This window comes from Oreochromis niloticus, linkage group LG7 (genome assembly GCF_001858045.2).
Source record: "Oreochromis niloticus isolate F11D_XX linkage group LG7, O_niloticus_UMD_NMBU, whole genome shotgun sequence".
NCBI lineage: Eukaryota > Metazoa > Chordata > Actinopteri > Cichliformes > Cichlidae > Oreochromis > Oreochromis niloticus.
Genome location: NC_031972.2, coordinates 25,227,743 through 25,337,433, shown reverse-complemented (window position 1 = coordinate 25,337,433; position 109,691 = coordinate 25,227,743). Strand labels below are relative to the sequence as shown.

The 109,691-nt window shown below is 39.2% G+C and overlaps 7 protein-coding genes across 11 annotated transcripts; all 7 read left to right on the top strand.

The window, feature by feature from the left end:
• Positions 1 to 1,890: 1,890 nt before the first annotated feature.
• Positions 1,891 to 24,387, top strand: fam163ba (family with sequence similarity 163 member B, genome duplicate a). Its single transcript, XM_003444414.5, has 3 exons — positions 1,891 to 2,905; positions 19,895 to 20,010; positions 21,576 to 24,387. The coding sequence occupies exons 2-3, from the start codon at positions 19,918 to 19,920 to the stop codon at positions 22,011 to 22,013; spliced, it is 531 nt and encodes a 176-aa protein (XP_003444462.1). The 5' UTR covers positions 1,891 to 2,905; positions 19,895 to 19,917; the 3' UTR covers positions 22,014 to 24,387.
• Positions 24,388 to 29,424: 5,037 nt separating this feature from the next.
• On the top strand, positions 29,425 to 38,085 carry swi5 (SWI5 homologous recombination repair protein). Its single transcript, XM_003444354.5, has 5 exons — positions 29,425 to 29,636; positions 30,197 to 30,245; positions 30,332 to 30,435; positions 30,670 to 30,764; positions 37,563 to 38,085. Exons 1-5 carry the CDS (start codon positions 29,539 to 29,541, stop codon positions 37,625 to 37,627), a joined length of 411 nt encoding a protein of 136 aa, XP_003444402.1. The 5' UTR covers positions 29,425 to 29,538; the 3' UTR covers positions 37,628 to 38,085.
• On the top strand, positions 30,389 to 58,416 carry slc27a4 (solute carrier family 27 member 4). Of its 4 annotated transcripts, XM_025909347.1 has the most exons (15): positions 30,389 to 30,435; positions 37,563 to 37,654; positions 41,232 to 41,393; positions 43,130 to 43,340; positions 43,441 to 43,624; positions 45,073 to 45,231; positions 46,143 to 46,212; positions 46,394 to 46,485; positions 47,755 to 47,864; positions 49,540 to 49,749; positions 51,623 to 51,749; positions 52,167 to 52,304; positions 52,399 to 52,563; positions 53,594 to 53,740; positions 54,224 to 58,408. In XM_025909347.1, exons 2-15 carry the CDS (start codon positions 37,620 to 37,622, stop codon positions 54,379 to 54,381), a joined length of 1,968 nt encoding a protein of 655 aa, XP_025765132.1. In that variant the 5' UTR covers positions 30,389 to 30,435; positions 37,563 to 37,619; the 3' UTR covers positions 54,382 to 58,408. The 4 variants fall into 4 exon arrangements, with proteins under 4 accessions (XP_025765132.1, XP_005451432.1, XP_005451431.1 ...); XM_005451375.3 differs by lacking the exons at positions 30,389 to 30,435; positions 37,563 to 37,654 and adding an exon at positions 39,451 to 39,819 and having other exon boundaries at positions 54,224 to 58,416; XM_005451374.4 differs by lacking the exons at positions 30,389 to 30,435; positions 37,563 to 37,654 and adding an exon at positions 39,861 to 40,254 and having other exon boundaries at positions 54,224 to 58,416.
• Positions 58,417 to 59,192: 776 nt separating this feature from the next.
• On the top strand, positions 59,193 to 63,450 carry ptgdsa (prostaglandin D2 synthase a). The gene is made up of 7 exons (XM_003444352.4): positions 59,193 to 59,802; positions 60,851 to 60,990; positions 61,397 to 61,473; positions 62,416 to 62,526; positions 62,618 to 62,719; positions 62,830 to 62,861; positions 63,000 to 63,450. The coding sequence occupies exons 1-6, from the start codon at positions 59,716 to 59,718 to the stop codon at positions 62,859 to 62,861; spliced, it is 549 nt and encodes a 182-aa protein (XP_003444400.1). The 5' UTR covers positions 59,193 to 59,715; the 3' UTR covers positions 63,000 to 63,450.
• Positions 63,451 to 63,958: 508 nt separating this feature from the next.
• On the top strand, positions 63,959 to 71,093 carry LOC100707613 (protein AMBP). The gene is made up of 7 exons (XM_005451372.3): positions 63,959 to 64,345; positions 64,960 to 65,105; positions 65,194 to 65,270; positions 65,394 to 65,513; positions 65,996 to 66,097; positions 66,667 to 66,710; positions 66,824 to 71,093. Exons 1-7 carry the CDS (start codon positions 64,223 to 64,225, stop codon positions 66,848 to 66,850), a joined length of 639 nt encoding a protein of 212 aa, XP_005451429.1. The 5' UTR covers positions 63,959 to 64,222; the 3' UTR covers positions 66,851 to 71,093.
• On the top strand, positions 70,874 to 97,583 carry ambp (alpha-1-microglobulin/bikunin precursor). Its single transcript, XM_005451371.4, has 10 exons — positions 70,874 to 71,093; positions 71,744 to 71,886; positions 93,978 to 94,054; positions 94,150 to 94,266; positions 94,441 to 94,542; positions 94,945 to 95,000; positions 95,241 to 95,322; positions 95,414 to 95,581; positions 95,912 to 96,085; positions 97,376 to 97,583. The coding sequence occupies exons 1-10, from the start codon at positions 70,974 to 70,976 to the stop codon at positions 97,399 to 97,401; spliced, it is 1,065 nt and encodes a 354-aa protein (XP_005451428.1). The 5' UTR covers positions 70,874 to 70,973; the 3' UTR covers positions 97,402 to 97,583.
• On the top strand, positions 80,062 to 93,934 carry LOC102075503 (uncharacterized). Of its 2 annotated transcripts, none has more exons than XM_019361168.2 (8): positions 80,062 to 80,138; positions 83,259 to 83,291; positions 85,117 to 85,222; positions 87,832 to 87,915; positions 88,909 to 88,959; positions 89,475 to 89,567; positions 90,110 to 90,178; positions 92,370 to 93,934. In XM_019361168.2, exons 2-8 carry the CDS (start codon positions 83,271 to 83,273, stop codon positions 92,600 to 92,602), a joined length of 657 nt encoding a protein of 218 aa, XP_019216713.1. In that variant the 5' UTR covers positions 80,062 to 80,138; positions 83,259 to 83,270; the 3' UTR covers positions 92,603 to 93,934. The 2 variants fall into 2 exon arrangements, with proteins under 2 accessions (XP_019216713.1, XP_005451427.2); XM_005451370.4 differs by having other exon boundaries at positions 85,117 to 87,082.
• Positions 97,584 to 109,691: the final 12,108 nt, after the last annotated feature.

Here is a 109,691-nt window from a genome sequence, read left to right as displayed (position 1 = left end):
AATATCAATACATCAAATGAATGAATTCGTTCTACTATTGACATGGGATCTGTTTTTGAGTTATACTTGAAGTATTTAAAGTAATGTAACATTTGCTGAACAATGACCATTACAACAACAAGTGACAATGAGGGAAAGGTTGTGTAACTGGCACAGTATTGACTGTGTTAATGTTAGCGAATGTTAGTCACAATGAGCTACCAGAGTAAGCAAAACTGGAGCATCAAGCCCCAGAGTGTAGTGAAGTGAGAAAGAGTGTTTTATTGATTTTGAATTTCAATTTTCTGTTACTCAACGAGGATTGTTTTACTTCTTCTTTCTAAAGTTACATATAGTCTCACTTAGACTTCAAATGCTCACGCAGTGATCCTGTGATTCGGGGCCCCTAAGGGTGTGGGGCTCCAAGGCAGTAGCCCACTTTTGCCTGTCTGTTTGCTAATCCAGCTTTGAGGGGGAAAAGGACTGTACTAAGATGTGGAATTAAACTCCAACAAAACTGATGTTACTTAGTGCACTTTTATTAAATTCTGCTACTGAATCAGAAGCAGAAGCTGTCACAGACTGGCCACTCTGTCACACATCACGTTGTTTGCAAGTGTGTATACACACACACACACACACACAGAAAGAGAGAGGGAGCAATGGATAAAAGCCAAATTCACCTCGACATGACCACTCCAAGCAGCCATCTCATTCTCTGCTTGTATAAATATTTCAGCACGGCAGACTCTCAAAGTGTACTAATCTCCACTGCTTTCAGTTTAGAAGAATGAATGCAATAAAAAGTCACACTGCTATCCTTAATATGATAGCAAACTACCTCTTGTCTGATCAAAATGTAAGAAGCCAGCAGCTTTAGGGTGAATTGGATAATTGGAAGAGAGGCTGGACTACGAGAGAAAGAAGTGGAGGGAATAAGAGGTGAAACCATTTAGACTCAGAGGCTGATCAACATAGAGAATATTGTGGCACATATGGATCTCATACAGTTTCTCATCCACAGAAATGTCCTAATATGTCCTCTAGTCTTGAGGATTTGTTAGGGACTGAGTAAGGAGAATTTCACAGAGGGACACATAAAGAAGGACTTGTGTCAGGACTCAGGTGGAATTCTAAGATAAGATAAGATAAGGTAAGATAAGATAAGATAACCTTTATTACTTCCACACATGGGAAATTTGTTTTGTTACAGCAGAAAGTGGACAGTGCAAAGTTACATAGAAAAATTAGAAAAACACCGGAATATGATAAGAAAAAGATACTGTACACAACTGTACACAATAGAATAAAATGGAATAAAATAAAATAAAATAAAAATGGTATATACAATTGAGTATAATATAACGATGCCAGAAAAGAGTGGAGTTGAATGCTTTGTTCCCGACAGAGGAACGGTTTATTTTTCCAACTTGGCTGAACCTTGGGCATAGGACACGTGTAATTTTTTAAATTATCTTTATAGATTTGGCTGCAGCATAAGCGTATAGCATGAGTGATTAACTGCGGTCACTGTAAGTGGGAATCTTAATTAATCTCCTGAATGTGGCAGCAGCTTCAGGGTCCCAGTGTACATAGTGAAGGTTACTTCTCGCCACCTCCTCACCATGCTCTTGTCAGCTGTTAGTATTTTTGGACAAGTGATGATGCAACTAATTTTATATCCAGTGCAGTTGTGTATCAGTGCATGTTTGTAAGTGGGCTTCAGAAATTCGGAAATTTTGGTGGCATCTTTTAACAAAGGAGCTTTGCATGCCTGGAAGTCCCCCCACACCTCACGCACTTCAACTTGGAAGTCGAAAATCAACAGCATGTTGTCCCTCTCTTTTAAATCCCCCCTTCTCTCTAAGCACCCACAGCCAATCTGAGCCTGTGACTAAAGCGCCATCTCCCAGACTGTACACTCCAGGCTGCATTTAGTACTCTCTGGGTGTGCAGGCACTGAGCCACCTCTGGATTTAAAGCGCAGTTTACTCGTTTCCGCGCAGTTCCGGACATCGCTCTGAAAGAATCAGCAAACGTACGGAAATCCAACAGCCGTGCACTAAATAAACAGCTACCAATATTCTTTGTGACCACTTATCTGCAGAGACTTTGTGGCTTTCTGCTGCTTAGTCGCATTTTTTTTAAGCGAGAACGTTCACATGCGGATCATACTGTGAATAGGAAGGAAGGGGGAGAAATCCGGCGGAACCTGGAGTAGCACAACAACAAATATCTGACCTCGACCTCCCTGGACGGTACTGAACTGGCTGTTGAAATAGAGATGGCGAGATTTCGCATCACCCCGTCTCCTCCTCCAACACACATGCTGCCGAGGCTGATGATGATGATGTTTGCGTAGGAGTGTTTTATTTTGCGGACAGCTTCGGTTAACCAGTAGGAACCGTTCAAGCAACTCCAGACAATCGGTGGATGGAATTGTGTGCTGCTGCCTGCCTGCTTCAAAAGCATCTTCCACAGATCACATCATACCATTGTTACCGGAGTGCTTTTCAGTGGTCTCTCTGCAAGTCCGGAACTGGAAAGAAAATGTTTTGCATGGCAACGCTGTGCGTGGAGAAGTAGTCTTCAGTACAAAGAATACGAATGTTAAAGGTGGACATTTTTTGTTTGTTTGTTTGCAAAGGGCGTATCTGCTAGTTTTTAATTAGCAACTAAAGAGGAACCAGGCCCGGTGGGTTTTATTTTGACCTGAGTCGAACTCCATCTCCACTTTGATCGCAGGCACTTCAGCGTTTAGTTCATATCTTTACCGACATTGGAGGCTTTTTTTGTCGGCGTGTTCACTGGTGTCATTATTCGCCACTGAGGTTGACAAACTACAGCCTACCGAGGTCGGGACCCGAGCCCCAAGGAGCCACCCCTACCCTCAATGTGACCCGGCGAATTCCTCTTATCTCTGAAGGTAATGCTTTACCCTTGAAGGAAGAAAGATTGTGTTGTACCATGATGTTTCCTTTGTGTTTCTTTATCGACTGTGATTATCAAGTCATGCATGCTGTTTTTGTTTTAGACATGGAGAAACGATAGATAGATAGATAGATAGATAGATAGATAGATAGATAGATAGATAGATAGATTCTAATTTCAGCACCACGGAGAGAGGCAGATACTTTCCATATGTTAGGTTGGCAGAAGTCTACTCTTTTCCACATTTCAAAACTTGAAAGTTGTTTATATGCCATACGTTCAACATGCACTGTGTACATGTGGAGTGTTTTTCAAAATCTTTAAGTAATTTAACACAGAGAGATAGCCTATATGTACAGACACAGTATAAAGGGTAAAGGCAGAGGGCAGGTTCAGTGTTTTGTATAAAACACATGCTGGCTGGCTGGTTTGCCACAAGCTGACAAAACAGCATGGTTTGTGAGCCACAGCTACTGTCACCAACTGTTAGCTCTGGTCATATCCAAACTGTTGTATGCAGATATTTTTAGGCTTGGTGCAAATGGATCTCCAGCAGCATAAAAGCCCCGCAATGCTAAAATATCTCACTACATGGAGTTAAAATGACAAAATTCCTTAGGGAATGGCACACATGATGCAACCCACCCTCTAGTGATTGTTTTGGAAACACTATGGTGCCTGTAGTAGCAATTAGCCAGCTAAAATGTCAACTAACCAGTGAATTTGGGCAAGCTTTAACAGTATTTTGGTCTAATAAGAGAAATCATTTTACTATTTTTAAAACTTTTTAAAATCAATTTCATTCCATATTTTTTTTTCATGTTTTTGCTGTTAAGTAGATGGTTGGAGGGATCAGAGGAGTGTAAGGAAAAGTTATGCATTCTTAGGTTAAGCTCTATTGGATGCTTTAACTACCCACGAATGAATAATCACTGTTCTCTACTGTCTTGGTATATCTGCAGAATTAACTTGAAGTCACTGCTTATGTATTCCCCTGTGTTTGTTTGCTTGAGCTCATATTTCTAAATGTCTTACTTTCACCTACACTTCCTGCACTTCAACTTTGCTATAACAGGGATGGTTGGACACTTATTTGATAACTTGCAGACCTTGGCTACATGGCAGTTCACTGGTACTTCTGTGAATCTGAGACTGTTACTGTCACATGTTACAATATTACTTTAAGCTAGTCAGTTTCTTACAAGAAAAAAGAATATACATTGTCATTTTAGAGGGCCTGAAACAATCAACAATAAGGTGGGGCTTGTGTTCCCATAGCGACCTCCTCAATGACCCTCAGACCAACCTTGGCCCCCAGGGAGATATGTTATACTCCAACATGTGTGTGCACACACGAACACACATTCAAACACACTGAAGTCCCCCTCTGAGCATAAGAGACTTGTCTGTCTGCTGCTGCTCTACGAGCCTCACAGTTTTCACAGCAGCAGCAAGAAGAGGAGGACAGAGGGAGCTGAAGGACAAGCAGGATGAGTAGGATGGAAAAGCAAATTTCAAAGACAGACAGGTGATGAAAAAAGATGAGGAAAGGTGTAGAGAGAAGACCATATAGAATACAGAGCAACAGGAATGGAGAAGCAGAGAAGAAGAAGGAGGGAAGGCTTGAATAGACAAGAGTGAATGCAGTTACAGAGGCACGTCTACTTTTTCGTGGGCTTATTCAAGTGTACTCACATATCAGCTTAATTACTGTTAAAATGCATTATATTGGGAAAGGGAATCATTATGGCTATGTTTTGGCTGACATGGAGAGGGGAATTGGAGTGGATGGGTTGAGGCTGGGGGAAGGGAATATTGCTGTTCACTGATCATGTTAAACAGTCACCACCCGTTCCGCCCTTCCTCCATGCATCACTTGTCCCCTCCCCCTCAGCATCACATTCTGCTCTCCCCTTTCAGCTACACCCTGACATGCTCACACATCACACTCAGGCACAGATGTGTTCCAACACAGAGCCACGGTGTGGCCAACACACATTCAGCCACAAGCACGTGCATGCACGCGGGCTGTTGGTCAGCTGGACTCATCCCTGTGAGTGATTTGTAAAACACTGAAGCTCATTCCAAAGAGAAGTGTGAATGTGTGTGTGAATGGGTGGATGTCTGGATAGGTAAAGCGCTTTGGGGTCCTTAGGGACTAGTAAAGCGCTATATAAATACAGGCCATTTACCATTTACCAAAGAGAAGAAGAAATGTGAGGGAGGTGTGGAAAGAGAACATGAAAAGGGTGTGGAGAAATTAAAAAAAAATCCTGTCCTTCTTCTATGACAATCCCTGTCTATTATATTTGTGCATGCCTTTGGAGAGTCATAACTTACTGTTCTTCCATACAAGGCTGCTGCAGTGGTTAGCACTTTTATTTCACAGCAAGAGGGATCTGGGTTTGAATCTGCTGGTCATCTGGAGAGGTTACATTGAAGAGGACGTGATGTCCTCTCACTTTTAGCCATATTTAAACACACGTGATTATCTTTTTATTCGTGTTTTTTATAAAGACCGAAGAGGCACCTTTCACCTTTGACTTTTGAATCAAGTCTCAGTGTTGCTTAGATATCTGGCAAAATTGTCTTCAGCGAGGTTTAGAAGGCAGCAATCATGGTCTGAATGCACTGCTGTGCCAAACACATTTGCTTTGCCAAGAGGCAAAGCAAATGTGTTTGCCAATTTCTCCTTTACCATATGCCTCATTTATATAGGCACAGGGTAGCAAAGCCAGAAATGACAGGTGGAAGAAAAAAGAGAAAGAAACGAAAAAAAAAAGGAAAGCGAAAGAGAATGAGTAAAATAAAAAGGGGGGACATGTGAGAAAAGATATGAATAAAGGACAAGCACAAATAATTTCACCAAGTTTTTACTGTGTGTAAATATAAGTATATATGTGTAAATTATTAATGTGGCATTCTTACACAAAAACCCAGTAGCATCTAGGGAGCATCACTACATTTACTTCACAAATGTGTCAATCAAAATGAGTTTTTTAGATAGTCAGACAAGTTGTAAACAAACAGTTGTTTACCTAAAACAAATTCCAGTATATTATATCTACAAACTTGTAAGCCCCAGTTAAGTAGGTTTTATAGGCAAGATCATAGTTGATACTGGCAGCAGTTGTTCAGAGATACTTCTATAACTGTCTTCAGTTTGAAAACCTAAAAGGGAACAATAACAAAGGAAAAATGGGGAATCTCCCTGATAATTTACCAGCTAAAAATCAGTGTTGATGACTCAGCTGGAAGACCTGAGCTACAAAAACAAGATCCATTCTGTAAAGAGACTAAATTTTGCAACTGTTGCGCAAGTGGCCTGTCTATGCCCTTCAGCACTGTATGTATATTACATAAGAAACCTAATGGTAAGCGGCACATTGCTCAGACTAAGTTTACAATTTGCATTGCATCTGTAATCTACAGTATTCATTGCAAGGACGCCTCGGGGCGTTCTCATTACAGGCTTCATGGTCCAAAGCTCTTTTCCAAGCCTCTACGCTCATCACTGGAGCATGCAAGCATTGCTGTTAATGTTAAATCTGAAACTAAAAAGTTCCAAATGTCTGCACACTCCTTCGGAAATTGATGACGCGAAAAGGAAAGACAAGCAAGCTCAGCAAGGTCGTGAATTGCGTTACCATGAAAGTTATTAAACAAGACAAAAGTAGACATTAGAAGAGAGTATCTTATTCATAAATCTTGTTCTCTCTTTCGAATGTGTTGTATTGTATTACTCATTTTTTTAATTATTCTGTGTTTCATTTTGATCTGCTTGGAGATTTACATACAGTGAGTGAACTGGGTGAAGTCGATTCAGGTACAGTCAGGTTGAAACTTTTAGCACTAAACCACCCACTCAAAAAATGAAATAGGCGATGCTAAAATGTCAGTCTGTAATAGCCCCGTCGCCATAGTAACTGGAGACCCATTCATACTTTTAGACACACTGCCTCTGGAGCGCTGACCATTAGCACTAACAATCAAGCCATCACCAGTCTTAAGCTTAGCACATTTCCTTCAACCGTCCATCTTTACGTTCCACTAGACGTGGGCATTCGTCTCAGCCTCTGACAGCGCCCTCTGCAACCTTTGTATGTCTCTTCTTTGTTCTCCGCTTATTTTTGTATTTCAACACCCTCCTTTTCCTTGTGCCTTTTCCCCGAAACTACTGCTTCTGCTAATTTCTCCATTCCTTCACACTGTTTCTCCATCAAATTCTCAAACTTCTTTTTGTTTTAAATAGTTTACTTGTACATGTCTGCTGCTGTGTCAACATGGACCAGTAGATATTTTAAGGAACCTAGATGCAGACAAAGACAAAGTATTAAGTATAATACAGGATATAATTGAGCAGTTGATGCTTTAGGGTTTGAACCTGCTGGATATTACCTAATTGAGTTGCATGTCAGAAACACAAAAGTGGTTAGCGGTCAGACATTAAACAGTTCTTATTGTTGCAGCTTTTGTCAGTTACACTCAGTACACAATGCACAGCTTTCCCTTTAACAGCTGAACATAAACTCCATGTCTCAACATTGTTCAGAGTTCTCCTTTCTGTCATGCAGCACATGACTTGAGATGGTTACTATTAGGTATGTTCTTACTACCAGACTGCTAGCTGAAGCAAGGGATGCAGGCATGGCACAAAATGTCTATTGCCTAGCTGTGAATTTACTTTGGTGCATGGATTTTTGAAGTAGGGAGCTGGAAGGTTGATCCAGCTGCTTAAGACATTTGCATTCTCACATGCACCTCTGTGGCGTAATTTCTAGAAAAGATCAATGCTGCAGTAGATGCATAAAAAGAGCTCAAGTTTTATTTTTTAATGAAAGAAGCTTGATGCTACAATCACACAGATGTGAGCAGTAAATTGTTTCTAAAGCGGCTTTCTAAAGCGGTTCAGGAGGAAGAAAAAGCAGAGGAACTTTGTGTCAATGCAAAATATTCATGTGAGTCACAGTTTAATTTTTTTGTGAGTGTGTATATTTTTGTGTGTATCTGGTGGATATGAGCACCCATAGGACATTTTTTTCCCCCCATTTGCCACAGCTGTGTGATGAATTCACCCGTGCTTCAGATGTGTAGTAACTAGCGATCCTCCCGAGAATTTTCCGAGTTACGTAACTTCTTGTAAATGTGGTTGTTTGACAGACTCAGAATGTGCAAAGTGTTGCACAGCAGGATCTATCCATCTCCGTGTCAGCTGCAGTGTATTTGCTTGTAAATGGCACTATTGTTCAAAGTGATGCTTAAAACAGGCCACACCACTGCAAGGCAGCGTATACCAGCTGAGCATAGAGTAGAGAGGGAGACAAAGGGAGCATGGTAAATGGAAGGAAAGGCTAAAGAGTCAAAGAATGGGCATAAGCAAAGAGACACAGAAGAAGCAGGTGGAGGAAGACGGAAATAGTAGAAAGCAAAACAAAGGAAAGAGGAGTAATGGGGATGGGAATGTAAACTAATGAAGGAGAAGAGCTGACCTTAGAGAAAGCTTCCTGGTAAGCACAGAAAATAACAATGTATACACAGCCCAGTTTAGCCTATTTAAAGTTGAGCTACAACCCAGTCACTGTGAATACATGCACTAATGACAAAAACATTGGAACACTAGTAAGGGATTACTGGGCCTTCTTTCAACACCGATTCTCTTCTCTTCTACTCACAAACCATATGTTGGCATCAACAGCAACAGCTGGGGTTTTGGAGAACTTAGCGCTATGATGATCAGAGTACGCTGTTATAATATGAATTGACCTTCATTACATCACCTCTTGTTTCACTACATTTACCGTGGTATCTGGCTAGATGTGTGTGAATGTGTGTGTCCCTCAGACGCTATATGGTACATTTAATGCATACATTTAGATGAAATATCAGATGAAATATCCATTATCCAGTGTGAGGACATTGCGATCGGGTTGCCTGTCCTTGACTGAAGAAGAGCTGAGGACTCAGACTGTAAAAACAACCTCCCTCCCTCCCTCTTCTCACACAAGGACCACACAGATGACTGTTTTTGAGTTTAAGAGAGTAACTTTTAGAGAAAAGAGGGAAAAAATACATGGAAAGTGTTGCGTGGGCTGTTGAAAAGATTTCAAAGAGAGGAGATTTATGCTGGTAAAAGTGAAGCATTTCAGGTTGCTTCAACTTCAGTTAAAGTTAAAAGTACTGCAATGCCACAAAAACTATACACTCATATAATCCTACTTGTGTCACCCACGCTTTCAGGACACAGACCTTGGACTGATCAATGTGGGCATGTGCTTTTGTTCACCACACGCTTCTTTTTGACAAACTGACAACCTGTCACATACTGGGCGTAAACATGCAAGAAAACCTTACACAGCATGGGGTTTGCATGCACTGCACCAAACAAAACTGAAGCCCAAACTTACGATTACCTCTGAGCTGTGAAGGGACTTCAAGCAGAAAGTTTGAACCATTTCCAACAGATTGGAAATGGTTGTTTGAATCACGGCTTATGTGTTAGAGCATACGTATCAGTAGACGACTTCTCTGAGACGCAAGGATGCATTTCTCACCAGCCAACCAGAACTAACTAACCGGCTCCCAGGTCAAGAGCTAAAATTCAGTGAATCTTACTGTTTGCTCAGGAAGACACAGCAAAGTAGGATAAAATTCTCAGTGCCGAGTGTCAAGGAGCAAAGGTAATTTAATAGCTTCCTAGCTAATTAAGGGAAATGAAAATGGAATTATATGTATTTAAAGGCATAATAACCTGAACAGACTATGTAGCCTTGAGGAAGGTTTGTGTGTGTGTGTGTGTGTGTGTGTGTGTGTGTGTGTGTGTGCGCACGCTTGCGTGTTTGTGTGTGTTTACTATGTTTACATATCTTTGTGGGGACCCAAAATTGTAATGTTACTATACTTGTGGGGACCAACAACCCTTATGGGGACAAAATGCCTGTCACATGAGTTTGAAGGCATTTTTGAGACTCAAAATGTGGTTTTAGTGTCAGAGTTACAATTAGGTTATGGTTATGTTTAGGCTAAGGGTTAGGGTTAGACATTCATTTTTGATGGTTAGGGTTAGGGTAAGTGGCTAGGGAAAACATTATGTCAATTAGATGTCCTCACTAAGACATGAAAACGTGTGTGTGTGTGTGTGTGTGTGTGCATGTTAATTATGCTAGAATGAATTATGACTATTGAATGTTTTCATCGATCATCACCTGTTAATGTTTTATACAGCTGTTTTATACTCAGCGCTTTGTTAGGACCTCCTGTCCTAACAGAGCTCCGAGTGTTACAGCAAACTGTCTCTGTTGTCATTGCAATTTCCCAGTGGTTAGATTTTGACTGACACTGAACTTACAAGCCAGGGGTCTTATTTACAATAAATATCTTAGATTTTACATAAACTAACTTTTAAGATTGTTCCTGTCAGTCAGGAATCATAATAGATAATGTGCATAAAAAAATCTATTTCGATTAGTCATGGACCAAGACAGAATGGTCAAAAAGAAAAGAAAACTCAATCTATAAAACTAGCACCCTGTTTTTAATTCAAAGCAGGTTGCACCTTGCAATAAACTTCTCATACTGCATCTTTAATTGTCAATTCCTCTCACATTGTTAATAAAGCATGTGCAAAATTCACTGCAGACTTTAAAGCATTTCAGCTTGTAATATCACTGCATGATGAGCTGGAGAATTTAATTTAAGATCAAAGCAAGGTTTTATGCATAACTACTAACTATGCATAACTACAAAGAGTCAAAATTGATTGTAAGCCATTTTTATGAATTAGGAGTAAACCAGAAGCAGTGTAACCAACAAGTGACCCAAATTGAATAGACATCTATATGTGCACCCTGCCTCGATTAAGGGGCTTTGCTTGGCGCTAAGACTTTAACCCTTCTCTCCACACATAGGTAGTCCATACATTCTCTTGACAGGAACTTAAAACTTTCTAACTTGCAGGACTAACAACTGCTTTTCAATTCATCAGCTATGATTTCAACCGACTGTAAGATCTGTGAGTCGACTTCAGCTCTCTGTGGCATCAAGATTACAGCCTGTCATTCACAGACAAGTGGTATTATTTTCACAGCGGAGCGTAGAACAGGGTAGGGCTGTGGGGAGGAGTAGGAAGTGCAGTGGCAGGCTGACAAAGTGTGATTGTATGCAATTATTTTAAAATGATTTGAAAATGAAAGCTAATTTCCTTTAATATGAGAGGACAGAACAATAAACTGACAGATAGATAGATGTCGTACTTTTTTGTCCCATTTTTATCCACATAGAAAAGGGAAACTATAGCTTTTACACTGTTCAAGACCCTTGAACACCCTTCTGAGAAGTGTGTGGAATAAGTGTGTCTGCTTCTATCTTTCAGTATTGCGTGCAATTTGACTTCTGTGCTTCTTTCACACTGAAGTGATTAGACACTTTACCTGAGCAACTCACAAGAGAACACCTATAATGAAATCGCTAGAACTAATGGCTTCTTCCTGTGGATTGTAAATGTAAAAGGACATCATCAGTGAGATTTGTATCTAACAGGTAAATAGCCTTTTTAATAGCTTCAGCAGAACAAAAAGTGATATTATTTATTCCATTTAAGTGTCTTCAAATGAGAAGTTTGTTGTTTTCGGCATAGGGATGTGCAAAAATTTTGTCATCCTTTTTTTTTATTATTATTCGTCATTATCTATAGTGGATTTTTCCAAACACTGAGACAAATCCTAACATTGCCTTGTTGATAATGCTAAACTGGATGGTGCTGCTTTGAAAACACTTGGAGTAATATACACTCACAATACATTGCTTAGTAGGGCTGGGTGAACATTTGCCTGCACAACTGACTTAATTCTTCATGATAAAGATTCAACAAGGTGTTGAAAATATTCCTCTGAGAATTTGGTCCATATTTGCATGATAGCATTACACAGTCGTTGCACATTTGTCAGCTGTCAAATTCCAAAGGGGCCCTATTGGATTGAGATCTTGTGACTGTGGAGGCCATTTGAGTACACTGAACTCATTGTCATGTTCAAGAAACCACCTCAAGATGTGATTTATTGCTTTGTGGTATGATAAAAGTGGTTTAGCATGGTTCTACGTGTTGTGCATTCAGAGATGCTCTTCTGCATAGCTTTGTTATTTGAGTTATTGTTGCCTTTCTATTAGCTCAAAGCAGTCTGGCCATTCTCCTCTGACCTCTGGCATCAACAAGGCATTTTCTCCCAGAGAACTGCTTCTGAAATATTCAGACCAGCCTGCCTGGTACCAACAACCGTACCATGTTGAAAGTAATTTAAAATCACTTTTTCCCCCCTTCTGATGTTCAGTTTGAAGTTTTGGAGTCTTGACCATGACTACATGCCTGAATGTACTGAGTTGCTGCCATATGACTGACTGTTTAGATATCTGCCTTAGCAAGCAGTTGAACAGATGTGCATAATAACCTAGCCAATGAGTGTACATTACTATCATACTAATATTATAATATCATGACATTGTACCATGACATTGCCAAATATATACTCCTAAAATAAATTGGGACTGCTGTTAAAAAACAAATAGTCAACATCTAAAAATGCTATTAGCAAGGAAGGGTAGTCATGCTCCATTACTTTAGTCCATGCACAACACATTTAAAGTTATAGGAGTGCCTTCTACCTCAGTTTGCAATTTGAACTGGAAGAACAACTAAGCAAGGTCATTTAGATAGATGAGACACATTTAGCAAGCTGTATAATTAAATGGAGAGACCCCCAGGTCACTGTTAAGTCCTTAAAATGTCCTCATGGTGCTATATTCACACAAGCCGAGAGCCATTTTTATGATATATCATTCATAGAGGGGCACTAATTACAGACATGTTGCCTAGGTAATGCTAGGACACACAGGATGGATGAAAACGATTGCTGTCTACCAAAGAAAAAACCTCCGTTATCCTGAGCTTTAGGTGTGTGTTGTCATTATTCTTGAAGGTGGGTCCAGGGACACAAATGCTGGCAAAAGATATTTTGTGTACCAGGTGATATTTTATGCGGGTATAGACTGAGTCAGGGACACAGAGTTGAGTAATGCCAGTCAGGGTCAGTGCCACCCGAGAGGATAATGTAGAGCAGGTTCATTTAACAAGGCTAAAGGAAAAAAGTAGAAGCTTTTTTTAAAAAACAGAAAAAAAAGTGCACTTCAAACTCATAGTAGGAAAAGTGGATGTGAATTTATGTCACTGCCTGCATGTGCTTTAACATGTTAAACAAACTACAAACTTAAATTGTAGTTTTTCATGTAGTTTTTAGTGAATTTTTTTAATTTAATCTAATATTTCAAATTTGATTGCCACATTGAATTTTATGATTATTGCTCAAACAAACTGGCGTTGATTGCAACCATCTACACAGTCATACTCTTGCAGAACTTGAGTTAACCTTGGAAGTGTAAGAATGAGGCTCATCGATCGCCATAGATAAAAGATTAATGCAACACTCATAGCCAAGACTCGAGAGAATCACTCCATTCCTATAACACTGATGGACTGATACTGAGCATTACTAATCCAGATTGACATTGCCCACAATGCAACTTTGCAAGAGTTCAGAGTATACATTTTACTAATACAAGCAGTCTTCAGTTTCAGCTGACACCACCTCAGGTGATATTATGTTAACTTGTTGCAGTTGTTTTTTTGGTTTTTTTGGGGGGGGTTTTTGGGGGGGGTTTCTGGGGGGGTTTCTGGGGGGGGGGGGGGGGGGGGGGGGGCGTAATGCATGTAACTGATAGAGAAAGCAGTGGGGGAAACAGCCAATCTGGCTGTGTCAGATATTCAAAAATGAACCAGGCGGCATCTGCAACACTTTCTCATTCATTTACATCCAGGACATCAGAATTTTTGAGAAGAGGGTATGGACTGGTGACCCCATCTTTACCCCTTTGTCAAATGGGAAAGGCCCTTACCCCAATGTGACTCTAAATTTTAAACATGATAAAGAAAATGTATAAAAAGTAATCATTTATTTTGATTATGCAAACTATTTTTGGAGATGATGTATCGGAATTTCAGGAGCAGGACCACGCCTCCAAACACGCTCCTTCCGGTTCTCATCTATATAGGTTCACCCAGTTATGCAAGCTGTCATTCTCGTTTATGTGCCCCATCCTCCCTCCCCTTTTCAATTCTTTAACTTCTTCACTTCTATTTAGTACATGGGGATCTGCCAGGCCCGTCCCCTTCGAGGCCTTCCCCAAACCGCAGCTCAATTCATGTCAAAACATTCGCCTTTACCTACTAAAACGCTGTCATACCTAAAATGAGGACGTGGGCCCCGCTAGTGAAACATGATTTATATGCAAAATCTACAGTCTACATCTATAGTAGGAAGAAATAAGGTATGCTGAGGGCAATGATACTAGTCATTCTGACACCCCTCAAATCTGATCCAGTGGAAGCACGGAGTTCTCACATCTCTCTCACACATCTTCACCGGGAGGAGTCGTGATCTGAGGGACAGACACGAGTGATGCAAGCGAGGGGACATGTTAGCGTAAAAACACAAAAAGATTAAGATGAAAGATGAAAGACAAAAACTCAGGGAGTACAGATGTCATGGAAAAACAAATGCCAAAAAAACACAGGTTCCTCATTTTTCCTTCCATCCTTACCCTGCCACATGAGCGAAGCAGTCGAGGACAAGACTCATTTTACCAAAATGAGAAATTCGTGATTCAAAGCTTTCAGTTTAAAGTAACACAATGTGCTGTCCACTTTTACATTTCTCTCTATTTCACTTTTTGATACCATGACATCATTACAAGCATTACTTTTGATTAAGTTCACAGTGTGGTCGGCAGAAATTTTGACTGTGGAATCATCTGAAATAACTAATTAAAGTTATGAATGCAAAAGGAACACATTTTCTCTGTGTGTGTCATGCCTGTTAGATCACAGGTTTCAAAAAAAACTTTTGCAAATGATGCACCTATGCATCCCCACTCTCCTGTAAAGCTTCTCTCTCTTGGAGATGCACTTTAGGAATTGAGGTTCTGACCTCATTTTCCAGGTCACAGGCAGGAGGACAGAAGAGAGGCACAAAAATGGAGAAGTAAGGCCACAAGATGTGCTTTTTACAAAATTAATACAGAAACCAAAGCCTCAAAACGAAATGACGAACAAAATGACATGTCTTCCAATAAAAGTATACATCCTGCAGGTTGAAATTATGTCATTTATACTAGTTGAATGCTCCCTGATTGCACAGCTTATTAAAGAGCAAGGACTCATTACGGGCCAAAAAACTGTAATCAGACAGAGTTGATGAGGCATTGTTGTTTTCTGCGTGTCCCTATATTCATATTTTGGAACTTTGTTACCAGTTGAGATTGTGAGATTGAAAACTGGAGCTACTGGAGCAGAAACTTGAGCACTTCTTTCGCTAAATAATGCATACTTCTCAGGAGGCTTTGGATCTTGTCATTTCTGTAAAGAACCATGTGTAGGTACACTCTGTCGTTGTAAATGTGTGTAAAATCACCCTTTGACAGCTACCATTATAACAGAGCTCTTCCCATTGTTCTCAGGGCATGTTATTGTCTCTTGTGTGTTACTCGAATCCACCACCTACTGCGTACTTCTTCCCCACTGAACTGAAAGCCTGTCAGCAGCCATTATTCCAAGCAAGACCTTTTGCTGTGATCCCTGCCATGTTTCATCGAAGCGTGGCATTTTATTCCAAAGCCCTCTGTCTGAGCATGTTAGCTACTACTAAAATTATTGCATGTGAGTATTTGTGTGTGTTTGTGTGCGAGTGTGCACACGGCTATTCTTCTTTTGCCCCTAACTCTTGTCATTCCTGTGGACGAATACCAGCAAAAGCAGCTGAGTGGACAAGATTGCCTCTCTCCAGTATTTCACTATTTCACAATGGGGTCTGGATTGCGTATGTGCACGCGTCTGTGCGCGCACGAGCGTGAGTGTGTGTGGTTAAATAATTAACACTGTTTGTCGCCTTGCTGCAACACATCGCTCACACACTGATCTGATTAATGTAGCCCCAGGAGATACACAGCACCAGCCTAGCCTGCAGAATGAGAAATGCTACATGTACGTGTGTGTTTTTTTGTGCACACCATAATAACTTTCATGAAGGAATATCAGTGAGAAAAGTCAGAAATCAGCTCAGTCCACACGTCATCATTTGAGACAAGACAGAAAAGAATTTGTATGACACCGAGTCAGAATTATGTGCACGCAGTCCTGATCATGCATGTGCTCTTTTCTTTTGGCCTGCTGCCTGACAAACCACTTTAATTAAGCAAGCTGCAACTGGCAGAACAGTAATGTCTTTTACAAAGCAACTTTTTTGTATATTGCACCTACACATATAAGGAACATTTGATTTTACATATGGGCTATTAAGGGCAACATGATGGACATTCTTCCTTCCTTACTGGTGTGTAGCTGTCTGCTGTACAGTAAAGTCTAATGTTGGCTGTCCAGCTGATTTTGCTCTTATGTTGTTCATGCTTATATATGATGTGTGCTGATGTGTGAGGTGTTGCTGAGAATCTCACACAATGTTGAGATGCTGAGGATTGACAATGGGGTTCCCGGACCTGGCAGGTCCCCTGGTACCTCTGACAGATGGTGATAAGACATATGACCGGAAGGTGGCTGTTTGGAGTGCGGTTCTATGGTTTGATTTTTTTAAAATATAAACAAATCCTACAAATAAAAAAATAGGACCTATACAGACACTAGCATATAGAATAGTTAGTAATATATAAAAGTGGTTGTGACTGTACTTTTGTGATCAGGGCTCCTTGACTTTGGAGCATGCTCTCTGAGCAGATCCCACTTGCAGAGTCAGTGGTTTCTTCTTTTTTGACTTACTTGTGTTGTCTCCTTTTAATCTTTATTACAACTTTTATTCATTTTTTCATTCACTGGTATTTATTTATTTATACTTTTGGCATTTTTTTTTTACTGTTCTTTTCATTTTAAATTTATCTTACTATAACTGGAATTTTATCTCAGTCTTGTTTGAGTTTGATGTTTGGCTTTAAGATTCATTTACATTTAGAGGATCCATTTTTATTTGTCTGTAGACAAGTGTTATTTTCTAAAAACTAACGTTCTAGTATTTTAATTTGAAATTTAAATGCAATTTTGATTATTTCCTTTTGAAACCTATTTTTGAGATAATGTAGGCCGTGTACTGCTCTATGTCACCATCTGCTGGTGAAACAAAAAAGACACTAGTCAAGGTTTTAGATTGAAAAATTAAGGTCTAAAAGCCCAACACTGATGATCTGGTCTCATGCTGAGTTTGCACTGAAGGGATTCAGACTGCTAAGTATAAGCAGCACTAATTATTAGGTGCTTGAGAATCCGTGTTAGTTACTTAAATGAGGCCACACAGGTCTACACACATACTGTTACGTGATGTTGTCTTCAGTCGTGCTTAAATCTAATTCCACCTTATAAAGTTGTGCCCTGTGCTCTCAAAAGGATGCAGGTAAATGCTGCTAAATAATACTCATTTATACTGCCCCAGCACCCTAAAGATATCACTTTTTAATTCATGTGCCCATCTGTTTATTATCATCATCGTCATTATTATATGTTTATTATTTAAGAAGTCTTTAACTTTAATAATAACTGATTATTAAAGACCAGCATATCATATTTTAGGCAGAAACTATTGTAAACCCTTTCGTCAGAGCAACATTGGCTTTCATCTTCATATTGTCCATGAACATCCATGATATTGCCCTAAGATTCTGGAGAAAGATGATAAATATTTAACTTTGTTGACTTGCTATTCATTCAGCTTATCTATTGCTTGAAGCTGGAAGGTGGCAGACAATTGGTCTTTAAAACAGCTGCTTGCAATCATCCAAAAGAGCCCCTGCAGTAAGAGTGGCCCGGAAAAAAGTAAGGTTGCAGGTTATAAAATCAAATAAAACAGGCTATATTTTTACAGGATTTTACAATAATAACAAAATGTTAGTGTAGCTTTAAGCTTATCCTTAGAAAAGTAAATAAATAAAACTCAAACATTTCAAGGTCTGATAGTCTGCACGCAAATCATTAAACTACTAATGCTCAGTTCCTATTGCTCATGTAACAAAGGCTTAGCCTAGCCACAGTCATTGTTCTGTCACTTTTCTTATGCACTCTACTAAATAAAGGTGCAAAAAAAATGGATACACAAATGTTGCTTAGCGCTACCTGAACATCCTGTTCTCTTATTCTCCTGGCAACCATATTGCCATCGAATCACCACGTTTCCCTATCAATTAAACTAGAAGCCTTTAAGGCCAAAATGCTCTGTTCTTTCTTGTCCTCCATATTGATTTGGTTGGTGCACTGTGCGGCCTGCAGATTGAATTAGAGTCCAGCTGAATTGAAGCTTGAGTGAGGAGAAGCTGTGCTGTGTTTGTCAATAGGGATGGTAGCTACCATGGAGACATCTATTCTGACTTTATAAAGGATCTCTGGAGAGACACATCATGCTGAGAGATTATTTTATACAGTCTACAGTTTAAACAGTTTCACTTAAATCTAATGACCGTGTGAGAAGGTCACTGTGTCAGGTGTCATACTAAATACCAAATGCCCAGTGACACACAGCTGACAGTAAATTTAACGTGAGTAAGCTAATGGATGCTCAGCATTGCTCACATCATGTTATTAAAGCAGCAGTCAGGGTAAACTGGATACTGCAAGATTTGGTGGCGGTCGTGTTTATTTTTAGTATTTCTTTTTTAGTGTTTGCCCATGTCACAGTTAAGTTAGATCTTGACAACATGGACCTATACTGCAGTGTGCTTGTTGCTGTTAATGGCTTGCACCAATGAGTCATAGCTTAGCAACAAGCCTGCTGGCCTATTTTTGGTTTCAAGCAATTATCCACAATGCAGTGTGTTGGTGCGGTTCTATGACACTTCCAGATTGTGGCTATAATGAAGGGAAAAGGTCTCTGCCCACATCTGATAAGTGCCTTCAAGGTTTTTCAAAAATATTACATATCACTGAGATTGAATAATAACATATGAATTATACACCACTGTGCGATTACTTTCACTATTTTAGCTTCTTAAATGGAACCACGGAACTAATGGACCTGTCTTCTTCTGATATTCTGTAGAATTCAAGCTGCATAATTTCCACCTTGATGTGAAATGTAAACCAAGACATTTCAACCAACAAGTATCGGTCAAAAATACTTCAATCTGACTTGTGGCTTGGAAGCTGTGAATCACATAGAAGAAAACTTAGAAACAAGACAGGCAGTTGAGCACTGTGATATGTTATAACTTAATGAATCCACTTTCAAATTTCCTGGGTTCGGATTTGCATTTCTCTTTGCTGTGACCTTTGACTTAATATCAGAATTCACAGGTCACGGCTGTTTACAACAGTCCTGCTGATTGATCTTTTGACGATCTCCTTTGCACACCACCTCACATTATATTGTTTTTGGACGGGTTCCTATCAGTTCTTTGTTGAACCACAGAAGCATGAAGAATATCTCGGTGAGCTTGACTGCAAATTTTACTTGCCACATCATTTCTCCAAACTGACTGCACCCTGTTGTTGTTGCATCTCTCCTCATCTATCTGTGCAACCATTTACCTCTTTCCTCTCGACATTTCTGCAATTCATCCTTTTTTTCCGCCCTGCCGCTGAACAGATTCCCCTCACTCACACACTTCTTTTTTTTCTATGTGTTTCAGTCTGAGATGCTGTCTATATTATAAGCAGCACTTGTGGGATGATTCTATTACATGTCTCCTAGCTGCTGGATAATTCAATAAGCACCACTGAGATGACACACAGTTATAATCTACTTAATGAAGCTACTGAACTGATGAATTGTGTGCCTTTTTGCTCCTTCATTTCACCCCCTACCCTCATCTATGCTCCAACTCTTTCCACCCACCACCACTCCCTGTCTCTTCCTTTCTTCCCCTTCTTCCCCCCTCTTCCTCTTTGCAGGGTGTTGATGGAGAGCAATTCGAATGACAGCCGGGACTGTGGTCATCACTGGTGGAATTCTAGCTTCGGTTATATTACTCCTTATCATTGCAGTACTGTGCTACTGTAGGCTGCAGGTGAGACATCATCTGTTTTGTTCGTTGTATTTACTTTTTGCAGAACTGCAGGTAAGAGATTGTACTTTGAGTTGAGTAATCATGCCGCTTTAATCTGTAAAACTATGCTAATGCATTGTCAATTGTATCTGATTCTGGTGGAAACGGAAAACCAATTGAGAGCAAGGTTTTCCAAAAAATTTTAAATTACACAACTGATCATTCAAAACATAAAACGGACAGAGGACAAAGACCCCCGGCTCTGTCAGCCCAGGATTAGAAACTCATTACAATTATTGTGAGTTCATCACAATTTGAACAATTTCATTTCATTTTTTGTTACCACACAAATCGTATGAAAAACAGGAAAGGAATCTTAGCAGTCACCTAAAGTAGTTTTCAGCGGTCTGTAGGCGAGCTAAAAATCTACCTGACATTATGGGCTGCTGACACACATCAATACTGGCACTCATTTCCACACCTGTGCAACTGAGCAAGATGTGGACAGCAGGCAGAATGGCAAAGATTTCAGTAGTGAACCTCAGCCTTGGAGTACACTATGTGTTGGGACACGTCTTTCTTTTCTCCCTTCAGAAAATAGAGACTGTCATTTTTGGCACAGTAATAACCATGCGTCATTTTAGCAAGGTAATAAACAAGGCCAAGTGTTTGCCATATGTACTGACTTGGACATCTTTAAGCACTGGTTGATGAGCTGCTGCTGAGGTAGTTGTCTTTCCTGTCTCTGCTGAGGAGCTGTTAAAGTGAAGGTTGAGCTCTTGGATGCCTCCCTAACAACCAACTCAAGGAGGATACCTGGTGTTTCCACACTTCTTTCATATCACAGTTATTAAGGCCTAAGCTTTATAAATGGTTTTACACATTTGCTCCTTGTCTCACAGAGAATTCCTCAGTTTTCTCGATTTTCATGCTAACATTCAGCATTACCTGTGGGAGTTTGCCACAGGTAGACTTCCCTCAGGTTCTAATTTATCTGAACCAGTTTTGTCGTGCAGTAGCAAAATAATTTTAATTAAAAATGTTTTCATTTCTCTCTTTAAAAGAAAATTGCCCCCAAAATCATTGTTATTAAGTGTAAATTAGTTAAATTCATATTACGTGTACAAAAAGTGAAGGGGTCCATGAATAGTAACTTAGTATGCATGCTGTGGGAGTGAAAAGATGAATAAGAAGCAAGGTTTAAAGCTTCTCGGATAAAAGCACTACATAAATGCAGTCCATTTACCGTGATCCTCTGGGAACCAGGTAACATAGCTAGAGGGAAACTGTAAGATCCTTTCCTGACAACATTTCCCTGGATCAAAAGTAATCCCCAAATTACAGCAGATATTAGATGGCAAGATGCCAGGAATTAATTTGAGAGCTAGGTCATACCACAACCATAATACCTCAGCTGAAAACTGGAGTCTGTTTACAACACAAGAGAACCTCTCAAGAGATAATTGAGTGATCATTGAGACAGCTCTTTCTCATGCACATTTGACATCATTTGGTACATTTTCTTCTTTCTTCTCTCGTCACCACTTTTTTCATCTTTGTCCATCTCGTCCCTCTGTTTCTATCAGTATTATTGCTGCAAGAAGGAAGAATCTGAGTCGGAGGAGGAGGAGCCAGACTTTGCCGTTACATCTCGCCTCCCGCCGGTTCACTCCAATCACAACATTGTGGCGGCTACAGCCGCCGCCTCCTCCATCCCAAATGGCCCTGCCCTTTTTTCCACCCCTCCAATGGCCAGGAAACTGACACGATCGCAGACCTTCTGCCCATCCTGTACACACTATGAGATGCCTTTCTACCTCCAGCCACCTCAGCCGCAGCTCCACCACCAACCAGATGGGTTGAGGAACGGAGGGGACCGGATCAGCTATCGCAGTGTCCAGCAGCAGGATCTGGACCTGCCAGTGCCTGTAAACATTTCAAACTATCGTAAACCAAACCTTGCCCGTTCAGTTACCATGAGGGACATGTTCACACGCAGCTGTAGCATCAGCACTGATGTTTAGCTGGGTAAGGTTTAACTCAGTTTAAGCTGATGCTTACATTCATCTGAATGGCCTGGGCTGGACTGGGCTTGAGTGAGACTGTGTTTTTGTCATCTTGACCTGTGTTGTCTGATCTAGTCTGCTCTCATTCTACCAGTCACCTTTTGCAGAATGGAGGACTCAGCTGGCTCTCAGGACAGTTTTTTCAAAGGTACTATGCTCAGGTCCTCACACTTGGGCCAATACAAAGTGTTTAAAAATGTTAAATTACCAACAACATAAACTTGTTTTGAATCATTTTTTTAAAAAGATTAATTAATTTCTTTTATGATCTGATAAAGTCTGTGTTGCCCTACTCCCTCTGGGCTCCTCTACCGTGGCCTGTAGGATAGGCAGATTCATGACGTGTGAAAATGATGTAATCAGTAGGGATTTCTCTCTTCCAGAGCTGCTACAAACAGAATATGATTAGGAAAAGTCCAGTGTTTCCCTCTCTTATGATGGGATTATCTGTCTGGTCCTCCATCCACAGATTATAGAGGTTATGAGATATCACTCACAGTCAGTGGAGGAGGGAGCGGGTTGTTGTGTTTAGCTGCCACCCCGCAGACATTTTCGACAGACGTAACTTATGCCATAACATTTTAAGACGTAAAGGGCTCACAGAAGATTTCCCTCATCCTTCCATAGAGTCGCATAGTTTGACGAAAGGCTGGTTTCTTGAAGCATCTGTTGAAAACACAGTGTATATACAGTATTTTACACTTCAGAAGAGAAAAATCTCTGCATTCTTGCAGGCAGTGTGGACTAGGTGCCAAAAAGGTTTTTGATCTTCATTTGTGTGCATATATGTGAGCATACTGAGCGTGTGTGTGTGTGTGTGTGTGTGTGTGTGTGTGTGTGTGTGTGTGTGTATGTGTGTGCATCTCAATTAATTGTTAATAATTTTTATTCCATTCAGTTATACACAACAGGTCATCCATGTGTATAATGAACCCAGAGGTGGGCTGCAATAAAATTGTATTGTGAGGGGTGAAGCGATTATATTATTTCTTTAACCTAAATTCATCTTAATGCAAAGAATGACCCAAACAGATTAAATAACAAAGAAAATGAATTTGCAACTATTTTGTACCTGTTTATTTTACTAATTAATGCTATAATATTGACTCAGTCAGAAATGCAAAACATTTTTGCAGCAACACCGTAAGCTTCCAATGTGAACCCGATTATAGTTCTTCACTGAAGTTAGTGAACGTTCACTACATTCCTTGTGTTCTGTCTGATTTATTGATGTATGGATTTCTGGGCTAAAGATTCACCTTTAAAGGCACATCTATAAATATTTAAGAGGCCATAACATACACTGCAGTCTCTCCCCTTTCTCCATTCATTGGACTGAAGAATATATGCTCTTGCTCCGAGGTACTCAGTGTTCCTTCTTGGGATTGTTTTTATTTTCTGCGCTTGGCTGACCGGCCTGGCTGGAGGGCTAATTTTCTGACTGGAGGAGCAGTTGGTGACTTTTATGGACAGAGAACACACTAATAATAAGTTAAATTATTTACTGCTTGAATTCAAAAGAGGAAATGCCCATGGTTGTGGGAGGGACTTGAAGTTGATTGGATTGTTCTTTCTGGACCCACCTACCACTCTCTCGCAAATGGATGGTAAATGCTGTTGTACTTCTCCCTTTTTCTGTCTCTCGTTTTTTTTAATTACTCATTTATTTTTTCCAAACTGTGAAACAGTGAGTAATTTGGGTTTTTTGGGGGGTTTTTCCTTTGTAAAATGTGCTTTCCTGCAAATACACTAAGCCACAGTACACACGTTTGTAAATCTAACTTTGCGAGGACATTCATTTACGTTCCCTGGTCCCTCATCCTAACCGTCACAACTAGCTGCCAAATCCTTACCTGTGTAATCTGAACCTCATTCGACTCATAACCCTAAAGCCAAGTTAAAACAACAAAAAGCAAAAAGCCAAGAGGGGCACAAATGTCGTCCATCCCAGTACTCTCTCAATTTTAAACTTGTCCTCACAAAGATAGCCATATAAGTACACTCACACATGCAGACATGCAGACACACACAATAGTTCTCAATGTTCTTATTTTTGAATCTAAAACTATGTGACAGTTGCACAGGAAATTTAGTGCCATAAGGAAGTATAGAAGAAATTTATTATTATTATTATAATTATTACTACAAGTGTACAAGTGTATATTAAAATGCAGTGTTGCTTTTACCTTGAAGTATTTGAATTACTTGCTTTATTTTATGATTCAGCTGGTTTTTCAGACTCAGTACAGTACTGCAGAAAATGTTTCTGTTCTTGTTTCTAATATATAACTGACAGACACATTGTTGCTAATAAAACAGTATGAAAATCTTCCTTTTTCTCATTCTCATTCATCTTCTAGATGAGTCACAAACCTCAGGGGTCATTTACCGCATTCATATTTGTGCACGACGATGCTTGCATCAGTGAATTTTTTATACAAAGTTGAGGCTTTTCAGAAAAAGATTTCATTAGCGTGCATTAATGTAATCAGAATGTGTATAGCACACTGGACACTACTAATCGCATGTGATCTTCTAAATGCAGGTTAAATATCAGCAAACCGAAGCGCTTCGTGTGGAGGAGAATTTTCCAAGCAATAAATGTAACAAATTTTGTCTTGCAGGAATAGTTTTGTTGAGATTGCTCTCTAATGGAAAATTATTTTTCCTTCGTATTTCAGTTTTTTTTTTAAAACAAACAAACAGCTATCTAATTCTGTTTCATTGGGTGTGTATGTTGCCAATTTGTTGTTGAAGGACTTAATGAGCTGACATCTGTGGCTCATATTGGCTCAAAGAGGGATATTATTGTTATTGCCATGGACCATCTGAAAATTATGCTCTCTAAAGCTTACATGTGTAAATATATCTAAAGGTAAACCACTGAACTTACTAATATTGTTTTTCAATATCAATTTCAGCTATGCAGCAACAGATCAAACAATAACATAAGAAAGCAGTGATTCCTGCTGAGGCTTGGACTACAGCAGGAGCAATAAAGTCTGTTTATATACAGGCCCTGTCTGCCCTTAGGCAAAAAGGTGATAGCCATGACAGCAAACACAGCTTAACGGGAAGGGTAACAAGCAAGAATCAGGAGCAGTCAGATGAAAAAGAAACAGTTAGAGGCTAGGAGATGATGATTAATGAAAAACCATTCAGACATGTAGGCTAAATGATACAAAAAAGAAAATGCAAATCTTTATTTGGGCAATAAACTGAATGAGTCAGAGAGGCATGGCAAGTAATCATACAATGGGAAAACAACTGAAAACTATTTCAGAGAGGAAATAGGGGTAGTTATTAGAAGGATGAGTCAGAGGACATGAATGAAAAATAGCACATACCACAGAACACACAGACAGATGGAGGCGTAGAAGAGCTGATTTCCAATCCAGAGCTCCCTGGCTCAGACATGAATAGCTATTTTGTGATGGCATTAACACAACAGAACTGCTTCAGACATGAAAAACCTTTCAGATTGTGATGGATTCCCTTTGATGCGGATATATATTCAAACTCCTACTTATTTCTACATGAATTGCCAGCACTGTAACAGGGAATTACTGTCACACTAGCATTCCACCCACAAGACAAACTAGCAGGAGATGTTTTTTTTTCTCTTTACAGTCAGCATAATTTACATGTAGTGATACTAGCGCCAACGGAGACAAAAGTGGAGCATAAGTTGCACGGCAGCTGGATAGCAAATAGCTTGATTTGCAAAGGTTCAGTGATTGTGTCTTTATGTTGGTTTGTTTTACACACTTTCTAGAGGGAAAAAAGTCTAGAGTCTTATCAAATTTGATCTAATTTTCATGTCAGCATTACTGCTTATGGAATGGAAGAATAATTACAGATCAGCTATGAGCCCAGCTCTGTCAAAAGTGAAGTCATCAAAGGCATGGATGATGGTCTGAAAAGCTAAATATAAACAGATATCACTCCTTCTGCAAGCTGCCTCTAAGATTTATTCTAATCAAATACCAAAAATCTGTTTTTAAATGGATCCCTTCAGGCTATTTATTTACATCTGTACTTGTGCTATATTTGTGTAAATGAGAGGTTGTGCAAGCTATATGAATTATTTAGAGGAATAATCACCTGCAGCGTAAGTAGCACGGCCTTTCAAAGTTTATTGATGTTTTATAGTGTGCTTTGCATCATCCATTTCAACCAGGAGCAGCATGCTCACTCTAACGTACTCTGTCTGTCCAGTGAATCTCTGCAGATTTCTCTTACTCTGTGCCTATTTTACAGTCCCTGACCCTAATTCCCCAGCAGGAGGAACTGGGAATCCATGAATTATGAACACGATAGATAGGAAGTTTTCCAGCTAATATTCCAACCCAAAGCTTCTTGCCTTTTCTCTTTTTCCTCCTCATTGCCCAAACTGTCATGTTCCTTGCACTTCACCTTCCCATTATCTTTTTCTTCCTTGGGCAGACTTTTTTTATACTTCCTTTTCTCAGGACCTGTTCCACTATGCTTTCTTCTATTTATCTTATAGGATTGAAGAAAATATTGGATTGAAGAAAATGAGATTTAGACAGAAAAAAGTTGGAAAGAAAGCAGTTCGTTAGAGTCTGTTGGAGCTGCCGGCATCAAATGAAGCACCCATGTACTTCCCCGATAACATTCACACACACACACATCAGGATTCTTGAAGTGTGTTCAGTCCAACAACTCACATTTGAAATGGTTGATTTGTTACAGCAGTAGGTTACACTTAGAGTTTGGTGTCCAGGCACTGAGCTCATCACTCCCCACAAATAAGATGCACATAGAAACTGATGAATAAATATCCCTCCACCCCAGAGCTCACAGGTGGATGCTGGGTTGGTTGAGGGGGTGAAACAGCAGCCCTTGCATTGCTGCATGGTGTCAGAGGGAGAGATGAGAAGTTCTGCAGCTTCATTACATTGCCAATTTGGGAGGGTGCATTTGGCACATGATGAGAGGAGAGTCGGGCATATTCGTTTTGCACACATCTCTCTTTCAAATCTTCATATTTTGTCTCCTTTTCTGTCTTCATTTATTTATTTGTACTATTTGTATTTATATGTTCTATTTCTATTGTATATATTAATCGACATCTGTGGGTGGACAGCAAAGAAAGAATTTCATTGCACAGAGAAATGCCTTTTCTCTTGTGACACATGACAATAAACACTTTGAATCTTGAATCTTGAATCTTTTATGATACAGTGCAGTACAAGTTGGCTGTCTGAGCTTAGATGTTTTCTTTGGTTTTAAAGGTCGACACTCTGACCAAATGTGGCAACTGTAACCAAATATTGCACTGCTGGTTGCTCATAAGGGATTATTTCATCCCTAAGACCCTGTGCCACCAATGTGGACATCACACTGGCTGCTACAAATACAACCTACATTTAAAACCAACCATGAGTTGATGAAACAATTTGCTCAGAGTATAATTATAACATACAGCCACTGACATTACCACTGTTATCTTGCTATGAAATCCAAGCAATTTATCATTAATGCAGTAATTTGTATATATTCTCTTAATTTAATAAAACTTAGACTTGGAGATAAATGATCTTGTTGGGAACAGAAACACACATCACTCTCTGATTTTTACTGCTGTGTCAGAGATAGGCAGAAATAGACATCCTCCATAAATCTCTCTTCCCCAAATGCAGACATGACTGCATGCGGGAGCCATTACTGCCCAGTGTGTGTAATATTGCAATTTCTGAAAGGAGGAAAGGGCATTCCTCCTGTCTGAATTTTTCATTCCCCATGCTCTCTGTTTCTGTATAACAACCAATAAATAAGCAATGAATCCTGAGGACATAACACAAAATGGACTGGATTTTATGTCCACCACACCCCAACATCAGCTCCCCCTACATACACAATTTGTCTGTCTTTCTCTTCCTGCTTTACCCTCTTTTTTGTCTCTGTGAAGACTTTTTCTATTTGATGTTTTTTGTTTTGTTTTTTTAAGAGTTAAATCCTTTGATGTATTCCTCGTTCTTTTGTACTTACCCAGTGAACTGAACTGGAAAAAGTCTGGCCCAAATATGTGGTGGAAAGCGTGTGTGTCTGTGTGTGCGTGTGTTTTTGGATTGAACGTGACCTTTTGCTTTGATAATCTACCACAGATTTAGATTTAGAGTGCTGGTGGCTTTGAATCTATCTGAGAGGCAGCTTGTTTGGTGAACCGTCTAGAGTACACTCTATTTAGATTAGTCCATGAATATATGCCACAGCATATCTCTCTGATTATGCAATATTCTTTTCAGTCAAGACGTGTGTGGGTTGTTTCAGACAGGGGATGGGGGGGCGATGAAAGAGAGCCTGTAAGTGCTGTGAAAGGAAATCAAGTGAGAGATGAGATAAAGAGGGAAATAATGGAGTCAACTTAAGCAGTACTTTACCGCCATCTGATGGTGAGCGCAGACATTGAATCGTTGCATTGTTAATATTTTTTGGTCATAAAGCAGGAGTGGACAATTAATTTTATCAAGGGGCCACTTGAGAGATTGGGACTGTTGAGAAGGGCCCAACAATCAGCTGAAGTTTGTGATTTTAGCACTTTAGTGCAGTCAGCCACAACAGTCCCAGTTTCTCATGTGACCACTTGAGAAAATTAACTGCCCAGTGCCTTTCAAGGAAACTATTCTTCAAACCCTTTAGACATAGTGGTGGCATTCGTGCTGGACATGTGACTGGAAACATTACTTAACTATTGTTTTACTCAAATGACTACCTTTGTTTAGGGTAAAATACAGCAATATTTATCTTAACAGTCATTTTAGAATATCTATAAAGCTCAAAGAGAAGTTATATTTAAAACAGAGCCAACAAAAAAAAAATTCTAAAAATATACACAGTGTGGTCAATATGGATTGGCCCTGGTCAGTCACTATGCACCCTTCAGGTGAACTCTATTGACATACTTGTACAACTACAAGTAAAATAAAGTCATACAATTTGTTAAAGAAAATGTCGTTACAGCAAGTTATTGTGGTAACAACCAAGCCCATGTTAATTATCCAGTTTAGTAGGTACAATAATTGGAGCAGGGTGACTGAGGAGCGGACTGGTTTTGGAGCACCTGGACCTGTCATAATTAGCTAATGAGGCTGTCTTTGATCGTGATGATTTCATGATATCCTTCCTGCATGTATTAAGCCGAGTTTACATCAAATGAAACACTAAGGTATAGAATGCAACAATGTAATTCTAAATACTTAAACACGTCACTGTCTGTGGACAGTCATTAGCAATAAAATATTAGGCACCCCCACAAATCACCTAAAAATGTGAGGACTTTGCGTTAACTCTGCGTTGACCAATCGTCTTTAAATCCCGCCTTTCGTTTTCAACAACCAATCAAACTACGCTATGAATCTGTTTACCATTAGCCGCGAACTGCAAACTTCCTTTTCCGTGTTCAGCTGTCGGATGCTGTATTAAACCAACACTAACACACATATTTCCTTAAGGCAATATGAACACGGAGCAGTCCGTTGAAACTAATTGCTGTGAAAGTAACTGCCCAGTTTCGACGCCGGAGGGAAATGACTTAAGGAAAGGACAGCTAAAAAGGTAACTGTGAGGACAGCTTACCATTAATGTTAGCGTTAACGCTAGCCACCACTTCACAAAGCAACTTTATTATTAGGTGTGCAGTATCATTAAACCACATGTATTTGCAGCCCAGCGGTTCATCTGGGTGGTTTATTTATTCTGTTCACGCTTTAAGGCTTGATTTATATGTAAACTGTACGTTCCTTTCCTTTTTTGTGTGTGTTTATTTGTTTGGGTTTTTTTTTTTTTTTTAACACATCCAATAAAATAATATGTGTAATAATAGCAACCTTTTGTAAAAGAAAAACAGGCAATTTACTGACAGGTATTATATTTTTAGCCATATCGTAAAATATAATTCCTGTCACCTAACCAAAGCTCCAAGTTTAATGTTGTAAGATGGAGTTTACTTAACTTAAAACACAAGTGGCATAATATGTTTATGGTGTACTTAAATGATTGTCCGATCTTGAGGACCTTTACTGCAGCTAAGCTATTGTTGCTGTTGTTGGCTTAACAAAATTGCATGTACTTTTATCGAAATTTTCTCATAATTAATTCGTTTCTTCTTTTTGTAGAACTCCATTCTCAAAGTTTAAGAAAATACATTCCCACTTCAAGTCACCTGTAAGTAGCTTTCCTGTCTTCGTTTTCACACACACACACACACCATACAATGCCACACATGTCTTATTCTGTTATGATTGTCACAGCTTCAAGTACTTGAGAGTGCTAAAGTCAGCCCTACAGAGGAGGTGGAGGAGCTAGAGAGGAGAAGAGAGCAGCTGGATACAGAGATAGCACAGCTGGAGGCTGAGTAAGTACAGCTGTGTTGTTCTTGCTGTATTTCTGTCTTGAGGTGCAACTTGAATGGTATGGGTAGTGATGGTTCATTGTGTCATTAGAACTCAGATTTAATGGTACGCCTGCACATAGCAGTTTAGCTTTTTTAGATGTTTGTCATTTTGTGCCTTTGTCTGCATCATATGATCTTTTGCATAAATCTGCTGAGACCGTGTGTGTGTGTGTGTGTGTGCGCGCGCGCGTTTAGGGGCTATAGAGTAGAGGAGCTGGAACATCATATTGATAAGTTGCATGAATACAACGACATCAAAGACATTGGGCAGTCACTCCTGGGTCGAATAGGTAAGAGAGAAAAAGACATTTCAATTCAAGTTTGAATTAGCATTCAATTTATGTAGTAATAAGTGAAGCTTGGTAAAATGAAAATAAAATCATATTATTAATGATTTTCTAACTGCTGATGTGAATATTACTGTGATTCAAAATTGAAATAACACTGATTTGTGCTAGAGTGCATGCCTTTCATCACACATTGCCAGTAAGTTAGTTAATTAGTTTGCACTAGTATGTTTCCTCGGCTTATCCACACAGCTTTTTGTTTCTGTCTGGTGTGTTCCTGCATGAATGAATCCATGCAAACAAATCAGCTTTACTGTGGGGTGGGGGGGAGGGGGAATGTAATTAACATTCACCCTGAGCATCAACTCTTCTAAACACTGGGCATAAAATTTTCTTCAAGCGATGTGAAAGTGTGAAAAATATTTGTTTATCAGTCACCAACACAATTTTATTATAATACACCAAACTTCACTCTGTTTGTCCCATGACACTTCTTATCTATATGAGGTACTACGACATCATCATGTTGCCTAACAGCTGCTTACCTATCAACAGGCTTAAGTGACCCATTTTTAACATTAGTGCACCTCTACAACGTTATAAAACCACCATATCATTTTAATTTCACAACACAAATGTTACGTGGCAGTCATCTACTGGACTAAACTGAAATTTATAAAGGGATCAGAATCAGAAAGGGTTTTATTGCCAAATGTTGAGCAGGTTTACAACATTAGGAAATTGCTACGGTACTTAGTGCAAACATACTGTCATATAACGCTTAAATAGACATAAAAATAAGAATTAAAGAATTAAAAGTGCTAAATAGATAGATATATACATGGGTGCAGGTGATCATCAGGTCCAAACATGGAATGATGCAGTGAACACAGTGTAGGGTCATGTGTTAGTGGTGGGAACAGTCATATGGTTATTGTTCATGAGTCCAACAGCAGAGGGGAAGAAACTGTTCTTATGGCGAGAGGTTCTGGTGCGAATGGACCGGAGCCTCCTGCCTGAGGGGAGCAGGTCGAACAGACTGTGTTCAGGGTGAGAAGGGTCAGCTTTGATCCGAGCTGCACGCTCGGATGAGTGCAGTAGTACCTTTATTTATTTATTTATTTTTAAGATGATGGCTCGTGGACATGTTCCCTTAATCACACTCTTAATTTTTAATAGAGCATTCAGTCGTGTAAGCTGGCACATCTAAACGTACCAATATTTTCACTATTTTCCTTCTCTTCTTTGGAAAATCTGTCATATTATGAGGCCATCTTATGCACAGCCCTTATCAGGTCACTCCACAGACTCCATTGCATTTGGGTCTGGGGTCTGGCTGAGTCTTTCAAAAAAATGTAATCTTCTTCTGTTAAAGTAATTCTTTTTGTTGATTTGGGTCATTGTTGTGATTGGTAAATTTTGTGCACTGTTTTTGTTTTTTGGGTGTTTTTCTTTTTAAACATCACTAAAATTGAGCATTTTAACAGGGCTGTGTGGATTTGTCTATCCAGTGCACCTTTCTTACAACCATGACATGTGAAGTCCACTTGCTTGAATTAAATTTTAACTATGAGTGTTGGTTAATTTGCTGCATAACCATAAACACACATTGTGATGACAAGTGTGAGAGTATTAAAAAATGTAAACTAAGAATTATAATGGAAGATTTAACCTCCTCAGCCAGCCATTGGAGGGCAGGAAAGAGGGATGTGCCTGCTTCTCTCTGTTGAAACAAAAGTATTTTTAGTCAACTTTATACAGTAATTAATAATATGCTGCACATGGGATTACTTATAAAAATTCTTTAGCAAAAAAAGGACTTGAAGAGTCCTGTGTATACGTCTTTTTTTAAAAGGTCAGCCACTAAAAATCATGTAGTTTTTGTTCTGAGTGATTATATGGGCTAATATTGAATGGGTTTCAAATTTGGTACTACTTAATTAACTCGCATATCAGATAATGCTTGTACATCACTGGCATGCTGCTCACACATTTTTTTCCCTTCTTGTGGAGTTCAAAAGGTTTTCTGACCAAGAAAAAGGAGTTTCACCTTTTTACTAAAAGGGTAATTATAATTTATTATAATCATAAGGTTTTTTTTGTATCCCTGTTCTGCAGCTGCACAAGTTTGGGTAAGTAGGGTGAAGTTCAGTAAGTAAGGAGTTCTGGTGAATCACAGTCATGTCATACTGCCTAAGGGTGTGTGTGTTTTATTGAGGATAAAATCTTGGTGTTCCCTTCCCAGTTTAATCTCTGATTTTAAATGTACAGTGCACCGATACACTTATTTCCCACTTGTGAACGGTCTCTCTAGAAGGATTAGGTGATCTCTCATAGTAAAACTGTTCTGAGTTAAATGTTAGCTATCTCTTCAAGCTCTCTGTTAGTACAGTGAAGAGTCAGGATGATAATGACTTCATAGTGAACGGAGATGGCATTTCCCCTCTGACACAATAGCTGTCTTTCACATCACCCGCAGGCTGACACACAATTACAATCTCTGTCTATAGTTGCATGCATTCAGTAACACGTGCATATATATTCAAATACAAAGACGTGCCGTCATTCTTTCTTCTCCCCTTCTTTCTCTCTGTCTCAAGCACACACTTTCACAAAGGCTCTACACTTAACGCACTGAGTTGCTGTTGTACTGTATGCTGCTATTCTGAGAGGGAGGAGTGGGGTGGGCAGGCTCTGGAGTGAGGAGACAAGAGGAGATGCCCTGCATTACCCTCTAAAGACAAATGTCCTTTGTCTCATGTTCATCTGTCGGTCTGTCTAACTGTTTGGTTGAGTTCATGTTGTTACTTAAATTTTTTCCCCTTTTTGCATATATTTACCACTTTAAGGTTTGCATTTCTCTGACATTGCTGAAAAAAGTGGTCATAGAAAATAACAGTGAATTGGATAACAGAAAAATGGTGTAGATTGTGATATAACCACCAAATCTGGCACAATTACTTGATTAGCTGTTTAAAAAATTAAAATTGCTGACTGGACAACAAGATAATTGAAAATCAAACATACAATTTTAAACATCTCAGATTCATTATTATGACTTTTATCATTTATCAAGAGCCTAACTGTAAGATATATGCATATGTATCATATTATTTTGAAAGTAATGTTCAGTTTTGTCGTGTCTTTAGTAGATCAGCAGATTTTTGTAAATATTAACGACTACTTCAGCAATAAAAACGGCATAGCATGCAAAAAAAAAATTCATGTTGATAGTATCTGCCTCTGTACTCATGTTTACGTCCATACTTGGTCAGTTCCTAGCAGCATGCAACTATTATAGGGAGTGTGGACCATGAAACTGTACAGGCTTCTTCCTCAGCCCAGCCCCAGATGATTCCTGCCTGGTAGGCAGCATGCTTTACATGGTCCCTAAGGGCTGCACTGGATGGTGGAATAGCTCTTCTCTTTCCATGCAAGGCTCACTTCTTGCCTCATGAACTTGTTTAGTCACACATCACTATGATAAAGTGGTTCACATGATGCAGATCATCATCAGACGCTTCAGAAGGATTCTAAGTTTAACAAAGGTTTTAATAATTTTATCACACATGTCCTTATGTTTGTAGGGTATTTGAAAGTAGAATGGGAGACAGAGCCTTCAGCTTTCAGGCCCCTCTTCTGTGAAATCAGCTCCCAATTTGGATTTGGGAAATAGACACCCTCTTTACTTACAAAATTAGACTCACAACTTTTCTTTTTGATTAAGCTAATAGTTATCGCTGGATCTGGTGATCCCTGAGCTTCCAGTTTGTCTCTTGTCCTGTCTTCTTCCCATCACCCCCAACTGGTCACGGCAGATGGCTTCCCTAATGTAAGCCCGGTTCTGCCTGAGGTTTCTTCCTGTTAAAATTGAGTTTTTCCTTCCCACTGTCTACAATGCTATAATAAACACATTGGTGCCCTTTGCTTTAATGAATGAGCGACTGACGTCTAGTCAGAGTTGCATCTCTCGCATAGCCCGGTGTCAGCCTCCTCTTGGCTGAGACAGCATCTAGGCACTTGGTACTTGTGATTGCAAGAGGCCCTCTTGTAGCAATCACTGGACTACTGATTGTGTCAGATTCACAAACCTTGTTGGCTAGCAACTTGAACAACTCTGTTTTATTGCTGTCATCTCTGAGAAAACAGGAGTCTATCTATGAATTTATACACCATCAACCATCAACCATACACTGGATCTTCTATGTGCTTCCCTCACCTTGTTTAGCCCACGAACCAATGTGCAGAGGCAACTTCTTGGGAGCCACAGATGACAGATAACCTAGTGGTAAGGACGAGTGTCAGTAGTTCATCCATGAGATGTGGCTGAATGCTGAAACAAAGGCACTGCTCCTACCTCCATGCCCCATTTACCTCATGCAGTAGCGCTACTAGCCTAATAATATACCAGAAAAGTAAGCAAAGACTGCATGCTTCAAAACATAGAAATTGACACAAGATAATAAAAATCAGTAAATTACGTAGTGATTAAAAGCAAAAACTACTTTTTCTTGGGTCATTTTGGCTGCCTTCTTGAAAAATTTGATTTTCATGTGGTTAATCAGACAATATTATTATACAAAGGACTAAATTGTACCAAATTTGGTGTTTGCATCACCATTGCATGATTTTGGATGAAATTTGATATTATCGGCTTCACAATTAGGGAAATATAGCATTTACATTCTCAGCTGATCATTTTGAACATATTCAACATGCAGACTTTCTAAATCAAAGCTTTAGTCTATAGTTATCAACACTGTCCATTTTTCCTGGTACACAAACTCCTTATAACAAATGATGCCAAAGTTTATTTATCACTTTAGCCCAAAATTAGTTTAGTATTCAGAGTGTTTTTTAAATTTTATTTCAAATTAAATGTCATGAGACTTCAGAGACAACAAGCAGGATGTGTAATTACTAAAACCTCCTTCCACCTTCTTAGTAAATGCTTAAACTAGAATAAAAAGTTGTATCGGTTTACAGATGTCGGCATTATCATCATCATTATTATTATTATTATTATTATTATTATACTCACCAGGCGCTATGCCAAGAATTTAAGTTTAATCCGTCATACAGTATCATTAAAGGCGGATCTGTAAGTGCCAAAGTTATCATTCATTGTGACATCCAGTATCTGCCCCATCCACCGCATTCACCCCACAGCAGTTGCTGAAATAAGAACGAGTCCTGCAACAAAACATTGTCTCCACTGAGCCCTGAGGGGTGTACTGTGAAGCACAAATGAGTTAGCGAGTTGTAACAAGCCTAAAGCCATAAAGGTGGCTCTCTTTTTACCTCGTTAGGTCACCATAGTAACTAGTAAACACATAACCTGATTCAGAGCAAGTTATATTCCATTTAAAATCAGCTGTAGGCACCACATCTCAACTGATTCTTTTCAAGACAACATGCTCCAATTTTGATTATAGATTCTCTGCTTAAGGAATATGTTTATACTGTACTAGTACCTCCAAAGGAAGCCCTGCAGTAAAGTCACACAGCAAAGTTACAGCAGTGCAACATGCGCTGCATGGTCACAGGAATTTGCATGCATTCATTTGGTGATGTAGAAAATGTTTACATGTTTTTATGGTTGACCCTAATCTGCTACCAAGTCTTTTTTACACTGCTGGAATTACAGGAAATAATCACAACACAAGTCAGATAATGTATCACTCTACTTGTAGGCTAGTTATCAAGGAGGATATCAACTAAGGAAAATTAAATTCACTGTGACCAGCTACAATCTAAAGTGGCTTCCACATCTTCTTCATCATGTAATGGGATAGTGTCTGACCTAAATGCTTTGTTGTTGTTGTTTTAAATTGATCCATTTTGATGTTGTAATGTGGAGCGTTCATGTAAAAAGTAAACAGTAAAAGGTGAAGTAACATTTTGTCTCTTAGAATTGTTGCCTATCACTGTTCTACTTCTACAGCTTTTTCTTTATAGGCCTGTCTGCTGTTGTCCTGTCCCGATGTCTCTGTTGAAATGGGCGGCACTGAACTGATCCTTAAAAAGAAAAGTCAACTGACATATCAGAGCTTGGCTATGTTGAGCTTGCTTTGTAGCACACGCCTGCGGTGTCAACATCACACAGGTGGTCTTGGATTATATAAAGAGGCAGAAACACCTCAGACTTAAAAAACTATGCATAGTGGTCCAAGATCACTGGAGTAACCTAAATGTCATGTGTATTGACTGATTCTGTTTTAAAGACAAAAAAGAATAGTGAGAGCAAATGTTGATTATACTTATTTATTCCACTTTGCATATTTTAATTTATCTGCCTGAAAGCATTCTCACTTCATTTTTACTAACAAAACACTGTGAAACAATATTAATAGGTAATTTATTAAAAAGGAGAGCAAACTATTTGCAGGTTTTTTGCCGTGTGTGTGTTTGTTTTCATTATTTGACTGCTGGATAAACGTAGAATCGTTTCTGACCTTGGCAGTTAGGCTACTAACAAGTATTACTTTTTGTATGCCCTTTCTTTGGCAAGCAGTTATCTTTCAGGCTCAACCCAACATAATTCAGCATAGTTTGATTCTGCAGAATACTAACGACCTGAAGATTTAGCTAGCGGGGCTAAGTAACTGGAAATCTTTAAAACACCATGTAGATTATCAATATCCTTTAAATACTTCTGTTCATACCCCTTTTACCAAGTGCAAGCCTCGTCTTTAGCCTGATTAATTTTTCGGTGCTGTACTCTTGGCCTGTTCAGTGTTTTGTGGTTTGTTTGAAAAGTAGGCTAGAGGGAGTTGACCCTTTAATCTGTCTGTCTTGCAGCTGCTCTGAGAGGGACCACCACACGAGATCTCTACGCTCACTTTGGTCTGGAACTGGATGACTGATCAAAAAGAGAAAATGAAAATAAAATGGTGAGGATGGTTCTTCTGACAAAGAGAACTGCAGGGAAAAAGTTAAAGACCACAAACGTATTAATAGATTTGATGTCCCCTTTTTTCCTGGTTAACAATTTTGATAATGAAAGGACACTGGGATTTTTCCATTATGCAGGCAAGGTATTTAAAATAGGCTAGCTATTCAAACTTTTTAGTGGGTTCATTCCAGTCTTTCAAGCTCTCTCTGTGTGTACAAGGATGTAAATGCTGCTGAGGGTTAATTTAAATGTTTGAGTTTACCTAAATGGAACTAAAGTAAAGGCCTGTCCGTACTGGCTACTCAAACGGCAGTCGTTTTCTAACTTTGCTTGTTTGGTTTGTTATTTACAGAAAAGATGAGAATGTTGGAGTGTTAAAGTGTACTACCAGTAACTGACATTAATTTATTAAATGAGGTGCTTAAATATAATTTATAAAGATACACTGTTTGTTTTTTGGGGGTTTTTTTTGTTTCAATTCACATCCTTCACCTAATTTAAGAAAGGATACTGGGCAACTTTCACAGATATTTATGGTTTCCTGTCTGTCAGCACTTTGACAACTGAAAAACAAAAGCTCAGGTGGACTCGATATACTGAAAAAAGCATAGCGTGCATAATACAATCTAAGAATCAGTGATAAGTGTCATCTGTTATCAAGAGTTTCACAACCCCAGTGATACTCTGATTAAGCTTGTGAAACTGAATGAACAATAGAAATATGTCATTAGCTGGTCGAATTTTCTTGCCCTGATAATTGCATCTCCTATCTTTCAGCTAAGATCTCACACACTAGTGTATATGGGACAGAATTATGATAACTACGTTGTAAAACTTGTCATCGTTTTGTGACTCCTTGGCATTACTACAGATAGTCCACTATTTGACCCAAGGTTACACTTAACATGTTTTTTGCAAAAATTTCCAAACAAGTCTGACCTTGTCAGATCTCTCCGGGACCACTGGGAGCGTGTCCTTTGTTGACCTGCACCAGTGGCTCTCAACGGCTTGCTATCATAGACCTTTTGTAATCCACCCCGGTTATGCAATGCAATTCAAGAGATGTCACGTTGCTAGTATAAGCACTGTGTAAAATGTCAACGTCCTTGTGTTCTGTAAATGTAGACAACAGGACAATTCTTGGCTTGAAGTTGCAGCTGTCATTAAAGGAAAAACAATTATTCACTTGCAAGAATGAGCCAACATGTAGTATAGAAATTGGTTGCCAAAGTTTTATTGCCACACCTGAGAGCAGTTCTGTCTGGCTCAGCAGTTGTACATTTAACTATGTAAGTGACATCTACAAGGAGTTCAAATAACTGCATGTTATTTCCAATAAACCTAGCCTAGCCTTGTTTGTACTGAAAAACGGTAAGTCACAGTTGTCAGAGTAGATCTGAGTCTTCTCTGGCACACAGGACAGGTTAATCCTGTCGCTATTGTTCAAAAACCTGCCCTTCCTCATTCCATACTCCTCCAGGAGCCCCTGTGTTGACATACATGGGCTTAAAGAAAATTTCTTGCAGGTCGCAGCAGAGTAATGAATGAATGGCATAAAGAGGCGTACTAATTTTGCATCTGGGCCTTGTTGAAACTGCTGCGCGTGCTGGCCTCGTTGACTGTGCTTGCTGGGCCACACCGCATTTCCTGTACCGCAAACACCCGCCCGTGCCGGATGTGACGCATAAAAAGACAATCCATTCCCGTTCTTGATTGGCTGTGGCACCCGTCCGTCAACTCTTATTTCTGATTCACTGATTTGACGCTGACGGCAGTGGGCGGGCGCAAGTAAGAAAATTATAAGGTCATTTGAATTACGCCTGCTAGTGAGCTTATCGGCTACAATGAAGCCAGTGATGATATAGATGATTATGACAATGAACGGATGATGATCGCGGGATCAAAGTCGACGGACACTGCCAGGCGATTTCGGAGAAGGAGCAGCGGGTCGTTGTGATATTAACAAAAGGGGGGGATCCCAGTGCGTGTGTCAGCCCGTGTGCGTTTCTCTGTCAAGCCGAGCGAGCGGCGGTGAAGAGCGGAGGGAGGGAGAGAGTGGGGGGGCGACCAGGCTAGCCTGTAAGCCGATCAAGGTGGAATTGCACACAACGACTTTCACGTTTGGGATTTCTGCGCACCTGCATGCTGTGAAGGAGGTGTAAGGTATGTAAACGGAAACGGGTCCCTGCCTCAGCCCAGATCGATCGGCGTGATGTTCCGTTTGACGGACCGGCCCGTTTATTATTCGCCAGAAGAAAGGAGAGAGGAGCCCCAGCAGCGGCGGCTCGTCATCTCCTTGTCAGGGATAAACCCGCTGACGGAACACGGGGTGTCCGATGTTTACATTTGAGATGGCCATTTGCCCCCGACAAGCAAACCGTGCGATTACACCATATGCCTCATCTTCATCTCCTGAAAGAAGCTGCTCATGGTGTCACGCTGTCTGTCCGCTTCCTTTAAGCCGATGCGCGCAATACGCTGCGCATCCTGTTTCCCTGGCGCGCCTGTTACCATGATAACCTACATCAGTTTGGCGATATAGATTTTGGCCAACGTCGTTGCAATAAGAAAGGCCTCGTCTGAAATGCACATGGCATGGTTAGTGAGGTGTAACCTTGCCAACAGTGGGTTGAGACTTCCCCCTGTCGATGCCACAGCCTCTACCGCAATGCTACGCGCCTTGTTAAATTTCCGGGTTCGGCAGTAACGAATGATGAAGCTCTTTTCTTACCGGGAAGTAGCCACCTCTCCCCTTAATGCATCTCTTTCCCTCGATCACATCAGGTCGATCTGTTTGAGGTTCAGGGTAATGTAATCGTCCACACAGAGCTCTCCTCTATGCTTGTTTATATTTTAGCAGTGGAGTTATTGAATTTGCATGATGGAACCAACATCATCACCATTACAGCCACATGTATGGAGTCATATGGGGGAGAGGTCATAAAATGGCCTTTTGATGATCATGAACGGAAATCAATCATCTTTTTATGTAGTGTGCTTAAAGGCTATTTAAAAAAAAATAACAAGCATGGGTGTCAAGATATCGTTTACTGTTTAGACTCATCTTCCTGGCTGTATCAGGTAGCAACTGGGAAACGGTGTCAGCATGTGCTGTCTGCTGTCACTATAGACTGTATGCCGTGAATTCAGAACAGAGCCATTAGGCTTCTTTTTGTTTTCTCCTTAAAGCAAAAAGAGAAAATTTAAGGGTTCCACCCAGCTTAACACTTTTTTTTCATAAATGTTTTACAATCTTATCTGTAATCATGAATACCCAGAGGTCACCTAAGACTTTAAATTTTCCACTATTTCAAAAGGTAGCCCTTCACCACAACTTGAGCCTACCAGAGGTGACTCAGTGGATTGAAATGGACTGCAGATATGTAAACAAAACCATAGACCATAACATTCTTAAGGTGTTGAGTCATTTACGTATCTAAAGAAGTGGATTCAAAAATGCTATGTGCTCATATGTGCACGTAACATTTCAGTCATTTGGCCTGAAATGTTTGTGATCAGTGGGCGTGGCTGGCAGCCCCTTCTGTATCTATTTATATGTGTGTGCATTCTTTCAGGATGATGCGTCTAGCATGCTGCACTGCCCTGCTTTTTGTGTTGAGACTGCTGGTGGGCTTGCCCTGGTACCAGGTTCTTCCGGCCATCCTGATCTTCTATCTGGGAAGCGGAGGATGGAACTTCTTGGATATCTTTGCCAAAACAGTTGGCAGAGACTTACAGTAAGCATCAGAATTATGTTTGTTAGCTAAATGCAAAATCATAGGATTGGACCATAGATGCATTATGTATTCCAAATCATTTGGCATTAGCTATGTCACTTTTTAACTGCGCCCCAGTGGCCAATTTCCAGTAGTGTTGGCTCTGAAATTCAAACATAGAGTTAAATGTGACCTCAATAATCACAAAGTACTAAATCTGCAAAAACAAGTGAAATCCATGCAAGTTGTTTCACAGTTGCAGATAAATTCTCATCTTTGCCACATAACTGTCACAAACAAGGGTTAGTTCCTAAGCCCTTATTAAGAGCTGGCTAGATATTCCTCCTGTACCCGTTTCTAAACACGTAATGTCAAATATTTAAGACAAAAGGTCCAGAGGAGAGAGAGAACGTTAGGAGCAAATGTTTTTAGTGGTATACCTAAAGCCAGTATTTTCAAGTGGAAACTGGCATTGTTTGAGGTTAACTTCCTTTTTTCCTCAATAGCTGTAGTAATCTTAAAACAGGAAACTGTAAATTATCTCTTTAGGGGAACAGCGACACAATAATCTACCCATTAGGAATTACTGCCATTCAGGAACCCATTATATACAAAGGTCACCCAGTTTTCTTATGATTTGAGAATGAAATATTACTGTTTGTCCTCGTTTTCTGTTAAATTGTCATAGAAAATGTGCTAGCCACATCTAATGTTTAGTCTTGTTTAGACATTTTATTATCTCTGCTTCAGACACGCTGCATCTGCTTGATTAGAATTATGACGTTAAATTGTGTTATCAATAAATTGTATTATTCTCTAAAGTGTCAAGGTTAGAAAGACTCTGTACAGCATTAGATCTTAACAAATCATACATTTCACACAGTGACTCACAAGCTGTTGTTGAGTCATTTTTGTGTGACAAGGCTCAGGTATATGCATTGTAAGAGTCACTAAGGTATTAGAAATAAATTGGCTCTAGTTTTATAATGGGTACTGTTCTTAAGTAATAGATCTGTATGAATAAGAAAAGAAAGTAATTAGCCTCAACTAGCTGTGCAACAATAAATCCTTATCGAGACCATCATAAAAAACCTCCCTTATGTAACGATAAGCATATTGTCGCTACCTCACTGTAGCCAAGAAGTACTTTGGCTTATTGTTTTTTATGACATTTCTGTAACTATTCACTGCTCAGGAGATTGCACACTACCTTTGTACCACAAATGTAAAGTGCTCAGAATTGCCATTCATGCATAATTTGCCACTCTGGGCCTCCAAGACATATCTGTTAAAATGTTTTATGCTTTGTAATGTGGTTTGGATACAGTAAGCAATACGCTATCTTATGCATGTGTCCTCTGTGTAACTGACGCCACTGGTTTTCATACATTCAAGTATAGCTTCAAACAGTATTCAAAGACCGAAAGCTTCTTTAAAAGGGGGGTTATAACAGTCATACAGTTGAGTGGTTTATGTTTTGTTATTTTTGCAAAAAGGAATTTGGATTCTTAGTTTGTTGGCAAAAGAAAGGATACATCAAGTTGTCTCTGTCCATTCCTCAGATGTATTGATACATGGTGTGGATTTAAGCAGATGAGCTGCAAATGTTATATGTTATAATGTTAAATTGCAGTGTAATGATCTCAGAGCTAGAAAAATAACAGCAAATTATGAACAGTGAAATGGCTAATGTGTCTGGGAATCATTATATTAAGTTATTTGTTCTCTTACAGTAATGTTTTCTTTTGCTCCTTCAGTGCAGCCAGTGTTTTACTGCGGGTGAAACTGAATGTCAGGCGCCACCTCAGAGAGAAGAACACTATTCCCAAGATCTTCGCTGAAACAGTGCACCGTCATGGGGACAAAACAGCGCTCATCTTCGAGGGCACTGGGGAGAGATGGACTTTCCGACAGTTGGATGAATACTCCAACAGAGTCGCTAACCTGCTACTGGAAAGAGGTTTTAAGGTAGATGTACAACACAGTAAAGCTTCATTAAAAGCAATGAAGAAAAAACAAATGAAAGTTATATTTCTGTCTTTTTGTTTTTAATTGTTTCTGTCATTAGGAAGGTGATGTGGTGGCCCTTTTCATGGAGAACAGATCGCAGTACGTGGGTATCTGGTTGGGCATGGCTAAAATTGGAGTAGAAGCAGCTCTCATCAACTTCAATTTAAGACTAGACGCTTTGGTCCACTGTGTCACCATCTCCAATGCCAAGGCTGTGATCTTTGGTTCAGAGCTAACTGATGGTAAGAGCAAAGAGGGCAGATGAAAGTTGGATAGATTCAAAAGTTTGACGAGAAAGCTGAGGCGTAACAGTCTGTACAGCATCGCCATTTGCTGATCAATGCTGATCTGGTTCCTGTGCAGTAAGAGAGGTGAGCGGTGAGGAGAGAGAGCCACAAAGGTCATAAAGAGAAATGGGTTTTGGAGGAGGTGTTTCTTCAGTATCAGCCAGTAAAGCTTTAAATGACTGATAAACACAAAGAAGGGATAAGGTAATGAGATGGGGAAGTAAAGAAACATGTCTGTCACTAGTCTGTAGCGTCCAAGGTCTGAACTCTGCAGAGAAATGTGTTGCATATAAAAGGTAGAAACACTGTGACATAGACACGTCTGATAGTACAGTGTTCAGGTCAAATCGACTGATGGTCAACTGAGGGGGTTTTTTGTATGTTTTTTGTGTGTGTGTGAGGGGGGGAATATAAGCTACATCAAACATTACACACTGTTGTTTTTTTATACATCATCAAGTTTCAAATAAATATATTGTTTCAATTAAATTAATTACAGCACATAAAAAAGTACATTCTGCATATTCCTCCTAGGTTACACCAGCCTTGGCATTATATCTGTCAAATAGATAAAACAAAGGAAAAAGTCATTTTCACTTGCCAGTAAGATTAGGATTGTACTGAGAATTAAATTAAATGCCATATCATCATATTTCTGTGTTTTGTATGTTTGACATTGCGTGAATTAACTCTCATTTTTTTCTACAAACCTGCTAACATGCCTTAGTATTACCTGAGGTTGAACTCTAATTATCTAAAACTGCCACAGCTCAGTAGGATGGTCAAGTATTATTTGTAGATGTAATTCACTCTCCTCTTGGTGCCTTCTTGGGTCCCTGCCCAATACGGAAAGCCCTGATCTCAACAGCTATAAAGAGTGAATGATTTTTGAGCTGCTCATTCTGAGATCGAGGGAATAGGCTCTGTACTGGTAATGGATTTTTAGTGTGTTTTATGCCTTTAAGTAATTGGAAACACAGCTCTTTTACAGAATAGGCCAAAATTCAAGCTACTAGCCTTAGTGCCTAGGCATGACATAAGGCTTTTGAATGTTTGTTTTTTTCCCCTCAGGTGAAATACGAGAGCTGTTTCAATTTGTTGTTTCCCTTTTTCTGCCTGATTCACTTCCTTTTACATAATCTTTTTTTTGACACACTGTACCTCAATATGCTTTCTCTATAAACATTTCAAGTTATTTTAACCTTTAACCATTTGTATATATTGTATTTTACACCACTCTCTATACTCTTTTTTTTTTTTTTTTTTTTTTTTTTGTCATTGATTAAAGTTTGCAAATGATGCAAGTTCTCTTGTATTTAAATGTTGAACAATGTGCAGCTGTCTTGTGATAAGGATATGTGAAATATATTTGATGTGTTTGAATTTGTTTCTTTTACTCACAGCTGTGTCTGAGGTCCATAGTTCAATGGGGAAGGCAGTGCAGATGTTTTGCTCTGGAGACTGGGATCCCAAACGAGTCCCACAGGGAACAGAGTGCCTCGAGCCCCTGGTGGCCGGTGCCCCTTCTCATCTACCCCCTCGGCCAGATCGCAGCTTCATAGGTAAAAGCACCATGTCCATGAGATCTCATAACCATTCAGGATGGTTGTTCTTTTTTTGGTTTAAAGTGATATCTTCTTGCAGGTCAAGAAAAATGTCAGTGAACAATGCTGAATAATGATTTTTCTGGTTATCAGTCATAAAATTATCAAAAATCCCAGCACCAACTCTAACTAAAACAACAAACCAGTTTCAGAAAGCCATTTGTTTGCATTTTTGGCTCTCTAGCTGCACTGACCACTTGGCAGGTGTTGAGTGATATTTTTGGGTCCAAGGAATGACTCACAGTCATGTGAAATCAAATTTCTAAACTTATATTGACAAAAAAACAACTTTCACTAAAGCGAATTGTCAAGAATGTCACTTTTTTCTGTGTGATATATTTCTTACTACAAAAAAGAAAGACCCTTTTAACTATTTCTTCACATAATGCACTTTCATGAAATGAAAAATTTGTGTAATTAATGATACGATGGGCACAGGCAAGTAAGAGTTATACCTATCATTAATCTTCTTCCTTTGTTTTATTTTGATAGATTTAGGGATTTACTGATGACTTGTCACGAGGCAACTAATAAGTATTGCCTTTTTAAGACAGTACAAAAAGGAAAACAAATGGAATCCACAATATTCACAATCAAGTCTTGTCATACTGCTTTTTTCCATCTCCATGCTTCAGTTCTGTAACTTAAAAAAAGGACTTTATAATTAAAACTGTGAATATTCCTGTAAATAGAGATGAAAGGCGAGTATTTACCCTCCTGCAAAACTAATCAAAAGTGAGGACTCAGCAGTAAATTAAAAGTAAACATTTAAACTAAGCATAAATGTATAAGTATAGGCACTCAAGCACATGATAAACCCACTCATACCAGATTCTGCTATTGTCTTACTCTCACTGTACTGTTTTCAGATCGCCTGTTCTACATCTACACATCAGGAACCACTGGGATGCCTAAAGCAGCTATTGTTGTGCACAGCAGGTAGGAAGGAGGCAAACAGACACACAGGAATGCAGCTGTTCTCTTTGTTGATCCATGTAGCTTTCATGTAAAGAACAATCAGTGTATTAAAAAGTGAGAGGAATAAATAAAACTAAATGCTTTTGTATTTGCTCATTTGACTTTTTTCTCTTTTTGTTCGTCACCCCGCCCTGGTGTTCAGGTACTATCGCATGGCAGCTTTGGTGTATTATGGCTTTAGGATGACATCAGACGATGTATTGTATGATTGCCTTCCACTTTACCACTCTGCAGGTATGTTTGTTAAAAGGACATAAAAGGGTAGGAGGTGTTTTAATCTACGAATGAGTTGGAGTGTTTCCTCCAAAGTTTGATTAATACATTATTTAGAAAATCATTGCTTTTTTCTTGGTTTAAACAAAACTGTGTCAGTAAAGACCTGCAAAAAGGAAGAAAGTTACTTTTTTACTATACTCACATAAAACAACTCATTCACCACCTGTAATCGTTTAAAACAGCTAGATAAGAGGAATGCTTTAAGACCATAAACATATGAAGGAGAACAAACCCCAACAAATACTTTCATTTAATCACCCCAAAATAATGAAATATAAATAAATGTAAGAAATTGATGTTCTACAAAAGGCAGCCACATGGGGAGATCCTAAATGAACAAATGTAAGGAAAACTAAATTTAACAGTTAGCCAGTAATATTACTGCTAGTTTGAGGATTGAGGTGTTTGATCAAAATAGTTTTGCTGTAATCCAACAGAAAATGTGAGAGGAGTACATTAAAAGTGGAAAATATTTTGTATGTAATGTTTCCATCAGTTGTTAGTGGGATACTTCTTAATAGCAAGTGTCCACTTTACAGTATTATTTGGGCTGTTTGTGCTCTTGACCATGAAATCAAAATGTTACAATGCTTTTATAAGGTGTTAAAGTTTAAAAAAGGTAATTTCAACAAATTGCTAGGTGAATGCAAAACAACATGACTATGATGATTGTAATATCACGTATAATTGATCTTTTAGAGATAGAAATCAAGTGTTACTGTCATGTAATCAAAACAACTAACTGCTTTCATGGCGTGCTGCTGGTGCATAAATACTAAAAGGAGGTCATTATAACCTGTTGCTAGGTGGTTGCTAGGCAACATGACAACAACTTAATGAAATAAAATCTGATAAGAACCTTCAGGCGGGAAGATGTGTCAAGTTTGGTTAACCACCCTGTGATTGTGTGGGAGGAGTTGGTGGATAATAAAAACAAACATTAATGTAAATTTTGTCTATTACAGTAAGATACTAATTACAACTCTTCAAACTTGGAGAGACTTCACTAGTTCATGTATTCTTACTACGATGTTGTGTTGTAATTTTTGCAAATAGAAAGATTAGTCACAAAAGGCCAGTTTGCAAATGCTAATATATCAACCGTCACTAACTGTTAGCTATCATTGTTCAGTTTTCTGGAACATAGATAGCGATATCTATGTTCATCTGATAATGGTTTAAACAGTTTTTGCTTATGCTTTTTTTTTTTTTTTTTTTTGTCTAAAGGAAACATTGTGGGAGTTGGCCAGTGCCTAATACACGGCATGACTGTAGTCATCAGAAAGAAGTTCTCTGCCTCACGGTTCTGGGATGACTGTGTCAAATATAACTGCACGGTAAGCATGTTGTACAGTCGGGTGAAAAACAAACTGCACCTTCTTTCACTTCTAAAGTTTTATATACCATGAAATAATTTTTAAAAATCAGTTCCTTTGCAAGTCTTATCACTATGTAGATGCAACCTGAGATGAATAACAACACAGGACACATTGACACATCACCACGTCATTATTAATTTAACAGAAACTAAGCCAAAATGCAAAAGCAGTGTGTTTTAAAAACTAATTAAACACCATGATTCAGTAGCTTGTAGAACCACCTTTAAAAGCAATAACTTTAAAGTAATCGTTTTCTGTATGACTTTATCAGTTTCTCACATTGTTCTGAAAGAATTTTGGCTCACTCTTGTTCACAGCGTTACTTTAGTTCATTGAGTTTTGCAGGCATTCGTGTACGGCTCTGTTATGGTCGTACCACAGAATTTCAGTCAGGTTGAACCAGTTTTGGCCAAGCATTAGCTTTCAGACATTTAGTCTCATATTTGACTCTAAAACACTTTGCTTTACAGAAGAGTTCATGACTGAGTCAGTGACTGCAAGGTGCTCTGGTCCCGTGGCTGCAAAACAAGCCAACATCGTCACCCCTTAAAAATTGATGTGAGGTGTTTGTCGCTGTGGCATTATGGCCAAACACTGGAGACATAATGGTCTCATCTGTTCAAAGCACACTGGTCAAGACGTCTTGATGATTTTTCAGACGCAACATTGCAAAACTAAATCGTGTTGCTATATTCTTTATAGGGAGAAAAGACTTTTTCCTGGCAATGTTTCCAAACAAGCCATACTGCGCAGTCTTTTTCAAAATCCACTCTCATGACCTTTAATATTTCACATGCTAACCAAGGCCTGTAGAGTCTGAGATGTAGCTCTTTGGTTTTTTGCAGTTACTTTGAGCATTCACAGTCTGACCTTTGAGTGAATTTGCTGGAACATCCACTCCTGGAAAGATTGGCAACTGTCATGAATGTCTTCCACTATAATCTTTCTTACTTTATAATGATGGACTGAAAACTATTTAGAAATAGCCTTATAACCATTCCAAGGTTGATATGTGGGTAACAATTGCTTCTCTTGTTGATGTCTTTCCTCCTTGACATTGTGTTAAGACATGCCTGAATGCTCCAGACCAGGAAACTATTAAAACTGCTACTTTTATAGAGGTGCTCAAACTTGGTGATGACCAGTTCATCAAGTGCATTTGATTAGCTGCACTCTGCTGCTTCTTAAATAAGGGCGTGCTTAGTATTTCACAGCACTGCTTAGCTTTTTGTTAAATAAAGTTAAACAGTAATGAGTCATGAGTTGATGACCATCTGATGTTTTATTTAATAAATGAAGCTAATATGAAGATTTGCTGAGGACAAGAAGATTTTCTATTGTTATCTCCTGATACATGAAGCCTTAAAACTGAAACAGGGTGTCCCTGTCACAGATTTGATTTATTAGGTATAACACAGTAGCACATTACAATCTCCTTTTTGAAAATACCTCGTTATATCATGTCATTTTGTGTAAAAATCCTTTAAAGATTTAATATTATCCCCACAGCTCTTTCAATCCTTTTTCCAACCATTGTATGCTTGCTGTAAAGCCATTAAGCAGTCTTCTTTTTTTTTTTTTTTTTTAAACTTTTGTCTCATTACTGATTATTTTTATTGCCACTGTCCTCCAGATTGTACAGTACATTGGAGAAATCTGCCGGTATCTACTGAACCAGCCAGTTCGTGACACAGAGCGACAGCACCGTGTGCGCATGGCACTGGGCAACGGCCTGCGTCAGTCCATATGGGAGGAATTCATGAACCGCTTCAACATTCCACAGATTGCAGAGTTTTATGGTGCCACGGAGTGCAATTGCAGTCTGGGCAACTTTGATAACAAGGTAGGAACATGTCCCCCCAAAAAACTGGTGATGTTGAACTGGCAAAATTTCATTTCATTATGAATCCAAATGTTTAAAATGGCATCACTGTGGTAAAGTATTGTCTTTTAGAATCCCAAAGACTGCTTAATTAATCAAGTTGCATAAATTAAAAAAAGAATTCAGAGGTTTTTGTTTTCATTATTGCTCTAAGGTCACAATATCAAACATAACGGCACCTTGTAAGCTGCTGTAATACAGTTAGGTCTATATATATTTGGACACTGACACAAGCTTTGTTATTTTTATCTGTTTACTAATAGATATTCCAATTATAGTTATATAATGGACATTGACATAATTTGTAGACTCCCAGCTTTCATTTGAGGGTATCCACATTTAAGTTGGATGAAGGGTTTCAGCTCCTTAAAATGTGCCACTGTCTTTTTAAAGGGACCAAAAGTAATTGGACAATTGACTGAAAGGCTTTTTCATTGACAGGTGTGGGCCAATGAAATAGCCTTTGTTATGTCATTATCAATTAAGCAGATAAAACGCCTGGAGTTGATTTGAGGTATGGCGATTCCATTAGGAAGATTTTGCTGTGAACAGACAACATGTGGTCAAAGGAGCTCTCCATGCAGGTGAAATAAGCCATCTGTAAGTGGCAAAAACAGAAAAAACCATCGGAGAAATTGCTGCAATATTAGGAGTGGCAAAATCTACAGTTTGATACATCCTGAGAAAGAAAACACTGGTGAACTCAACAATGCAAAAAGGACATACACACAAGACAGAATCAATTCCATGGTGAAGAGAAATCCCTTCACAACAGCAAACCAAGTGAACAACACTCTCCAGGAGGCATATCAATATCCAAGTCATAAATGGAAGACTGCATGAAAGTAAATACAGAGAATTAACTACAAGGTGCAAGCCACTCTTAAACCTCAAGAATAGAAAGGCTAGATTGGACTTTGCTAAAAAATAAATAAAAAATCGTTTTAAAAAAACTGGCGGAGATCTGGAAAAACATTCTTTGGAAGGATGAAACCAAAATCAACCTCTACCAGAACGATGGCAAGAAGAAAGTACGGAGAAGGCGTGGAACAGCTCGTGATCCAAAGCAATCACATCATCTGTAAAACACAGCGGAGGCAGTGTGATGGCTTGGGCGTGCATGGCTGCCAGTGGCACTGGGACACTAGTGTTTAGTGATGATGTGACACAGGACAGAAGCAGCCGAATAATTTTGGGGCGTTAAATGCATACTGTCTGTTCAAATCCCGCTAAATGCATTAAAATTGATTGGGTGGTGTTTCATAATAGAGATGGACAGTGACCCAAAACATACAGCTAAAGCAGCCCAAAGAAGTGGAATATTCTTGGATGGCCAATTCTGATCTTAATCCAGTTGAGTATGCAGTTGAAGACTGAACTTTGGACAGAAAGGTCCACAAACAAACGACAGTAAAGGCCTGGCAGAGCGCTAAAAAGGAGGAAACCCAGCATCTGGTGATGTCCGTGACTTCAAGACTTCACGCTGTCATTGCCAGCAAAGGGTTCTTAACCAAGTACTGGAAATGAACATTTTATTTTCAGTTATTTATTTGTTTAATTACTTTTGAGCCCCTTAAATGAAGTGGTTTTTTGGAGGGGGGGTTAAAATGCTTTAGTTCCTCACATTTTTTTATGCAATATTTATATTCAGCCCACAGAATTAAAGCTGAATGTCTGAAGTTCAACTGCATCTGAGTTGTTTCATTTAAATTCATTGTGGTAACGTACAGAACCAAAATGAGAAAAATATTTATGGACCTAACTGTATGTGTGCCTTTCATTGTCCTCACCATACTGATAGATTTGTGGTTGCTGCTCTTTGTCTTTGCATCAGATGGGAGCGTGCGGCTTCAACAGTCAGATTCTACCCTTCATCTACCCCATCAGACTGGTGAGGGTTGATGAAGAGACCATGGAGCTAATTAGGGGACCTGATGGTGTCTGTATTCCTTGTAAACCTGGTGGGTTTACAGTCTACTTGTACCAAACATCTCTTTTAACCCTAACAAGCTCAAAATAAGTTTACAATGTTATTTTTAAGTAGCAATAAACACCTCGTGTTGGTACACAGCTCATACATTCCCATAAAAATGGTGCATGTTTCTTTATTAACTAATGATGAACATGTGGTTTGTATTTTTAGCAGTAATACTTCGTAAGTTTCTAAACACTAAGGGTCACCTGACTGATAGTGTTAAAACAAAGCTAGAGTAGTTTACTCATCAGAAAGGCTGTGACCACTCAGAATTATAGTATGGCACTGTGTTTATAATCTGTGTGTTAAACTTTCCAGAATACATAATCTACATAAGCTGTTTTATTTAAGCTCCTTGGGGGCTCCAAAAAGACTAATGCTCCTTATCTCTTTCTCATTCAAGGTGAGCCTGGACAGCTTGTTGGCAGAATCATTCAGAATGACCCTCTACGTAGGTTTGATGGCTACGTCAGCCAAACAGCAACCAACAAGAAGATTGCTCATAGTGTATTTAAGAAGGGAGATAGTGCCTATCTGTCAGGTTGGAGCACTTAGCCACACACACACATTGAGTAGTTTACCGTATGCCATTATGACTGAATGAGCTGAATACTGAATCATTTCCTTCTCGCTAGGTGATGTGCTGATCATGGATAAGTATGGCCACATGTACTTCAAAGACCGGACAGGAGACACTTTCCGCTGGAAAGGAGAGAATGTCTCAACAACCGAGGTGGAAGGAACTCTAAGCAGACTCCTAGATATGAAGGATGTCGTTGTGTATGGAGTGGAAGTACCAGGTAATATCTTGGGATTTCTTTTTTTTTCTTTTTTTTTTAAAATACTGGTCATTAACATCCTGGGCAAAACTTAAATATTGGCTAATCAGACACACTGGCTGTTTATATGATATATTATATGATATACTTTAAGCTTCCTTTTCGGTTAAAAATAGAGTAATTTAGAAATCTTTGCTTGGAGCTACGCTTGCTGGATAAACTGACTCTGTTGTTTCCAGAATTCACAGGACCGTCTGGACTACATATTGCAGATGAATTACGGCAGAGCAGATGGTTTTGATATTGTTATTTGATATTCAAGGATGATTTTCTTTTTAATTATATGCCCAGCAAACCCAGGATAATAAACATTTTGAGTTTATTTCTTAGAATAAAACATGTTTTTTGTGCACAAGTCTCAATTCGTTAGTAAATGTGTAAATGAAATAGGCAAGTGCAGCGTATATAAATTAAGTTTACCGAGCAACACCGTGAGGTTTTTTGTTGTTGTTTTTTCAAGCAAGAACCACACTGTGCTTAGCTCTATAGTTGTCACAAATGTAATGTCTTGGCTTCCTCTTGGCCTAAAATGATTTAGAGCAATTTATGACTCAAATTTCCAGTCACTCTAATACAGTTATATTTCCCCAAAGTCAAAATGTGTTTGGTTCCTTTTGCACAGTGACAAATAACAGTGCAGTGGACAAGATATGAAGGCTATACTGGCACAGCAGTAAAAACACAAACGTATAAGCATTCTATTTTTCAAAGAGATGTTACTTTTGTGCAGGAAGACAATGCATAAAGTCAGTCAGTGGTGTCAATATAATAAAAGCTGAATGTTGACTGCCAGACGGGCCTCATCTACTGTACAAAGCTGAAGCTTCTGTGATGCTCTGGTACTATATGAAAGGGAGAAATACAAGTGGGATACTGTGTAAACAAAGGTTCTCCACAAGGCTTTTGGTCTCATTGCACAAACATGACCTGAACTTCAGCCTCAGCTGGCGCTAGAATTCCTCCTCTGACCTGCCTGCATCTGTGTGCACAGGAGCGGAGGGAAAGGCTGGAATGGCAGCCATTGCCGATCCGTCTCACTCCACTAACCTGGAGAAGTTTGTGAAAGACATGGAGAAGGCTCTCCCTCCATATGCCAGACCTGTCTTCCTCCGCTTCCTCCCAGAGGTCAACAAGACAGGTAAAAATGACTTCAACCAAATATTGATATTTTGCATAAGAAAGGAAGCACATTTCTTTGTTTACTCTACAGAAGGCTTCAGTTGCTTTTAAAGTGCTGTCTGAGTCTTAAACTTTCTCAGCCACTTTCATAGTATTTTCAGTTAACTAGAACTTTTTTTCTGCTCCCTATTAGTCTTCAATGGGGAAATTATATATTTGTAATCTAATTTCTACCTTACAGCAAGTTTTCAATCACTTTGAGTCCATGCAACAAATTATATTTTGCTTTGTTGACACTTTTTTTTTCAGTACTTTGAATATCTCCAGTTTTGTTCTTCAGTGTAGAATAGAGTAGGTGTATCTGAACATACATTTGATGTATTTTACAAATACAGCAGATTTCATAATAGAAAAACTAGCATTGATGGCAGTACTTCGATTAAAGGGCATTGTTTGGCAAGCTAATCTGTCTACACATCCTCTTTCTGTGTATCTCTCCTAGGTACTTTTAAGTTTCAGAAGACGGAGTTGCGTCGGGACAGCTTTGATCCCAGCGCAGTGTCAGACAGACTGTACTTCCTGGATTCCAGCAAAGGGCGCTACGTGCAGCTGGACGAGGAGCTGTACCGCTCCATTCTGTCAGGGAAATGCAAATTGTGATGACCAGGCTGACCACTACATCAACACACACACATACTTGCGCACACATACACACACACTTTCACACACAAATACAGAAGACAGTATGTGTGACCAGATTAGAAGATTTTGTCCCCTTAGTCACAAAAATAATACATTACAATAAAGAAGAGAATAGCCATATACAGGCCAACACACACACGTATTACCAAAACCACTTTGCTCTTTAACATCCTTAATAACAGACTGATGCACGTCACGCTCAAAAACACACAGTCCACTCTGCCCGTCGCTCCTGAATACTCCTAAGCAACTTCTCTCGCTACCTCAGCAAACAAAGAGAGAGGCACAAACCTAGAAAGCAGGTCTGCTTGGTGACTTGAAGCCACCCTTCATGACCACACACTCCCTTGCCCCACCAACAGATCGCATACACTCCCACCTGTCAACGCTGGTCCATTAAACCACAGGTTATTGCTGGCATGAAGGAGGAACAAGAGGAGAGGAATAGGCTGCCTAGCATCCAGGATGCAAAAACTTGACACTCCAGATAAACACAGACTTAAAGGATGCTGATGAAGAACATGGATTAAGTACATTAAATGTGTGAGATAACAGAGGGACCTACTTGGACCTAAACTATCTCTCTGTTCATTGTTCTGTTAGTGAGATTGTTTTGTGACAGACTGAAGCTACTGCTGTCGACTTAACCTGCACAATTAGCCAGTAGTGACAAACCTGTGGGATAGCTACATACATCCTCTGTTTCAGGTCAAATGTATCAAAGTATTTCCTTTAACTCTCAGCTCTTTGTCTTTTCTTTTCCATTCCTGTTGTATTACAGCAAATCCAAAGGCTTTCTTTCTTTCTTTCTTTGCTTTTTAAAGACCAACATATTTGAGCTGTAACAGAAGTAAAAACAAAGTCCAGTGGCTGAAGGTGTAAATAGGGCTCTAGCAATTGCAGTGCAACAATTATCCACATCGGAAATGAAGAAAAACAAAGCTTTTTATTTAAATGTCTGAGATACACCAAATATATTTAAGTTGTAGTTTCTACATATTTAAGAAAATACAGACATTAATTTATTTTGGTAAAGTCTTTCTGTTGTCTTTTTTCTGCTTTGTGTGTATCCAAATCTGTGCTTCAATGGCTTGGGGAGTCCTCCTTATATCAGCTGCTAAAACACAAAGTCATGTGATCAGACTGATTCAACCCTGGACTAAATACATGGAGCTATTTCCATAAACAGGACTTGTTCACATACTGAGCATGAGTCCAGTATTGCTGTGTGGCTGTTTTGTGCAGGTTTTGTCCTGAAAGGTAGACTTTGCCTATCTTAGGGTGTGTATATTCTTTTAAATTATATAAATTTGAGTGAAGTGGCAAAAGCACCTGATCAGCGAGGAGTTCATCTGGTGCTAAAAGGAATGTTCTGCCAGTTTAGGGAACGCTGAACGATCCAAAGATTCAAAGGTGGAAGCAGGAATATTTGAACTGGAAGGAGTGCATCAACGTGGAGCAGTAGAAGAAGAGAAGACAACATGCTTTGTCATCAATGTAATTGTCTGTTTGCAGTAGATGTTCTCAGAGGTTGTAGCAGCATGAATGAGCATCATCAACCACAAGCAGAGCACTGTGCCTTACTGTGAGTTCACCTCCCAGGTTCACAGGCCCTGGCCCACACGCTTCCTTTTGTTGGACTTCATCTTTCACTCTGTTGGCGTCCGTCTTCCATGATCTAATTTTGTGTCTCCGAATTACCCGACGTACTAGTCATGCAAATCTGGCGCGGATCACAGGAGCTCCGAATATTTTCCTGAAAATTGTCTGATAACTATTCACGGCAGCCACCGGACTGGCATCTTTATCCTGCCAGGTGCAGGAAGGGTTTGTTTTTGTCACTGGGCAGGGGTCCAATTTCCCAAGGCTGCTGTGATAGCAATTCCAATGACCAAACTATACTTTTTGTTTTTAAACTCTTCTGTTCTTTTAGTCCTAACTGTAACTTTAACTTGTCTTCTAACAGTTTTATTTGCTTTGTATTTCTTTCTTGGGTTGTCATATAGTACGTTACCCGAGTTTCTGTTTGCTCAGCACTTTTATTTTAAGCCTTTATTGTACTTTCTGCCAACCGGCCCATTCCTTTCCCTTCATCTCTTCCCCGTTCTCCTCTCCCTCCAATCCCATCAGTTTCTCTCTGGTACTGCCACTCATTTCCTGCTTTGTCTTATTACTGATTCAGACATTTGTTCAAAACAGAAAAAGTAACTGAATACATCTCACATATTTCCTAAGTTCCTAATTGCAACTTAATGGTTTTATTTAGTTGACTTTTAAGATGGTTCAGGAGGTCTCATAACATGATGTTCCAAACAAATGCTCAAAACCTTTTTCAAATATCGTTTACCAAAGTGTGTTGTTTGTAGTCTGCCATTACCCTGTTTGTGTGTGTGTATGTTTTTGTTTTTCTTCTTACATTGCAACTGATCACATCCTAAGTTGCCGACAATACAGCAAGTTATCTTTTTTTTTTTTCAGCAGTTTGATTATGTTTAAACATCTTTTCTTGGTTTATACGTTGCACTGACTGACGCAGTTGACTTTGATGGCTGCAGTCTGCTGACAGTGACTGTCAAAGTTGCTGTCAAGTGTGATTTCCCTGTTTTGGGGGAATAAAACAACAAAAACGAAGCCGTTCGACAGAGATTTGTTGCTGCTTCCTCCGTTTCTCTCATTAACTTGTATTTATTCTTTAATGATGAGTGTGAAATGTTCTCATGAATGTCTGAAAAAGAAAGTAAGTGAGTGGTGATGGTGATCATATTCAGTAAAGTCTGATTTGTATATCCAAAGGGAACTCGGTTTGGCTGTTATGATGCTTCTACCTGAGGGGTTGCATTCGTCGACCCTGACCACCAGGGGGCGTGTGATTAAACAGTCCCACAAAGAGCACTCTGAAGAGGATGTTTCCATTATTCTTAATGAGTTAAATTATTATTTTTGAAGAACTGTTAATTGAACTTTGATTGTTTTACTGCTACATCTGTTTGCTTTTGTGTTGTTTGTGTGAAATCATAGCTTTTTTTTGTGGTTTTGGTATAAAAAAGAGGATTCATGCATTTTGAAAGACAATCGAATGGCTTTTTGTTTTTTCTCTTAGCAGGATCTGCGTTTTTGTTTTGTTTTTTTCTTTTTCTTTCAGGGAAACACTGATTTTATGTGTCTACTCAGAGCTCTTTTTTTGTGTGTGATGTCTGAGTGAATAAATATTGAGTCAGAAACTACACTATACAAACTAGGCATGGTCATGATCACGCATGATAATAATTTGTTTAAGAAGTTTAAAACTGATTCAAATCTTTCATTTAGCATGTCATTAAAATGACTCTGAGGAACCAAGTTCCCATACCATCTGAATACATTTACATTATCGTTGTACGGTTTGGATTTAACACGAGTCCCTAACACACTCACACATGGAGATCGGTGTGACCATTCAGCTTCTCTCATACTAAGAAATCAACTGAAAACTTCTAAAATGGTCAAATTTAGTGAGGAAAGCCTCAAAGGCTTCAAGCTGTCACCAGTCTTCCCTGCTCATAATGAGATCGGTCAATGTATGTCACTTAAAATACAAGTGACGAGTCACCTCTTAAGGCACAGTGAAGTTTAACTGAGTGGTGATCACGCAGCCTGGCTGTTTTATGTATAACACATCTTTTTGTGTTGCACATTTGTTGCACTTTTCTTTGTTCCTCCCTGTCGTGGTTCAAACATGTCTGCCTACATGCGTGGAAAAGGATTTGGGGGTTTTTTTGTTTTGTTTTTGTAATTCGTTATATATAATTTTATGGTCTGACTCCATAGACAGCAGCTCTGAGCAGAGTGCGTAGAGGTCTGTGAGGTGTGCTGTATGTGTGACACACTGATGTCCCCTTGTCCACTGAAGGCTCATTGTATACATCATGCATCTCAAGAAAATGAGATAAAAGCAGAGCTGAAAATGGAAAAATCATCATTATTAATAAAAAACATTTAAACTCTTCACTTGGACTCTGATTGCGATGACACTTTTTTTTTGGTCTTCTGATGATGCAGACTGTCAAGTTTAAACCTGAACTCTGATAGTGAGACAGGGTCCTCTTAATGGCTGTACCAAATATTGGGCTAAGCAGGTCATTTTAGATCAAGGTGTGTCCTAAAAAGGAATGTGAAGGTAACTTTAATGAAATAAACACTTAAACTGATTTCAAAAAGAGATTTTAAGCAACATATGATTTAATTTTCACAAGCATGTATTCATCAAAGCGCTGCGAAAACTTGTACATGTTGATATTTTCTAGAGAGGTGCGCCTTGCTTACTAAAGCTTCCCAGTGCTGATTCAAATGAATGTCTTGGTCCCCGCAGATTTTGCTGAATTTTGTTTTGTTTTGTCTGTTTGTTTTTAAGATAGTTTATGACTCTGCCTCAGATTTGTACAGGAAATGTGCACTAATTTAGAACCAGGACAAATCTTTTTAGATGTGACTGTGCACCACAAACACACCTGGTGTAATGGTGTCCTACATTTAACATTTAAATCCACAACTCATACTGCCCATTTTCCATGTTCTTTTAGCTTTTGGAATTTGTTTGGTTTTTAACCTCTGCTTTTGAAAGATATATGGAAAAATAAGGTGACACCAGTAAATCTCATAAAGCGGAAGCTCTTTGGGAGAAAGTGCTTTCTGTTCCTATTTTCTTAAGGATATCTTAAGACTGAAATTGTGCAAGCCGGCTCGTAAAGGTGTTTCAAAATCTGAGAAACTCCTCTAACAGGAAGGTATGAACGACTTTCTTGTAGGGACATGCGTGATAACTTTGACTGACCCTGCTGTTGCGCAAACTTGTCCTTTTAAATGCGAATATCAGTTAAGCTGGAGGCAGCAGCCAGCACAACGGTACTCCATAGAAAAATGAACCATCAGAGCTGAGAAACAGGTTACTGGTCTCTCGTGACTTGTTTTTCCTCATGTGTCTTTCAGTGCGGGACAGGGAGTTGTGAAATCACGTCGTCTTTGCTTTTGAGGACAGCTCATGAATCTCAGCTGATTCCGGTAAACCACAAGCTGAACCTATAAAGCGTTTAAGTCCGTGGCTGTTTTCAGACTTGCACATTTCCAACACTTGCCTACTGTTCCTTGAACCTTGGCAATGATTGGCTGACAACCAGGTGGGTGGATCAGCAGGAAAAAAAAAAAAAAGCAAACATCACCCCAGGCTTTGCCACTCTGTACCTCTCTTTTGGCTGCACAGTTCACTTTTGGCTCAGGTCAGACACCCGCTCACCTCGCCGCTTCTCTTCTTCAGTCATGACGATGACTGTTGCCATGGTGATGCTGTGCATGATGATGGTACATGCAAATGTGAAGCCGCAGAAAGATTTTAACCTGCAGAAGGTAGGATGGAGGGTGTTTGATTTTTAAGCTTTTTTCTTTTTCTTTTTTTTAATGTTTCAAACCATGTTTATGCGTTTTGTAAAGAATGAGGTTTCTTTAAAAGGAGAACAGCTTCTGTTCTTTGTTTGTTACATGACGCCACCTACTGTCTACTGGTGGTTTTATGTGTGCGCACAGTTTGCGAACAGTTGCTACCTTACAATAAACAAGATTAATACGCAAGTAAATCGTTTGCTGGTTTGCTGGACTGTGTGAGGTTAATTTTCTTTGGCATATGTGCCACAAGAAATGTGTTTGACTGCCTATTAGGTGGGATTGTCCCACACTTACTTCTTCTTAGCAATATTATGTCTGTCCTTTATGAAGAAAGCCTTAAAAGTTTATTATTAATTTTTTAAAATGTAAAGTAAATAAAGTAAAATGTTTATTTGACACAAAGTAGTGCTGATTTTCATACATTTTCCCCGCCAGGATTTTTTTTAAATGTAGGCTATTGTCTGTTATATAAGAGTAAAAGTTAACACTTTCCCAAAATAATTCTAATCATTAACATTAAGTCAAGTAAACACCATTTTACATGAGGAAAAATGAAAGTGTACATCGAACATTTGAGATAGGTAAGGATGCCCTGCTTTACACAAGTGCTTGCAACGGGGTACACATTACAGCCTATGATAAAATAAATATGTGAGCCACACCATTTCACTTGAAGACGTGCTCTTTCATTCCGATAAACACAAGCACTGTAGTTTATTTTGAGTCAATCCCACATACCCCACCTTGCTTCCTTAAATACTTAGTGCACCAATTACCCGACTAAAAATACTCCCAACACATTATTTATGCCTGAAAATACAGAACCTCATTGTTTCAGGGAAATACTTCTTCCTCTTTCTTTAAATAATGACACTATGTACATTTAACCTTTTGGTTTATATCACCTAGTGCGTCTGTGACTGTGACAGACAGGTCACATGTAGCCTGTGCATGACTGCTCAGAAGTTCCAATAAACTGTGTCCTGTTCTTGTTTGTTTTGTGTGTGTTTAGTTTGCAGGAAAATGGTATCGCGTGGGGGTCGCCTATGACTCTCCGAGTTTCGTCCCATTCCGAAGCAAAATTAAGGCCTCCATGGGCACCATCGCGCCGCTGCCAAACGGCAATGCTAATCTCACAATGTGGGAGGCAACGTGAGTCTGTTTTTGCAGGGGTGACACATTTGGTCACTGTTGACATATGTGGACACGCAGGGACATGACGCTCACAGTCTGTGTGAGAAAAGATGGTGGCAGAGCTTTTTTAAACTCTATTTTGGGGAAAAGTCAGGACATTTTTTAAAATCTTTTTAAAATCTTTTAATTAAATTTGACTTGTTATTGTGTCCAGTAACCTTTGTAATTTACACAATATGAGCTCAGAGTCATTTAAGATGGCTGTTGAGTGGCAAACTTCCATACAAGAGGACTGTATTGGGCTTTATTGAATTAATAACAACAAAGCTATCATATGTGTGCTAGTCAAGGAAAAGAGATAAACAGAGAGAGGTAAGAAAGTGAAGCTTGTGGATAAACACTTATTTTTCTTTGCTTTTTTCAGACCCTTTGGTTGTGTGAGCAAAAAGTACCAGTATGAGAGGGCCAGTGTACCTGGACAGTTCACCTACTTCAGTGCACGTGAGTCTTTTTCTAAAGAGAAGTGACTTTTTCTATGATAGAATAAAAACTTGACTGGTGCTCACAGCATGAGTTGACATTCAGGATCAGCAACATGTCATGAGCAAAAAAACCACAGTGATCACAAGGATGAAGCTGTGCAGTCCAGGCACATGTGACAAAGTAATGACATGAGACCGAGAACAGGAAATAAGAGCAGAATACACACACTCAAATATATTTGGGGGATTTTTCTTTTTTACTTTTATTATTTTTTACAGTTACGGTTTTCATGTGACATGTAAGTATTTTTTATTGTTTATATAGCATGCTGTCTAAATAACAAAATGTATATTATTAAATGTAATAATTTAAAATGCATAATTTTTTACAGTGGTATAATTATGATTATGTTACAATTGTATTGTAAAGAACATTTAATGTAAATGAATGTAAATTGTTCAATAATGTATAAAATTTTCATTAGAATTTTGAGAATATTTTAAGTAGGTTTAAGTTTTCATGCGACACTTAAGTATTTTTTATTATTTATATAGGTCTGCTGTCTAAATAACAAAATGTATATTATTAAATTTAATTATTTAATATTAAATCTTAATTGAATTAAGATTCATTAACATCCAGTAAGTCAATACAAAAATTACATATGTTGTAAATTAATTTTATCTTCTACCAAATGTAATTGGGGGTTTTTTACATTCATGTTTTTTTGTTTTTGTTTGTTTGTTTGTTTTTTACTTTTTTGCATTTTAAGTAACCTATACAGGCCTAATAAAAAAATCATATACATCCCATTTTGGTTTCGTACAGATAATTCTGTTTCATCCAAATTTAATGCATTGGTGCATTTATTCATTTATTTAATCTGCCTATCAATTTGCTTTCAAATCTTCAACTAGCAGGGGTGCTAACATCTCGCTTCTGTGTCACGATTTCTCCCAGGCCATAACATGGTGAAGGACATCACTGTGGTGGAAACAAACTACACTGACTACGCCATGGTCCTTAAGCACAAGGTTTTCAACAGAGAGTACACACAGGCGGCACTTTATGGTGAGACACGCTCACAGATGCGTCTGAACATGCAGGCCACTGCAATTCTGTCTTCTATACACTACATGTGTGTTTCTGTACTTCTCTGCAGCTCGCACTCTGAGCGTCAGGCCTGAGGTCGTACAGAAGTTTAAAACCTTTGCCTTGTCTCGCGGTTTACCAAGAGAGTCTATTGTGATTCCACCTCCAGCAGGTGAAGCAAGGGGAAACACACCTCCATTTATACACATAGTATATACACATCTGCGTGCATGTTGAAGAAAAATTGTCATAATTTTTGTCTGTATGTTTTCTGGTGAACAGAAAATTGCCCGCCATCAGGACCTGGACATTAGGTAAGGCAATTTCTTTTTTTTTTCTTTTACTTTTTTTAAAGAAAAAAAATATAAAAACCACAGGCAGTTATTTTAAATCTGCGTGTGCGAATGATTTCTGTCCAGCTAGTATAAAATCATTTCTGTTCCCCCTTATAGGTTCCCTGCTGTGCCTGAGATGAGGGTGGCATCATGTGTTCTTCGTGCTGTTCCAGCTCTGTGTCTCTGTCCAGTTTCTGACAGCATTTATGTATTATAAACTATTATTAAAAAAAAAAAAACTTCAGCAAACATGATGCTGACTGCAAATGGCACAAGCAGCAGATATTGCTGATTACATTTATCCTATAGATCAACCTTGATTATGTAGTGTTTTCCATTATTTTCACAGTTCACATAGTTAAATAAACATTCACCTCCAGACTTTTATTAATTTAATTTGAGGGTTTTTTTTTTTTGTAAAATTATGGTTACATGTAAAATATGTTAGTATGTAATTCTGTGTTTTACTGTGATCTATATGTTCATCGCCTGACAGTTACCTCTACCAGCTATAATATTGGCGATATAGTCATCAATATATCAATAAATATATTTCTGATCAGCTGCATTTTCCTTGAAATAAGAAATTTTACCTGCATATGCACAAACACTTTCTCTTGCATAAAGTATTGCTGCATATGTTCACACTGAAAAGACAAATGTAGATAAAAGTTGGCTGCTTCATCGACTGCCCCCTGAGCCATATCAGCTGTGCTCTTTCACACTGTTGACATAATTAAATAAATATTCAGCCTGGACATAATAAATAAATCTCTGAGTAGATTATCTACAGTTTCTACTGCATTTGTGGCACAAAACAAGTGGTCTAAAGGTCACTGAAAGGAAGTTTTTTTTCCCTCAGTGAACACCAGGTGGCACATACACACCAGTATGTGACATACAGTTTATGATGCAGATATCATGATACCATGAGAAATGAGATTAAATGAGCTGTGTGTTGAAGGGACACTTCTGTCTGTGGTAACATCAAAAAGTCTCTGTGGCTGATACTAATGCTACATTTCCCCACAATCTGTTAATTGCTAACGTGTATTGATCAGTTGTTTGTTTTAGCATCAAACTCTGAAGTCCAGCAATTCATTTCTGATTATTTGGACCAAAGGACACACAGTGACATGCACACACCTCTGTGCACAGACACACTGATCGTCAGAACTTTGCTCTTTAAGTTGTGTCTGTTCTTGCTTTTCTTGGTCGTGTCTTGAGAGGGGATTCACAAAAGCCACATACGCAGGGTGTCCGTTTGACCCAGAAAGGCAGCAGACAAAAGTTTCTGGGAGGTGACAGAAAGAGACAGGTTGGACAGGCAGGCTAACAAAATGCAGGGAGCAGTCAGGCCTGTGTCTGTACTGGTCATGGGGTGGGCCCTCGTGACCTTCCAGGTATCTCCTGTGGAGCCACAAAATCTTACCCTGGCCCAGGAGAACTTTGATTTGGAGCAGGTGAGTGGATAAAATACTAAAAAATGAAATTTCTTTAGTTATTTCCCACCCCACCCAACAGCAAAGTTTATCACTTCTTTTCATTCAATAATATCTGAGGTTGTTTTTATTGCTGCACGTCAATCCACATGTTTTAATGTACAGTAATTATGAGTCTTGTCACACCACGCCTTGACTTCAGCAATCTTGGCACAAATTCCTGACAAACATCAGCTTATCCAGAAGTCAGCTAAACATGTCACACCCCTGCTGATTCATCCACAGTACACTGGCTCCCTGTACTGCCATGAATTCACCCTAAAAACATGACTATTAACATTCGAAGTTCTTCACAGGCTCTGCCCTGCATATTTCACTGATCTCCTCCAAACTTAAACTTCCTTCTGCTCCCTGCCGTGTTCATCAGCAGGACTACTTTTCATTAACCTTAGAACTCTGGGTGCCAGATCCTTCTCTTATGCAATACCTAAACTTTACTCCCTCACATCTGCACACTCCTTGACAGAATTCAAAACTGCGCTTATGACATTTTTAAGCTGTTCTGTTTTGTTTTGACTGGTCCATTTTATAATATTAGTATCTTTCTGTTTTATGTTATGACGTGTTCCTCGCAGTTTATGGGAAAGTGGTATGAGGTGGCAGTGGTGTCTACCTGCCCTCATTATATGCAGCGTAAGAGGGGAAACCCTGTCATTGTTGCGCTTGAGCTGAAACATGTTGCATCTGAGGAGAACTTCACCATGACAGCCACCACTTTCAGGTCAGGTTCACCCGCATGCTGTTTCTCATGCAGTGGGTGAGTATGCTACACTCAGTATAACCTTTCATGTGTTTGTGTCTGCATATAGGAACAGCTTGTGTACGGAGACTTCAACAGATTACAGTTTGACGGACACTCCAGGGCGATTCTTCTACCACACTGCAAGTATGTTTTCCTGCGTTCCTGCATATATAGTACATCCTTTCTGTGACATGTGTACAATAAAAACATTCTCATAATGCTAAAATAATACTCAGAAAGCCTGATGCATTAACACTTTTTCTCCAGGGCTCGGGGCCGATGTTGATGCCTTTGTGGTTCATACCAACTATGATGAATATGCTGTGATGCTTCTGCTGAGCACAGAGAAACCATCAGGAAATAAAACCACCATAGCCAAACTTTACAGTGAGTGACCACTGTTGGATCATCAGCCATTTTACCTTTGATTTATCAAGTTATCTGTGTTGTTTTTTAGCAGCGCATTTCTTTGTGTCCAACTTAAAACAAGGGTCAGGTACTTTAATTTATCAATCATTATTAATTATGAGTAAGCTAATAATAGACTTCATATTCCCAACACCTATTCTAGCGTACTTAAAGCAGGTAAAGCTTCTGAGGCTATTGTATAAAATCTAATTGTCTCTATATGTCTGACTGTAATCTTGTTCAAATCATGAGATCTCACATTTAGCCTTTTAATTTGGAGCTATTTAATGCTTTTCAATATAAAATTATAAAAACCTAGAAATTTGTTGTTCTCACAGAGATTTGATGAACTTTAAATCTGCTGATTCTAACACTTCCTTTCTGTTTCATTCCAGTATTTAACAGAGTATGAACAGTCAGTGTTATAATCAAAAACGCTAAAGAAAATCTGTCCTCTTCAGGTCGGACTGTGGAAGCAGGGCCCGCTGTGCTGGATCACTTTAAAACACTGGTCAGAGAGCATGGAATGAGAGACGATGCTGTCATCATGAATCAGGACAAAGGTGCACACATTCCCTGAGAACTACTGGTGATATGTCTTATACTCGTCATCTCCATCTTTAACATTCTTTGCTCAGTATATTCACTATCCTCTGCACATGTCCAAATCATCTTTACACGCTGTTCAACCTGAGCTAACCCTCTGATTTTTAATCTAGCCTCCCCAGTCACTCTCCAAGAAAACTTTAGCGATCAGCATCTCTTCGATCTCATTCTGATGGTTTACTATCATTACAGCAGTTAGCACTTGGGCTTGACCTTCTTAACTTGGTGTGATATTGCAGGTGATGGGTAACGTCTTTGTATTTTGCCAGTTTTACAGCCCTCTTTGTGCAGAAATGGCGCAGTCCTCCTCTGCAGTTTTCAGATTTTGCAAAGCCATCAGATTCACCTGCTGGGACAGCCATGTTTGACACCCTTATTGTTATTGATTTTTCCCTCCTGTTATTGAATATTATCTTCATGGTTGTGTTTTTTAAGATACTGTGTGTTTGTGTTTTGCATGTTTAGTGTTTTCTATTATTAACTGCATTTTAGAAAGTCATCAACTCTAATCCTTCTGCCTTTACAGGTGAGTGTGTTCCAGGTGAAAAGATGACAGAGACACCTACTCAGGTGCATGCTTCACACTAACACACTAACATAACACTGTAAAACCCAAGATTTATAACTATGTTAAAGTGATGAGTCTTTAATGCATTTTAATACCTTGTATGTCATTATTTCAGGTTTTTGTTCCAAAAAGGGTTAAATAGAAACATGGTTCCACGTGGGACACATCCCCAAGAAGAGTTCACTGTTACCATCTGACCCTATCCTTACCATCCTCCTGTCAGATAAATCCTCTGCATGTCCTCCTTCACTACATCCATGAATCTCCTCTTTCCCTCCTGCCTGGCAGCTACATGTTCAACATCCTTTGCCAAGTACATCCACTATACTTTCTTTGCTTATATCTAAATCGTCTCAGCCTTACTGCTCTAACTTTATTTCTGAACTGCTCTACTTGAGCTGTCCCTCTGTGGTAGACGTTTCTAATCCTGTCTATTTTGGTCAATCCCAATAAAAACCTGAGCATCTTCAGCTCTACCACCTTGAGCTTGAGCTCAACCTCGAGGTCTGCCACCTCGAGGTCTTTTTGTCAGTGCCACTGTCTCCAAACCAAACATCATACCGGGTCTCATTACCAGCGTTTAAACCTTCCTTTTACTCTTGCTGCTATCCATCTGTCACAAATCACCCACTCGACTTTGCCTCCACTCTGTTCTTCCCCTCTCTTGTTAACTGTTGATATAAATAAAAATATGTAAATGTAAATGCAATAAGGATGTTGTGTTTCTGTCCAATTTGAGCATTTTAATAAATATGTATTTACTACAGGATCAAGTGTAAAACCTGAAGGATATGATCATCACAAGAAAACCAGGCAATCATGTCACAATCACATTCACTAAGTATGTTTATTTAGACTGTTTTGATAGTGCCAGGCTCCCACAGTGAATACTACACCACAATGGTCTACCTTTATACATGAAATACTTTCCATGTCAATATGAAATTCTGATGTGTATAAGCACTTTGCAAATCAAAAGTTTATCTTAATTAATTTGGATTTTCAGAGTACATAAAGGAATTTCAAGTTGTTATATCATACTGCAAAGATTTAATATACAGCTGGTACATGGTCCAAAATTCAAATTGTTTTTTAATGTGTGAAACAAGTTTAAATACAAAGAAAGGACTTTAACTTTTAAGCCCCCCTTAAAGCTTCACCACCTGCTATATATGGCATGGTGTGCTAATAGTTTCTACAATTATTTATCATATGCATTTGGATGTGCAAGTTTAAGAGATGTGACTAATATTTATTTAAAGATAATATTCTATTGTCAATACTATTCCAAATAAAGCGACCATGCTATTTGAGAAAAAAAGCACCAAACATATGGCAAGTGTAATAAAATATCTCATGTACAAATGTTTCCTACATGTTTCACTGCCCCAAGGATTCATTTTCAAAATGGGCTGCACCGCTCCCCAACGGGACATGGAGGCAGAGAACTGAAACAGAATCATGCATGAAGGCAGGAAGGCTGAACGAAAATGGAAAAAAGACAAGTTACAAGTCTCTTTCCTGCTGCTGAGAGAGAGCCCATCTAGATATCAAGTCATCGTAAAAGCCGAAAAATCTAAGTTTTTCGCAAGCATTATTGAGAACAACTCTAATAACCCCCGAACTCTTTTCTCAGTTATTGAATCGGTCTTGAATACCTCCCCCGCTTTCCATATAGATAGCTCCATTGAAACTTGCGATAGATTCTTGCAGTTTTTTATTAATAAGATAGAAAGGCTTCGATCTACATCTACCCTATCTCTGTATAATGTCTCATTAACATATACCCCCTCAACTGCTTTTGACCAGTTTAAGGCTGTATGTCTTAACCAGGTAGAAGAGCTTTGCAATAGCATAAAGACCTCATCCTGCCCCTCAGATGGAGTCCCAACCCATTTTTTAAAAAAGATTATTAAGGTAGTCGGTCCTGACATTTTAACTATTTTAATAGCAGTCTCAGCACTGGAGTAGTACCAACTGGATACAAGCACGCTGTAGTGCAGCCAGTACTCAAAAAAACGAATCTTGATTCTTCTGTTCTTGCTAATTTTAGACCTGTTTCCAAGCTACCGTTTCTGTCAAAAATTTTGGAAAGGATTGTATTTGAGCAGCTCCAATCCTTTCTAAACAGTCATAATATTTTTGAGAAGTTCCAGTTGGGCTTCAAAACCCACCACAGCACAGAAACTGCCCTCTTAAAAATACTTAATGATATTTTATTAATCACTGACTCAGGAGACCCAGCTGTGCTCCTGCTCCTAGACTTAACTGCAGCCTTTGACCACAGCATTCTGATCTCCCGTTTGGAGCAATGTGGTATCAAAGGTATCCCCTTGGAATGGTTTAGGTCGTACCTCTCTGAGAGGACGTTTTCCGTGAGCCTTGATGATTTTATTTCTTCTCCAGCTCCTTTTGCTTGTGGTGTCCCACAGGGTTCCGTATTAGGCCCAATTCTTTTTTCAATCTATATGTTGCCCCTAGGCCTAATCTTTAGGAAGCATAACATCTGCTTTCACTCATATGCCGATGACACCCAGATTTATCTTCGGTTTAATAGAAACACCTCCGCGCCCATGGAATCGTTAGTCAAATGTCTCGATGAAGTTAAAACCTGGATGGCCTCAAATTTTCTTACCTTCAACAAGGATAAAACGGAGGTAATTATTCTTGGACCAAGCTGTAATTTCAATGCCCCAGATTTGGACTTATGTAACCTAACATGTGCTGTTAAAACGCATGTAAAAAACCTGGGGGTTTTCTTGGATAGCAAACTTACATTTGAGAAACAAATTAATTCAGTTGTCCAGCGGTCCTTTTTTAAATTAAGGCTCCTATCCAAAGTGAGATCTTTTCTATCCTTTAGAAACTTGGAACGAGCAATTCATGCGTTTTTTTTATCTCAACTGGATTACTACAATTCACTTTATGTGGGTGTCAGTCAGTCCAGCTTGGCCCAGCTCCAACTTGTACAGAATGCTGCAGCTCACCTTTTGACTCGTGTGAAGAAACACCAACATATTACTCCGGTGCTTGCTTCCCTTCATTGGCTTCCAGTGCGTTTTAGAATTAAATTCAAAATCTTACTTTTAACTTATAAAGTGCTAAATGGCCAGGCACCGGACTATTTGTCTGACCTTGTGCAGCTGTATACAACCTCTAGAGCCCTTCGATCAAGTGACCACCTACTCCTTACTTTACATAAGTCTAGGATGGTTCATAGAGGAGATCGGGCATTTGCGGTTGTGGCACCGAAAATGTGGAATGATCTACCTCTCCACATTAGAAAGGCCCCAACTGTTACTCTTTTTAAATCGCATCTTAAAACATATTTTTTTACTCTGGCTTTCAAAACTGTAGGAGAGTTACCAATTCTTTTATCCTAATTTTCTTTTAACTTTTATCTGTTGTTGTTGTTAATGTCACTGTTTAATTGTTATGTTGTACAGCACTTTGGTCAACTCCCTGTTGTTATTAAATGTGCTTTATAAATGAATAAATGAAATGAAATGCATGTGGATACCTTGTAAATTTACTCCAACATCATGGTTTCACATTATAAAGTTACAGTTTAGTAACTTTATAATGTTACAATTTACACATGTCTGGAATCATACATCAGTCCAATCCAAGCCCTCAGAAATTGTGATTCTGAAATGGGATCAGATATGTGATTTTGGCTAACCTACTATCCAGTCATATCTGGTCCTCTTTGCTCTCTAACCTGTCTGTGAATAATAATATAACATTTTTCAGGTTCCAGTGTGATCATGGGGTCCTGGTCTGTACATCCACTGGTACAAAGTGCAAGCTTGAGCTACCAATAGTAATTTAGGTATTACAAGGTGGAGCTGTAGCCGGCAACTTACTCGCCAAGATACGTAACTTTTTGTATATGCCCCCAAAGCATTATGGGCTCTGTAGTTCAGAAAAGATACCTTCTCTAACTTATACACATTAGCATGAACTAGTATGCTATTGTTACTCATTAGTCCCTCAAATCATGAAAAGTATTGATTTGTTTGCATTACTGTGGTCAGGTGAGATGAGACAAAATACAAGGTGAGATACACAAAATCAGAACTTTGCTCTTTTACTTGTTTGTTTTTACTCAGCTGTGGGGGGGGTGAGTACACGAGGGGGCACGGCTAACATAGCCCATAACAGTTCAATGCACTGTCTCCTATTCAAGAGGTGAGAGGGGGCTGTTTTGATGGTTCATACTTAGGAGACATTGTTACCGACACGTGGAGAGACAGGCTGGCGAGATGCAGAAAGCAGCGACTGTGGTTACTCTGCTGGTCCTGGGATGGACCTGGAACCTTGAGGGGCTCCCTGTACTCACAGACCCGCTTTACCCCACACAGGAAAACTTTGATTTAACCCAGGTAAGTGCTCGAGTTCTGCGCTCTTGTTAATATTCTATAATACTGTGAATATTGCATAATTCTGAGAAGTGTTAAATGCAAAAAGTTAATAGCAGGAGATGCTGGTATGCCCTTTTCCGGTCTATTTAAATTTCTAACATTTTATTTCTTTTACTGTTTACTGAACATTTCTTTAAGCCTTAATCTCAAGCAGAGGAAACCTAAAAATACAAGGATAATATGCTGAGGGCTTTTATAATGGAAAATAGAGCTGTTAGTTGCACAGGGCAAAGGTCCGGTATGAGTCCATTGAGTGCACATAGATAACTATGACAGAGCAAGCCTAAGGTAATATTTATCTTTATTTCTCATTGCAAAACATCCTTTATGAGCCAGTCAAATGATTGCTTCAAATCACTTGTATTCTCAGGACTAAGAAGGTCCAAAGTAAACGCTTCCTTTAGATGTAGACCACAAGGACCTCTCCAAACTTGTATTTTTAAAACAAATTCAAAGTTTAAAATAGTTTAGTTAAAGTTGACTTTTTGCTTTAAATCCAGCGTTAAAACAACATCTAACTATATTGTTTTTATACCAGATGTTTAGTTAAACAGTCTGTGAGTTTTGTATCAATTTGTGAAAATCTTCCTTTTGTTAACTTCTCCTGACAGTATTTGGGAAAATGGCACGATATTGCCATTGCATCCACATGTCCCTATATGCAACGTTACAAGTCAGGTGCAGCCATCGGAAAACTGGTACTTCAGAGAGGTGATAATGAAGGCAAACTCAAGGTGACTCGAAGTTCACTGAGGTTAGTAAAAAATGCATGGCTGTGTGGACACAAACAGTAATGTACAGCAAGCATGTATTTCTGACAGCTGAACACACTGTCCACTATTGTGTTCCCTTTAAGCTGGGTGGGTTTTTACAAAAAATTGTTTTTTGCTGTTTGTTTTTGCTAATTTACTCATTTGAAACATTTTACCAGACATATTGAGGGAAACTGGATTAATCAAAATTTAAGAGAAATCTGGCAAAAAAAACCCATAATATTTAATTTTGTTGGATGAATTTTATTTATGAAAGCTACCAAATTCTGAGAATCTGCTGTAAAAGAAGCTACCAAGCTGTAAAATACCAGTAGCAGCTGTAACATTAATGCGATCTGCTCGGTATCGGTAAATACAATTAAACATGTTTCCTCAAATGAATCTCTCTACACATTAACTGCTTTTAATTCCAGTATATTTTATACCCGCCTCCTTTTGTGTGTGTGTGTGTGTGTGTGTGTGTGTGTGTGTCTGTTCTGCTATACTTGTGAGGACCAGCGTGGGTTTTAGACCTTACGAGTGAGGACCTTTTGCCAAAGTGAGGACATTTTGGCCGGTCCTCACTTTTTTTTCACTGTAATGGCTTCTAGAGGCCATTTTTATGCTTCTCTCAAAGTTTGAGCGAGGTCCTCAGAAAGATAGCAAGACGAGAAAAAATACACACTTCTATACACACTGCTATTCTTTTCATACACACACTTTTGCTCTCTACTGGCTACTAGTGGTTATGAAAAATCACTGCTCCTGAGCCTTTTTGCTCTCTACTGCTCTTCTGCCCCTTTTGGTTGTGGATAGTCACTGCACCCAAGTCCTTTTTGCTCTCTACTGCCCCTACTGCTTTTGGACAGTCAGTGCACCCAAGCACTTTTTTGCACTCTACTGCCAACTACTGTCTTTGCCCATTCACTGCCCCCAAGCTACTATAACTACAAATGAAGATAATGACAGAGTTTATGCAATGAAGGAGAAATAAATAGTACTCTATCACCTTCAAGTTTAATTCAATTTTATTTATATAGCACCAAATCACAACAAAGGTCACCTGAGGGCACTTTATACTTTAGGGTAAAGACCCTACAAGGTAAGTTAAACATTATTATGTCTTACTTTTAATATCTGGTCTTGGTCTACCCAAATTGGAAAGCACACCAATACAGTTTTTGAAATTAAATGCTGAAATAGAAATATTGAATATATACTGGCCTAAACTGGACTAGTAGATAGTGCTTCATTTCCTGAAAAATTACGACTGGATTTTCAATTTAAACTAAACAGTGTGCTAGTTAACATGGGTTTCATCAGTTAATGTGAGACAGGTTTGGAAATTATTAATGTAGCTCATCATTTCTGCCTTCTGGTTCTCATTTTAGCCTTCTCTTTTTAAACCATACTTGTATCTCTGCTTTAGAAATGGGATATCAGTAACTTTTTTAGACCATTCAGTTTAAAAAAAATCATCTAAGGTCTTGAGGGGCTGCTTTCCATTTAGTGTTACCAGCATATTTTACCAAAATATCTCCACAAATAGGAGACTGAATCTGAAAAACCACCTTGACCCTGCTTTAGTAGTGAGCTACAAATTGTGTCTACATAATACACTGTATAGACAATGTGTAAGAAACTGTAGTTCTGTTTCAAGTATTTTTCAAACTATTATAAATCATACTGGTGAATTTTGATAGATTTGATAGAAAGCATGGGCTTCTGTACAAAGGATACATATATTCCTGTGTTCCCTTTTATATTTAAAGCTGGTCCCTCTACTGTAAGCTTCTATTAGTGAAAATCTACCATTAATATATAATCTGTAATGCAATATAATATTGACTTATGTGTTCTTTAATACTTTGTAAAAAATTAAATATGTCCCATCCATCAGAAGTGCCCATCTCCTTATGGCTGCTTCCAGGAGGATAATGACCAGTGTCAAGAAGCTCAAATGATGTCAAATTGCACTCTTAAACATAACAGTTCAGTTCAGTGTACTCAAATGGCCTCTACAGTCACCAGATCTCAATCCAAAAGAGGACCTCTATGATCTCTATGATGGATCAGGTGATCACATTACATATTATGTAATGTGATCACCTGATCCATCATAGAGATCATATTATACATATATATGTATAATATATTTTATTATATATAATATATTTTAGAGAGAGAGAGATGCTCTCTTTTGGGGTCACAACACCAGAGGCCCTGCCTCTATGTCAACCCTGATCCCAGCTTTCTCCTTTTTCACACCAACCCTCATCATGTCCTCCTTCACTACATCCATAAACCTCCTCTAAGGTCATCCTGTTTCCTCCTGCCTTTGTCCAGTATATCCACTATCCCTCTTCTGCATATGTCCGAATCATCTCAGCCTTGTCTCTAACTTTCTCTCCATACCATTCAACATGAGCTGTCCTTCTTGTATACTCATTTCTGTTTCCTGTCCCTCCTGCTGACTCCAGATCCCTGATGTAATCCCACCCTCACCTTGAACACATCTGTCACTCCTATTGCACACCTCACCACTGCCTCACTGTCCTCATACATGCCCTGCACCACCCTCACATCCTGACTTACCTCATGCAGTACCACAGTTCCTCTCTTAGCATCCCATCATATTCTTTTGCCAGATCCACAAAGACACAGTGCAACTCTTCCTGACCTTCACTATACTTCTGCATCAACACACTCAAAGCAAACATCACATCTGCACTGCTCTTTTTCAGTGAGAAGCCATACTGCTGCTCATTAATGATCACCTCTCTTCTTAACCTAGCTTCAACAACTCTTTCTTGGTGTGTCTCATCAGCTTTATCCCTCTGTAGTTACTACAGCTCTGCATATCACCCTTGGTCTTGAAAACTGGTACCAGTACACTTATTCATTCCTCACTCTCCAAACTTGTGTTAAACAATCTGGTTAAAAAGTCCTCTCTCTTCAACATCTCCATACCGCCACAGATATGTCATGTGGACCAACTGCCTTTCCTCTCTTCATAGCTGCCCTCACTTCCTCCTTACTAATCCCCTGCACTCCCTGATTCACTAACTTTCCTCCATCTTTCCTCATTTTCTGTCTTTAATGTCTTCATTAATGACAACAATGAGAGAATACTTCCATCTTCTCAACACACTCTCTTCACCATCTTTATCCTTAATCACTCTAACCTGCTGCACACCCTTTTCAGCTCAATCTCTGTCTAGCTAATTGATACAAGTACTGTTCTCCTTCCTTAGTGCCCAGCCTCACATACAACTCAGTATAAGCTTTTTCCTTTGCCACCTCTATCTTTGCAGTAGGCCTGGCCTCCCAGTATTCCTGTCTACTTTCTCCATCTCCCTGACTATCGTACTCTCTCTTAGCTATTCCTTTGAGGAACTAGAGGAAAGTGTCCAATCCACCACAAAGTCTCCTTGTCCTCTTTTCTCTCTCCAAAAGATACACCAAACACCTTCTTTGCCTTTCTCTCACCATTTCAGTTGTATTTTCCCAGTCATCTGGTAACTCTTCCCTTCCACCCAGAGAATGTCTCTACTCCTCCCTGAACTAACAACTGCACAACATTCTTCCTTCTTCAGCTTCCACCATTTAGTTCTTGTCTCTGCCTTCACTCTCTTCCTCTTCTTGACGTCCAAAGTCATCCTACAGACTAGTGTCCAATGCTGCCTGGCTACGTTCTCTCCCGACACCGCCTTGCAGTCTCCTATCTCTTTCAGACTGACCCTTCTGTTTAGGATGTAAGCCACCTGTGTGCACTTTCTTCCACTCTTCTACGTCACCTTATGTTCCTCCTTCTTCTTGAAGTATGAGTTCACCCCAGCCATTTCCATTCTTCCTAATTTTGACCTTCTGCATTTCCCTTCTTAACACCATACCTATCTGACATCTCTTTTTCCTTCACCTACATGGCTACTGAAGTCTGCTCCAATCAACACTCTCTACCACTTTATCAAACTAACTGCAGAATTCCTCTTTCTCTTCTAACTGACATCCAACCTTCAACCTGGTCTCCTGCACACACAGTAAATCTACCTTCCTTCTCTCCATTCATATCAGCCAGCTCTCTCCCTTTGCCAGTCATAGTACCTCCACGCTCCTGCCTGTCCTTCTCTTCGACTCCTAACACGCTTCTTCCCTTTCCTCTTCCTTTGTCTTCGAATAGTAGCGCAGTTTCCATCGGCTCTCTGTTGGCCAATAGCACAGGAGGCAGTAATTGTTAACCCAGGTACCGACTGATCCGATATGAAAATACACCAGATGCCATTCCTGAAACAGCCCTCTCTGTTTATCTGGGCTTCGGAGTACACTCCCAACTCCACCCCCCATACACTATCAGTCAAAAATTTGGACACCTTTTGACTTAATGTTTGTTTGTTTTTTACTACTTTCTACATTGTACATACAAACTGAAGACATCAAATATATGAAGCAATATATATGGAATTATATAGCAAAGAGATAGCTGATATGTAACTCTAAATATGTTTTATATTTTAGATTCCACCCTTTGCTTTGTTGACAGTGCTGCAAACCTTTGGCCTTCTCTCATTGAGCTTCATGATGTAGTCACCTGAAATGGTTTCACCTCACAGGTGTACCTTGTCAGGGTTCATTTGTGGAATTTCTTTCAGTCTTTATGGAGTTTGGGCCATCAGTTGTGTTGTCCAGAAGTCAGGTTGGTGCACAGCTGACAGCCCTATTTGACTACTGTTAAAATTCATATTATGGCAACAACCAATCAGCTAAGTAAAGAGAAACTACAGTCCATCATTACTTTAAGAACTGAAGGTCAGTCAATCTGGAAAAATGCTAAAACTTTGAATGTGTCCCCAAGTGCAGTCGCACAAAACATCAAGCACTACGACAAAACTGTCTCACATGAGGACCGCCCCAGGAAAGGAAGACCAAGAGTCCCCTCTGCTGCTGAGGATACATTCATCCGAGTCACCAGAATCACAAGGAATGGACATTAGACCAGTGGACATCTGTGCTTTGGTCTGATGAGTCCAAATTTGAGAACTTTGGTTCTACCTGCCATGTCTTTGTGCGACGCAGAAAAGGTGAATGGATGGTATCTACATGCTTGGTCCCCACTGTGAAGCATGGAGGAGGAGGTGTGATGGTGTGGGGGGGCTTTGCTGGTGACACTGTTGGGAAGTCATTCAAAACTGAAAGCACACTGTACCAGCATGGCTTCCAGAGCATCCTGCAGTGACATGCCATCCCATCTGGTCTGTGTTTAGTTGGACCATCATTTATTTTTCAACAGGACAATGACCCCAAACACAACTCTGGGCTGTGTAAGGGCTCTGTGACCCAGAAGGAGAGTGATGAAGTGCCTACCAGATGGCCTGGCCTCCACAGTCACCTGACCCAATCCCATTGGAGATGTTTTGGGATGAGACGGAGCACAGAGTGAAGGCAAAAGGGCCAACAAGTGCTCAGCATCTCCGGGAAATCCTTCAAGATTGTTGGAAAAGCAATTCAGGTGACGACCTCATGAAGCTCATGAAGAGAAGGCCAAGAGTGGCCAAAGTAGTAATCAAATCAAAGGGTGGCTACTTTAAAGAATGTAAAATATCAAACATGTTTTGAGGTATATTTCACAATTTGTTTACTGCATAATTCCATATCTGTTCATTCATAGTTTGGATGCCTTTAGTGAGAATCTACAATGCCGCCTTTAGTGAGAATCTACAATGCAAATAATATATATATATATATATATATATATATATATATATATATATAAAAAGAGGAAAATCTATGAGTATGTGCATAGCGCTCTAAATACCTTTGTTTTTGTTTAATTCAAGTGCCAGGCACACATAAAACAGAGGTTAGAGAGGCAAACTGAGTGAGCAAATGCACACAGTATCACAAGACCTCCAAGAGAACCACAGAAGGCATAGGGTTAGTATAACACTACCAGATCAGCTCAGCTACATCTGGCGAGATGCTGTCAGGCAGCATCAGCATCATCATATTCTCTTGGCTCTTGGCCACTTGTTTGTCAAAGCCAATGAATGAAAGAACCCAGCTTTTAAAGAAGAAGTAACCAGTGGTACCATGTCCAGAGGCTCTAACAGGACCCATACCCTATGAAGGTGCTGGGAATGGGGAAGACGCACTTACACAATGCCAGTGGCATATCCCACTGTCATTAAGACAGGTTAGAGCAGGGGTGTTAAACCCCAGGCCTCGAGGGCTGGTATCCTGCAGGTTTTGGATCCCACCCTGTGTCAACACACCTAAATCAAATGATTAGTTCATAACAGGCCTCTGGAGAACTTCAAGACATGTTGAAGATGTAATTAAGCAATTTAAATCAGCTGTGTTGGATCAAGGACACATCTAAAACCTGCAGGACACCGGCCCTCGAGGCCTGGAGTTCGACACCCCTGGGTTAGAGGGACAGCCACATGAAGAACCACAGAGGTAAAAGGGGTAAGGAGCAGACCCAGACTTCCCTTGTCCCATTAGCAGTTATCAACTGGGTTGTCTGCCTCACCAGTCCTGGGCTGGTGTGGAGGGAACAAGTGGACTTAAAGAAAAGTTGCTCATGCTTCTTCAGGGCAAGAGAGGCTGGGCATGAATCACCTTTAGTGTAATTTTGCCAGCTTATCACTGCATAGAAAAAGTTTCTCATGGATGCATTTCCAATGTTTACCATATATTAGGAGAAAAAGTTCATTTATTTTATGTACAGTTAATGTTTGAAACACTGAGTTAAAGAAGGTAGATTATACATTTAATGTGAATATTTGATTTGTGAACTAATGAATATAAATATACAGTGCCCTGTGATGGATTGGGAGCTCTGGTTGCCGCTGTAGAAAAGCAGTTAGGAAAATGGGTGCCTGGATAGATGGGTGCTGTACATTATAATAAAGACTTAAATACATATAATGCTTTCTGAGACAGAAAAGGAAATGAAATTTAAAGTTGTTTCCTAGCTCCTTCTTGGTAGAAAGTAAGCTGTCAGCAACTTATGTGCATGCCCATTTTTCATTCAAACAGAACATGTCTAGTCCACAGCCTTATTTTAAAACTACTTATACTAAGCAACTCTAAAAATGCTTAGCCATTAGAAGAAAATAAAAATTTGATCATCATTAATGAAACTTTGAAATATCTGGCTTTTCTATCAGAGCAGATGAAATACCTATTTTGCATTAAATTGAATCATTTGGCCTCCAGAAGGGCTCACCCTGAGTTCTCTTACTTTATTGTGAAGTTATGATATATAGCCTGACAACATAGCGAGTACTGAGGATGACTTTATGGTAATTTAATATGGAAGCTGTGAGGCCCATTCAATGTCCTGTTCTTAGTCATGGGAACTACTGGCTATATATTAGCCTGCATAGGAGTAGGGAGCTCATATAATGGACATGATTATCCTCACTATGGACAATGCTAATGTACCAAAGCGTATCTCATATTGTCTGTCTGTCTGTCTGTCTGTCTATCTGTCTATCTATCTATCTGGTAAAGTACTTTTTTTCACTACTGATGTATATAAAGTAAAATTATGCTGTACATTTAAATCTGACTTTAGATACATTTTAGTATGTGCTTTTATATTGTGTACTAAACTGTACTAAGAAATGAAAAATGTACCTCAAGGATGAGAAGTGCAGAATATTGTGCTACACTCTGCTCCTAACTTCACTGATGCCCTGCACCTCCCCCATAGCTGCTGCAGTGGGGGAGGGGCAGACGAATGTTTCCAGCACTTTGGCAGGTCTGAAGGCAAAAGAGAGTCCAAACCAGGACTAGCAAGGTGTGCCTAATACAGTGGCCGTTTAGAGTATGTGTGTAAAAAAAACAATATATATATATATGGTTCTTAGTTCTTTTCAACTACTGATATGCCTAAAGTAAATTTAAACTGTAAAGCTAAATGTTACTTTAGATTAATTTTATTATGTTGTTTCATCATGTGTTTAAACTGTAGTAAAATCAATGTCAGGCTTCCTTTATTTTATATAATGTACCGTGTAAATCAGGTTTAAGAGTGAGAGCTGAGAAGTAGAGAATACTTTGGCTCTCTGCACTTCGTCTTTAACATATCATGACCCGTCAGTGACCCGCCCTTCCCCCCCGCGCACCTGCATTGCACGCTCTCAAACTTTTGCAGGGCATTGCTTGCATCTCAATCATTCAGTCCACCGACAGAGAAGCTGGATAATTAAACTGGAGCTCGCAAGATTTGAAAAAAAGCTTTCCGCAGGTAAGATTTCACATTTTGTCTTTATGAAAACTGTGCAATTTTTTTTTATGAAATGAAACGAAATAAAAAGGTATCTTACGTCAGGTTTTATTTTTTTTAACTTGTACAATGCATAAAGTTCGTCTCAGTTAATAGCAGCTTGCTAGCAAACAAACTGACAATTAGACATATTCAAAAAAAAAAAAGACATTCAGCAGCATGGGATATTTTTGGCAAATTTGATGTTTTTTGGGGTGCTGAATCCAAAAATGATCTCCTTTCCCCTTAATCACGGACATTTATTTAAGGAGGAGATTACATTTCAAAAAAGCACAACAGCGTTGAAAAATATCAGTAGCTGTGTCCAAATTCATGGGCTGCATCCTCCCGAGGACCCGGCCTTCGCGGTCTACGTGGGCCGAGTCCTCAGGAGGGAGGTCGGGTAGGTCGGAAGTAAACGGCTGTGAAATTGGACGGTCTAGCCTTCAGATTAGCGTCACCGCTGTCTCGGTGGAGTTTAATAAACTCGGCCGTCTGCTCCTTGCTATCTAAAATATAACAGGACACTGGCGTAAATTCTCGACCGTCTCATACTTCTGTTTAATCAGTTTTCTGTTTGACATTTATTCAGCTGTGTGAAAACCAAAGAGGAACCCACCCGGGGGATTAATAAAGTTTTATTTTATCTAATCTAATCTAATAACTTTAATCTCAGCCAAACCAATTTACTCACAAACAAATAAAACACTGAAAAAAGACAAAACAATAACAATTTTAGGTTGTTTAAGTGACTTATATATTACGTTTAACCTGAGTAGCGAAAGTCCGTGGTGATCTAAAAATTATTTGCCGGGAGTTGTGCCGTTCTCTGCGGCTCTAGTGACCCTCGAGCTCTCGGCTAGCTATCGAGCTGGTGGGTAACAGACGTCTCCGAAAACGTCGAAGCACTTTTGCAAATATGCGATGTCTTGATAAACCGAGCAGATATTTGAAGTTTACACACCCACATTCTCGCCTGAAAATATGTTAAAAGTTTATTTTGTGACCCAGAAAGATTAATAAGAGTAATTTTAAAACTTAGTAGCGGCCGCCATTGCCGGAAACTGGAGTTTGGCTGGGCCGCGCTATGAATTCTAGGGATATGGTGGCCACGAAGGGCATCAGACCCATCCTTCAAATTCGGGGAAAAGGAGGACGCATTTGTCGGCTGCATTCGGAGGAGTCTATGAATTTGGACAGCCTTCGGCGCATCGCTGTAATCAGCCTACAAATGCGGCCTCAGGAAGATGCAGCCCATGAATTTGGACACAGCTATATTTTATTACAATTTACTATCCATAATTTTTCTTATAATTGAACATGGGAACAAAAAACTATTCCGTCATGATATTTTTAACACTACATTTTACGCCAAACCCATCGTCCACTCCCCCTCACTTTCTTGCATTTTCTATTTGTATTTCTCTTGAGTCTCGCTCTTAGAAATATTAAATTTATGTAAGAAATCATTATTGGATATGCTTTTCAGTTTAAAAGGGAAAATGTAAGCTTAATTACTCTAGAAACATGAGTTTTGCAAGAAAACCTGACGTTTGATATTTTTCACTGAGTAACAATCTGCAAGAAGCAGTCAAAAATCATATACAGGTTTTTGGTTGCAGACCTGTGTGAGTTCCAGCCTTTTAACAAGACAGCTTAGTGAAATGCTTTTTAATCGTTCACAAATTTTATTAAAGATAACAAGCGGCCAAACTGTGGTTTGTACATTTGTTATTTAGGGTGACTTGTTAAATTTATTCCCTTCTTTTTAATTGTCGGTTTGAGTATAGATTTTGTTTAAAAGCCACTTTTATCCTGAGCGCATTCATCTTTCATTACAACTCAACCCCGGAACGCCCATCTATAACATCTATCAAGTTAGTGTTTTAAAATATGTCAACGAAACGAGTGAAGTGTGACGTGTGCTTTTCGTGCAGTGTATACAATCCAAAATGCTTTAAATCATTGTCCGCCTTTATTCATCAAATATAAACGATCTTACGTGTTTACGCCAACGTGGCATTTTATGTGCCGTTGCCTGTTATCTGAGCCAATTAAAATTCCAACCACCTGTCAGCCTGTAGCACGACCTTTCCAACGAGTGATGACTCGATAGTGTCTGTGTTTCAGTGACTGAGCGGCGTCTGTCCGTCCAGTATATTTACTAGCATAGCTGCACATCAGCATGACCCAGATGAGCAGCGTGCTCTGTTTAGTCTCGTTTGTCTTATTCCTCACATTTGTTGTAGGTGTTTTTCACTGTCAAATATAACTGGACAGAAGGCCTGGTGTTCTGCTGCTAAAGTGGGCTTCAGAAAGTGTTTTTTGTGGAACATAAAGGCTGCCATGTAGTATTCATTTGGCTATTCAAAGCAAATAATGTAAATGCTTATACAAAATGTAAGCCTTTGTATAGTGTGTTATAACTCTGCCTTCAAACAATCAAGTGTGTTTATGTGTTGTCTCTTTGGTCACTATGTTTTAGCGTTATAATATGACACACCTTGGAGGAAACGATAACATGCTGTCCTAATAGTGTTTTATGTAGAGAGAGTTATTAATAAAAGTATGTTGAAAAAAGGAAAATGATGTCCCCCCTAACAGTGTGCCAATCAGAGGGCATATAAGCTATCCCTATATAAAGCACTTTAAAAAAAAAAACAAAAACAAAAAACAACCCTAATACTACTATATTTAAAATGGGTGAAACATTGTGATGCTCCATGTTTTTTGTTTTTTAAAAAAAAAAATGTTATTCTTTTTATGTAACTTTAAATTTGGTAGAGTTGCAGGTCACAGTTTGTACAGCAGGTTCACCTGCATGAGAGCTCACTGCTAAGACACCTGTAGATTTATTGAGGTGAGCTTCAGTAAATAAATGAAAAGAAAAAGGAGGTGGAAATGGTGGAAAGCACAGTGTAGTCCAGTTATATGTTAGACATGGGTAATGGGCTGCATTAAATGGACTGCTTTTCCTGCTTGCTGAAGACTGAGAAAAATGTTGGTGCAGTTGTGCTGTATCACCTCTAAGCTGTTATTGACTGTAACTGGATTACATAAATGTAACTGAGAAGTAACTTTGAATTTTGTCTTTGGTATTAGGTCGAGGAAGCCATGGCAGCAAGCCAAACACAGGTATGTGCCTTTTTATCAAATATTTGAACATGTAGTCTTTAATAATTATTACTGAATCATATGTAGGAATGTTAAAGTCAAACAGCGGCTTTTTTATCTTTTTTCTTTTTTTAAACATGGCTATGTCACCATAGTAACTGATGACGAACACATCATCTGGTTGGAAGCAGGTTCGATTCAGAGTTTCTGTTTAAAATAGACTGGAAGCCCCCGTTTTCACTGATTCTTTTATTTACAGCATATTTTAAGTGTGATATAGATTCTCTGCTGTGGGAATACGTTTTAGATGCGCCACCTTTTAAGCATCACCTTTCTAAACTCGAGCATTGCAGTTAACAGGTGGATTCTTCTGTTTCAGTACAGCTAGCAAACAATGACAAAGCACTTCGAGACTAAAAGTGAAAGTTGACAGTCTTTACTTGGTTTTTAACATAAACTCATTGCTGCAGCCAGGGTTACAAAGTGATCCCTCTTAGACTTCCTTTTATTTTTAGTTATTCTTTCTGTCCCTAGTTAGCTAACATAAACTAACGTAGGGTAGAACTGTTATCAGCATCCATCCAACCAACCAACTCAGTGACCTCATAGTCTGAACTCAGCCAAGATGGAAATACACATGCTGTAAACACTTGTTTTTTAATAACGAGCTTCACTGACAGTGTTCAATCGGAGATTTTTTTTAATTTTTAATTTTTTAAGAGTAGGCCTCCATAGTGTCATCTATCCTTAATGTATGTAGTGTTTCAGGTCAGCTTTAACCTTGAACGTTGGATATGTATCCAGAAATGTTGTCTTTTCAAATACATTTCTAGGTGTTATTTCTATCTCAAACAGTATTTGAGTGTGTCTTCATAGCAGCTTTTCTTATACAATAAGTTTGTCGAATGAAAACAAAAAGTCATCTTTGTTATATGCCACTAGTTAGACTTAAAAAAAAAAAAAGTTTCCATGCAATAAAGGGTGTCAGCATACAGTAGTAACCCGTCTCATTTTAGTTCATTATTCTTTTACAGCCTCATGTCTATAAAAGAATGGATGCTGTGTAGAATGTAAATCAAAATGGAATTCAATGTTTTTCAAATCTCATAAACCCAAATTTTATTAACAGTAAGACATGTAAAACATTTCAATTGCTTAAACTGAGAAATTATTCCATTTTAAGAAAATTATGGGATCATTTTGAATGTGATGGTAGTACTATGTGTCAGAAAAGTTAAGACAGGGCCTTGTTTCCCACTGTGAATTTTCTCTTTTCTTTTTATAACATTGTAAACATCAGGGATCTGAGGAGACCAGTTGCTGGACTTTAAGGAGAGCAATGTTGTCACATTCTTGTCTGATGTAAGATTTTACCTGCTCAACAGTCCTGGGCCGCCTTTGTTGTATTTTTTGTTTCATGATGCTCCAAATGTTATGAGTAGGGTGAACGGTTTTGACTGCAGGCTGGTCATTTCAGCGCTCAGAGTATTGGACTATGAAACAATGCCATTATAATACATGCACTATGCGATTTACAGTTGTTTTGCTGAAATATCCAAGGCCTTCCCTGAAAAAGATGTTGTTTAGATGGGAGCATATGTTGCTCTATAACCTGTATTTTCTTTCGGCACTGACGATGCGTTTCCACATGTGCATGCTGCTAGCTCCATAGGCACTAATGCACCCCCATACGCTCAGATGTGACTTTGAAAAATATTGCGTTCTATTTTAACTTGCATTTTACACAGCATCTCAACTTTTGGAAGATAGTTTTACAGCTTTATTACATAACTCTATCCTTCTAATTGACTTCTTCTCATGATGATTATTCTCTTTACCTATTCAGGAGGAGAGTGATTGCTCTGAGCTGGATTTCTCCATTTGTTCAGGCTCTGAATACGTGCCAAGTCAAACTTCAGACTTAAGTGATGAGGACACACACGGTCTACAAAGTAAGACACGAAAGATCACTGACATTTCTAGCAATAGTGACAGTGATAATGAAGAACTGAGAAACATGACTCTTAAAAAGACACCCAGAACATATGGGAAAAGAAAGAGAGATGATCACAAGGGAGAAAAAAAGGCTAAACGGGCTAAACAGAAATCAGAAGTGACTGTGAAAACATGTACAAAAAGGGAGGACAACAAACGAGTATGGGACAAAAAACATTATTGTCTTTACTGTGGGAAGTCCCAAGCAAAATTATCGAGACACCTGCAGAGGAAGCACATGGAGATGAGTGATGTGGCATATGCCTTTAGCTACCCTCTAGGTTCCAAAGAAAGGAAGGATCTTCTAGAACAACTTCGCAATAAAGGAGACTTTAAGCACAACACAAAAGTGATACAAAAAGGCAGAGGACAAGTCGTAACATGGAAGCAGCCATCTAATAAAGCCATAGTAGGGGAATATCTGCCTTGCCCTTATTGCTTTGGAATGTATAGCAAAAAGACATTATGGAAACATGAGCTGTCATGCAAAAGTAAAAAATCGTGTGCGTCAAAAACTAGACATCCTAGAGTCCAGAGTTATGCTGCACGCCTGCTTCCAATAAAACATTCATCAAAAGGATGTCAGACTGTTATTAACAACATGCGACAAGATCAAGTGTCCTTTCACATCAGGAGTGATTCTCTGATTTGCAAATATGGAGAATCGCTATATGCAAGACATGGCCGTGTGAAGTCTAAGCACCAATACATTGCGCAAAGGATGAGGGAGCTTGGCCGTTTCATGTTAGCTGCAAAAAATATGGACAAGACAGTGAATGTTCTTGAAGATTTGTGCAAACCATCAAAATTTCAGTTTGTTGTCAGTGTTGCCAAGCATCTTACAAACTTTAGTCCAGGCAAAAATGAATATGGCAAACCGTCAACAGTAGTCAAAATTGGATTTTGTCTTAAAGGAGCAGTCGAGGTCCTGATTGGACAGACCCTTATGAATGACGATGACCATGCAGAGAAGAAGGCCAAAAAATTCTTGGAACTTCTGGACAAAAACTGGAGGAACAGTGTATCTGTCAGTGCTCACCAAACAATACAAGAAAAGAGGTGGAATAAACAGGATGACATTCCCCTCACCAAAAATGTAATTGCTCTGAGGGACCATCTCCGTACCGTGGAAGGTGAAGCAAGAGAAAGACTGATGCAGCACGTGGATTTGGCAGCATACAAGGCATTGAACGAGACTGTTTTGGCACAGGTTATTGTCTTTAACAAGCGACGTGAAGGGGAAGCATCACGCTTGACTCTTCAGACCTACAAGAACGTAAAAACAAGTCCCATTAATGAAGACATTTACGAAACCTTGTCACCATTAGAAAAGGAGCTAAGCAAGCTATTAACCCGCATTGAAATCAGGGGGAAGAGAGGCAGGAAAGTGCCAGGTTTTTTGAGCGACAGAATGAAGGAGTCAATCGATTTGTTGGTGAAAAACAGAGAAGCAGCTGGTGTGCCTGCTGAAAACCCCTATCTCTTTGCTAGACCTGGTGGGATGACACACATACGTGGATGTGACTGCCTACGAAAATATGCAGACCAAAGCAAAGCAGAAAACCCTGAGCTTCTGAGGTCAACTAAATTAAGAAAACAGGTTGCCACACTTTGCCAACTCCTGGATCTTAATGATCAAGAGCTCGAGCAAGTTGCAAGGTTCATGGGACATGACATCAGAGTTCACCAGGACTTTTACAGACAGACAGACAAAACCTTTCAAATTGCCAAGATAAGCAAGCTTCTGTTTGCAATGGAGGAAGGCACTGGCACCTTAAGGGGCAAGAACCTCAGCACCCTGGAGGTTTCTGTTGCTGGTATGTATGATAGAGTATTTGTCTTTTTTTCTCCTGTCCTGCTATATTGAATTGGAAATGATATTGTGTGGTCAAATAGTTTTATACTTGACTAATCCATAACATGAAGCTTATAACACCAAATCTGTCTCTCGCTCTCCCTCCCTCTGTCTTTCACTCACACAGACACACACACCACCACCATCAACTTTGCTAAAATGTTAATGAAAAACATTGACCAGGCAGCTGCAATTGAGCAGCAACGTCCATCCAACTCTTTTCACGGTTGTTGTGGTCGTGATAATTTTGTGAGGCCACATTGAAAAGGCTCAGATGAGCTTGCTAAAGTTCTACAAGTTGTGCCTCCATCGCTTGTGTATAGATCACACGTTGCACTGCTGTGCTGCTCTGTCTTTATCACTTCCGTTTCTGTGTTTGCGCGTGCGAAGTGTGAGAGGCTGTGTTGACACCCTCACGAGGGGCGACAGGATTTCAAATAAGTTTGATTTTCTTGCAACCATCCGACTCATGATTGGGAGCTGGTCGTGAGGTGTTAATTGCTTCTCGTTATCCCATGTATACTGCATGCTGAGACACGATTAAGGCGATACTTGGGCCGATCCCCAAAACGGACACATGACTGAAAAATCGGCTCAAAATTGTCCAAAAATCGCACAGTATATGCCCAACTTTAGAATGTTGGTGGTTAGCACTGTTCTCTAATCAAAATTTTGGACTACCAATTACTAATATTTCATTATCTTTTATAGGTGTAATTTCCCCAGCTCCCAGCCCTCCAGCTAGTCAAAGAGACCCAGGCAGACCGAAGGAACAAGACAGAGAGGTGGATGAAAGTAGGTTTTAATATAGAGAAAATTGCTGAAAGTAACATTTGTTTGCAGCCCTATTTTAGAGCCTGTGTCTACGTGGTAGACCTGTGCAATCTTCTGCAGTCCAATAACACGGTCATACCATAACATCTTCTTATTTTACCTATAACCAGGAATACATGAGCTCAGTTAAGACAATAAAGACCATGAATTGACAATGAATAGGACTGATTATATTGATGGTGTTCCTGTTTTGTCCTTTCTGTTTACAGTACAACAGCAGAACACATTTTTGGTTTCTAATGTATCTTTTCAGATGTGAAACATTGTTATTAAGTAGGTTGAAATGGTGAGCAGATTTTCAAATAACAAATATATTAGCATTTATTGCATTTATTTGTGCCACGGATAGTTTGATCCACTGAGATTTTCATTTTTGATGTAATGTAATGTATAACTTGTGCTCACAAGCACCATCTATATAATCAAGCAACAGTTTTGGACAGAAATTCAGCATCATAGCAGTGGTATGTTTAGAATAAATCTTGGTTTGATAATTTCAGTAAATGTGTTACTCCTAAACAAATCTGTAAATGCTTACTAACCAGGTTTCCCACATGCTCAGTGACCTTAAGGTTGCATTTAGTTTTTGGCTTCATGAGATGATTAGATTCCAGGTGGAAAGGGATGTTACTTTGAATCCCTGTTTGGACAAACAGCTTTTCCAGTTCAGGAGAGAACATGTATAATTCCTTACTAGAGGACCTCAGTCTGAATCCTGACTGGTGTCATCTTAAATTTAAATGGGCACTGGTTTTAAAATAAGATTAGTCTTCTAGTCATGATCTACTGCTTGTTTTTTGGTGCATTGTTAGTGTCATGTATTTTAAAGCTCATGACAATGGAAATTAGCTTAGGTTATACATTTTACAGTAATTTCATTTTAAAGACTTCTGTCTTTATACAAATTTCCCACATAAAATTGCATCCTTTCAATATTTATTTCTTACATTGCAGACAATAATGTGGCCCTCGCAGGCAGCGATGATGGCTGTTCTGATAGTGGTGGTAAGTGTTACCTGCTCACTAGTACAGCTGTTGGTATACTGCCTCATGAATAAGCAGCATTTATGATAAACTGCCTAAAGTTATGTATGTTACATTGACTAATATAAGACACTGATGTTAGCCTGTTAGCTTGGGTTCCTAATGGTAAAATGAACTGGGTGGCATGTTACAGCCAAATGAACACACTGTTGGCCGAGTTCAGTGCTCAGTAATCTATACAACAGATAACACTTGATCATGTACACTCACTCTATAGTGAGCTCCTTTATTACAGCAAGAAATAGACTGGGGGAAAAAAAAGAAATCTGCGGGTTTATCACCACAACCCAGATTCTAATTTAAAAACGGTTACATTTGTCAAATGCATTTTTATACAAATGGCACCTTGTAATGGCTGTGCAGTGTTTTTTTTGTTTTGTTTTTTTCCCTTTTGCTTTTTTAATTTATCTTAACTAAAAGAAGAGTAATTAACATTTACATACTCCTGATGGCTAATATTTGACATCTGGTGTCAGTCACAGGTGAAAGTCCCATAGCAGCTACTCAGAGTGATCCTCAGGGAAATGAGGAGGAGGAGGAGAGAGGAGGAGGCAGTGAGATGGATGAAGGTCAGATTTTCCAGTCATTCAATAGAAAAAAAATCAGTGAATTTAGGATGATGCGGCACATTAATTTTTTATTGTTTTTTAAAGACGGAAGTTCTCAGCATTTCGCAGATGTACATGGTGAGTTTAAATGGCCTGTATTTGGTAAATGGCCTGTATTTATATAGCGCTTTACTGGTCCCTAAGGACCCCAAAGCGCTTTACATATCCAGTCATCCACCCATTCACACACACATTCACACACTGGTAAGTGTGTAAGCTACATTGTAGCCACAGCCACCCTGGGGCGCACTGACAGAGGTGAGGCTGCCGGACACTGGCGCCACCGGGCCCTCTGACCACCACCAGTAGGCAACGGGTGAAGTGTCTTGCCCAAGGACACAACGACCGAGACTGTCCAAGCTGGGGCTCGAACCGGCAACCTTCCGATTAAGCATTTGTCTGAAATGTAGTGACACTGTTGTGTATTCTGATTAAATTCTATTCAAGTAAAATCTGCTTTGTACAATAACAGCTACCATTTTTTTTGTCTGTTTCTGTTTTAGAAGAGACCAAGGAAGTAACATTCGCCGTGAGGAGGAAAAGGGGAAAAACCAAAGTGGCCAAAGCAAAGGGTGAGATGTTTTAAGCTTTAAATGTATTTAATATTTTCTGTTTGCAGTATATGAATCAGGTTGTACACATGAATTTATTTCCTTATAATTTTGCTCTTTGTGGCAGAATATATACCTACACAAACAGAAAACTCTTGATAATATTGATCCAGAATTATTTTGTTGGTAATTAGAAAAAATATTGAAAATGTTTAAATATTGCTTTACAGTAAGTTGAAGAGGAGAATTTAGGGAGGGTGGAGATGGGTGTCAGGGGTGATATGTTATAGAAGGAAAGCAGCAAGAGGGAAAAAGGTTTACAAAATGGTAGTGAGGAAAGCTATGACTATTTTCATTGGGAATGACCAGGATGGACAGGATTAGAAATGACTACATCATGGGGACAGCTCAGGTCAGAGGTTTGGAGACAAAGAGAGACAAGGCTGAGATGGTTTGGACATGTGCAGAGGAGGCTGCCAAAGGATGTTGATGATGGAGCTGCCAGGCAGGAGGAGAAGAGGAAGACCTCAGAGGAGGTTCATGGATGTAGTGAAGGAGGACAGGCAGAGGGTTGGTGTGACAGAGGAGGACGCTGGGATAGGAGGAGGTTGAGATGATCTGCTGTGATGACCCCTAAAGAGTGCAGCTGAAAGAATGATTGCTTCACTTTTATTGTTACATTTATGATTTGTTAGGCTACCTATTCTGGTAAGTGACTAGTTTAACCTGCTGTGTTGCGCGAGTTCACACTTTACAAGAACAGCACTATGAAACACATGGCAGGGTTCTGCAGGTCATTTCACAAGTCTGAAATTAAAATAAAAAAAAATACAGGCTGAAAATGTCTTGTTATATTGTGATAGAAAATACCTTTTTAAGGTCCTATGATTTACCAATTAAAGACGACTACTTTATCTCAATGTTATTTTCTTACAATACATATTTTAGTTTCCACCAATATGACACACAGATGTTGTGTTTTAAAATCAAAACCTTTCAAGTGAACTAGATTGATAGTCTGGACCATCATTTTCAGTGAGAGGTTTGTGAAAAGACAGCAAGAAACGGCAAGTACAAGCAATGAAGCTCATCGAGTAGACTACATTAGGCTTCAAACTTTCCTTTTTACTAAAGCATATATTTAGGGCTGGACCAGGTGACCCTGAATCCTCCCTTAGTTATGCTGCAGTCTGTTTTAATATCTTTGTATTTGCATAATACTATACTTTTATCTTTTGAAAAATCAGCTTCTGTTTTCAGTACACTTTTCAATAATCATTAGTGAACAGAGGCTCACAATGCCACCCCTTTCATGCGAACATGCAGGTTAAGCTTTTTGTGACCGCTTATCCAGATCGCCACTTTTAGGTTAAGTGAATCCAGATTATGGAAAGATACCCTTGATATGTTGAATGTGCTTTGTAGTACAGGCCTTATGACTAATGATAGACAAAACTTAATTCTGCTCTTTGGTGTTGTATCTGTGAGCCAGTCGCAAAACTGCAGCACAGAATGGTTTCAGTGTTTGTTTGTTTTTTAATTTACTACTGTGACAGTTTGTCAAATAAAATGCATAAATTCAGATAAAATGAAAAGATCATGTCAATCAGTTATGTTTGGTTCTGAATCATGATCTAGGTAACTTGTTACATTGTCAAGGATATTAGCAATTGTATTTCATAATTAAAAAAATTGACTTAAAATATGTGATGTCAGTTAACTAGATGACTATGACTACTACCAACAGCAGTTTTTTTTATTACTAGTACATCAGAAATATTTGCCTTATTTAAAACAATAGTAAATTATTAAAGTCTGACAGTTTTTTGTTCTTTTACAAAAATATTGTTATGATGAATGATTTTAGCAGGAATAACTAGTTAGTATCTTATTTTAAAAGGCTAGATGCAACAAGTACCTTTGAAAACAAAATGCATAAAAGTAAATTGGCTGCTGTTTCACTCTGTAAGTATATTATTCAATAACTGATCTCATGTTTCTGTAAACTCAAAATACTAAATTTAAAAGTGCTTACTACATGTCTTGGGTACAAAATGTTGAGTAAATTGTTGAACCTACCGTTTGGTTAGGCATTTTCTGTAAATATACACAAGCACAGAACCCCATTTAAAAAAACAAACAAACAAAAAAACTACGGTTACATACATGTTGTAAAGTTAACAGTCCATGTTGTCTTTTGTGTAATTTGTAGAGATCCCCTGTGCGAAGGGCAAGAGGCCATGGAGTGAAGCAGAGAAGACGGCAGTGAAAAGATGGCTGGGAAAATTTGTCGCAGAGCGCAAAGTTCCAAAAAAAGAACACTGCATGAAATGCTTAGAAGCGGAAAAAGACCTAGCTAATCGCTCATGGAAAGATGTTAAAAACTTTGTGTACAACACGATTGTCACTCTGAATCGAAGGTCTGCTTGTAAAAAGCTTTTTTAAAGACCTCTTCTAAAATAAGTTTACCTTGATAATGTTAAGACATTATTTAAGATTTCAATTTGTCTTCTCATGTTTGGTTTGTGACTGACTCTGCAACAGTAACAGACATGCAGAGGCTGGGGACCCTTAGTCAAAATTTGTGTGAATGGCAAAGCAAATGGGATGTGATTACCAAAAGTGCAGAAAAATGTCACATTTCCTTTAATAATTTAAGCAATATTACTCTATTTTCATCTTTTATAAGTTCAAAAAAAGGAGGTTTGGGCACACATGTTCAATACTTATTAGGGTCCCCTTTGTTATTATAACAGCATTTGAAAGCTTTTGTAGCAACTACGAGTCTGATTTTAATTTGATTGGTTTTATGTTTTGGAGTGGTGAACTGTGAGGGCGATGGAAATACCTTTACCTAGTGTCTTTTGAGGTAACCCGTTTTGGATTTTAAGTTCTAGGTTTTTGCCCAGGATGTTTTTGGTTCATTTATTTTACAATCTGTTAAAGTATATTAGGTATCTAAGTTGTTCACTTTCTTAATGGCTTAATGGTTACAACGCATCCTAAAGTGTCCACCTTTGCTCAGTGCAGCAGAAAACTTGTTTTGGTCTTATGATGTTATTTGGCAAAAAGTTGAATTTTGGTTTTAATGATGTAGGAAGCAGGAAGGTCATACTGGTGCAGTTGTAGCCATCCTTAGCTTTACTGATTTTTCTTTTTGGCAAAAGTCAAAACAAACTGATCAAAGTTCTTATTGATCACTATTTTAGTTGTAAGTCATTAGACTTAATAGTTGTCTTAATTGTTATAATAACAATTATTATTCCTCTGGAAGGATGTTACATTGTGAAATAAACTGAATTTGCTCGTTGCAGCATTGTGGGAAGTTACTTGGTAATCATTAATAAAATCTAAAGCAGTATTTGACATGTAATACTACCTTTTTGTTATGTAGGGTAGTCTTGATAGATTATCAGAACTTTATACATAAACAGAATATCTAAAAAGTTGAGACTGTTTCACTTTCACATTATTTGGTTGCACTAAAATGGAAAATGGCAGAGAGTAAATGCAAACAGAAAAAACATGTAGACAGAAACGAACACAAAAGCACCCCCTGGTGAAAAATCACCCGAATAGCACCCTATGGCAATGTCCTCACTCTGATAGTAAAATGAGTTTTTTTTCTACTTGAGTGTTTTAAGATTTTGAGGTGATTTTTGCTGTCAGAGAGCCACCAAGTGTTCAAAAATGGCAAAGATTTGCCTGCAAGTGTAGCGGAAATGGTGGTCCTCACTTTGATAGTGCATTTACCCGGTCCTCACTCGGGATGCAAGACAGGAATGTGTGTGTGTGTGTGTGTGTGTGTGTGTGTTTGAAGACGAGGAACATGCATGGAGAGGATCGCGGATTATGAGCTGACCACCACACCAGGACGATTCTTCTATCATGTTGCAAGTATGTCTTTAATCTGTTTAAATAATGCTGCTCATGAGCTTTTGTACAGCGGATTTTTCGATATTATGACTCTCCCTGTACTCTCCCTCTCACAGAGTGGGGGGCAGACGTGGATGCATACGTGGTTCACACAAACTACAATGAGTACGCCATAGTAATAATGAGCAAGCAGAAGTTATCAGGCAATAAGACCACCTCAGTTAAGCTTTACAGTGAGTAAACACTTCCTAAAAATGTAAACCAAAATGGATTCATTTGACAGTCCTTCACTATACACTTGATTGTTGTTATAGTGATTATCAGGTGAAGTAAAGAACACCCTCCTATCCTGAAGTCTTCCTGCCATTTTAAGGTTTTTATTTTCCAAATGATTGTGTCTTCTTCAGGTCGAACTATGACTGTGAGAAACACTGTCCTGGATGACTTTAAAAGACTGGTTAAAGACCAGGGAATGAGTGACGCCAATATTATCATTAAACAGGACAAAGGTACAGCCCACACACACAGGCACACACACAGACAGATTATCACACACACTAACACTCTTCTAAAATGGAGTGATAAGTGTACAGTCCTCCTCCGAGATCAGTACTCTAGTTTTTACATTTTAAAGAAATCAGCCCAGATCTACACTCTTCATGGGCTCCTTCCTTGCGTATGCTCTACCTCTTTACGTAAGACGTGAAATTCCAGGTTCGCTCTCACACAGACAGACACACACACACACACACACACACACACACACACACACACACACACACACTCACTAAAATAAAAAACAAAAACACATTAAACTGAAGAATTGAACTGTTATTCACAACATTTAAAACAACATTTTAGGCTATAGATGAAGTAAATGAACAAATTACATTATTTCACTTGATCTGCAGGTGACTGTGTTCCTGGAGAGGAGGTGGCAACAGCCACAACTCACTCTAAGCCTCAGGTATTTAACACTGAATATTTTATGCATATGCTCCTTTAAAATGCATAAAAGAACATCTGTTGTCCTTTGTACTCAGGAGTTTGAGTTTTATGGTAGAATTTGTCATAAATGAATTACAAGGCCATCATACAATCCATGTGAGAGAGTACATTATAGGAGATCATTTTATCTAGTATAATGTAGATTATTTGTGGTTGAGTCATTTTTGTATCTCTGAGTCTGTGTGTCTGCATTAAACAGCGCGTGAGGAGAAATGCGGTGCCTTCTTTGGCTCCAGATGTGGAGGGCTCTGGTGATGATACAGCTATGTTCAATGGGACTGGTAGGATATCAGCTTATGCAAATGATCAAGTTCTGATTCTCATGTTGTATATTTTCTTATGCATATGAATATTCCCTCGCTGTTCCCACAGAGGCCTGTAAAGCAGCACCAGACACAGGACCATGTTTCGGGCTCCACCAGCGTTACTACTACAACTCCTCTTCAATGAACTGCGAGCTCTTCAAGTATGGAGGATGTTTGGGCAATCAGAACAACTTTGAAAGTGAAAGGGACTGTTTGCAGAGTTGCCGCACCGAAGGTAAGAAAAAACAAACACAACATGACATTTGCAAATGTGCATGGATATCTGTGCAACAGACGTGCAAATTCAGGCTTTTTGGAGGCTTGTTCCAACATTTAATAACGGATTCAAATGGGGTTTCCAAATCACATGTAAACAGAAGAACACTCTCATTTTCTATGAGAAGCTGCTGTGCTTGTTTTCAACGAGGCTCCTTATAACAGCCACAGAGAAAGAGACTGCAACTGCTTTACAAAGTGCAATTCATGTTCTACTTGAGACTCTTGTGGCACACCACGAATGAATATTGCCTATAGTACATTGCGTGTATCTCTTTTGTGATTTCAGCTGTGTGCCGTCTACCTATGGATGCTCAGCCCTGCACAGGGAAGCCTCCCATCTGGGCTTTTGACTCCACCGCTGGCCTGTGTGTGGCCTATAAACAGGGCTTCTGCCAGGCCAACAGCAACAAGTTCTACAGCAAGGCAGAGTGTGAGGAGTACTGCGGGGTGATGAAAGATGGTGAGAAAATAAAACAAGTATAACGGAGCAGAACTGTGGCAGGATGCAAATAAAAATAAAGACACATTTATCTCAAAGAAATCCCACAGATTCAGAGTCCATGGCTAAGACACTTAAAAAAGAAATCTCCCAGCCTTGTTTTTTCTTCATATGTAAACACAAAACCTAATTTTCAAACAACATTTAAAAAAAAAAAAACCCTCTAACCCTTATGGCTAAACCACATCATCACATCAAAACAGTTTTAACCAGTGATCATACACACACACACACACACACAGTTGGAAAAAAAAAACATTACTGAGAGTTCATTATGCTACTACATCAAAAAAAAAAAAGAAAGAAAAACAACAATGTTAAAAACACGTAGCTCCGGTCGTCTTGCATCTCAGGATTTACTCATGGAAGTGGCTTCTTTCACATGTTTCTCATGCGGTGTAATTATAATGATTAAATGGGAACATTATGTTGTATGAGAAAAAATGCGAAAGGGGCCACTTTAATGGGTGTTTGTGCTGGGAAACATAAACATTTATTGCAGAAAGGGGCATTTTTCATGCTGGTTGCCATTTCATGAGCAAGAACACAGTCTGTCACAGCTGCTCAAATGTCATTTGGAATTACTGTTGTTAGGCATGAGCTTACTCCTCCTCCTCCTCCTCTTAAACAGCCCTTCTCTATCTCTCTCTGATTGTTTGTTGATATTGAGCTTCAACTCAACCAATGCCGTTCTGTGAAGACTGACTGATTGACTAATGTTACTTACATGACATCATTAGCAAGAAGTGTGAAGAGTTTTGATTTGTTGTTGTTGCGTTAAATATATATTTCTTTAAAGATATTTTTATGGAGGGACAAATTACAATCGTGTGAGTAAGGTTTTTCAAAGACCTGTGAAAAAACTAATTACACCCTTACTGCTTCCAAAGGGATTAAAATGGTAAGTAGCTACTAATCAATTGCAGTTGATCAGCATCGAGTTAATCATCAGCAAGTGTGAGCACCTTTTAAAAAACTGAGATTTCACAAAGGTTTCTAGAAAAATATGCTCTTAGGTCATTTGTTCAACAAGTAATAGCCCAAATTGGGTCAAGCAACAGAGCAGTGATCCCAGTTTACTAACCTATAAAGGAAAAGACTACTGCTCACTGTAAAAACTGCTGGTGCATGATAAATACAAGTAAAAGTTACAGCTCAGTTTGAATCAATTCCTGTAAATGCATCAAGTTTCCCATACATGCTGGTCCAAACAGAAGCATTTAATGTATTTCTGCTTTTTTTGTTTAACAGATGAAGGGCTCCTCAAGGCAAACTGACTGAGATGAGGAACCACTGCTGCTCAGTCAACATAAAGGGATACGACACAAACCACCACAGTAACAAAATATGGCTTTGTCTCAGCAGTGTTGTCACCAATTAAAAAAAGTCAATACTATGTTTTTCAGTTGCTTCTTGTTTGTTACTGTTACTTCATCTTGCATTTAACAGTTATAACACATTATAAGCAACATCTGTGTTTTCTGTATGGTTTTGAATTTTTGCTTGGATCAAAAATTTTATAGCACTTAAGAGTTTAGACTGAATCAGCTTCCCTGACTCAATGTGTGATGGCACAGAACATAAAAAGTCATCTGAAAAATGAACAGACCAGGTAGATGAATATCATTATAAACAATCTTGTTTGCTAAAATATACGCCTTTGTGGTATTTCCTACTCAAAAAAAATATCATGTGAAATGTTACCAGCAGAGGTCCCCATCATTTAAGGTTTAGAGCCAAACGCTCATGTTCCCCTCCCTCCTTCCGGATGTTGCAGTCTTTCTGCTTCACAGAACAAATACTGTGTACAGTCTTTAATGTGTTTTGCGGTGAACATCATAGAAAGAGCACCAACATGCAACCATACACACGTGAATTGCATACACTGACGATAACAGCTGAAAAAATATACTTCTCCTTGGTGACAGTATCAAAAATGACACAGTATGCATGTTTATGGTATACTTTCAGGTGCTCAGGGACTCTATCAACAAATCTAAATAAGAAAGGTTTCCTAATATTATAAGTAAATAAACTGTTTGAGACATGTAAGGGTGAAAATACTATTAGGATCACCATACAACAATCATCAATAAATTCTTCTGTTATTTATTGCATGGACCTCAAAATATCCTGGCCATAAATTATATTGTATGATCCTACAATGTTAATCCCATAATGTGCTAATAATTATAGCCATGGCCGTGTTGGTTTATATGAATGTGATATTTTCATGTCACATAGATGTTTTGCATACTTACGGTAATAAAAGGATCTCTTCTTAGACCTTGATAAGAATAGTGTATTAGCACTTCATGATATAGCCCCAGACCTAAGTGGCTATTTCCTGGCATTTATCATGTAATTGTTTCAGTCTAATTTTTATCACCATAAAATTTTCATTCCATTGTAATTACACATTATTATCCAGGCTCTGTTATAGAGAATCCTAACCTCCACTTCTTTATTATCAGGGGTGCAAACTGTATTACAGAGTATCCCAACATACTTCTTGCATTGTAATTACGCATTATTATCAGGGTGTATGCCATCTTGAATAACTCTGATAACACACTTTACAGCATCTTGATGGAACAAAAAACATCAGTACTGGGAGACTCCTCTCTCACCATTGTAAAACAGAGAAATCATTCGCACCCACAGCCAGCAGACGAGCTATGTCAAACATATGAATTTCCCTTTGGGATCAGCAAAGTTATTCTTATTCTTAAGCTGTATTATAGAGTATTTTAACCTCTAATGCTTTTCATTGTTATTACACTGTATTTTGAGATAGCCTATAGTGGGCTTTGATTAATGTACTAGGTGGAGTTAAAGGGGAGAAGGTTTGGTGTGCTCTCTCATTCAAAAGGATGAGGACAAAATAATCCAGACAAAAAAGACATGAAGAAAAGCCAGGAGGGGGGAATATTTCTCTGTTGGTGTTTCACAGATATTTCACACACAATCTCAATTAGATTCACACAGATTTGAATACATTTCGCAGAAAATGATGAGTCATTCACTGCTGCAGAAATATCAAGTAATATCTCGACTAATCCTAGGCTATTTGCCTTCTTTTAATTTTCACTCTTGCAAAGGAGCCAGGCTTCCTGCTCTCAGTTCCCAGAGTTCCCGGCTGCTGGCAGTAGAATGCTGGGAATATCCGGAGAGGAAGGGGAAGTGACATCACAGAATTGACCTTCCGTACCAAGCCAGATCACCTGGTGTTCCCTGGACCAGAGTTACCAAATAAGCACAAACATAAATAAGCCTGCCAAGGGGCACATACTTTGTTTTTGAGCACTCACAAATATAATTTGAGAGTGCTTATGACACATTTTTGTGCTTCAGTTTATTTTCCAGAAGTATGGGAGAGACAAAGGTTCCCATGAAGAGATACGAGTAACTTCAATTCATTATGCAGGAATCTTTTTGTTAGACTGTCTGAGCTAACCCCTAATTTGGTAGGAAATTTCCACTACAATTCAGCTGGTTCCTCATATTAACTGAAAGTCTTTCTGAGTTTCTAGTTACTAGTCTGCTGGGGGGATTTTCTTGCCTAATGTCATTTTTAATTACCAAAAAAATGATTAGATTAGATTAAAAAATTTTTACCCTGAAAATCATAACACCTATGCTAAAACCTTAAAATGAGCTAATGTTTGCAAAGAGAAACACACAATTATTTTTAGCAAAGAGGGACGGCAGAAGAAGAGAAGGAGGTTAGAAGATGCCCAAAAGAGAAAGCATTTGGATGAGGAGACAAAAAAGAAGGACAGATGTGGGAGGAGATGGGATTTTGGAAGACGGCAAAGGATGAGTCATCTTTCAGCAAACTGCTGCTGCAGCTCCCACTGTCTCATTGTCCTGCCAACAGAGGACCCCCTCCACACATACACACACGTAGCGGCCGATCTCTCACTTCAGAGGATGCAAAACTGCCTAATTTTCATTTCAGAGGGCGTCTTATCCAAACTATAACCAATATTTGCCTTCCCCTTATCCTATAACCAAAACCTCACCACCTTTTTTCCATCTTCAAGTTCAACTCTGACTACGTGGCCAACCAACTGGTAGCCACAAACATTTAAATACCCTCCTCTCCCCCCACTCTAAACCCCAGCTGTGTCATCTGAGTGTTTTCGCTAAGTCTGAGGTCTAACAGATGGTTGTCCAAAAAGACAGAACTGGGGGGGAAAGGGTTTGCTTGTCTTCCTACAATCCACCAAACTTATATTAACTCACATGTTAAAAACATTGCTCGGCATATCTCATTTATTTCTCTCTTTTATTTCATATAACATAAGCAAAACACAGTGCAATCTCCCAGATGTTATTTAGCAGCATGACAAATGCCTCATAGAAACACAGAACACAGAAAACTATCTTCAGCATAATTACCACATGCCTATATGCCTGCCTGGTGGAAGTTTTAATGCTGACTGAACCAGTGCGTGTAAGCACTTTGCTTTAATTCAGATGCTTTAATATTTTGGATTTTGTATTCATCACATCTTACTTTGACATGCAGTCATTTTACAATGACATGTTTTGTGGCATTTTTATACTGCCTCCAACTAACACTGTTTCTCCTCCCTCACCTGGTTTTCACAATCCTCCACAAAGACTACGTGTTAAAGGCTCTACTCCAAATAAATTATGACTGTTCCTAAGTTTACAGGTTACTCAGACAGTTGCTTATAATAAGTAAACAAAATGTTGCTTAACTGAATTAACAAATGAGTTTGACTGAGACATTTTATTATGAAATAATGTTTCAAAAAGAGGAGGAGATGAATTTATCTAACAAGCAGGAGAAGCTATGACTGAAACTCAGTTTGTGGATGTCATTTGTTTGTGTAAAAGTTAAGCTGTTGCAAAAGGTGCTCATGTCTTTATTATCACTTAACTGCTCAGGCTGCATGTCTTCGATGATAGAGTGAGCGTTATGTTGAATGGGCTTATGCATGTGTTTATGTGCTGGTCGGTGTATGTCATTGTTAATTTTTGCAATATAAGAAATATATTATCCAATTAGGTTTGCTGTAAGCCAAATGCAGGTTACTAATGGTGGTTTGCTTTTGATAGTTTTTAATAGCATTAGCTAACTTCCTGGCTATTGCTAACTAAATGAGAGAACATGCTTGGTCAGTTGCAGTGTCGATCCTGGACGAACATTGCTATGATAGCATTGTATTCATACATGTTTAAATGCAATTTTCCACATGCAGTGATTTCTGCTTTGAAATCAACATAAGGGCTGAATGACCTTTGACCAGCTGACCTCAAGAATATCCAACCCTCCACTGTCGCTGCACAGTGTGACGCTCCGGCCCATTCCGCTCTGACTGACCTCTCTTTGACTCTCACGCTCACACACACAGAGGGTATGACCACTCGATGCTCTCCTAGACACAGACAGACACAATAGGAGACCCGACACATTCCTTTTCCCCAGGTGGCATAAAAGGCACAGTCAGATCAATGTCCTAATAGGCTCCAAACCAGTGACAGACGATTATTAACCCCTGACGGGTGTGAGTTCCTCTCTCTCCTTGCCAGACTATTGTCTGACCACCGTGTGTTTGTATTGTCTGAGGGCCTTTTCTGGGAGGGGTCATGTAGTACTGGTTAACCACTGGATAAGAGGTCTAACTTAGAGTATGACATGGTCATTGTGTATGTAATCTTAACCTGAGAAGAGCAGATATCAACATGCCCCAAATTGTGTCTTTAAAATACACACATTGATAGAACTGACCACATACCAATGTGACAACAAATGATGACAGCTCACAGCCATGCTTCAGGACAGCTGACTAGGGTAAATTGTGTACACAAGGATAAAATCCAAGAGCAACTGATATATAACAGTTTGGGAGTGTTACAGAGATACAATTTAAGCATCATGACGCTATTTCTACTTCTGTACCTCATTCAGAAATCTTCCTTTGCACCTTTTCTTACTCACTTCACTCTCTGCTTCAGCTGGACCTCCCTCATCCCCCAACTCTTCACCGCTTTTTCTCCCCCAGGCTCCTCTCCAATTCCACTACAGCCCTGTGTGTGTGTGTGTGTGTGTGTGTGTGTGTGTGTGTGTGTGTGTGTGTGTGTGTGTGTGTGTGAAGGGCTGGTGGTGGTAGGACAATGGGCAGTAAGGGGGCTAGTTGAATAGGACCATTGAGCCTGCTCAGCCAAACAGAAAATCATCTCCCATCTCACTTCAAAACCCACAGTTTCACTCCGTACAAGTAGGCCTTTATTCTCCATAATTACTCCCTGATACACATATACATACATAGGGACACATGCATATAGATGCATACATACAGGCTTACAAACAGACACACATACAGAAATATATATATGGACTCTGGATGGAGTCTGACATATTAAACTGTCAAGAAGCAAGTTGTTCGAATGACTCCCCTGAATGTTATTCTGAAATGTGAAATTTAAGAAAACTAAGGTCATTTTGAATCTGATGGCAGCAGCACGTCTCCAGAAATTTGGGCCATGTTTACCACTGTGCAGCATCCGCTCTTCCTTAAAGATCAGCTCGTAAACATCTGGGACCTGAAGAGGCTAGTTGCTGGAATCTGGGAGGGGAATGTTTTCCCATTCCTGTCTGATTGAGGATTGTAGCTCATCAGCAGTCCTGGGATTTCTTTTCATGTTGCACTAAATGTTTTCAGTTGGTGAAAGGTCTGGACTGCATGCAGGCCACTTCAGCACCCATACTCATCTACTAGCCATGTTGTGTTGATAGATGCAGTATGCAGTTTAGCATTGTTGTGCTAAAATATGCAAGGCGTCCCCTGAAAAAAAGTCTTCATGATGGGTGCAAATGTCACTATAAAACATGTATATACCTTTTAGCATCGATGGAGCCTTTCCATATCTGTAAGCTGCCAATTCCACAGACACTAATGCACTCCTATACCATCACAGATGCATGTTTTTGAACTAAGCTCTGACAAAAAGCCATTCATGGCTTCCACATTTTCTAAAAAGAATTTCAAATTTCAATTTGTCTAACCACAGAACAGTTTTCCTCTTTGTCTCAGTCCATTTTAAATGAGCGTTGGCCCAGAGACAATGGTGCTGTTTCTGGCTTATGTTCACATAAGCCTTCTTCTTCTTTGCGTGACGGAGCAGACGGTGATTTCTAGAAGTGTTACTGAGCACAGGCAGTAATTTCCATGAAAGAATCATGCCTTGTTTTTAATGCAGTGCCACATCAGGCCCCAAATCTCCTGATCTAGTATTGATTTTTGCCATCGTCCCTTGCACACAGAAATTGCTCCAGATTTTTGGAGCGATATTATGTGTAGCAGATGACATTGTATATATAATCTTCACAATTTTAAGTTAACGAACATGACTGAAACTGTTCCACAGCGTGTGAACAGAGGTGGGGGTTTTTTCCTTTTTCCCAGCCTGTTGAATTTTTGCCCATCTTAACTTCTAAGAAACTCTGCCTCTCTAATAAGCTCTTTTTATACCCAATCATGTTACTGACCTGTTACTAATTAACCTAATTAGTTGCAAAATGTTCCTCTAACTGTTTATGTTTAGTACTACTGACTTTTCCAGGCTTTTGTTTCCCCTGTCGCAGCCTTTTTGAGACATGTTGCCATCAAATTCAAAACGTGATAAAAAAAATTTTCATGAAACTGTAAAAATGTCTCAGTTAATGTGTTTTCTGTGTTCTATCGTGAATAAAATATGAGCTTAAGAGATTTGCAAATCGTTGACACAATGACCCGACTTTTTTGCAGTTGGGGTTGTAGAGAATCAGTGCAACAAAAGTAAAAAAGCTGCATGGCCATGGTTAAAAACTGACCTGTGAATGCCAGATTTATGTACAAATTTATATACCTTTGCTAAATATTCTCCAGCTTTCATAGCTCTTTTCTAGTCATTTCTACAAACCACGTTCACCAATTCACACATGCATATAACAATGAATGCACTGGGAGTAGTTTTGGTAATTGTCTGTGAAGGTTCTCAGTCATCCAGATCATCATAGTCTAAGGAGCTTGGAAAGAAAAGCGTCCTTGAAGACATTTCACCTCCCATCCGAGAAGCTGCTTCAGTTCTAAGAGCAACTGGTGGAAAGTCCCAGATTTTGGTGATTCTGTATTTTGCCCATATGAAAGGAGCCGGAGATGAAATACGTACCTGTGGGTTCTGTCGACGATGATGTCTGTATTCCAGTTTCTTGACAGTTGATAAAGGAAATTGAAAATATGATTGCAAGATTTTACAAAGATAAAAAAAAATTACAGGAACATTAGTGACTGACAAAAAAAAACAGGAGATATACAGTTGCAGTAGTGGACAAATCAAAGATCCTCGTCTACTGACAGTATGCTATTTCCTCAATATAGCTGTTCAATATAAAAGTTCTTCAGACGTGGCACAGAGGTTAGCAGCCTGCCACAAAAATACATACTTTGATCCTATGTCTTGAATGGGACACATTCAACACATTTAGACAGACATAAAAAAAAGTATTTTTGTCCCAACAAGGTGATTCTAAATTAGCTATTGGAGTAAGAAACTTGCCATATCTCTGACTGTTGTATAGGGAGTACTTAAAAAATTGGAGCAAGCTGTAGGAAACTTCATTTTTCACCATGACACAGTGCCAGTAAAAACATACCTATATAGAAAAACATGCAGTGGAACACTCTCAGCCATGGATTGGCCTCCCCGGAGGCCAGAACTCAACATTTTTAGAGTAGTGTGGGATCATCTTGACAAAGAATGGAACAACAGGCAGCCAACATCCAAAAAAGAACTTTGAATGTCCTTAAAAAAGAACAATTCCTGAAGACTACTAAATAAAAACTGAGAAAAAGCTGCCTAAGAGAGCTCAAACTGTGCTGGAGAATGAAGGTGGTCATAGCAAATATTGACTTTCAAGCTTGTTAGCATTGTACAAACTCTGTTTTTGCCTTATGTACTGTATTTCCGTGTATGTTTGCACATATGTCAATGAATCACTTGTCATTTGTCATTTTTCTGACAAAATGAATTTTTAAATGAGGCATGGCTCAAGAACTATCATCAACATCTTTGTCTTTCCCATGCTAACTACTAAACTTGCTAACTGGTTCCCAGAATAAAAACTACAGTGCATGCATTTTTCCACACTGGATTTATCCTCCATCTGTGTGGCTTTTAAATGGGATGGGATTCACCCAATCAGCCTAGAAAGTAACAATTCACCCAATGTATATAGAGATTAATTTCCCAAACCATTAAATCCTCGTTTACTGTGCTGTAATAGCAAAAACTGCTGCACCAGCTGTGTCACAATATGTGTTACCAGCCTAATTCACTGTAAGCCCATAAGAGGTATTATCTTAAACGGCCTGTTAAACAAAGGCAGCAGGCCTTGACAGAACAAGTGCTGTCACAGAGTGCAATATCAGCGCCAGTTTTTGACAGTGTTACACAGGACCATTTAAACTCCACCGAGCTCGTTAGCCTAGAGCTGGTCCTGCGACCAGCCTCCTCATTGTGTATCCATCAAACTGAATCAGTGTGTAGGAGGGTAATCCATACAGGATAACTGTGGACCATCCATCCAGCCTTCCATACTCAATAGTCATTAACTGATCCTTGGCAAGTCAATAAGAGTCAGCTGATGACAACTCCAGAGGTGATACAAGCATGGGATCCTCTAAGTAACTAACTGGGGATCTACAATGAACCCAGTTGGTGCCTAAAGGAAGCTGGTAAAGGTAATATTTATAAAGGTAAGATGCATCTGGTTAAGTCAATCATTTTTGATGCAAGTCCAATAGGCAAAGTGCCTTAACTTTTGCACCAAATGGTGCAGGCAGCAGGAGACGGGATGCTGGAGTTGCAGTGCAAGTATGTGTGTGTGTGTGTGTGTGTGTGTGTGTGTGTGTGTGTGTGTGTGTGTGTGTGGCTAGTTTGGGGGGTGGTGGGTTGAAGCTCCATATGGGCAACCCACCCCTTGCATACCCCCCCCCCCCCCCACCTCCTGCAAACAGGCAGATGTCAAATGGGACGTGCCTGCGTGATGGGGCACAGGGTCACACTGCACAGGGGCAAATAACAGAACAGGAGGTACAGAAAGGGAGAGAAATGCCTTCTTGCCAACCCCCCCCCCCCCCCCCCCCCCCCCCCTCCACACACACACACACACACACACACACACACCTACCTTTCCCCCCTCCACCAAAACACAACAAATAAGACATGCACATGCTACCAGGAAAAAAAGCTGAGCTCACACAAACATGCCAACACAGGCGGAGGGCCGCTGCATAGCATTACAACCACTGTGACAAACAAAACTCACGGATTAAGCGACATTTACATTTGTTTCCTGACGTACATATTTAAGCCCCCTCGAAAAATAAATACGAGAAGCATTATTGAATTCATTTTCATTATATTTTCAAATGTAATCTATATTTTTTAGAAAACAATACCTGTGCATTATTCATGGTTGGTAAACTTTCATCAAGATTTCATGAACTTGACTCTCCCTGTGTTTTGTTCTGTTCAGTGTGGCTATATAATTACAACATGTTCCACCACAGTGATGTAAATGTGGCAGGCAGAATGTCAGAAAAGCCTCTCAGTGTATTTCATTTAGAACTGCATCAATTAGCAGATAAATCTATTTTTTAAAATCATTTTCAGGATCTTCTTAGACACTCTCTGCTTCCAGCTATCTTTGGCAATTAATGGGCTAATTATTTCCCAGCATGAGCAATTACTTGTTTGTGTATTGAATATTCAGAAACAGTGAAAAATGGGCATTGCCTGTGTCTCAGAGACTTTAACAATGTCTTCAATTTTCCGGTTTTCTTTTTACAAAAATTGGATATTATATTCCTTTTTATTTTCTTTGTCATACATGACAAACTTAATATTGAAAAAAAAAATAGTAGTTTCAGCCGTGTGTGGATTAAAATCTGAGCAGCCCCGCAAAAATTCAAATAAGGTTAAATTATAGCCATGAAACTTTGTCGGTATATCAGACTGGAGTAGCAGTTGCCAACCTGATTATAAATTACACTAAATAGTAATCGTTCTGTGCCTGTGAGTGCAGTGCATGCATGTTTCTAATGTGTCTACAACTACTTGACTATAATGGGAGATGCAACCAGACTAAAAGGACAGGTGGTAGCGTGTGTGTGTGTGTGAGCACAGTGTGGAGGTATGGGCTGTAGTCCTAAACAAAGCAGGGGAATGGACACACACACTCTCTCACGCACACACACAAGCACACACAGAGGCTGTTCTCTCTGTTTTGAGCGCTGAATGGTTACGCCCGCAGGGCAGGAGTAAGGTTACTTTACATACTGCACTTACAGCTCCCTTTACCACTGGGGTATAAAATGGATTTAAATGAGAAAGAGGGGAACAGAGGGGTGAAGGCAGAGGGGTGGGGGGTGGGAGGACTCCCTTTGTGTAACAGGAGGTCTGCTGCTGCTCTGGCATGGCTATGGAGATGGCGGAGCGGGGTCAATCTCCCTGCTCTCCCTCCCTCTGTCCTTTTACTATAGGCTGGCTGCTCTGTCTCTCCTCCTCATCCCTCCCTCCCTCCATCCCTTCCTCCCTATTAGCATAGCAGCTGCCTGATACAGGGCGTAGGGTGGAGAATGGCCAGGTTGCTGTGTGCATATGTGTGTGAGGGTGTTTTGCAGAGGGGCGGGGGGCGAATTGGGTGGGGGGAGCCCAGTCAATGGCGGTCCGTCTGGCTGGTGAATAGTAGCTAAAGCAGGCCCCCACGAGTTAGACAAAGAAGTAAGAAGGGAGGGGATGGGGTCGGGGTGTGTGAGGGAGATGGAGGGAGGAGGGAGGGGTGGAAGAATGAGGCAGTGAATGGAGAGCCTTGTCACTGGAGCTATGGAAAGAAGCACAGAATGAACTGGAAGAATGAAAGAAAAGTTCAAAAAGGAGCGGAGGGCAAGGAAAAGACCAGCCTGACCACCTGTCTCTCTCCCTCACGCTCTCTCACTTCTTTTACTCCGCTTCTTACTCACAGGCAGACTTTGGCGAGGGTGGGGGAGTCCACTGGTTGAGTTTAGCGACAGGCGTGTTTTTGTTTTGAGAAAGAAAGTGCGGTATCAGCAGGATTTAAAGCTCACTGTCATCTGTGACTCTGCGCTGATTTCCTTGCATGTGGGCTGTGGTTCAAAAAATTGTGTGCTATAAAAGATATACATATATAAAAATAAAAAAAACAGAAAAAATATCACAATAATAGTTTTACAGTGGATGAAAATATGATAATGGTTACAAGTAAGAACAGCTGACATGGAAGCGATCAACAAGCAATCTTATCACCAAGCACAGCCTACTTGTTAGAGAAATACCCGTCCAGGCTGAATACAGTATCTACAGAGTATCTCTGTATGCTGGGTCCATCCTCCAAACAGCAGACAAATTAAGAAACTAAGAGGTATCTACAAACACGTATCTGCATATGAATATCTAGAATATACCTTTAAAGGACAATTTTGAGGCTTCCCCTGGCATCCTAGTCCTGATTTAGCATGCTTCAGTGGCATGCAAGTAAACAGTCTGTGTGGAGACCAAAGAGATTTCACTTTTTTAAAATTATTTTAGACTTGTAGCTGTAAAGAAGTTACAGCCCAAAAAAACTGACTGACAGACCAAAAACAGAGCAAACGGGAGGATGAATCAGTTTTTTCACATCATCAATTTGAGAAAAAAAAACATGTCTGTATATAAAAGATGGATATAAACATGACTTTGTCCCATTTTTAGGCATCCACTCTAGCATTATGGCTGTTGTCGCTGCAGGTTTTTAGAGCCTGGGGTGATAATATTTGGATGCAAGGGTAAAGGCTTGGGTATAATTTCTTTATCCGCAAGTTCACTAGGATCCACTCCAGCCCACTCCGGTTTGAGTGATGTCAATTTTCATCTTTTTTTTTTTTTTTTGACCTTGCGTACTTGTCCATGCAGAACTTAAGACTATGGTGCACCAAGTACATCACAGTAAGTGGAAGATATCAAAGAAGTATAACAGTAATGGTTACTTAGCCATCAGGTCTCCAGCTATTTCTGGGTCGAGCTGCCTATTTATAAACTGTCTATTTAAAATTGTCTGTTTAAAAGAGTTTCCTTTTGTGTGCAGAGAGTCACATTCCTTGTTTGCGTGCACAAACTTGGCCAAGTAAAAATGATGCTGATTATGCATAGAACAAGAAGTCAATTTGTTGTCACAGGGTAGACAACAAGAAATTAAGTTGCAGCATGTTGTACTGTCTGATTCAAGATGGTGGAAACACTATTAAACATTTCAATGTGTTCGTCTTTGTGTGGCTGTCATCGCTCGACAGTCACACAGGGCTGAGTTATTGTGCAGTAACTCTTAAAAGTTCCTCATATGTGTTCTCAACCTAATTATACAACAGGTTTCATTCAGAGAAGCCCTTTGTTGTACATTACCACCCAATCAGAGAGCAATCAAGCCTGTATCAGTGTATTCTGAGGAAGTCAGAAGTTCTCGTGTACACTGTACACATGTTGAACATGTGCT

Coding starts and splice junctions, on each gene's coding strand:
- fam163ba (XM_003444414.5), top strand. CDS start 19,918: ATGACAGCCGGGACTGTGGTCATCACTGGTGGAATTCTAGCTTCGGTT. Junction 20,011..21,575: donor TGTGCTACTGTAGGCTGCAG/GTGAGACATCAT, acceptor TGTTTCTATCAG/TATTATTGCTGCAAGAAGGA.
- swi5 (XM_003444354.5), top strand. CDS start 29,539: ATGAACACGGAGCAGTCCGTTGAAACTAATTGCTGTGAAAGTAACTGC. Junction 30,436..30,669: donor ATAGCACAGCTGGAGGCTGA/GTAAGTACAGCT, acceptor GCGCGCGTTTAG/GGGCTATAGAGTAGAGGAGC. Junction 30,765..37,562: donor GTCACTCCTGGGTCGAATAG/GTAAGAGAGAAA, acceptor TCTGTCTTGCAG/CTGCTCTGAGAGGGACCACC.
- slc27a4 (XM_025909347.1), top strand. CDS start 37,620: ATGACTGATCAAAAAGAGAAAATGAAAATAAAATG. Junction 46,486..47,754: donor TCCACTTTACCACTCTGCAG/GTATGTTTGTTA, acceptor TTTTGTCTAAAG/GAAACATTGTGGGAGTTGGC. Junction 51,750..52,166: donor CTGTATTCCTTGTAAACCTG/GTGGGTTTACAG, acceptor TTCTCATTCAAG/GTGAGCCTGGACAGCTTGTT.
- ptgdsa (XM_003444352.4), top strand. CDS start 59,716: ATGACGATGACTGTTGCCATGGTGATGCTGTGCATGATGATGGTACAT. Junction 59,803..60,850: donor AAGATTTTAACCTGCAGAAG/GTAGGATGGAGG, acceptor GTGTGTGTTTAG/TTTGCAGGAAAATGGTATCG. Junction 60,991..61,396: donor CTCACAATGTGGGAGGCAAC/GTGAGTCTGTTT, acceptor TGCTTTTTTCAG/ACCCTTTGGTTGTGTGAGCA.
- LOC100707613 (XM_005451372.3), top strand. CDS start 64,223: ATGCAGGGAGCAGTCAGGCCTGTGTCTGTACTGGTCATGGGGTGGGCC. Junction 65,271..65,393: donor ATTCTTCTACCACACTGCAA/GTATGTTTTCCT, acceptor CTTTTTCTCCAG/GGCTCGGGGCCGATGTTGAT. Junction 66,098..66,666: donor CATCATGAATCAGGACAAAG/GTGCACACATTC, acceptor CTGCCTTTACAG/GTGAGTGTGTTCCAGGTGAA.
- ambp (XM_005451371.4), top strand. CDS start 70,974: ATGCAGAAAGCAGCGACTGTGGTTACTCTGCTGGTCCTGGGATGGACC. Junction 94,055..94,149: donor ATTCTTCTATCATGTTGCAA/GTATGTCTTTAA, acceptor TCCCTCTCACAG/AGTGGGGGGCAGACGTGGAT. Junction 94,267..94,440: donor CACCTCAGTTAAGCTTTACA/GTGAGTAAACAC, acceptor TGTCTTCTTCAG/GTCGAACTATGACTGTGAGA.
- LOC102075503 (XM_005451370.4), top strand. CDS start 83,271: ATGGCAGCAAGCCAAACACAG. Junction 88,960..89,474: donor TGGCTGTTCTGATAGTGGTG/GTAAGTGTTACC, acceptor ATCTGGTGTCAG/TCACAGGTGAAAGTCCCATA. Junction 90,179..92,369: donor CAAAGTGGCCAAAGCAAAGG/GTGAGATGTTTT, acceptor TGTAATTTGTAG/AGATCCCCTGTGCGAAGGGC.